The sequence below is a fragment of the Taudactylus pleione genome, unplaced genomic scaffold (genome assembly GCF_031769625.1).
Source record: "Taudactylus pleione unplaced genomic scaffold, aTauple2 ptg000792l, whole genome shotgun sequence".
Lineage (NCBI taxonomy): Eukaryota > Metazoa > Chordata > Amphibia > Anura > Myobatrachidae > Taudactylus > Taudactylus pleione.
Window position 1 is genome coordinate 9,026,423 of NW_028285194.1, and position 144,179 is coordinate 9,170,601.

A 144,179-nucleotide genomic window follows, 5' to 3' on the forward strand; every position below is an offset into this window, starting at 1 on the left:
GCTGACATATCGGGTGGACGGACACCGGATCGTCTAGTGTGTACCGCCCGCCCATCGGTGGGGGAGGTCACTGGTCACATCGCTGGGTACACACATCACTTAGTGTGTACCCAGCTTTAGTGATCACAATGGAGCAAGCTGGAAATGGCCATCATGACCAGATGAAATATTTTGTACATCTTCACAGCCTACATTGATTAATTCACGTGGAATCTGCAGGTTTGAGTAAATTGTATCAGAGCCCTTTAACTGGGGACAGAAATGTAATGTGAGTCACATTCGTATGTGACATGAGTAACATGTCAAAATTGATATTAAGGGGTAAATTTCCAAAGTGAGAGTTTGTAGAAGTGAGTTTTAAAAGATGTTGCCCATAGCAACCAATCAGATTCTACTTAACATTTAACTAGCACCTTTTAGAAGATTATAGCTAGAATCTGATTGGTTGCTTTGGGCAACATCTCTTCTAAAACTCACTTCTAAAAACTCTTACTTTAGTAAATTTACCCCTACGTATAATTTGGTTAACATTAAGTTTTTTGTTTGTATGTCAATGATAAGTTTAGGGTCTTATAAGTGTATATTATAACAATAAATAATTAGGAGAGGAGGTTTAAATAAATGTATGTCCCCTCAGCTCCTATGTCCATTCTGTCATGCATATATACAATAACATTTTAAAATTTAACTACTAAGAGTGTAAATTTTTTCTGCTTCTAAGAATTATGACTGTCTACCCCATATATTATTATCCTGTTTTAAAAATGTTGAATTTCAGTTTTGTGTATGGTGCATTTAAATTTCTACAAATTAACATGAAATGCAATGTGAGTCACATGGAATGACATACTGTGTATATATATATATATATATATATATATATATATATATCCAGCAAAAAGGGATGGCACTCAGGGTCTTGAATATGCAAATAGTCTCTGTTTCTGGTGCATACAAGCACCTTTGTCAAGACAACCATAAAAAGTCACATAACAATACACCTATATGCCGTCCCTTTTTTATGATGTATATGTGGAGCATATCACTGCGGTTCTTGGACATCTGGGCAGTATTCATATCTGGTATAGTGAGTGCTGGATACTACATTAGTGATGTGAACTTCAGCTACTATGGAGACTAGCTAGAGTTCACATCACTCACCAGTGGTCTATGTACGATCCCCTGGTTGAACTACATTGTTATTAACAACAGCCGTGTTTTGATCAAAAGGAATTCTGTTTCATATGAATAGCCTATTATGGCTTGCTGTACCCCTGATGAAGTCCTATGGACAAAACGCTTAGGGTGATTTTATATGGAACCGCCATATTGGTCTGCTAACAACTAAGAACCTTTACCCCAATAATAGGGCCAGATAAAGGATTAGTGTTGCCAGTGTACCATTGGTGGTGTTCTATTAATAAATGAAGTAAGCTTTTCATGTGTATGTCTTTGTTACTTTTTAAGCAAAATAAATTTGAAATACTTCAAACTAAAAGCTGTTATACTACTCTCTGGGTGCTTCTGGTGCAAGGGTCTCATTATAGAACCTGACTGTATAAAGACCTGTCATCTTTGGTCATCTCCTCATTGAAGATGCCATCCTCTCCATTCCACTACCCGAACGGGTGAATTCCAAGGTGTGGGGATAAATTGCGTATAAAAGAAGTACCAGTATTAGACTCTTTAAGAATTAAAAATTCTCTATTTTACATTTGTGGCGCCTCCTGGACATTTTTTTGTGTGTGTGTGTATATATTTATACATTATTGTGAGTGTTTAAACATGGCGAGTGCTGAGTTTTCTGATTTTATTTATTTAGGCAATGTGGTCACAAGCCACTTACACCCCATTACTGGGAATGGCGAGTGCAGGTCTGCACCCCAAGTCTGGGAGTGGTGAGTGCAGTGGATTTCTGACTTTGTTTATGTGGTTAATTTTTAATTAACCTTTTGTGATCATAGCTTTCTACTGCAGGGTCCATAGGGTATCCACAGGATACCTTGGGGTATAGGCGATGGCGGCAGACATCCAGGCACCACAGAGTTAAATTTTCAGCCTCCCAGGATGCACTGGGGTCCCTCTCCTATACCCCGCCCCCGAGCCTCAGGCCACTCAGTTTTCGTCGGTGCCTGACCGGACCAGTCGCACCGTACAGAGGGGGGTCTTTTCAAGGCCCCTGAAGATTTCTTCGCAGCTGTGGCTGCACAACTAGAGTGCTCCAGCATAGGACAGTCAGTATTGACGTCCATGCTGTCACTCCTACACCCCGCCGGTACCAGAATGCCGGTACCGATCCGGGGATGCTGGTTGGTAGCTGGGGTCACAAATATATCTAAAATCCAATTATTCCCTTGCTGGAGGGGCTTCCAGGCCGGCTATGGCCGTGTGCTGGGGGGCCAGAGCCATGGAGCGCTGGGTAGGTAACTGGATCTCTGCACACTGACTCTCCAGCAGAGCAGGTGGATAGTGGCAAATTCTCAGAGACTTAGCCACGTTCATAATGAGACAGTCTTACATATAGCCTACTCCTTTCCAGAATCTCCTCAGCAGTACCGGCTCGGCAGCAAAAGCGGCTCGGCAGCAGTAGCGGCTCGTCGTTCCCTGTGGTTGCGCTCTTGGAAAGCGGACGCAGATTCCATTTGGAATGCTTTGCCTTTTACGGGACAGGTCCTGTTTGGCCCTCATCTGGACACAATTGTGGCCCCGCAGGCAGCAGCTACGTCTGCCTGTCTGCCATCGGCTACAGTCCCATCGGGGTCTGGGGTTTTGTCTTTTCGGCCCTGTGAGGCCAGGGTAAGTCTAAAATATAGCTTTCCAAGACAGTCAGTAGCCAGGAAATCTGCTCAGCCATAAGAACAGGCTTGGATTACAAGACCTACTCCCAAGTTGGACTATAAGCCTTCAGCCTCACGGGACGGGCCTCCTCTTGGGGGACCCCAGAGTCGGAGGCCGGCTTCTCCAGTTCGCCCAGTGCTGGTGTCTGACCTCCACGGACACTGGGGTAAGAGAAGTATTTTCTTGAAGGTATGTCCTCTCCTCCCGGTAAAAGCCTCCCAGACGGTTTTTCATTACAGGTCTTCTGTCAATTCAAGACAAGGCCCTGTAATTTTTGAGGGTGTTACACTCTATGCTCCAGGCAGGAGTTATAGTACCTATTCCGTTGCCCCAAAGGGGAACGAGGTATTACTCCATCCTCTTTCTAGTACGGAAACCCAATAGGTCTTACCTGGACATCCTCAACCTCGAATCCTTCAACAAATTCTTAAGGGTTCCTTGGTTCAGGAGGGGGACCCTGCATTCCATCATTCAATGGAGCCTGGGAATTTTGTGGTGTCGTTGGATATATTCAGGGTGACTACCTGAATGTCCCTATTTTCTTCGAACGCCAGTGTTTTTCCTCAGGTTTGCAGTGGTCGATAAGCATTTCCAGTTTTACCAGGGTCATGGCAGTTATGGCAGGCCACCTGCAGATGCAGGGGGTCCGCTTGTTACCCAATCCGGGCGACCTCCTGGTGTTACCAGAGTCTCCAGAGATACTTCAGTGCCATCTGCAACGGACAATATCTGTGTTGCTACGTTAGGGCTGACTGATACACTGGAAATGGTCCTCTCTGATTCTTCACAGAGGATGCTCCATATCCCAACATCTGAGGATCTTTGTGATTGAGGAAAAGATCTCTGCATTACAGGCAAAGGTACGCAGTTGCCTGCAGAGTCGCCGAGTTTCTATTCACTCGGCAATGTGGTTCCAGGGTGTCGCTGTTCGACATGGTGGAGAGTACCCAGTGTCACTCTAGAAAAATTGATCCTGTCCGGATGGGATGGGTTGCCCCATAGGATAAAGTCAATAGTGCTTTCCCCGAAGGTTTGTCTCTCTCTGGCCTGGTGGCTGCGGAAAGCTTACCTAAACAAGGGGCACCCCCTTTGGGATTGCGCACCGGTTCCTTCTGACAACGGACGCCAATATCCGTGGCTGGGAAGCAGTGACGGGTCCACACTTGTTCCAGGGCAGGTGGACACCAGTAGTTTTTGCGCTTCCCATAAACATCTGAGAACTCTGAGCAGTATTCACGGTTCTCCAGCATGCAGGACAGGTCCTCCACGGAAATACCGTGCAGGTACGGTCTGACAACGCCATCATGATGGCTTATGTAAACCACCTAGGTGGTTCCCGAAGTCGGGCGACACTAACAGTGGTGTCCCGAATTCTGGCTTGGGTGGAAGGCTATATCCCTGCCGTCATCGGCAGTGTTCATTCAGAAATCCTCAGATGGAAAGCAGGCTTTCCCAGCCGTCAGGACGTGCATTCAGGGAAATGTCCTCTTCATCAGGAGGTGTTCAATCTTCTGGTGAACAAGTGGAGCCTTTCAGAGATGAGACTCTTATGGTAGATGTATGTTGGTCCAGTGGACCTTCTAAGTTGTGTACCTCGTCCCTCCGTTATCCCTTCCTCCAGTAATAGCAAGAAGGAGGCGCGCTCCTGCTGATAGCTCGTGTGTGGGCCAGACGGCACTATTACTCAGATCTTTGGAGTGTTTCAGTTAACACTCCGAAGCTGTTACCTCTACGACCAGACCTGTTGTCTCAGGATCCTGGCTGATACCCAGACCTGGGTTGTCTGTCCTTGCCGGTGTGGCGGTGGAGACTGCCCTCTTAAGGTCTAGGAGTTTTTCCAGCTCTATAGTTAACAGGGCCTATGTCCATGCTAAGAGCTCGGAAGATTTTATCTGCAAGAATTTACCATCAGGTATGGCATACTTTCTTTCAGTTGTGTCGCCCTACAGGCTCTGCTCCTCGGGTATTCCGGATAGAGTGTTGGCTTTCCTACAGGTGGGCTTAGATAACGGTCTTCGCCTTGCTTACCTGAAGGTGCAGGTTTCTGCCCTGTTGGTTTCATCGTAGGATTGCTACTCTTCCTGATGTCCGCACCTTTGTGCAGGATATACATTATATTCAGCATCCCTTTGTTCCTCCTGTGGCTCCTTGGGATTTGGCTGTGGTCTTTAGGGCTCTCTGAGTACCGCCATTTGATCCACTGGGCTCAGTGGATTTCAAATGGCTTATGGCTAGGAATGTATTCCTTCTGGCCATTGATTTGGCCGGTAGGATCTCAGAATGGGGGGCTCTGTCATGTAGACCTCCCTCTTTCTCATCTTTCCTAGGAACAGGGCAGTGCTTCGCACTTGCCCTGGTTTTGTACCTACGGTGGTGTCTAGTTTCCACATCAATGAGGAAATTATAGTACCTGCCTTTACTTCCCCAGTCCTTTCTGCTGGTGAGGCCTCTTTGGATGTGGTACGGGCTCTAAGAATTTAAGTTGACCGTACCAGTCCATTTAAGAAATCAGACTCTCGGTTTTGTCCTTTCTGGTTTCCATAAAATGGGTTGGCCTGCCACTGCGCTAACTTTGGCAGGATGGATTCACAGGTCTTCCTGTTCCATCCTCTTTTAAAGCTCTTCCACTAGGTCTGTGGGTCCTTCGTGGGCAGCTCGACGTGGCGGTTCAGCGGTGATTGGCAGCCATGTGGTCATCTGTCCATATTTTTGTAAGGTATTATGTTTTTGATACCTTCGCCTCTCAGGATGCTTCCTTCGGGCGGCGGATTCTCCTTACAGCACAGGAGCGTCCCCACCCTTAAAGGATACTGCTTTGGGACATCCCCAAGGTATCCTGTGGATACCCTATGGACCCTGCAGTAGAAAATATGAGATATGGTAAGAACTTACCCTTGTTATCTCTATTTCTACGAAGTCCATAGGGTTCCACAGGACTCCCGCCCTGTCGCACCTGTACTGCAGATGGGCTTTGATCTGGTCACCGGTTTCTCCGTCTCCTTCTGGTGAGAATGTGATTCTTGTGTGTTCCAGACTTTCTTCTCTCTCTTTTTTGCTCCTGCTTCGGCCTATGGCTTGTTACGAAACTGAGTGGCCTGAGGCTCGGGGGCGGGGTATAGGAGAGGGACCCCAGTGCATCCTGGGAGGCTGAAAATTTAACTCTGTGGTGCCTGGATGTCTGCCGCCATCGCCTATACCCCAAGGTATCCTGTGGAACCCTATGGACTTCGTAGAAATAGAGATAACAAGGGTAAGCTTACCATATCTCGTATTTTCTCATGCACCCCATGTGCAAACTCATTTATAATAACCTGTGTCAGCTGCCTTTTTGGTAATATGATAGAAGCTATGTTTGGTGACTGCCTTGCCTTTAAAAGCCATTAGCTGGCAGGTGAGCTTTAAACCAAGTAACATTTTTTCAGTTTAAATTATGTGATAGCAGCTACCAGGTTTCCATCAGTGTGACAGATAGTGTAGGACCTGCAGAGAAGTGGGGTCCCGTGATGTGGGCTGCAGGCATAAAAGCATTGATCAATCCATGAACCAAAACCCCATTATTTATTTAAACATGGTGAGTGCTGAGTTTTCTGATTATATATATATATATATATATATATTAGGGATGTGCAGGCTCGGATAGGTTCGAGTTTGCACGTTGAGTTCGGATTTTTCCCTCCAAAAAAACGGAACTCAGAAAGAGGCTAAACGTCATCTTACATGGACGAACATCATCATTCCTGGACTTTTGTCCAGGAATGATGATGTTCGTCCATGTAAGATGACGTTTTGCCTCTTTCTGAGTTCCGTTTTTTTGGAGGGAAAAATCCGAACTCAACGTGCAAACTCGAACCTATCCGAGCCTGCACATCCCTAATATATATATATATATATATATATATAAATATATATATATATATTTAAACGGTCCAGAATGCCATTCCTGAAGCTCTTTGAAAAAATGCTCTAATCGGCGTTCCGGAACCTGCCTGTCAATGGCACTGGCTGTACCTGGATTGGCTTCGGCCGTGGCCGTGAGCTGGTTGCAGTCGCGGACCGTCAGCCATCCAGTGACAGTGAAGAGAGAGACGGAGAACCCAGCCGTGTTGGCCACGGCATTTCGAATCTGGCGCCGGCCTAGATCCAGTCACATACAAACAGAGTGTCCCTTTAAAGAAAAGATGGCAGCCCACAGATTTTCAATTAGAGCTGCGTTAGCCAGTGGTAGTAGCAACCAACCAGTCGCACGCCATTTTTGTAATGTCCCACAACCATTATCCGTGCTGCGATATCACATGATAGATCATGTCACTTTCTCTGCTAGAGGAGGTAATAGGGGACTAAAACTTTTACAACTTGAAACCAAATGGATACACAAGTTGGGGACCCTTGTTCCCAAGGGGCTCAACAACTACTTAGGTTTGAATTGTTTTCTTTAGTCATACCTTATGTATTATTCCTCCCACCTATGGCCGAATAGTAGGGTACAGTATTTTTACTGTCACTATCCTATGGTATCCTTATGCAGTTAGATTGTTAAAATGTATGTTATGACTCCCTTTGCAGGATTGTTTTTGTTATGTTATCATCTTCCATAAAGCTATGGTTCTAGGCTATTTGTATTGTATAAATACTTATCTATGGTATCGGCATCTGTGCCTTTAACACTATATTGTGATGGATTAGTATACATTATGGGCCTGATTCAGAGCCACTCGTAAGCGGCCGCTCGTTCGTTCTGTCCGATGTTCGCACATCTGCGCATGCGTACGGATTGTAATACGCATGCGCGAACCAGTCAGTGCGGCCGAAAGTCGTTTGTTCGCTATATAGCGAATGCCTGCTAATATGAGTGACAGAAGGAGGCGTATGTGGGTGGTAACAGGGGAAGGTGCTTGAAAACGGGGTTGTGGAATTAGATCGCAGGCGTGCTTAAAGGTCAAAACGGGCGTTTTAAGGGAGTGCATAATTAATACAGCAGCATCATTGACCACGTCACTTGTTTTTTTTTTAACCCGAACTGATCGCAAAATAGCGGTTGAAAAAACCAGCCACAAGAATAGCGAGCAGTTCATACGCTGTTCGATGTGCATGATTACTCTAATAAATAGCGGACATGACGTAGGATGCGAGCGGCCAGGGGGCGTATTTTTCAAAATTACAACCGCAAGTTTTGCTCGCTCGTTCAGACTTAGAGGCGTGAACAGACCGCAATTAGTGAACGGTTCATTTGAATAGCCACCCCTTGTTTTAGAATGAACGACCGCAAATAGTGAGCGGCTCTGAATCAGGCCCTATGTTGCTAGTCGCTTTCTCTTGTGTATAGGCTTAGCCTGCCCTGTATCTCATATATCTGTTTGTTGCAGTATTTCTATGATGCTACAGTACGTAATTAATACTCGCTGTAGTAACTTTGTATCTATTTGCATTCTATAGTTGTGTACTGTTTCTATGGTGATGGGCTTGCACGCTGATGTTATTGCGCAGTGTGATTACATTATTTCAGCACCACCGAGCAGGACGATTGGTCCCACTCTCATGTGCTGTTGAACAGGTATAAGGTAGGATCTGTGTTAGCATTGTGTGTAGCCTGATGACAATGCCGGGTGTGCACTAAGACAGATCTGTATTTTACTGCCACAAATAAGACTTGGAATCTTTTTGATCCGAGTGTCGCATCCTTGGACCAGTGTATGTGTGTGTGTGAGTATATATATATATATATATATATATATGTATTACACACATACAGATATATATATACACAGTAGTGGCCAAAATTGTGGAAACCTTTTGGAAAATGTGTGTTTTTAGGATTTAATGGCGTATAACTGCATTATTTTTAAAGAAAATCCTGTGAAGGTATATATCACTGGAAAGATCATTTTATACACAATATAATACATTTCACTGCAAAGAATTATCTTTATTACATAACAAATTATTGGCCTGGGGGGTCCCGTGCCCTGTGTTTGTTCCATAGGAGTGTTAGGCATGGAGTCTGGTATTGTACATGCACACTAGTAATAGGCACAATTTTAGGTAAGTCCTACAAGTTATATACTGTAGTGCTACTTTGGGTTGATTTTTGGGGCGTGGGTCCCCTGGATTGCTTTGGTTGGTCTGCTTCAGGGCATCGAATTATAACACCTTCTTTTTTGCACTATTTTACAACTTTACTGTTTGTTTTTATTATATTTGTATTTTCACCTTTCTATGCAGCCATAGCTGCTCTTACCTTTCTTTCTTCAGATTTCACTTTTCTCATTATAGCGATGCCCTGGGGTGGCTCTGCTCTGCCGATTTATGGGTGTCCTGCGCTCTGCATTTGAACCCTGGTTTGTTAGGGACCTACCCTACAGAGGTTACCTGGATATGGTGGGTAGGCCCATAACCTCGGCCATGATTATGCTAAAAACCTCTATTGATTGCAAAATTTTATTGCACAATGCAGGGTTGCCTACCTTTAATATTCTCTTCCCGGGAGAAGCCCGGGTAAGAGAAGCAGCAGGGGGCTGACGGGGCGGGGCTTGATGATTCGCGTCATTAAGCCCGCCCCCTCGCGGTAAAATTGCCGCGATTGGGCGAAATTTACATAGGGGGTGGGGCCAAATGCTGTGATTCATGCAGAATCACAGCTTAAGCCCCACCCCCTTCACGGAGACCCGCGATTGCCGCCGGTATTCTCCTAATTCTGCCCACTTCACTAGGAAGTGGGCAGAATGCGGGAGAAATGCCTACCCTTCCGGGGGTGCGGGGGGTTACCCGAAAAATCGGGAGCCTCCCGCGAAAACCGGGAGGGTAGGCATGTATGGCACAATGTATTTATATATAATCAGTAATTTGGAGTTGTGCACCTGTGATTTGTCTATTTCTGTGCCTGCAATAAGTCTCAACAGGTAGCACCTCCCATTATATATATTCAGGGTGTGCAGTCCAGGAATCTTTCCTATACACTCCATTTAATGTGGTGTAAACATGATTGCCAGGACTGTTCGACGCATACTTCAGTATTTTAGATTAAATGCCAGAATTCCAAAGAAAAAGCCGCTTTTATTTCTCAAAGACATAAAAGATTAGAAAGGGCTAAAAAGCATATTAATTGGTAAGAAGAACAATGAAACAGTGTCATCTGGAGTGATGAAACCAGAATAGCCATATTTGGCAGTGATGGAATGAAATATGTCCACAGAAGAATTGGAGATTTGCTACCTGAGTGCACAACACCTACTGTGAAGCATCCAGTTAGTGTTTTGCTGTGGGGATGTATGACAGCAAAAGGTGTGGGACAAATTTGTATGATCAAGGAACTTTAAATAGCAGTAAATACATCAGTGTCCCGCATTGGGGAGGTGGGGCAGTTGGGGTGTGCATGACAGAGCAGCGGTTAAGAATCAGGTGAATAATGCACATGTGCACAGCATCTATTCTCAGTGCAGAGAGAGCCTGGGGGCAGCCCAGCATCTCCGAGAGTGCTGGGCACACCCCCACAGTGACTGAAACGGGGGCGCTGCGAGGCTCCGCCCCTTTTCCCTAGTTACAACCTCCTTTCCTGGCGTGGGTGGACCTTAGACATGCCAAGGGTCCTGACCCACTGGCCACCAATGTTGGAAGGTATGTAATTGCGGCAAAAGGCTTCCAGACTAAGTACTAATGGATATTGCAAAACTAAGAAATTTACTTTCCCACAGTTCAGTACGTATAACTGTTTTCAAAATGAAAAAAATGTTATAAAGTTCATTGTATTATGTACTAAATGAAATTGCCATTGTAATGATTTATGCTTTTTGGTATAATACCAAAATAAATTGGTGCTATCAGCTGTTAAACTTCAAAAATGCACATTTTCCAAAAGGTTTCAACAATTTTGGCCACTACTGTGTGTATATATGTATATATAAGTCTGATGGTGCAGCACTCGGGGCTTGTTGAACAAATAACTCAGACACGTGAAGATAATTTCAATGTTTCAATCCATATCAGATTGTCATCAGGAAAGCTATTTTTCAGGTGGCCCGGTCCAGAATGCCGTTTCTGAAGGTCTTTTGAAAAATGCTCTAATCTTGAACGGCGTTCTTGAGCCCACATGTCAATGGCACTGGCAGCGGTTTGTGGATTGGCTCCGGTTGTGAGCTGGTTGCAGTCTTGGACCGGCAGCCATTTAGTGACAGTGAAGAGAGAGACAGACAGCCCAACCGCGGTAGCCACGGCATTTCGAATATGGCGCCGGCGTGGTCCAATCACATATCATGGACCAGCAGCCAATCAGGAGAAGCTGCCGGTCCACGAGCTGTGATTGGCTCGTGGCCGGGACCATATTCGATATGCTGTGGCGCTCCTGTAGTAGTGTGGCAAGGCGATGGCGTTTGTGTTATTGCTGGCCCACCGGACTATGTACAGCTGCATGTAGAGGCACGGGCATGAGGACTACATGAGTCGGCGGCAGCATATGGTCAGGCTCCAGAGACAAGACACAGATCAGGAGAGATAACATAAGGGGAGATGGGGGACTCTGGGCTGGAACATATTGGAGGGGACTCTGGGTTGGCACAAAAGGGGAGACTCTGAGCTGGCACATAAGGAGGGGACTCTGGGATGGCACATAAAGAGAGGGAACTCTGGGCTGGGACATAAGATGGTGGGACCCTGGGATGGCACATATGGAGGGAGGACTCTGGGATGGCACGTATGGAGGGAGGACTCTGGGATGGCACGTATGGAGGGAGGACTCTTGGATGGCATGTTTGGAGGGAAGACTCTGGGATGGCACATAAGGGTGATTCTGGGCTCTCATATAAATACCCTTACCTAATTGCTGGGAGGTAAACTATGTGAAACAAAATTGTGGTTCTCCATTTATAGTAATTTTTTAAATATGGCACCCAACACCCTCTCTGTAGCTTTGCCCACAGCTCCGCCGACCTCTTCCCCCCAAAGGGTTCCTAAACCTATTTTATTCTACAAAAATAGCACTGTATATGTGTATATATATATATATATATATACGACAGGCTCAATCCACGGCACTCGACCATCTGGGGTGCCCTTGGTATGTGACCACACCATCTACATAAAAAATATCATACAAACTCGGCACTCACATGCTTTTCAAACTGCAACTCCTTTGAACAGATGGTCGAGTGCCGTGGATTGAGCCTGTCGTTTATTTAAATTTTGTGGTCACACTTGCTAGGGCACCCTGTTTTTCAAATGTAAGACAAACTTTTTTCTTTTTCCAGGTGCTTATTAACTGATAGCCCTGGGTGTGGTCCTGTCTCTTTAAGGCAGGACCCAGTTTTCTGTTTAAAATGTATGCAAGCTTGAGGCCAAGATGGCAGATCAAGTTCATTTATCTGAGAATCAGTGTAGGGACTGGCTAGATGGGAATGACCGTGAAACTGTGGCCAGCTTAACAAATTATTGCAATATTTTGGAACCAACATTCCCTATGTTCAAAGGAGTTGCAGTTTGAAAAGCATGTGAGTGCCGAGTTTGTATGATATTTTTTATGTAGATGGTGTGGTCACATACCAAGGGCACCCCAGATGGTCGAGTGCCGTGGATTGAGCCTGTCGTTTATTTAAATTTTGTGGTCACACTTGCTAGGGCACCCTGTTTTTCAAATGTAAGACAAACTTTTTTCTTTTTCCAGGTGCTTATTAACTGATAGCCCTGGGTGTGGTCCTGTCTCTTTAAGGCAGGACCCAGTTTTCTGTTTAAAATGTATGCAAGCTTGAGGCCAAGATGGCAGATCAAGTTCATTTATCTGAGAATCAGTGTAGGGACTGGCTAGATGGGAATGACCGTGAAGCGGTGGCCAGCTTAACAAATTATTGCAATATTTTGGAACCAACATTCCCTATGTTCAAAGGAGTTGCAGTTTGAAAAGCATGTGAGTGCCGAGTTTGTATGATATTTTTTATATATATATATATATATATATATATATATATATATTACAATCTCTTGCCGGGTACACACTAGACTATATGTTGTCCGATCCGCAGTGTGTACCTGCTATGTCGCTGACGATGCGTGCTCCCGCGTGTTGTCAGCGATATGGCACAATGGCCTCCGCTGTTGTTCCATCGCTGCCAGCATCGGCAAATGTCTACACACTTGCCGATGCCAGAACCCCCGCGCGGACAACATCGTGCTGGGTACACATCGTTAAGTGTGTACCCAACATAAATCTAGCTACTCCTTTCCATTGATGCATTGAGCTCTTTATGAGACAAGCGACACTTAGAATCATAAAGGATACATGTTAGGTTCTTTGGAAATAACTGATGAACATAGACATGCTGTACTCTATTCATTATTTGAATACATTTCATACTATTACCACTAACATACTGGTTTGAGCTCCTTCACTCCATATTCGCACACAGGACCTCATTCAGAGGCGCTCGCAAAATACGAGCGCTCGCTCTGAATGAGGGCGGCCTCATCTATTTTATGACCCAGCCTCTTGGCCGCTCGCTAGGCTGTGGGTGACCACCCGCAGCTTTAGCGAGCGGCCAGGTCTTGACCAACGCGACCATCGTGGCTTGCGATGAGACCCTTGTGGTAGGGTCTCGTTTGCCGCAAGCCCCAGTGAGCTTTCGGCTCTATTAGAGCCAGAAGCTCACCACTGACATCACGAGTGATGTCAGTGGGGCCGTCCCCAAATGGCAGGCGTTCCATTGGGAACGCCTCCGTTTGGCACGCTACCCCCCCGCCCCGCCTACAAAACGGTGCGAGCTGTCGATCACCATCGACAGCCGTCCCTTTTGTAGCAAACCCCGAAGTGAGAGAATTTCTCTCTCGCTCCGGGGCTTGCGCACGCGCAGTGCTGCCACTGCGCACACAGGGCTTCTACATCGACCCGCTTGCGAGCGCATCGGCGCTTGCGACCGGGTCTGAATGAGACCCACAGATTGCTATACATTTGGTTGATGTATTTCGTATGTACACTGTATGTTTGCAAATAAGTTTTTGTACAGTACACTTATGATTATAGGTTGATTAATAGAATATATTCTATATTTTTTAATAAATAAGCTATTTTACCCATATGTATTTGTGATTAATTCACACCAGTATAGCAGTACTTATATTTTCTTTGTCTTTATAATATTAGGTTGGCTACACATTTGCAGCTGCTTTTGATGGTGTACAGAGATATTACTACCTCCCAGCACCTAGTTTAATACTGTGTTGTACTAACATAATGGTTTGAGCTCCTTCACTCCACTCCATTTTTTTAATAATAATAAAAAAGGGTTAGCAAAATCCAAGGACCCCCCAGTGCCCACCTGGGTCCTGATTTGGAGACTATAAAAAATAGATGCCTATGTATAAGATGCCTTAGGCAAATCAGAACTCGGATCAACGCACCAGTGACTGCACTAGGCTTGTGTATGGACGTTTTTCATTGACTTGCCTTTGTGCACTGCCAATCAGTTTGTATATCCAGCATTTGTTTCTGATAAAACACGAATTGCAAAACCCCATGTCCTGTGTTCTATCTTATAAACGTTGTCAATCCTATTTGCAGCTGAATTCAGGGCACCTCTGCTTTGTAACCAGTTATCATGCAGCAGGAATTAAACTGGCACCAGTAAGCCCCTGGGTGCTGTGAATGGCTAGATTTGTACTGATGATGGTTTTACTCTAACTGAAGATTTCAATAAACCTAGAACACACTTTCATTGCTTTTATTAGTTGACACATTTTAATATCTGTCAGTGATGTAGGACTAACCACCAGCCGGGTAATCACATTTCGGTTGTATGGGCTGTGATTTTTTTTATCATGCTGCATCAATTTATCTATATTAAATGTAATTTTTATGCTTTGACCTTTAAAAAATCTCTGCTGAATATGCTGACTATATATAAATAATAATACAGGTATATAGAGAGTGTTTTTTTCCAGAATTGGAAGCAAAATGAGAAAAATCTAATCGCATATAATAATGATAATCATCATCATCATCAATAAATAAGATTATTAGTCATCTTCATTGAGAGCTGCTACAATTCAATAAATATTATATAATAAAAAAGGAAAGTTATGGTAAAACTTAACCTTGGTTAACTCACTTTCTTCGAAGTCCATAGGGTTCACAGGGAGACATTGGGGTGTAGGTGGGACCTCTAGGATCGGAGACCAACAGCAAAGCTTTTCAGTCCCAGAATGCTCCGGTCCTTCCCCCTACAGCCTGAGGGCACTTCAGTTTTGTTAACAAGCCCAAAGCAGGATAGGAGAGAAGGAAGACTGGTACACTGGAATCACACTCTCACACAGAGAAGGAAACAAGTGACCATGAGAAGAACCTCATAGAAGCTAGGACCATCAGGGCAGGTGCCCTGTGGACCCTATGGACTTCAAAGAAAGATAGTTAACTAAGGTAAGGTTTACCATAACTACTTTTCTTCTTCAGGGTCCATAGGGCTCCACAGGGAGACATTGGGGATGTCCCAAAGCAGTAGAGGCAAATGTATCAAAGGGATAAAACAAAGGTGTGAACAGAAGACCAGGTGGCCGCCTTGCATAGCTGGTCAGCTGAGGCACCCTGCCGGGCTGACCACGAGGGACCCACAGAGCGAGTAGAATAAGCAGATACTGAAGCCGGCACTGGAAGGCCAGTAGTTTGCGTGTAAGCCTGTGAGATAGTCATGCGAACCTATCTAGCCAGAGACTGTTAACTGGCCATCTCTTCTTGTGGAATCCATATAGGGCAAAGAGGGAGTCCGATTTCCTGATGAAAAGTAGTGCAGTCTACGTAGATCTTTATAGCACAGACCACATCCAACGAGGCCTCACCTGCCGAGAGGTCTTGTGAATGAAATGCCAGAACCACGATTTCCTCATTCAGGTGGAAGCTGGAAACCACCTTGGGAAGGAAACCTGGGTGTGTATGAAGAACAGCCCTATCCTGAAGAAATATTAAAAAGGGGGAGCGACATGAAAGCGCCCCTAAATCCAGTACCCTACGGGCAGATGCTATAGCCAGAAGAAACAGTCTTCGCAGTGAGCCACTTGACATCCACTGATTCCAGGGGTTCGAGTGGAGGTTCCTGAAGTGCTTGGAGCACCACTGACAAATCCCATGGAGCCACAGGAGGGACAAAAGGAGGTTGTATACGTAGAACACCTTGCATGAAGGTGTGAACATTCGGTATAGCAGCAATTATGTGTTGAAACCAGATAGACAAAGCAGATACCTGCACTTTTAGAGATGCTAGGCGGAGGCCTAGATCCAATCCAGTCTGAAGAAATGCAAGAATTCAAGAAACCTTAAAGACTTGTGGGTCATAGTTTCTTGGAGCACACAATTGGAAATATGTATGCCATGTTCTGTGGTAAATTCTGGCTGAGGCCGGTTTACGTGCTCTGAGCATGGTCTAGACCACAGAGCTGTAGACACCCTTAGCCGTTAAGAGCCAGGCCGTTAAAGACAGACAGGCTAGGTCCGGATGTAGACATTGACCCTGAGACAACAAATCTACTCGTAGAGGAAGTTGAAGAGGAATGTCTATGGAGAGCCTTTGAAGATCAGAGTATCAATGATGTCTGTGCCAAGCTGGAGCTATGAACAGGACTGTGCCCCCCTCCTGTCTGTACTTTCGAAGCACTCGAGGAAGTAGGGATATTGGAGGGAAGAGAGATTCCAAATGGAAGTTCCATTTCACCGACAGTGCATCTATGAAGGCCGCATTGGGGTCCTGTGTTCTGGCTCCATAAATTGGAAGTTTGTTGTTGTGTCTTGAGGCCATGAGATTTCTGGATGTAGAGACCATTCTCCGGCATGCACATTGTGACAGCTGAGGAAATGTGTTTCCCAATTGAGAATCCCCGGGATGAACACTGCGGAGATAGCTGGGAGATTGCCCTCTGCCCATGTGAGAATGTGGGATACTTCTGTCATTGCTGACTGACTTTGAGTACCCCCTTGGTGATTGAGGAAGGCCACAGCCGTGGTGTTGTTGGACTGTACTTGTACTGGCCTGTTTTACAGAATATTCTGATCCAGAGTGAGAGCTCTGTAGATGGCTCGAAGTTCCAGGATGTTGATTGGTAACACTGCCTTGGCTGGGGACCATCGGCCCTGGAAGGAGTGCTGACCAGTTACTGTGCCCCACCCTCGGAGCCTTGGGTCCGTGGTGAGGAGAGCCCAGTCCGGGATCCAAAAGGGACGACCCTTGTTCAAATGGGAAGTCTGTAGCCACCAGGCTAGAGACAGGCGAACCTCTGGGTGGAGGCTCATCATCTGGGATTTGAGCATATGGGGTAGCCCGTTCCACCTGGAGAGGGGCAGGTGTTGTAGGGGCCTGGAGTGAAACTGGGTGAACTCCACCATGTCGAAGGTGGACACCATTGATCCCAAGGCCTGCATTGCAGAGTCAATTGACACTCTGCAATTGTAGAGCAGTCTGCGTAGTCTGTGCTGGATTGCTAAAATCTTGACCGCCATTAGGAAGATTCTCTGAACTCGAGAGTCCAGGAGAGCTCCCAAATGTACCATCCTTTGAAAGGGTGTTAAGGAAGATTTATTCTAGTTGATCAGCCAACTGTGCATTTGAAGATAGGCAATGGTTACAAGTAGATGGCGGTGAAGAGTCTCTGGGGATCTGGCCAAAAGTAAGAGATTGTCCAAGTATGGGAGCAGTCTGATTCCTTGACGACTAATAGATGCCGCAAACCGGAGATATTGTTCATGAGAAGGCACTATAGGTACATGTATGCAAGCGTCCAGAATGTCTAGAGATACCATAAAATCCCCAGGCTCCAGAGCTAGGATAATGGAATGGTGGGTTTTCATCTGAAATCTGGGCACCCTGATAAACTTGTTCAGAGATTTGAGGTTGAGGATAGGCCGATGAGACCCATTGGGCTTCTGAACTAAGAAAAGGGTAGAATAATAGCCCTTGCCCCCTTGTGAGGAGGGGACCCGAATTATTACTCCTGAATTCAGTATAGACTGAATGGCTTTTTGGAGCAGCAGGGCCTTGGTTGGGTCTAATGGAGGTCCTGTGCAAAAGAACTGCTGGGGGGGTCGCCTCAGGAATGAGAGGGCATATTCGTGGGAGACCACTTCCCTCACCCAGGCATCTAGTGTGGTTTGATGCCAAACCTGGGAAAATTGAAGAAGTCGGCCTCCCATTCTTGTTCTCAGACTTGGCAGGTGGACGTGTAGTTTGGCCCTAGGCTTGGAGGCCTTGGTTGATGTCTGCTGTCAAGGAAAAGACTGACCCGTGGCTTTTCCTTGAGGGCGAAAGGATGACATCCGACTCTTTGTGTTATATGCAGAGGGCAGGAACACTGTCTTGTTAGCTGCCAAAGTAGTCACAATTTTAGCCAATTCTGGACCAAATAGGATGTCTCCTGCATAAGATATCCTGGAGGCCAGGAGAGCCATATGAATGGGTAAGGTGGCATATTTAACCAGACGTGTTACATGAAAATACACTGCTGGGGGACCTTCCCATTTAGTACAATCAGTAGCTGGAAGAGGGTAAAAGGATGATATCTCAGAATCCGATAACTGTGTGGATTGGGAAGATATTGTAGTACGTAAAGGCTTTCTTTTTGCAGCATTTGCTGAAAACCGTTGAGGTATTAGCCAAACTCTGTACTGAGGTAGACAGTACATCTACCCATGGGGGAGGCAAAGGATTTGCAGGGAGTACCTGCTGTGGCCATCCCATAGAGAGAGCTACCATGGGGACTGCTACTTGGTCCGCAAATTTTGCCAGCATTTGTGAAAAGGCAGCCCAGGGTGGGTCCTGAGGGAGAGACGCCGGGCTGATGGGCCTGGGTCTGTGTAACAATTAATACAGAAACCATCCTGAATGAGGTCCTCTGTAGCTAAGCCTGCCGAGCAGGACTCACAAGACACCAGAGTAGGAGGGGCAGCATCAGGCTGCTTGTTATTCTTTCCTCTGCCAGCCATTGCGTGCAACTGCGTTATAAAGTATGTGATAGCACTCGCAAGTACCTTAGTATGTCGGTATAGTAGAATAAAGAGAAAGGTATAAGCTGTACAGTATAGAAAATAGAGATTAGCGCTAGCACAAGTCACATACAAATGCAGAAAAACATTACATGTTTACAGTGGGCACTAACATCAACTACACAGACCACAGTAGCTGGTAGAATATAGCGCTGTATGACCTGGCCCATGGGAGAGGTATACAGGGAGACTGCACCAAGACTGCAGTGGAATGGCGTCCTGGACTGGGGGACGAGCTACAGGGAAAGCGCCTTCTCTCATTGCTGACATTAACCACCGGATCCCCTGGCCTCCTTACATATGCTCTTCACCATTATGTTATATGGCACGGTGGTCTAGTGGAGTTGTGGGCACACCAGTGTCCTCATCAGCATCTCCGGTTTGTCTCCTGAGACCGGAGGCAAGACTGTGCAACAATGCGGGTCCCCTCGAACCGGGTTCCGCTTTTCCTGTCCCCTGAATTCCGGGCTGCAGTCTGGGGTCCGAGGAGCCTGCTAGCTAGTCCCTCTCTGAGCCCCGCCTGGGAGTACCTAGCACAGGCTTGGAGTCACGGCATCTCAGACGGGTTATGGGGCGGAGGACAGTCTGGTGCTGCTCACCCGTTATAGTAAAAAAGTTGAAATAAATTAAATCATAAAATAAAAGCTTGAGCTACTTAATGCAGCCCCCTGTTATAACATCAACTACAACATCAACAACAAAACTGAAGTACCCTGTGAGCGGGGTATAGGGAGAAGGACCCAAGCATCCTGGGATTGAAAAACTTTGCTGTTGGTGTCCGGTCCGCCAGGTCTCACCTACACCCCAATGTATCCCTATGGTAGCTCTATGGACCCTGAAGAAGAAATATATAATAATATAATGAAAGGTATTTACTTTACAAACTAGCAGGGCTATCCGGCGCTGCCCGGGTTGGAGAATAGACTTTGGAGTACTTCAGCAGCCTTTATTTTTTTACATTGTCCTCGCCTATAACCCCATTCTGTTTATCCTGTAAAGGACCCCACTGTATGCTAACATGGTTTTAGTCCTGAAAGTGCCCTATCTATCCATTTATATGTGCTTGGAGGAAATAAGTAACTGTCAATGCAGGTGACTCACTGCTCTTCTGTTGGAGCTCTGCCTGCCCCCCACTGGTACATATCACCCAGATCAGTGCAGTTTTAGGCACTGGAAGATATCCTGAGCAAACTTGCTTAAATCAAAATTTTAATCGGAGACTCCACAGCCTACTTGTAGACCTCCATGGCCCTGACGAACTACAAACATAGCCAAAATCCTGGTCAAACTACACCACCATGCCAAATATGATGAAGCTACTGTAGGTACAAAACTCTGGCTGTGCTGACAGACAGACAGACATACACTTTCTCGCTTATTATATAGGTTTGCACTAAACAATAAAAAACAATCAGCAATAGGTTTTATTAAAAAAATAACTAAAATATTGGATACAATGCATAATCAATTTAATAAAAATGTGCACTTTTTTAGGTTAGCAAAACTATTTGGTCCCTTTAGAATTAATATAAATAATAGCCTTTTTTATTTGCAACATTATTTTGTTTTGACGTGGAGAAATAAATGTGGCATTTTTTTCAGATGATTGCTCTAAAGAGGATTCAATACGTAGGTAAAAAAATAATGCAATTTCGTAATATGTTCATGCTTCGTAAGTTTATAAATGACAGAGGAGCATACATTAATGTAGGCAAACACTGTAACTAAGTGTATCTATTTTGGGATTTTTCTCACCCCAAGACTCTTTGTAGATTACTTATTATATTTACGAGGTTTGCGATTTTCATTGAATTTAAAGGGACATTACAATGATAAATGACTTGGAAATGCGTTGAATAACTCCTCAGCACACACTTGTGTACACGGCTACAATGTTCAGAAATCTGCTCAATGTTTCATCCGGTCTGAGATAGGATTGTGAATCATTTGCAGAACCAGGATATGTAAATCCCAGGGCACGGAACTGAGGCTATTTTAGCATGCCATGAATAAATAGATGCATGCTTCCATTCTGTATCACCATGGTCTCTCAAAGAGGATGTGCTGCACAGTATTTAGAGGCATTTGTACTATGACTGCAATGCATATGGTCAGCTAAAGTAGTAAATCTTATGTAGAAGTTCTACCACGACGCGCATGCTGAAAAGATAGATGTTCCAAAGTCTCTCTGATATCACTTTGTTGCTAATGTAATTGGGTGCCATGTAGCATACTGTAAATGTGATATATTTTCATAATCTTTTTTTATTTGAATGTGTTGCGTAAATATATATATCTATAAACCATTTGGGCAGCACAGTTGGCGTAGTGGTTGACATTGCCCTTTACAGCCATCGGCTCATGATTTTAATTTCTAGCCAAAGCACTATCTGTGAAAGCTCTCCCCATGCATGGTGTCACGCTGGGAGGCGGGTTTTTGAAAGCTGAGGCTGCGGGAAGAAACGAAGGCGGGGGGCCTGGATGTATGATCTCCACATCCACAAGTCTTGGTCGTTGGCTAGACCTAGTCAATGGTGCGGAGTCTAACTCACAAGGAGGTATTCGCCAGTGACCCCTCCAAGCGGGATATGGGCTTGCGCTGCTCCCTGTAAGCAGGTCGCAGACCTTTGACTAGGTGACCAAGCCCCGTAGGGAAAAGAGAATCAAACACTCGTGGCCTGGGGGCAATGCCTGGGGAAGGCACGTGGAGAACTGGGTGGAACTCCTGGTTGGAGATGAAAGCACTTGAGGTGCTAGGACGAATAGCACTAAAGTACACTGGTGGACGGGTGGTAGTAGCTGTGCACACACCTTACCGGATTGCCAGTAGGAGAGGATACACCACGGTGCAATGAGATGTGCACCGGTCAGGGATAGAGACCCAGTAACTAGGTGGGTAGTGGTACAGCGTACCAGCTGTGATGGTAAGCACTTCGGTGAGATAGATGGTATAACTGCACACAGACTGTGATGGTAAGGCACTGCGATGAGACAAATAATATAACTGCACACAGGCTGTGATGGTAATCGCACTGTGGTGAGGTGGATGGTATAACTGCACACAGGCTGAGATGGTAAGCACTGCAGTGAGGTGAATGGTATAACTGCACCCAGGCTGCGATGGTAAGGCACTGCGGTGAGACAAATAATATAACTGCACACAGGCTGTGATGGTAATCGCACTGTGGTGAGGTGGATGGTACGACTGCACACAGGCTGAGATGGTAAAGCACTGCGGTGAGGTGGATGGTACAACTGCACACAGGCTGAGATGGTAAAGCACTGCGGTGAGGTGGATGGTACAACTGCACACAGGCTGAGATGGTAAAGCACTGTGGTGAGGTGGATGGTACAACTGCACACAGGCTGCGATGGTAAAGCACTGCGGTGAGGTGGATGGTACAACTGCACACAGGCTGAGATGCTAAAGCACTGCGGTGAGGTGGATGGTACAACTGCACACAGGCTGAGATGGTAAAGCACTGTGGTGAGGTGGATGGTACAACTGCACACAGGCTGCGATGGTAAAGCACTGTGGAGAGGACGCTCTGTTGCTCAGAAGAATACTCTGGAGGAAACACACTGGAAGCACGGGAACCTGGAACGAGACTCCACTAGTTACACTAGCAGCGACAATGGTTGTTCAGGCAACTATCTGGAGCACAGGAGCTGGATATATACCCCTGGAAGCCTGCTGATAGGTCCACAGTGTCAGCTGACCAGCCAGACCCCCACAGGAAGGAATTACTGTCATAGGAAAGTGTCATGGCGGTGCCCATGATGGAAACTGCGATTCCCGCTCACCGGACCGCCCAACACAGCAGCAACAGGGTGAATGCTCAGCTCCTCCCACGTCGCCGCACCAGCCGCCCGATTGCCCGGGAAGTCAGAGGAAGCCGGCGGGACGGAAAGGGACGTCCGATTCCCGGCTGAACTCTGACACATGGACTTCCTCCAGGCGCACCAGTTTACTTCCACGCTCCAAGAACATATTAGTAGGTTAATTGGCTTCTTTTGAAGAAAACTTAACCATAGTGTGTATGTGTGTCCATGTGATAGGGTATATAGATTGCAAGCTCCTCTGAAGTAGGCAATGTTCACGGCTTGTTTAGAATAAATGTGGATATAATTCATTTTTATGCTATAATGGTGTGTCGGACTTTGTGGCTAATTAGCAGCAGTGGATTGTATCTATACATATGTTATGGCCAAGCACCTACTTATTATCCTTATCATCTGAAGTGTGTGTGTGGTTTAATTTACAAATTACATTTATCTCATGTACGTTCAAATTGCCTATCTGTGTAAAATGCCACATAAAGCAAAATTATACATCATCTTATATATATATATATATATATATATATATATATATATATAATGTATAAATAAAATGGTCCACACTCACATCAAAAGTCTGAGAAAAAAGCTGCTCCCAAAAAGACATAAAAGTCCTTGCAGATACATCCAAAAAATCAAGGGGTGCACTCACCAGTCTTCAGAAAAGTAGCATTTATGCAAGATTATCACATGGTACTGTACAGTTTTTTATAATAGAAATGGTACTGGGTTCCTTGTGCACTGGATAATATAGGTTGCGGGGTTTGCTGCAGGTAGGATAGAGGTGCCTAATCCTATTAATTTATAGTAGAGAGCAAGGTTAGTTACCGCGCTACAACCCCTATATGTGGTGTATGTCCGTGAGTCTAGTAATAGACTTAGGGCCTGATTCAGAGCCGATCGTAACCGGCCGCTCGTTCGCTCCGAGCGATGTTTGCACAACTGCGCATGCATCATAATGCGCATGCGTCAACCAGTCAGTGCGATCGGAAATCGAGCGCTCGCCAAATAGCGAGTGCCTGCTAATTTGAGTGACAGGATGAGGCGTTTGTGGGTGGTAACAGGGGAAGGTGCTTGAAAACAGGGAGTGGAGATCCGAACGCAAGCGTGCCAAATGGTCAAAACGGGCGTTTTAAGGGTGTGCATAATTAACAAAGCAGCGTCATCGACCACGACACTTGGTTGTCTCTTAGCCTGAACTGTTCGCATGATTGCGGTAGGGTAAACCTACCACAAGCACTGCGAGCAGTTCAGATGCCTTTTGATGTACTCGATTAATCAAATAAATAGCGGAGATGACGTAGGATGCGAGTGGCCAGGGGGCGTCTTTACAAAATAGCGAGCGCATGTTTCGTTCGCTCGCTCAGACATAGAGGCGTCAACAGACCGCAAAGAGTGAGCGTTCAATTTAAATAGCCGGCCCCTTTTTCTGACCGAGCGAGTGCAAATTGCGTGCAGCTCTGTATCAGGCCCTTAGATGGATAATCGTGAAAATATGTTTATTGGTTAAACACACTGTTAACCACAGAGCTATAGCACATATATGTAGGTGAAGTTATGCACAGAAATACAGATTGATGAAGATTTCTAAAAATCTGTTTGAGGTTAAGCACAATAGTACAAAACTAGAGCACAATAATGTAGGTAGAATGTGCACACATAAATAGCAAAACATACAGATAAAAGATTGGCAGAATGCTTATATTTCTCAACGGTCTAGCCACACCAGGCGAAGCTTTTTGGATTGCATCTCAAGCAAGGGAAGCCAGCATACCCCCGAATACAAGCAGGACTCCACCTCGCAGGCTCATAGAACCAAAGTCTGAAGGTAAAAAGTGTTGTCGTCCAAGTTTCCCCCCCCCCCCATCATTGGTCGGGACTATATTTCCTTTACTCCACCAACATCATCCCTCCAGTACCCAGCTTTGTACGGAACGGACCCATTAAGTTAAGCGGGATGCCGCTTTTCTTACATGACTTACTCAATGCACAATGAACTATGATTGATTATCAACTGCAAGCATCACCATTCATAAGCATTCTGCCAATCTTTTATCTGTATGTTTTGCTATTTATGTGTGCACTTTCTACCTACATTATTGTGCTCTAGTTTTGTACTATTGTGCTTAACCTCAAACAGATTTTTATAAATCTTCATCAATCTGTATTTCTGTGCATAACTTCACCTACATATACAGTATGTGCTATAGTTCTGTGGTTAACAGTGTGTTTAACCAATAAACAGATTTTCACAATTATCCATCTAAGGGCCTGATTCAGAGCCGGACGCTCTGACCAGAGCGCTCGCTCTGAATCAGGGCCCTCCTCCATGAAAATGGAGCGGCCTCCTGGCCGCTCGCATTGCTGTGGGTGACCACCCACAGCCAAAAAGATGGTCACGTTGGTCTTGACCATCGCGACCATCGGACTTGCGAGGGAGACCCTGCGGTAGGGTCTCCCTGCCACAAGCCCTAGAGTGATTTTGGCTCTATCAGAGCCAAAATCACTCCCACTGACATCACTAGTGATGTCAGTGGGGCCGGCTTCAGACGGTAGGCGTTCCCATGAGAACGCCTCCGTCTGGCCGGCACGCCCACCAAAGGGGGCGTGCTGTCAATCAACATCGACAGCACGCCCCCTTTGGTGCGAGACCCGGAGCGATGGAAAGCCCGACGCTCCCCGGGTCTTGCGCATGCGCACGACGGAGCTCCCTCCGTCGTGCGCATGCGCAGTGGGGAACATCGACCCACTTGCGAGCGTACTGCCGTTCGCGAGTGGGTCTGAATGACCCCCTAAGTCTATTATTAGACTCACGGACATACACCACATATAGGGGTTGTTGCGCGGTAACTAATCTTGCTCTGTACAGTGTGTAGCATCAACCGGACTGAAGACTGGTGATTTGTGTGTGTGTGTATATATATAATATATATATATATATATATATAATGAACATGAATTAACCATTGTTGCCTTGATGAACTGTCACACATTCTGTAGTTGAATATTTTCAAATATGATTGACACTGGAAAAAGTGGAAACGATCTGTTAGCTGGGTACATAAGGACAGACAGGTGGACCATGCAGGTACAAGAACAACCCTTTTGCAAAAATAGCTTTTTGTTTTGCAGTGCCGTTCCAGCTTGCACTTACAGTATGACAGAATGGTGCGCACACTTCTTAGTTTACTAAATGTATGTGTAAGGCACGTGCCTGTATGCAAGCTGTACTGCTAAAGTGAGATATGGCTGTAGACGCTCTAAAGCGTCTGATTGCATAATCCCCAGTAGGAATTTTCTTCAGGGATTCCTGTAATACATAACTTGCTAACCGCAAACTCAAGTAGAGGGGACATGAACCCCAACCTTAATTGTTCGTGAAATATTCAGCGCTTCCTCCCATTTACAGGACAGTTACCAGAACAACATCCCTTGGCTCACAAGTCAGGATGCAGACATGCTATTGTTTTTCTTGTGAAAAAGTTTGACCCTATATCTTAGGTAAAGGCTGCTTAGTCTGTCGCAGTATTTCTGCATGACTAAAATGTTTTACATATATAGGGTTTAACTCATGAGTTACTGGAACAAATAGCTAAACGTTCATGGGATTAGGTTTAGGCTGCAAGCTACATACAATTTATATTATGAACAGTAGAAGTTTATACAAAAGTCTAGACTTTTGCATGTTATACAAACAGAGATGAGCAGTTTTGACTCTGAGAAATCCGGCACAACCAAATTTTGGATTGTGGGGTTTATTTACTAAAGTGCGGGTTTATAGAAGTGGAGATGTTGTCCATAGCAATCAATCAGATTCCAGCTATTATCTTCTAGAAGTTGCTAGATAAATGTTAAGCAGAATCTGATTGGTTTCTTTGGGCAATATCTCCACTTCTAAAACCCTGCACTTTAGTAAATATACCCCTGAGTGTTTTGCTGTAGACACACCTGCGACTATATGCTAATGCTAGTATCAGCCCTTCCTCTTGAGTACAAACGTGTCTGACTGTGCAAGGACTGGGAAACCCACTTTGAGAGTCTTTTTTTTAATAACCCAGTGCCACTTTAACACAGTGCTCCTAATGGTGTCTTTTAACACAGTGCTTGGCCCTGAACACACAACAAAGTTCCACAGAGTGCTGCAGCTCATAGTCCAGACCCTCTCCCTCTGATCTCCTGTGTGTAATGGCACCCGATCACAAGGGAGGGACTTTTATATGCAATCCCAAAAATGCAAGAGCAGACGTTGGGAAGATGACGCAATCCAAAACACGCAAGATCCGGCACTGGGAAGATGTTTTGCCTCATTTTGAGAGCCAAAGTTGGTAAGAGAACTCGAGCCGGGGCTCGGTTCAACTTGTAACCCCTAAGTTCGTTTGTGTTCATATTCCAAGAATCCGAGGCCGCACATCTCTAATTATAATGCGGCTAACGACCTGCCCTGGCTTCACACTAGGGATGTGCAGGCTCGGATAGGTTCGAGTTTGCACACTGAGTTCGGATTTTTCCCTCCAAAACGGAACTCAGAAAGAGGCAAAACGTCATCTTGCATGGACAAACATCATCATTCCTGGACTTTTGTCCAGGAATGATGATGTTTGTCCATGCAAGATTACTCTTACCGGGAATTGGACTCGTTTGAAATGAAAAATCGTTTTCACATAAATGAAATAGAAATGGTAAAAAAGGGGAAAAACTTAAAATTTTTTATAAGTAAACAGAGCTTACAGAAATTTTTCTGGAGAAACCGGATAATATGTATCAATCTCTACATGGTATAAAATCGTTGTGATATATCTTAAATGGTCTATGCAGCATAAGCCAAGAAAACGATCGAACGTCCGTGTTTTCAATGACTTGCTTCACTACAATCATCACTGCTCAATTCCCTTTTCTCATACATTAATGTTGTATACACCTAAACCTTTCTCAACAAATGCTCTATAGAATAGTCGAAACTGCATCAAAATCCGTACAGTGGTTCTCGAGATTGGCCTGAACAAACAAACGCCTACCAGAGACTTTATTTGATACAGTGTATAGATAGATGTGTTTGTGTATTAAATTCAGAGGTTGATTTGTAATCATGGGTGCTGACTCAATTAAGCACGTAACCTCCCACTAGCAGATTCTTGCTGTCAGTCTATGGAGTTGCAAGTAGAAATCAGTTTTAGTAATGGGCTGATAAATGTGCCTAGTATGCTAGCCTCTCTATGCTATAACTATAATATATAGCCTCTATATGCTGTATATAATTATAATGTCTAGCCTCTCCATGCTGTATATAACTAGATAATGTTAGTTCCAAAGTATTGCAATAATTTGTCAAGCACCGATCAACTTCAATGACTCTCAAAAATTAGAGATATGCAGGCTCAGAATAGTTAGGATTTTCCCGCCAAAATTCAGATTTTTTTTCCCGCCTAATTTCGTAGACAAAAATACATGAAACATGATATTTGTCCATGAAAGATTACGTTTTGCCTCTTTCTGAGACCCAAAATTTGGCAACAAATCCATATTTGGCAGGAAAATCAGAACTAATACGTGCCTGCAAATATATGAGCATTGCTCTGCATCATTTGGCTCCAGGTATCACATAGATTTTAAATACACATGCTTCTTCCATAGGTTTAGGTGCTGGCTCACTGGCTCAAAGGGACAGAACTACACCCAGGCATAATAATTAATGACACCTGGGGGATAAGCTGACGAAATTTGACTTACATATGGGAACTTGGAAGAAGCATGTGTATTTAAAATGTATGTGATACCTGGAGCCAAATGATGCAGAGCCCTGCTCATATTTTTGAGAGTCAGTGTAGTAACTGACCAGAATGTGAAGACCGTGACGTGGTTGGTCAGCTTGACAAATTATTGTAATACTTTGGAACTAACATTCCCTGGAATTAAATGAAGTACAGTTTGGAATATAGTGGCGAGTGGTGAATTTGTATGACGATATATATATATATACTAGCGACCTACCCGAGCTTCGCACTACAGCAATTTAATCTTGCCAAAGCCCCCTGCATCTCATAACAACCTACGCCATGTTACCACAGTCCCCTGCATATCACCACAACCTCCTACTTCTCACTACTGCACCCTGCATCTCACCAGTGTCACCACAACCCCCACTGCTGGGGACCTAGCCACTGGAATGTGCTGGAAAGGGCAAGAGGATCATGGATGAGAGATTTGTATTGCAGCTACTGTAAGCATTATCAGCAGCATGTCCCCGGGGCTGGGGCACCTCTGCATATTTCTACAGCCTCCTCCATGCGCGCATCCCTCCCTAGCTGCCGAACATGGGGTTGAGCAATGTCCTCTTTGTACAATGTACCCTGTATTTCCTGGGCTTCCAGTTTAGCTTCCTTGCTGTGGTGCTCCTGTCCGAGAACTGCTCTGACTTCCATTGGAGGTGCCTCCTGTTCACTGAGGGTATATGGCTGAGCGGGAACATCACACTGGAGAAGGAGCACTTCACGGTGGATGAGTGGTAACCACAGTCCACCTGCAGGTTCAGCATAGGGATGGACATCAGAATCAGATGGTTACTAACAATCAATATTTTTCTTCCGATGGTAGTGTTTTACTATTTGATGGTGGCGGTCCAATGTTTGCCACCATCAAATGGAAGTCATTGATAATGTTCCGATGGTTGGGGTTTTTTTTAAATTCCAGATAGCTATACCTGCCCTGGCTCCTTCCTGGCTTCTGTGTCTGCATCAGGGCATCTTCAGGGGTTCATTGGAGGCTGTCTCTCACTCTCTGTCTGCCTCAGATGTGACCTTGCTCAGTTTCTGACTCCCTCCCCTCTCTAGGCTGCTGCTAAGTAACATGGCACATTGCTATCTATGATTGGCTCTCACTGTCTCTTGCTGTTTGAGCAACCTGGCCAGCTCCTGTACAGCAGCTTGGTGCAAGATTTTTTTCTGTGACTTGCTTTACTAAAATCTTTACTGCTCAGCTCACTTGTGTCACAGATGAATGGTTCATACACCTAAATCTATAATAATATATAGCCTCTCCATGCTGTATAAATCTATAATATCTAGTGGACGGAAGACCTCTGGAGAGATGTTAACCTATGCTGTCTGTATAACTTCCCACAGCTGCTGATATTTGTAGGTGCAGGATCTTTGGTGCGAATGGACCTCTTCACCATGTCCCATAAATACTCGATTCGTTTTATGTCGGGCGAGCATGGTGGCGACTCGTTGTTGACAACTGGGGTCCATGGCCTCTTGGGGTATGCACCACACCTGTACCCTACATTCAGCCTGAACCAACTGGAAAGGTGGCTCTTTGGACCACGCCACATGTTGCCAGTCCTCTAGGGTCCAATTAGCAATGTCACAAGCCCAGGTGAAGTGCGGTGTCAGGTGTCATAGTGTTAACGGGCACTCTGGTGGGTCTTTTGCTCTCATATCCCATGGAAGCTAAAGAACGCTTCACTGACCTGCTGGATATGTGACTCGTTCCTCCTGCATTGAATATGGACGTGTCCCTTGTCTGGGGGGTGTAGTTATAATACCGACATTCGGGATGTCTGCGCTTAGAATGCCGGTACCGTAATCCCAGCGACTGTCAGAATCCCAGCACTGGCATCCCAAAGGTAAGTATTGGGGATAGGGGGAGGGTTAGGTTTAGGCACTATGGGGAGGGTTAGGCACTAGGGGGGGAGGATTAGGCACTAGGGAGGAGGGTTAGGCACTTTGGGCGGAAGTTAGGTTTAGGGTGCAGTAAGGGTTAGGTTTAGGGACTGGGTAAGGATACTTACCGACAGGTGTCGGTATCCTAACCCTCTCAGGATGCCGGCATTGGGATTCTGACCACAGGGATCCCGAGCGTTGGCATCCCATACCCAAGCCCTTGTCTGTTGCAATGGACAATTCTGGCCAGACACTGTTGGTCATGATCATTAAGCACCCGTGGTCGGCCACTGCGCTGTCCATGGTGAGTGGTAAAGCCTTCCATGAAGTATTCCTGGTACACACGACACCACCGATCGAGGAATGTTGAATGTCCGCACAAGTTCAGAAATGGAATGTTCCATCCATCATACACCCACTGTCATTCCTGTTGGAAATCCGATCATTCACATCGCCTTCCCATGAGCAGCCTAGCCAGTGTTCAAACTGACTCACGAGATGTCAGATTGCAACTGATGCAGGTCTGGGCATTTCCAAGACATCACAGTACGGTGATGCCACTTACCATTGCCTTTACATACTGTTATCTGTATGCTGTATAATGCTATAATATTTAGCCTCTCTATGCCGTTTAAATCTATATTTAGCCTATCCATGCTGTATAAATCTATAATATTTTGCCTATCCATTCTTTTTAACTCCTACTTCATTTACACCACACCACATATATTTAGCAGAAAATAATATGACTCCTTGTTTTATTAGTATAACATCCTTTGGTATTAAAAATCAATATAACTTCTGCAAACATATTGTTTTTATCACCAAAGGATGTTACACTATATTACTATGAATAACCTTTGTAGGTTTTGAACTTCAAGAACATTTTTCAGTATTCAGTATATAAGACTATTATGTCTGGAAAATGGGAAGTAGTTATGAGACCGGCGGCCGTGATTCCGCCGGTCTCAATCCCGACAAGGAAAACCCGTCAAGGGACTTAAGATAGGTGACAAAATACCAACGCCTATCTTAATCTCGACGCCGATACGCCAAAGGACGCCAGCGTGGTAAGTCCGGGGTGCCCTGACCATTAGCTACGGGGGAGAGGGTTAGGGAGTGTAGAGAGGTTAGGTTTTGGGGGGGTTAGGGTTAGGCACCCCTAGGGGGGAGTTTAGGGTTAGGCAACCCTCCCGGGAAGGTTAGGTTTAGGGTGCGGTAAGGGGGTTAGGCAGCCCCAAAGGGAGGTTAGGGTTAGGCACTAGAGGGGGGAGATTAGGGTTAGGCACTAGAGGGGGAAGGTTAAGGTTAGGCACCACTAAGGGAGGGTTAGGGGGGAGAGGGGTAGGGATAGGGTACTTACCTGCCCTGTCAGGATCTTTTCCCTTTGGGCTGTCAGCGCGGGGACTTCATACCCATTCCCTGGAAAACAACTGTATTAGTACATTAACTAAATATTTTATTGTCCATGTTCCATGAATGTCTGTAGCATACTTACCAACAATTTATTTTAAAATGTGGGAGGAACTCCCACTCTTCCGGGAGTCTGGGGGACTCTCATAACATTCAGGAGTCTCCCAGATTTTCTGGGAGAGTAGGTAAATAGGGTCTATAGAGGCACATTGCTCTGTTTTAATATCACTGTGTTTTAATGTGTTACCATCAAACAGAATAATCCATAGTGAAATTACAGTTGCTATTTCTCCTGGCTATTTTTAATATTTAAATGAATATTTAGTGAAAAAGTCTAATTTTAATGTCTAAATTATAACTAGGATATATTTACAGTTAATTGAAAAAAACATTAAATCTTATTATATATTGCATGCAATAAATACTTATTATTATTACGTATGTATTACTGTATTGTACTGCCATATTGGTATATCATATGGTTTGTAATGGGTGTAATTTTCTGTATTGACAGGTAAAGTTGCAGCAAAATGTTCATGCTAGAAAAGGTAGAAGTGCACTGCAACCTGCATAAATGTTACTATGTAAAGGCAGTGGCGCCACTGGGGTCAGTGACACCCGGTTAAATAGATCCCCTGCGTGCGGAGTCGTGGTCTCGCTGGAAAGAGGCGTGACCTCACGGCATCGATCTGGGGGCATGCACGGCACTCGCGGAGATCCTTGGCTGCACCCAGAGACTTGCCTAGCACTGCCGGTTCCTCCTCAGTGACAGGGAGCCGGGCACTGCACAATACCATTACAGTGCAGGGCTCGGCTCCCGGTCACTGAGGAGGAGCCGGCATTTTGGTGCCACCCGCACACAAATATTCAGCCTTGCAAATCATTAGGAACTAGTGACATCACTGATGTATGATACACAAAGTGTCTCAGACATAAGAGGCCAATTTATTATGAAGTTTTAGACCTGATAATTTTATTATTTCTTTTTGCTGTGGCAATAAAAAAATATGTATTGCTGGGATTTAACAATTTTCTTATCTGATAGGAGCCCATCCCTGTGATGTGTAAATGTGAAGTGACCACTAATGCGATCACTTTACTTTCAGTTTCCGGGGCCGGCTGCACTACTGCGCGTGCACCATCTGATGACTGTACATGGGATCCTACAGATTCTTCTGGTAACTTTTGCAATCTGTAGCCTATAGGCTACAATGCCCAGCACCATCTGAAGATGGCATTAGCTACCGGGCTCAGGAGCTTGGTAACTTCGGCATTTAAGAAGCCCCCATAGAAAGAGTGAAAGCCCTATTGCCAGCAAAATGAGTCCATATTGCATATGGGTCCATATTGGGTCTTTGTCTTCATGATATCATCCATCTTGCCATCCCCCCTTCTCTCCCATTCACTCTCTGCTCCTGAGGGAAACTAATTTAAGTACATCAGTGTCAGCCACACACCCGCTCTGCTTGATCAGAGAAGGAACAGAGCAGTTTCAAGTAAGCTGCAGTTGGACTCTATAAAATGCAGGGCTACCAACTAAATGTTGTTGTTGGAGCTTAAAGCCCAGAGCTTATTATAGAGTACTCCTTGCATTACCACTCAGTTTGTATAAAAAAGTTGGTCGAAGGAGGCAACACATCCAGCATACACCTTGTGCATAGACCCATTTTGAATACTAGGGACTAGATTCAATGGCACACACAAAGCAGCTGCATTTGCGATTTTATGCACTAAACATGTGTCAGAGGCGAACATTAGCATCTTTGAGTAACTGCGGGACTATTCAGAGTAACACAGAACTCAGCTGGATCTCCATTGGGTGTAGAACAGTGGCAAGGGGACCTTCCCACTTGGTATAAGCTTGCCGAGGGTCCGTAGACAAGAATGCTGCTTCTTCAGAGGTGAGCGTATGTCAGACAATTTCAGACAGATCTCTTGCACCTAGAATAGTGATGGTGCAAATGCTGATCTCAGAAATAGATTATAAGGGCAGTTCACCTGCATAGATGAGACCAACTCTGACTGCAGGCAGAACCATTGTTGAGCCTCAAAAACAGAAAGACCAGATTAGAGTTTGCCAAACAACATCTAAAAAAGCCATTACAATTCTGGAACAACATCCTATGGACAGATGAGACAAAGATCAACTTGTACCAGAGTGATGGGAAGAGAAGAGTATGGAGAAGGAAAGGAACTGCTCATGATCCAAAACATACCACCTCATCAGTGAAGCATGGTGGTGGTAGTGTCATGGCGTGGGCATGTATGGCTGCCAATGAAACTGGTTCCCTTGTATTTATTGATGATATGACTGCTGACAAAAGCAGCAGAATGAATTCTGAAGTGTTCCGGGCAATATTATATGCTCATATTCAGTCAAATGCTTCAGAACTCATTGGACGGCTCTTCACAGTGCAGATGGACAATGAATCGAAGCATACTGCAAAAGCAGCCAAAGAGTTTTTTAAGGCTAAAAAGTAGAATGTTATGCAATGGCCAAGTCAATCCCCTGACCTGAATCTGATTGAGCATGCATTTCACTTGATGTAGACAAAACTGAAGGGAAAATGCCCCAAAAACAAGCAGGAACTGAAGATATTTGCAGTAAAGTCCTGGCAGAGCATCACCAGGGATGAAACCCAGCGTCTGGTGATGTCTATGCGTTCCAGACTTCAGGCTGTAATTGCCTGCAAAGGATTTGCAACAAAGTATTAAAAAGTGAAAGTTAGATTTAGGATTGTTTAGTTTGTCCCATTACTTTTGGCCCCTTAAAAAGTGGGAGGCACATATAGAAACCGTTGTAATTCCTACACCGTTCACCTGATTTGGATGTAATTACCCTCAAATTAAATCTGAAAGTCTGCAGTTAAAGCACATCTTGTTTGTTTCATTTCAAAGCTATTGTGGTGGTGAATAGAGGCCAAAATATGAAAACTCTGTCAATGTCCCAATATTTATGCACCTGACTGTATATATATATATATATATATATATATATATATATATATATATATATATATAAATATAACACCAACATATTTATTTCTTTTCACTCTATTTTATCTACTAAACCTCTCTGAGGAAGAAAAAATAAGTTGTGAAATGTTCCATTCATAAGACATAGGGCCAAATGTAATAGAGTGTGAGTTTGTGAAATATGCGAGTTTGAGGATTAACCCGCATTTTTTATTAAATCTCAAATTTAATAGGAAACAAGAACAGCCAAATACGCATGTTTCTAACATTTCTGCAACTCGCGAGTTACAAACTCGTATCCAGATATTTTTCAATGTTAAAGATAAAACTGGCCCAATGTAATAGGGTGTCAGTTATAAACTCGCACCCGAAACATTACCAATAATCGCAAAAACAATAGACCAGGTTTAGATAGGTGAGTTTACTCACACTTTGATAGAAAATTATCATCTGAGGATAATTTACACAGGTGAACACCATAATTCACTCTAACATCCCTATATAAACCACACCTACAACAATTGCACCTGTGAGGGATATAGCAATGGAGTTTGTACAGTCTTCATTGGAGCTGTATGCTTATGCTTACTATGGAGGAGCTGCGCAGAAGGAGGGCAAAGAGAACTTGACCAGATCCAGGTCCCTATTAGGCTACGTGCCAGTCGAGCCTATAGAGTGAAGATGGACCTGGTCTCCCTCTCAGATCATGAGGTGGTTCAGCTATTTAGATTGACCCGTACAAACCTCATGACAGAATCTAGTTAAGATGCCGGCAGGAGATGCCGGATGCCAGGATACCGACGCCGGAATCCCAAAGCCCGTCAGAATGCCGATGCCGGCATGCCAGGTGGGGTTAGGTTTAGGGACCTGCCGGGGTGGGTTAGGGTTAGGTACCGACCGGGGTGGGTTACGCTGTGGGGAAGGGGGTTTAGGATTAGGCACCACCGGGGGAGGTTAGGGTTAGGCACCACCGGGGGAAGGTTAGGTTACTTAAATGACCCCTGTCGAGATCTTCACCATCGGGATGCTGCTGTCGGACATTGCAGCAGTTGTGGGGGAGGCGGACCCTATTCCATCAGGGGGCGTTGTCAATACAAGGGGCGGGAATGAGATTTGACAGAGGATTATCTAGCAGTATTTTTCACATAAGTATATTTCATGTGAATATGTTTAACTTTTCTGCATAAAATATTATTCTAAAATGTGTACATTACACAGGGCACTGAGCTGTAGCCGTGAAAATTGCTGGTATCTATATACTGTGGGCAATAAATGTATGGTAAGTTTTTAACATTTACTATCAATCCCCCCTCCAAAAACAAACTAGTGTTTAAATGTGCTTTTGCACAAAACTTTACCTATACAAAATGTAACCATGTGTACTTCTTCAAACCAAATTGTAATCCTCAAATTGTTATTAATCAGAAATACCACTGTTTTAACTTCTAAAAAAAAGAAAACAAAACAGATGATGCCAGTCAAATTTACTTTCAATAGAAAAAGCATACAATACATTTTCAACATAGTGTAACATGTAATCAAATTACTTCTTGGGCCCTGAACGTACTCCACCTCTACTTATGCCTCTCACTGCACCTCCATGTGTGCGTAGACTGCCGGGGTGGAGTGGTAGGTGAAGCACATAGTGAAGTTGTGCCCACACTACTACCAGTGGACATTGATGGACCCTGCATTATGGCCCTCTGCCCTTCTAGCTCACTTTGAAAGGAACAAAGTGCCTCGGTCTGTTCATGAATAGCATGAGTGAGGTCAAGCAGCCTCACATCTATATTGTTGGCCATTCTAATTCGTGTTCCTTCCGCCACTCTGGTAGCACTAGCAATTTATTTAAGCTGGTGATTGAGGTATTCATTTGTTCTTTTTGTTTTTCCATAAAGAACACCTGCTTTTTTCTCAAACTATCAAGAGACAAAACCAGCTCATCAACAGAAGGTGCACTTTGAGGTGTGGGTGTAGGCTCTGGCGATGTGAGTTCCAGTTGCTGGGTGTTGTCTGTAACCACTTGTGTGTTATCTTCCACAGGCAGAACAGGATCAAGTGTGACTAATATGATTTCCTGCTCATCATGTTCTTCCTGAAGGACAAGTTGAGGTCTTGCTGGATGTGGACATGAAGGACCTAAAAAAAGGTAAGGATTTGTATTCATATTTATTCTTTTTTTTCAGTTTTGATCCACATTATGGGCCAAATGTAATAGGGTGAGAGTTTTCTCATACTTTTTAAACTCAGCCAATGTAATAGAGTCCGAGAACAAAGCAGCAGAGCAAACACGCATGTTTTTCATGCTCAAAAGACTCTCACGATTTAAAATCTCATCCAGATGTTTTTTTATTTTGAAGATAAAATTCGACCAATGTGACAGTTTACTGCTAAACTCTCACATTTTCTAAACTCTCACCCTATTACATTTGGCCCTTAATTATTAAATGGTTATGTGGTTAAATGTTAGGATACTATACTCATTAATGTATCGTTACTTTATGGATGTTTTCCAGTTGAGTGCTAATGCAGATACTAATTTTTTCATTTCAGCACATACCTGCAACATGTTCTTCAACACGTGAGCGAGTCTTTTTTGAAGAAACCTTCTGTCTTCCTGGAGCAGCTGCTGCACAATTTCAGACATTATTATTTGCCCCATTAAATATATTCAAAAACTTTTTTACAAAGAAATAAAAATAAATAATGTTTCTTTACCTACTACTGTACATCATTTATAAATAATTGTTCCTAACACAAAACTTCTGTCTGTGGTTTCTAAAATAACAGTGCAATGGGACAAATCTGTGCTAGCGTGTTAGCGTGCTAGCGTATACTTTAACACATACATATTGATGTGTTTTTATCTATTCTTAGTTGTAAACATTATTTATAGATATGTAAATGGATATATAACAGTGGACATTGGGACTGATTCATTACGGATCGCAACTGTGATCACGCACGCAGACCCACTGCGTAAAAATATTAATGTTTGCAAACGCAATGCAGTCGCAGCCTAACATAAGGACACCCACTTCCTCTCACTCACATCCGTAATACTTAGCAAAACAGCGAAACCATCGGTAACATGGAGTACTATCGGAGCCTCACGCACAATAGCACAAGGTCAGATCTTTCTCAGAAATTGCTCACCTCTTCGCACTCAGTGGGAGCTCAAGCTGCATATGCATTGCAGTGGCTACTTCATGCACGCCCCTGTAACGGCATTTAAACGCACTGACATGACTGAGTTCACCAACCACCACCCCCAAACGGACCTTTCCTGTCAATCACTCTGCGATGGGTCTGCGTAGTGTCTGTGATCGCAGTGAGACCTTCGCGCACGTGCACTGCGACGCATACGCAGAACGCAACAATTGTCCGCCTGCGTGTGCGTAATCGCAGTTGCGATCGGTAATGAATTAGGCCCATTATTAATAAGGACTATAACAGCTGTAGAACAACAAATCCAAGCATGCATTAAACATTCTACCCTGGCCAATCTATGTCACAGCATAATTGTATGTGTTGTTCTTCAGCACCAGCTTATTGTCCACAACTAGAGTAGCACTAACACCCAAGTTATTTATGTTAGTACAAATATGTAATATGACAGTATTGTTTTGTTACTCACCAATAGGGGCCTGGGTTGGAGGATGGTCTGTATCCTCTATATGTTTTTCGGGGAGGATCTCAGGTGGTATGATCTGTTTTAGCTCTTGTTCAAAAGCTGTGTAGTGTATGGGGATATGATGGCCACCCCCAGTCCTGCGGAACTGCTTAACTTCATCGCCATCTTTCCCTTTAACACACGTTTTATATCCTTTAACACATTTGTTTTCTTTCTGGCCAGGGGGGGTACAGTGTGCGCGGTCTCCCAGGAGACGTGTAAACACTGGCACCATAGCATGTACCAGCACTGAATTGTCTTCGCATGTGAAGCTAATTTTGCGCCCACTGCGCGTCTTCCTTGGCAAAGGAGCAGCGGGCTCATCCTCCTCTTCTTCATTCTCCCCCTCATCTTCATTCTCCTGCTGTGAGTCTTGCTCCTCCTCCTGCGCTTCCTGGTCAGCAAATCCTTCCACCTCCTGCTCAGTCTCACTCTGCCTCACAAACACCTCCTCCTCCTACTCCAGCCTCTGCTGAACTCCACCTGCTCTCCTGTTTGCCATGATGCTGCAAAACTGTGCTCCCAAATGCTCTCTCACTCTGGGCCTGATTCAGACCCGGACGCTAAGCCACGATCGCTCACTGCCAATAGGGGCTGGGTATGCAAATTCCGCTATCGCACTGTGTGGCGTAAGGACGCCCTCTATATGAGAGCGACGGCAGTGAGCGAACGCAGGTGTATAAAGACACCCACTTTCCTTTCTTATCACACATCACCTCCAGGAAGTGTATGATTAATCGGTAACATCAAGATCCATCGGAGCTACACGCAGCGCTTAAGGTAGCCCCTACTCCACCGCAAGCACTGCGATCAATGCTGACTGAAATACAACCAGGTGACGTGTACAATGACGCCTCCATTCTAATTATGCACGCCCTTTAAACGCCGTTTTGACGCCCTGACACGCCTGCATTCGCACCACCACTCCCCTGTTCACAAGCACCTTTCCCTGTTACCACCCACAAATGGCACTATCTGTCACTCAAGGTAGCGCTCAGTCTTTGTGCTACGAGTGCACGACTCACGATCGCAGTGACTGGCTCGCGAACGCACACTGCGATGCATGCGCACAAGCAAACCATCGGCAGCTATGAGCGAACGCTTCTTAGCGTCAGGCCCTCTGTCTGCAGACAACACCTCTCCTCTCCTTCACTTTGCTCCTCACTTCCGATCAAAGGACAAAATAGTGGTTCAGGGGTTTATATAGGGTGTGTGATGCCAAATTTATGGGACTTTTGGCTAAAAATGAAACTCTCATTCCGGTTGGTCAGAAACTCGCTGGTTTTCCAGTGAGTATTCTTGCGAGAAGTCGCATGTGATCAACGTATGTGGCTGAAAACTCGCACCCTACTACATAAGCGAGCTAACTCGCAACTTTGAAAACTTGGTTTTGTTTGAAACTATGTATTTGTGGCTAAATAGAGTTTGCCAACCTACAAGTTTTGTTTCAATTATGGTAATTTTCAGGCTTGGATGATCAGACCGTAATATTTGCGCAAAGATGACATGTACTTTGCAGAATAGATACCTTACATCGCTCCCATGTGTAACCAGGGTCTAGAATTCACAACCATTGATTTTGGCAATGGGTGGAATGCAGAGAGACATAACAAAACCTCAGTGGACTGGCTGTAATTCAGTGGTTAAAATGAAATGCACAAATGTCTTTTTCCTTCATCAAGAACAAGTGTCAGCTACTATGCCAGACAAAATAATACAGTTAAAGGGTATTGAATATAGTTCTAGTGAAATCACCTGGTCTGTCTACATTTAGTCACTGCATATATATTTTTAAATATCTTCCAGTATCACAGACCGTACAAATGGTCCAACACAGACAGACTAGAAGACTGATTAGCAACGTGTGCTGTGCCCAGAACATGTGTGACTGAAATCACTTTAAGTTCCCATCATATTCCAGAGAATACCAAGAGATATTGCCAGACACTGACATTTTGGAAGAATGAGAGGTCTAGATGTTCTCAGCTGTTGGCAGTCTCAACCAAGGCATGATTTACAATTTTGTGATTGCAGGTACTGTATATACTGGCTGTTGATACACACAAAGTTCATTTTCCAGACAAGACTGTTTTCTGCACCTATGCTGAGTCCCCAAGAACTGCGCATGACTGAGACATGGATTTTTAAGGATTGTACTCATACATTTTAGACCACTCAGATCTTCCTATGTTACAGGGTTTTCCAAACTCTTGACCTGATTCAGTAGCGATCACTAATGTGATCCCAGCTGCAAATTCGCACAGAAAGCAGCTGCTAAAATATGCTAATGCCTGCCAAAGCACATCATAAAGACGCCCACTGCTGTCTTCTCCTATCCGTCCAACCTCGCTCTACTGCATAAACATCGGTACCATCGAGCACGTCGTCTAGTCACACAGCATTTATACAAGGTGTGACCAGCCGCAGAGAGCTCTCATGCTGCGTATACACATGCAGTGGCTAATTTATGCACGCCCATGAAACTGCGTTCCAACAGACAGGCACATCTGCGTTTTTTCAACCACTCTCCTTCACCACCCCCAAACGCTCACAGCCTGTCACTAACTCTGCAATGGCTTCCTCAGTGCATCTGTAATCGCAGTGCGATTGCAGCGCAGTACAGTGCATACGCATGTGCAGATCTGCGTAATTGCAATTGCGTACGCTGCTGAATCAGGCCCTTTGTCCTCAAGGCACCCTAACAGTCCAGGTTTTAAGTATATCCATGCTTGTGCAAAGGTGATATAAGCAAACCTACTGATGTACTGATAAATCATCTGTGCTTAAGCATGGATTTTATTATCATCATCCTTTATTTATATGGCGCTACACGGGGTCCGCAGCACCTTGCAAACTACATAGACAAAAACAGAATGAGCAAAACAAGAAACAAGTGACTTACAGTACAGAACATAGCAGGAAAGGGACATGGTATAAATAGGCAACAGGGCGACAGAACCCAAAGGTTGGGTACCATTGTAGGCAGTGGGGAGGAGATTATATTATAGTATAAGGGAAGGAAATGCATACAAGTGAAGAGGTCCCTGCTCGTGAGAGCTTACATTCTATAGGGAGGGGCAGACAGACGGGTGACATAGATAGGAAAGACAGTGAGAAAGGAGCACAGAGCAGTGGGTTGGGATGAGAGCTGTGAGGCCTTGAGAAAGAAGTTGGTCTTGAGAGCCTGTTTGACATTTTGTAAATAGGGGGAGAGTCTGATATGGAGGGAGAGAGTTCCATAGGTAGGGAGCAGCACAGGCAAAATCTTGGAGGTGGGAGGAAGTATCAGTTGGGAGGAGAGGCGGCATTCATTTGTGGAGTGAAGTGGGCAGGAGTGAGAAGGAACATAAGGTCAGAGATGTAAATTGGAGTGGATTGGGCTTTGTCAGTGAGTGTTAGCCTTAAAACCTGGACAGTTTGGATGCCTTAAGGACCGAGTTTGGGAACCACTGCTTTATTATATTTTGGGTAGAGACTATAACAGTGGAGTTAAAAGCACAAAAGTTTAAATGTGTAGCACCCCATAACAATCAATTAGCAATTGGTTTTGATTAGCTATGTGCGCCGACCCCAGTGTTCTGGTTTTGGATCTGTATCTCCTCGTGTTTTGGATCTGGATTTGGTTTTGCCTAAAACGTCCCTTGCGTGTTTTGGTTTTGGATCTGTATCTCATGTTTTAGATCTGGATTTGGTTATGCTGCCCCTTGCATGTTTTGGTTTTGGATCTGTATTTTTTCTAAAAATAATCATAAAAACAGCCTAAAATCACATAATTTGGCCCTGTTTTTGCTCCTACAGTAATAACCTCAATAACATTTATTTCCAGTCATTTCCAGTACATTTTGACCACCTCACAGCTCACAATATTAATTTAATCTAGTTTAGGGCCAAAAGGTTGCATCCAGATAGCTGACTGACTAAGCTAAGTGATAGCAGTGGGCGGCACTAACATGTGGCAGTTCAGCTTCCAACATGGCATAGAGTGGCATTGCAGTGGTAGACAGGATGGCAGTTTAATAAACTTTACGACCTCTAGGAAGTTTAAAAACCAAGAATGTTTTCCTTAACTAGGTCAGAGGCCCGACTGAGTTGGAATATGTTTATGGACTGAAGACAGGGAAAGGACGGAAGGATTGATTAGTTTTTAATTTATTTATTTTAATGTTTTGATTCTTAAAAAAAAATATGAGGGAAGATCAATCTAGGATCAAGTTCTTCAGTTCTTAAGACATTTTTGATCTGGAGGAGGTTTTTTAATTTTTATACATCTAATAGAAATGAGGTGGCCTTGCTGGTGGAGGTGTTGCTAGAATACCTGCAGAGTCACAAATATGTGGGCGATAAACTGCGGTCTGGCCGGCAGTGTCACCAAACAATAATAGCGCAGCTAAGTTACTAACGCACACACACAAAAAATGTTTTATTTATTTTTTGTGGATTGATAATATTATTTCACTTTTATTTTTTTAACACTGGGGAACAGCACCCCTGAATGAGGCAGCAGCCCCTTCTTTATGGATAACACAGCAACCCTGCCGAGTGTGGACAGACCACCTGCAGAGTAAAAAAATAGGGGGGGAAGAGCACCCCTGAACGAGGCAGAAGCCCCTTGATGAACAAAACAGACAGCACCCCTTTATTGCCAACAAAGCACCCCTGCCAAGTGCGGGCAGACCACCTGCAGAGTCACAAATACGTGAATGATAAACTGCGGCAGTGTTACTGAACAATAATAGCGCAGCTAAGTTGCTAACGCACACACACGAAAAAAAGCACTTATTTTTTTTACACTGTGGAAGAGCCCCCCTAATTGACAGAGCACCCCCCCTGGACAACACAGCACCCCTTTAAGGACTGCAGCCCTAGCCTGATGGACAGGACAACAACACAGCAACAGCCACAGTTACTTGACAGGACAAGCGACACAGCAGCTGCAGCACTCACTGAAGGAAGCCCCCCTTTATATACTGCAGCCTAAGCCTCTTCATGGACAACACAGCAGCAGCCTTCAGCCCAAGGCCCCGACTGGACACACACACTGTGACTGACAGTGACTACACGTCTGCTAGCTTCTCTCTCCACAGCTGGAGTGAAAATGTTGCCTATATTATAGACTTATGTATAATCCAAATCCCGTGAGAATCTGACAGCGGAGGATGACGTTTTGCCTCATTTTGAGATCCGAGTCAGGTGGGGAAACCTGAGCCGGTCTTGGATCGAACTCGGAATTGCAATGTTTGGGTGGGTCCGGTTCTCTGAGAACCGGACCCGCTCATCTCTAGTTTTGATATAGGTACTGCACGGTAGAAAAAGAAGCAAAAGCCTGTTTGATTGCAATGTGTGCTCTGCACTTTTACCTGCTAAACTGATAAAGTCCTATTTTTCAGCAGGAATGATGTTCCTGACCTCTCATAGGTTCCCGCCTATGCCACCGCAGGTGCAATTTGTACGCAAATATGCGAATGTCGCAACTGCCTGGATTTGTATTGAGACACCCACCGGCAGCTTCAAATCCAAGCGACTGCCGTGGGAACTGATGAGCCAGAGACATTATTACTGCGTATGGGATCGCAGTCATAAGTTGAGACATGCTCTGAAAATGATTGCAACGCCTGCGTTCGAGTCGCCGCCCCCTTTGCCACCCACAAACAGTCCCTGTCTGTCAATCACTTTGCGAATAAATCCTCACTGCGAATGACAACAAAACTTGATGCATGCGCAGTGTGACTCATACACATACACTGATTACCGGTCATCACTCAACTGCCTAAACATCAGCAGTGCATCCATCTCTGAATTAGTCGCATAATCAGAAATGGCGGTCCCGAACCTGTCCTGGGACAAAATGCCTAAACATCAGCAGTGCATCCATCTCTGAATCAGTCGCATAATCAGAAATGGCGGTCCCGAACCTGTCCTGGGACAAAATGCCTAAACTTCAGCAGTGCATCCATCTCTGAATCAGTCGCATAATCAAAAATGGCGGTCCCGATCCTGTCCTGGGACAAAATGCCTAAACATCGGCAGTGCATCCATCTCTGAATCAGTCGCATAATCAGAAATGGCGGTCCCAAACCTGTCCTGGGACAAAATGCCTAAACATCAGCAGTGCATCCATCCCTGAATCAGTCGCATAATCAGAAATGGCGGTCCCGAACCTGTCCTGGGACAAAATGCCTAAACATCGGCAGTGCATCCATCTCTGAATCAGTCGCATAATCAGAAATGGCGATCCCGAACCTGTCCTGGGACAAAATGCCTAAACATCAGCAGTGCATCCATCTCTGAGTCAGTCGCATAATCAGGAATGGCAGTCCCAAACCTGTCCTGGGCCAAAATGTATCTTAAATAAGAATTTTTTTAAGTCTGTTTTGATCTTTTGAGTGCCTTATTTTATATATATATAGATATATATATATATATATATATATCAGTGTTGTGTGGTGAGGTCAGTGGCTGGGGAGGCACACATGGAGATGGGAGCCTGTCTCACTCCCTAATCGCTAAAACTCTCCCTTCACTACACTAAGATTCAGTGTCCATTGATTCTCCTAACTGCATTACTGTGTCTTCTCTTGCTGCTGCTGACTGGGCTCCAATCTCTACACACTGCAATGCACTACTTTGGTCACATGACACATCCAAGGTGTCCATCAGTGCTCAAGGCACCTCCCCCCCATTCTCAGAGGCATGCCTCTATTAGCTCTCTTTCTGTGCAGCTTGCTGCCATGTGTGGTCCCGCCCCCAGCTCTGCAAGCAGTGTCTGACTATACAGAAGTGATGCTGAGCTGTTGCTGCCTCATCTCTCGTCTCCCTGCAGTCCCAGGGAGCTCCACAAAGCTGGTGAGTGATAACTATAAAAATGATTACAATAAACAAAAAATATGTTTAGAAGTTATACATATCTTCTTTGTATTATTCTAATCATTTTTATATCAAATCTCAGTAGTATGACAGTGGAGTCTCTGTCTACCCTGACTGCATGTCCCTGATATATATATAGTGCATCCGGAAAGTATTCACAACGCTTCACTTTTTCCACATTTTGTTATGTTAAAGCCTTATCCCAAAATGGAATAAATTCATTTTTGTCCTCAAAATTCTACACACAATACCCCATAATGACAACGTGTAAAAAGTTTTTTTGAGATTTCTGTAAATTTAAATAAAAAAGCACACTAAGAAATCAGATGTACATAAGCATTCACAGCCTTTTCCATGAAGCGCAAAATTGAGCTCAGCTGCACCCTGTTTCCACTGATAATCCTTGAGATGTTCGTACAGTTTAATTGGAGTCCACCCGTGGTAAATTCAGTTGATTGGACATGATTTTGAAAGGCATACACCTGTCTATATAAGGTCCCACACTTGACAGTGCATGTCAGAGCACAAACCAGGCATGAAGTCCAAGAAATTGTCTGTAGACCTCCGAGACAGGATTGTCTCTGCACAAATCTGGGAAAAGGTACAGAAAAATATCTGCTGCTTTGAAGGTCCCAATGAGCACAGTGGCCTCTATCATCCATAAATGGAAGAAGTTCGGAACCACCAGGACTCTTCCTAGAGTTGGCCAGCCGTCTAAACTGAGCGATCGGGGGAGAAGGGCCCTAGTTAGGGAAGTGACCAAGAACCCGATAGTCGCTCTGTCAGAGCTACAGCATTCCTCTGTGGAGAGAGGAGAACCTTCCAGAAGGACAACCATCTCTGCAGCAATCCACCAATCAGGCCTGTATGGTAAAGTGGCCAGACGGAAGCCACTCCTTAGTAAAAAGCACATGGCAGCCCACCTTGAGTTTGTCAAAATGCACCTGAAGGACTCTCAGACCATAATGAGACAAAGAACTCTTTTGGTGTGAATGCCAGGCGTTCTGTTTGGAGGAAACCAGGTACCGCTCATCACCAGGCCAATATCATCCCTATAGTGAAGCATGGTGGTGGCAGCAACATGTTTTTCAGTGGCAGGAACTGGTAGACTAGTCAGGATAGAGGTAAAGCTGAATATAGCAATGTACAGAGACATCCTGGATGAAAACCTGCTCCAGAGCGCTCTTGACCTCAGACTGGGGCGACGGTTCATCTATCGGCAGGACAACGACCCTAAGCACACAGCCAAGATATGAAAGGAGTGGCTTCAGAACAAATCTGTGAATGTCCTTGAGTGGCCCAGCCAGAGCCCAGACTTGAATCCAATTGAACATCTCTGGAGAGATCTGAAAATGCCTGTGCACTGACGCCTCCCATTGAACCTGATGGAGCTTGAGAGGTGCTGCAAAGAGTAATGGGCGAAACTGCCCAAAGATAGGTGTGCCAAGCTTGTGGCATCATATTCAAAAAGACTTGAGGCTGTAATTGCAGCCAAAGGTGCATCAACAAAGAATTGAGCAAAGGTTGTGAATACTTATGATCTCTTAGTTTTTAATTTTTTATTAAATTTGCAAAAAAACTTTTTACATGTTGTCATTATGGGGTATTGTGTATAGAATTTTGAGGACAAAAATTAATTTATTCCATTTTGGAATAAGGCTGTAACATAACAAAATGTGGAAAAGGTGAAACATTGTGAATACTTTCCAGATGCACTGTATATATATATATACATACACACACATATATGTGTGTATATGAATTTAATAGCCCCACCCCCAATACTACAATATTAACTGATATCTGTTATTTTATATCACAAATCTGTAAATAGAGTTTTCTTTAATGAAAAGAACACAGCGTATATTTAAGTATTTGAATGTGTGTGATTTATATTGTGCCTGGATCAGGTTACAGATGCCCTCTTCTCGGGTAGAGTGTTGCAATTTATTGCACAGCAGCCAGTCAACAATACATGTCCCATGATCAACTACAAGTATCCACAGCTACAGTAGTTATATTGAGCAGATAAAGAGCTAGAATCAGCTAAACAAATCCCTCTGAGTGTGAAGTGACCTAATGTTTGTTAAACTCCTAAACAAAAATTTGTATTTGTGATTTAGGGCTCTATTCATTATGTTTATTATCGAAGTCCGAATGGAGCCCGATAATTACCATTTCACCATTTCAACTCTCAGCAAGCGCCGGAAAGATTCATAATTGCTCCGGTGTGAAGACAGCTGATCCGAAAATCAGCTGTCTCCCCGAAACTTTTCACTGATCCTTTCATTCATGCAAGCGCACAAAAGCCCCGGCATCCAGCGGAAGGAGCAAGAGGGGCGCAACCTAGGACTTCTAGAGCGGGTTGCTGGAGCAAACGCCATCTTAAGATGTCAAATGCTCCCACTGTCAAGCTCCATAAATATTGTATTTTCGGAGCTTGATGAATTTTTGTCCCCATACTAGTGTATAAGGATAGCGGACCATTTCGGGAGAGGAAGGTAAGTTGGAGATATCTGTGATACCTCCTGCATTACCTTTTTGATGAATTGCTCAAGAACTTAATTTCTACAAAAGCAGGTGATAATTTTCAGCATAAGACTGATTAAATGAATCAATAGTGTCTCTCATGAGTGAAATTTGGGGACATAGATAAAGAAATATTATAGAGACCTCTGCAGATAGGGAGATTGTTTTTCATTGTTTACTCTCAAAGATCCATATTTTTCTCATTTTGATGTTCTCTGCCTTCTGTGTATCTATTATTATAAACATTGCTCCATGACCCAAATTAGTTCTTCTAATTGTGGCAGTGATACATGCATGTCACACCTAATGTGCATGGTGCATGCCCCAGCTCCCACTACCATACATGGTGCACGCCCCAGCTCGCGCACCCCACACCGACAGCAGGGAAGAGGGTCTGGAACAAAGTATAACGGGTCCATAGGGGATGGGAGTTGGTGGGGAAGAGAGGGAACGGGGAGCTGCTGAGGGGACATGACGATTGAGGGTGATCATTTATTTACTAGTAAACCATGCAGAGTCCAATTTGCCTCAGAGTGGAAATCAACCATTTCCTGTGTGTGGCCTATGCAGTCCTTTTGATTCCCCTGGAAGAGATTCTACTTTGATATCTGTTCTATTATACCTTACAGTTCTGTTTTTGAAAGTTTCAATGTTGCTCCTCATTACCTGCTCATCTCATGTGCTTGTGTCTACTGTACTCCTGAGCATTGTAGGAACAAGGGAACAGAGAGCTGGACCACAGCAACCATTTTCTTATATTATCAGAGGATTCAAAACGTAAACTCATTGGTGTTCAGTAGGGACTGCAATAATAACATTCTGTGGAGTCTCGTGACTAGAGCATGACATGTTTACTCCACCACTGCAATTCAGATGCACAAATATCCTACTAAATCTTAGGTGGTGTGAGAACATTTGTATGGCTGGCACCTATGCATTATACCAGTGGTTCTCAGACTTTCTAGAATCACAGCGCCTTATAGTATCAGCTTTTTGTTTTACAGCACCCCTAGGCCAAAAGGTTCTTATTGAGAAATTGCTCAAAAAGTAATAAATGAAGTAAAATGTGCTTACTTGTCATCCTTAGGTTCTGTTGTCCACATATTTTGTGATTGGGAGCCACCAGCTCTGGGTTAGCTTATCATATGAACCATAAATAAATTTGATTTGACCACTGCACCTTCATTATATAATAACGTTGTTGGGGCTAAGGTGCAAATTTTTCTATCTTCACCACCTCCCCTTCCTAATATCAAAGACTGGCTACGCCACTGGCTCTATCCATTCACTCCGAAACCCTTAAACCAGCTCTTACTTGAGCTTAAACTTTTTGAAAAAGCTCATTTCCAACCTAAAAAGAAATCCGTAGCCTTTAAGAAAACATAGGAGGAGGTTTATCAATTTATTGAGAGATAAAATGGAGAAGTTCCCTATACCAACCAATCAGCTTCTGTAATTTTACTCCTAGAATACTGATAGTTATAAACTGATTTGTTGCTTTGAGCAAAATCTCCACTTTTTAGCTCTCTAAGATTTGATAAATCTCCCCATTAGACCGTCCATCTATAACCTTCCCAGTGTTTCTATTGATTGATATTCAGCCCCTACACAGATATACACATATATATTTATTAGAATGAGGATATTCTGGAGGAACACAAAGTTAGGACGACATGCCTGGAAAGCTCACACTTACCCTTAATCTGCCAGATTTTTTTACAGTCAAGCAGAGCTGTAACTAGAGGTGTGCGAATAGTGATGCCACACAGGGCGCAGGGCTTTGTGGGCAGCACTGTCCCTGCCCCACGGTGCTTGCTTATTTCTATCGGGGTGTCTGGAACAGCACCCTGCAGCCAGCATCGCTGCAGCATTGCCGCCTATAGCTTCCTTCGGAGGCTACAGGTAGGCACCTTACCATGTGTACAGCTGTCCAGAGCATCTTGAAGTGGCTCCGGGTACTGCTGCACTACGGGTTCCTGGCAGCCCTGCCCCCTATGTGCAACATCATAACTTCCTGCCTATGGGGGCGAGGCCGGCACAGGGCACTGTTAAGCCCTGTTATGGCCCTGAACTCTAGATAACCACAGTTTCTGCAGTGTGAGGAACATGTGATCTGTTCAATTTACACTAAAAGAACATTTACAAAACATATTATTTTTCTTCAATGTGATGTGTTCTTCATGCAGCACAATTCAATATAATGACTATTGTAACTGATTTAGCCTAGAAGGTTTTTGATAGCATCATGTGCTACATATGCACAGAGATTGTGAGGCTCACACACCATAAGCCAGAGGGATTCTCTGCAGAAGGCAGCAAAGCCTTTTGTATTAGGAACGTTCTGCCACATCCATGTTATTGATTTGTTGTACATAAACTTATCCATTTACCTAGGACACAGAAAATGTTGCAAATCTTGCAGCATCTGCCCTAATGTTCTGCTATTTTTCTAACCACTGGGAATATGCTAAATTACCTCATAGGGACATTGTTACTGAAAATGGAATTTCTTTTTTCTTACTAATTACTGCCTAGCACAGTTACAAAAAGAATACATTCGTTATACTTATAACAAAGGATGACACTGTTTACAGCTTTCACATTTCTTTATCTTTACTGTTATTTTAGGCTACTGTAATAAGTCATATATTTATTAATTAGTATTACTGTGAATTTACATTTTATGGAAAAGAAAGTAAATATTATTTGTGCAATGAAAGGAGAAGATAGAATATCAATAATGTAATAACAATAGGCAATATATAAATGAATGATGCCTAAATTGTCAAAAAATACACTCGATTTCATGGCAGAAATGTCCTGATTCTGATACATTTTGAACATAGGGGCATATCCAATTGGGCGCAAGGTTTTGCCCGTAATAAATTACGCCGACTGCGCAACCAATTTTGGATGACTGCGGGTATGATACTAGCGTTATCCAATTAAAAAAAAATTTGGTCGCAGAGTTTTTTTAAGGCAAAATCCAGCGGAAGGGGGATTTTTTTCACTCAGCCTGCGCACAACTGCCACGGCTGTGTGCGGGGAGCGGGGGCAGGCTTAGGGGTAGTGCAGTGGATGGATTTGAATTAAACCTTCACAGAGGGGTAGCAAAACACACCTTGGTTTTGGATGCCTAATGGAGTGGTTGGGGTCCCGGTCGGACCTCATGGCGGAGTGCGCCAGGAAGAACATAGACCAAGGGAGCCTGTTCTGGGCCTCCACTGGATAGGTTTGGACACCATCACATAATTTGGATGAAAACTTCATAGAGTGGTAACATTGGATCCCAGAAGACATACTAGGGGGTTGAGGTCCCGGTCGGACCTCCCGTTGGTGTATGCTGGGCAGAACTTTGACCCAAGGAGCCTGTTCTGGGACTTCCACTGGATGGATTTGGATGAAAACTTCACAGAGGGGTGGCAATTGGTCTGGGATGTCTAATGGAGGGTTTGGGGTCCTAGTCGGACCTCACGGTGGAGTGCGCTGGGCAGAACTTTGACCCAGGGAGCCTGTTCTGGCCCTTCCACTGGATAATTTGGACGACATCACATAATAAAACTTAATAACTTGAAGATTTAAACCCAGGCAATGCCGGGGACTTCTGCTAGTTTTACCTTAAAATATGTATTTTAGGAAAAATTTTACCTGCTCAGGAGGCGCTCAAAAAAAAAATCAAAACAAATGAATTTGCCCCATAGAGTGCGACGGGAAAAATATGTGACCAAGGTCTTACTATAAATATGTCATACTGATATGTAGTCAAGCTCAGTGGATATGATCTAGGCTACATGTACATTGGTATTAATATTCTGCATTTAAAATATGTATCTAACTCTAGTTAAGCACATGCAAATGGGGGGCAAATACGAATCACTATGTGTAACTTGCGCTGCAGTGCTGTTTTTGGTCCATGCCAGTGCTTTTCTACATGCGGCTCACCCTAATTTGCCACAGGCGCATGTTTAAAAGAAGTAGATTGAATACATTTGTAGCTGCATATTGAAAATGCATAGTAACACAACACAGTTTCTGCATAAATTTATACAATGCATGCTAATATGCAATCTTAATTGAATTTAGCATGTGACTAATAAATAAATTGGCTTGTGCATGTTTAATTGCAATATATACTAAATAGACAACTTTCTCATTGTGATTTTCTATGGCTTCAACTATGTCATGCAGAGTTGTTTGTTTTGTTGCTCTGTAATACAGCGGGAATAATGTCTTGGAATAGTTTCCTGGTATACAGCACAGGAATACACAATAATGTTCAGGAGTACAAAACTGAAATATACTGGGATCATGTCCTGTAGTACAGCACTGGAATACACACTAATAATGTCCTGGAGTACAGCACTGGAATACACTCTAATAATGTCCTGGAGTACAGCACTGGAATACACTCTAATAATGTCCTAGAGTACAGCAGTGGAATACACTCTAATAATGTCCGAGAGCACAAAATCTCAAACTCGTTTCTCAGGACCCGAAACAGTACATGTTTTCCAGGTCTCCTCACAGAATCACAGGTGAAATAATTAGCTCCATCTGTGGATGTTTTAAAAGGGTGTGGTAAGTATTAACGCCGGACACATGGCCGGCGGTTCAAATCCCGACAGCGGCTGCCCAGCAAGGGTGAAAATCCAGATCGTCCTAAGGTAAGTATCGCTAACCTTATTCCCTACCCTAACCCTTCCTTAGTGGTGCCTAACCCTAACCTCCCCCCCAAGTGCCTAACCCTAATACCCCCTGTAAGTGCCTAAACCTAACCCCCCCTTCCCCGCTGCCTAAACCTAAGTCTCCCGGGGGGTGCCTAACCCTAACCTCCCCCTGGGGGTGCCTAACCCTAACCCCCCCTTCCCCTAGCCTAACCCTATACCTCCCGTGGGGGTGCCTAACCCAAAGTCCCCCCGGGAGCCCTAAACCTAACCCTCCCCCCCGCGGCTGCCCGCACCTGGCGCCCAGCTTACTATCGTTCGGTATGTCGGGCATCGGTCTTCCGGCGTCTGGTTAATGACAGGCGTCGAGTTTTTGAAGCCTGTCATTAGTACCACGCCGGGATTACAGTGTCTGGAAGCCGGCGGATGGGATTTAGACTGTCGGCTTCTGGACTACATCCCCTTTTAAAATGTGTCAGTGAGTAATGACACCTGTGTACCTGCCAGGAGACCTGGAAAATGTGACATCTGTGGGGTCCTGAGGACAGAGTTTGAGAACCACTGTCCTAGAGTATATCACTGGAATACACTCTAATAAAGTCCTGGAGTACAGCACTGGAATACACTCTAATAATGTCCTTGAGTATATCACTGGAAAAATATCCTGGAATACAGCACAGGAATACACTCTAATAATATCCTGGTCACATCACTGGAATAATGTCCGGGAGTATAGCACTGGAATACACTGTAATAATGTCCTGGAGTACATCAGTGGAATACACAGTAATAATGTCCTGGAGTACATCACTGGAATACACTGTAATAATGTCCTTGAGTACAGCACAGGAATACAATCTAATAATGTTCTGGAGTACAGCACTGGAATACACTGGAATAATGTCCTAGAGTACATCACTGGAATACACTGGAATAATGTCCTGGAGTATAGCACTGGAATACACTGTAATAATGTCCTGGAGTACATCACTGGAATACACTGTAATAATGTCCTAGAGTACATCACTGGAATACACTGTAATAATGTCCTGGAGTACATCACTGGAATACATTGTAATAATGTCCTTGAGTACAGCACAGGAATACACTCTAATAATGTTCTGGAGTACAGCACTGGAATACTGTCACAGTTGGTGCTAGTGAGTTACCTGTCTCAGGTGATGAACTGGAATCACTGGAGGCCGGCTGGACTGGAACCATGGGTAACATGAATAGCTCTTTTAATATAGGAATTGGGTAGCAGTGAGAACTGCCTTTGATGATGAGTGACTGGAACTGGAAACTTGAAACGGAGTGAGACCAGAAGGAACTTGGAGGGACCGGCAGGTAGGCTGACTGAGCTGGTCGGGGTACCAGTAGATGAGCTTGCAGACGGATGGTAGCGCTGAAGCTACTTGTTGTGGCTTGGGAAGCCGTGGATAGAGATTGGTAGCTGGGTAGCTACGTGGAGCAGCTGGACAGCCGTGGGTAGACGCTGGTAGCTGGGTGGCTACGTGGAGCAGCTGGAAAGCCATGGGTAGAAGCTGGTAGCTGGGTGGCTACGTGGAGCGGCTGGATAGCCATGGGTAGACGCTGGTAGCTGGGTGGCTACGTGGAGTGGCTGGATAGCCATGGGTAGACGCTGGTAGCTGGGTGGCTATGTGGAGCGGCTGGACAGCCGTGGGTAGACGCTGGTAGCTGGGTGACTACGTGGAGTGGCTGGATAGCCATGGGTAGACGCTGGTAGCTGGATGGCTACGTGGAGCGGCTGGATAGCCGTGGGTGGACGCTGGTAGCTGGATGGCTACGTGGAGCTGCTGGATAGCTGTGGGTGGACGCTGGTAGCTGGATGGCTATGTGGAGTGGCTGGATAGCCGTGGGAGAAGCTGGTAGCGTGGAAGCTACTTGGAGCGGCTTGGGAGCCGTAGGTGAGAGATGGTAGCATGGAAGCTACTTGGTGCGGCCTGGGAGCCGTAGGTGAGAGATGGTAGAGTGGAAGCTACTTGGTGCGGCCTGGGAGCCATGTGGAGAAGCTGGTAGCGTGGAAGCTACTTGGAGCGGCCTGGGAGCCGTAGGTGAGAGATGGTAGCGTGGGAGCTACTTGGTGCGGCCTGGGAGCCTTAGGTGAGAGATGGTAGAGTGGAAGCTACTTTGTGCGGCCTGGGAGCCGTGTGGAAAAGCTAGTAGCATGGAAGCTACTTGGAGCGGCCTGGGAGCCGTAGGTGAGAGATGGTAGCGTGGAAGCCTCTTGGTGCGGCCTGGGAGCCGTGTGGAGAAGCTGGTAGCGTGGAAGCTACTTGGAGCGGCCTGGGAGCCGTAGGTGAGAGGCTGGTAGCGTGGATAGCTGAACGCAGCAGGCTTACAGATAGCACTGGTCTAGGAACCAGCAGGAGCCTGGAACACACTGGTACTCAGAGGTACAGCTATAGCACAAGTTGTACACCACAGGACGTAACGAGATGTTCAAGCACTGAGTGCTATTAGAGGAGGATCTATATACCTAGAGTCTGGCAGTGATTGGTGGATACAGACAGGTGGTCTGGCAGTGGCATTCAGAGTGGAGCAAGGCACAACATGCAGAGGGAGTAATCATCTCTGCAGCCCTTGAGAATCAGGACCACACCTGTGATTCCAATTAAGACTAACAATGCTCACAGACAGGGCAGAGTCCGGGTGATTAATCGGTGTGAGGAGTAGAGCAGTCTGCACACAAAGGGTTGTCACAGCCAGCATGATTCAGCCAGAGAAGATCTCCCAGAGGAATTACAAACACAGATCCATGGAGCAGCTGGCAGAGGTAAGTCTCAAAAGGTAAAAACTAGCCAGGATTGTGACAAATACACTGTAATAATGTCCTGGAGTACAGCACTGGAATGCACTGTAATATTGTCCTAGAGTACATCACTGGAATACACTCTAATAATGTCCTGGAGTATATCATTGGAATAATATCCTGGAATACAGCACCGAAATACACTGTAATAATGTCCAGGAGTACAGCACTGGAATACACTGGAATCAACACCGGCAGGCCGAACAGCGGAGATCCTGACGGAGGTGAGTAAACTACCTAACCCTCCCCTCTCCCCCCTTAACCCTCCTTTAGGGGTACCTAACCCTAGCCTCCCCCCTTAGTGCCTAACCCTAACCTTTCCCCTGGGGTACCTAAACCTAACCCCCCTCCCGCACCCTAACACTAACCCTCCCGGAGGGGGTGCCTGACCCTAACCTCCACTTCTAGTGCTTAATTCTTCTTCCCCTATCCTAACCCTAAGGATTACTGCCGTCGGGATTGTGACCGGTGGCCGCAACATGACTGTATCACGTCCTGGAGTACAGCACTGTAATAATGTCCTGGAGTACATCACTGGAATACACTCTCATAAGGTCCTGGAGTACAGCACTGGAATACACTGGAATAATGTCCTGGAGTACAGCACTGGAATACACTCTCATAAGGTCCTGAAGTACAGCACTGGAATAATATCCTGGAGTACAGCACTGGAATAATAATACAATGGAGTGCTGTTCTGGAATAATATGGAATAATGCCCAGAAGTACAGCACTGGAATATTGTACACTAGAATAATGTCCTGGAATACAGCACTGGAATAATGTCCTGGAATAGAGCACTGGAATAATGTCCTGGAATAGAGCACTGGAATAATGTCCTGAAATACAGCACTGGAATACAATAACTACCAGGTTACTTCGTTAAAGCAACTGGAAAACTAAAGAAAAAGGGTTTTTTAGCTAATCATAGGTTGTTCTAGTCAACAGGAATGCACAAGCCATTTTTGTGGCTATGTTATTATGATATTTCGAAGTAACTGTGTATCTGGACAAACCATGTCGCAATGCAGGGGGTGTAAATAGTAATACTAATACAAATAGTAATACATACATATTTGTTTTTGCATGTGTGGTAAATACCGACTGCTTTTGACACCAGCCTCCCTCCCCATCCTAGAACACTCTGCTCTGTGCTGGGCTGTGGAGGGTCCAGAGAGCAGCAGCAGTCTCCTCTCTCTCCCAGCATATGTCGCTGCGGCTACGCTGCTATACAGCTGCCAGTGATAGTGGACAGGTAAGAACTGATCGCCTCCCTCCTGGATCCACACCTGGATCCCGTTGGGGTGAAGGAGACGTAAAAGTAGGTGCTAGTGATTTCATGTGAGGCTGGTCAGGAGTTCTCATCTCTCTGCTTTACAGAAGGTGATTAGAACCTATCTCTTAACAAACAGAACATCAATGTTCCCAGATCCGGCAAGCAGCAAATGAGCATAAGACACCTGCAGCTGCACCAGGTACAGGAGATGAAGCAGCAAGAACAGGCAACAAAGAAAGAGTCACAGGATTGGAGGGCAGTCTTGCTCTTATAGAGGCCACACCTCCTCCAAAGCTAAAATGGGGGGGGGTGGTAATCTCTTGCGCAGGGTGCTAAAATGTCTAACTATAGCTCCGATCTATGCTACTGAGAATCAGCCCCTAAGGACTAATAGCACAATACAGGAGATGTAACAGAGATTTTGCAGTCCTCATTATTCTCAATGGGGACTACAATCTGACGCCAATGTAACAAACTCCAAAAAACTAAGCTTGATCTTTAAATAGGAGATGTCTTTCACAAACGCGACAGACTTCTACAATTTGCCAGGGATATATCTCGCAGGGATAGTGTTTACCACAAGTGCTGTCCCTGTGATCTCCCCTTTGTACACAGCGGGAATATTTTTATTACAAATGGAAAAATCCTCTGCGATATAGATCAGTAATAATCGTGGCAGTTCTTCGATTATTAGTACATAGGCCCCTTAGTAAGATGACAGCAGTAGAGTGCAACGGTGATGGTGGTAGTACAGACAGTAGCTTGCCTTTACAGCTCTCTGTATTGTTTATAGTTTGAGCATATACATGTATGTACTTTATGTATTTGTCTTGTATATTTCTTGCATTATGGAAACCTGCAGTGTTAGTAGCTAATAAACGATCACCTCTGCCAAGTATAGACAGAGCGAGGAAGGACATTCGGTTGTTAGGCAGGATTTGAGGTACAGAACATGCTAGATTTCTATTTTGGCTGTGTGCTAGACATAATGATAAAATCCCCATTTTCCTGGAGACTTCTAGCAGTTATGTAACCAGCCTCATGTCTCACAATTTCAGATTGTAACCTACTTCAGACCAGGATCCGTCCCTTCTGTGAGGCACACTGCAGTTGAGCTGGAATAGAAAAAATAACAAGAAATAATTGTTCTGCATGGAGTTTTTTTTTTTTTTTTTCCAACATGTCGCTGAGGAGAATTCTGAAAGAAGCGCAGTAATTATGGGAAAGGTTATTGCTCAGAGCATTGCTTTTCAATCTCACATGCTTAGCGATACCCTTAGATGATTTTTTAAATACATTCAACACCCTTATGTCTAAATGCCATGCAATTTAATCTCAGTCCTGTCTTAATTAGTGTCGGTACAGGTTGTTTTATTTTTATTTAACCCTTATCAACAAACATTAGGAAAATTAGATTTTTATGTTTTATCTTTGTTTCCTTTTTTATTAATAGTGGAAATACTTTCATATTTAGTTTGGATTTATTGCTTTGAAATAATGTATAGTTATATGTATCTCCTGAATTTTGTAGTCTTGTTAATATGCATTTCTTCATTTAGACGGAAGTCTAGCGTTCAGAGCAGAGGCGGACCCGCTATGGTGTTCTGGCTAACCTGGGGTGTGGAGTCTAATGGGAACCCAAGTGCTCCTCACTAAACCCTGTAAGGGAGTAATAGACTTTGATACACAGGTAGCAGCCCCCTGCATAGTATTTTGAGATAAATGCTGATTAACTAGTGTTGGTCAGAAAAACACACCAAACTCTAGCTGCTCAGTATTTACCAAGATCAGGGAAAGCCAGTGCAGGGTCCTAAATGGTAAACATGTGTGAATTCGGAATCACAGGAAGAGAATTTAAGTTAGAATACAGTATATACAGTAAGTCAAGGAAGATAAACAGGACAATGCACAAACAACATGATGAAAAACCTGCTGTGATCTCACTAACATAGGACCTGATTCAGACCCATTCGTTAGCAAGCGGCCACTTGCTGCTGACGATGTTCGCTAATGTGCGCATGCATATAGTTCGTAGTGTGCGTGCGCAAACTAGTATGAGCGATCGGAATGTGCTCGCTCGCCCTGCCAAGACAGCCCAGTGGAATGAGTGACAAGAGAGGCCGTTTGCGGGTGGTAACAGGGGCAGGCCAGTAGTAACGGGGAGTGGAGTTGCGTCATATTAAATGTCACCTTGGAGATTTCTACACTGCACTGCTCGTACTGCTTGCGGTAGGGTACAGCCAACCGCAAGCGCTGCTGTTTGATCCAATGGTTCCCGATGTACTGATGATTGTATATACTTCCTGGAGATGTTGTACGCTAGTGGGCGGCTAAAGACAGGCTGGTGGGCGTCTATAAACACAAAGTGATCGCTCGCCAAGACATAGTGGGCATGCTTATGTCTTACTGTGCGAGCGGATGCATTAACATCACTTAGCTGAATTTCGATATGCTGGGAGCGAGCAGCCGCAACTAGTGAACAGGTCTGAATCAGGTTCATAGTCCCAAACTAAAGGGGTTGCATCTAGGTAGAGGTGTGTGAACATAAAGTAACTACCTTGTGTTGGTAAATGTTGTGTCACAATACCCCAGGTATTGTGACACATAGCGGATCTCTCTCAATGGGGGTGATTCAATTGTTTTATGAGTGGCGATAATTAATGGGCGCCCAGTGTTGCAATTCAGTTGTTCTGGACACCCATTAATTATCACTGTCTTCACGCCCAAATAGACCGGGTTTAGCTGCGTAATTGAATCGCCCCCAGTCTGTGCTAGAACAAAAGTCCCACTGGACTTATTACAACACTATTAGAAACATACTCAAAATCCTGAAGTGAAACACACATCAGGGAGCACATATAGTAATAGAAGAGAATTTACCTGTGAAATGAACGCTTTAAATGCTTGTCCACATTCCTCTGACTCCTGATGACTGAATCCTGGTCAGGCTTAGCATTTATTAATAGTACCAAAGGGGAGATGTACTTAGCCTTGGAGAGTGAAAAAGTGGAGAATGATAAAGTACCAGCCAATCAGCTCCTAACCTCCATGTTACAGGCTGTGTTTGAAAAATTACAGTTAGAAGCTCATTGGTTAGTACCTTATATCCCTGCACTTTATCACTCTCCAAGGCTTAGTACATCTTCCCCCAAATGCTCACCTCTTGTCACATGTCTCCCACTTCCTAATTCCCATCACAGCTCTGGGAATGTGCCCTTTGACCAAGCAGTTGGCAAAGTTTGAGTTACTTAGGGTTGGCTATGAAATACCCGTGGCTATATAGACACCGGTTGAAATCCCGACAGCGGCATCCCAATGAATGAAGATCCCGACAGGGGGCGTTAAGTACCCTAACCCTCCCCCCTATCCCTAACCCTCTCTCAGTGGTGCCTAACCCTAACCTCCCCCCGATGGTGCCTAACCCTAACCTCTCCCCAATGTTGTGCCTAAACCGAACCCCCTCTTCCTGCACCCTAAACCTAACCCTCCCGGGGAGATGCCTAACGCTAACCTCCCCCCGGTGGTGCCTAACCCTAACCCCCCTCCCCGCAGCCTAACCCTAATCTTCCCCCGGGGGTCCCTAAAAATAACCCTACCCCCCGTGGCTAACAGCTAACATGCCCTGCTTACATTCATTCGGGATGGCGGCTATCAGGATTTTGGCATCAGGCTAAAGATAGGCATTGTAATTTCAACGCCAATCTTTAGTCCCGAGTCAGGATTTTGACGTCTGGATTCCGACGTCTGGCATTCTGGCTGCCGGTAAATGAACTACATCCCCTCTTTGATATCTTGCTGGGATATAGATGAAAGATCACACATACCCTTGTTTGGAACTTCTAATATAGGAAAAACAATATAGATACAATATAACATATATACATTGCTTATTGTTGTTAGTAGAATTCTGTTTCAGAAGTCCTCAAATAGATAGATGTAACCAATCCTCCTTCTCTTACATCAGTTGGTCTCATGGAACAAAGAAACATAAAGAAAAGAAAAAACAAATAGTGTAGTGTGTTCACACTCGTTTTGATCACCCAATCGTGATTATAATCTCATGCTGGAGTTTGATGCTGGAGTCAAATATTTTCTATCCACCACCTTAGGGTATCTAGAATATAGAGCGTACCCTACTTACAATTAAGTGATCCACCTCTAGCATATAAACGTTTCTTTAGGCTTCTCCCATGTGCAGGTATAAAGAATTATATTACCTTTATAAGTAGCAGTTTTACCAAAATATATGAAATGTATACATATAGCATACCCTACTCACAGTAGAGACAGCTTTTAATAATAATAATAATAATAATAATTTTATTTATATAGCGCTTTTCTCCTAAAGGACTCAAAGTGCTTTACATTTACAGTACAAAATACAAAATAAGCTTAAACAAGGGACATTAGTGAAATGCTTGGGTGAATAGGTGAGTCTTGAGTCTATTTTTGAAGGATTCTAGAGTGGAGGCCTCTCGAACTGTGCGGGGAAGTGAGTTCCAAAAGGTTGGAGCCACAAAACTGAAAGCTCGACCCCCAGACGAATTCCGTGAGATTCTAGGTACTGTTAATAGTCCTTCGTCAATGGATCGCAGTAATCGAGTGGGACAGTAAGGAATCAGAAGCTGTTTCAGGTACCCTGGGCCATGGTCATGAAGGGCTTTGTAAGTTATTAATCCAATCTTGAAAGCAATTCGCCATCTGACAGGCAGTGAAGGGAGTAGAGAATGGGTGTTATGTGGCTGTAACGGGGCTGGTTGGTTAATAGCCTGGCAGCTGCATTTTGTACCATCTGCAAGCGGTGTAATTCTTTTGCTGGGAGACCGAGGTAGAGGGCGTTGCAGTAGTCTAGGCGTGATGATATAAATGCATGTATGACTTTAGGCAGATCTTGTGAGGGAATTAAGTGCTTGATTCCTCAGATGAAAGAATGAGGATTTGATTGTGGCTGATACCTGATGTTTAAGTGTCAAGTCACTATCCAGGACAACACCAAGATTCCGCACTTGTTTAGTGTTTTGTAATTCTGAACCCCCAAGCGTAAGTCCTGTTGGTTGGCTATGCTGTAGCCCTGTCCTGTGACCTATCATAAGGACCTCTGTTTTATCTTTTAAACGCACATCAAGGTTACTTTCAGCAGTATCTTCCTCCCTCCTAAACACTACTTCTTATCTCCCCAGTGTGTATCTCAGGAGTATGTATTCAGGTAAATAAAGCAGTAAGGTTTATCAATAAAAAAAGGATTTAATAATAATAAAAAAAAGTAAAAGAATATGGGAAACACCATTTTGCTTTAAATACAGCATAGATTCCAGAATATCATATGTACAAGGCTCAGGTACAAGTCTCAGGAGCTCCCAGTAAAAAAAAAATCTAACAGCACTTCCTCCACCAACGCGTTTCAATCATCTTGTTACCTGCAGTGAAAGGCCTTAATGTGTGGCCAGCTGACACTCATACTTATCTGTCAAGCAGGTTGCCTTTTCTGGAGTGGTCATTTCCAATCCTTTACCCATCTTCCATTTTATGTAGAAATATCTTGACTTGCTCTACCCTGTATACTTCCATCCCTTCTAGCTACTGCATATGCTGAAGTTCAGATGGCGATTGTTACCCCAAAGCGGGCCAGAAGTGGGCGGCTACCTTCTGAATAATCCTGCATGATGCAGGACTCTGGTGCTCTTCCTGCCAGGCTTATCTCTTTCATTTTCCTTTTAGTATTTTGTGCATCACATAAATAATTTTGAACATTTGCAGGCTGGTATGTGTACCACTGCTCCAATGTGGTGATGTCTATATTCTGCCTGGGGTGGCTCTCACTTGCTGGCCAAAAGTAAAAACAAAACTGTAAGCAAGGGTAAGCCTGGTTTAGCTTTTATTTCTGTTTACGCTTTAAATCCATCGGTCAAAGACGCTGATTATTGGTGATAACCGTTGGCATTCTCTTCACATTATTATCTGGTTTTAAAGTGGAGGGGGATATTTTATTTATCAATATACATCTTCTGGAATGGCTTACGATTTGAATTCAGACAGTATGTGACTGGGAACATATGCGGTCTAAACACCATAAAGAAATATCTGGTTACATGTGGAGAAAAGGGAGCTTTTGGTGCCCTTATTTCTATTTCATAGTATGTTTAGACTGAATGTAATCTCTGCTCGATGCAGAATTGAGTGTCTTATATAAAATGAGGGTCAGCTGCTGCGGCAGACAAAACTATAGGTTCATCCCTAACATTGTTAATTTAAATGTTTTTTTTCCATTTTCAAATTATTTATCACCAACATTTGTTTTACTACTTAGCGGGGGATGAGTGAGCAGTTACAGTAGGTTGACATCCACCCAGTCACATGCATCCCATCTTGACTGCCCACCCGGACCCCATATACACACAGCAATTGGTCCTAAATTATGGCATTTAATATATTGGCTTGTACGTTGCTGTCTCCTGTATCTTTTATTTAATATATTCCTTTATGTGTGGGACTTCCTGCTCTGCTCTTCAGTCAAGTATTTATATTATCAGGAACAATTGTTTATAGCAGAGGTTCCCAAATGCGGTACTCAAGGCTCACCAACAGTTCAGGTTTTAGAGCTATCCTTGGTAGAGCAAAGGTGGCTAAATCAAATTGACTGAGGTACTAATTAATCACCTGTGCTCGACCATGGATACAGTATATCTAAAACCTGAACTGTTGGGGAGACTCGAGGACCACGTTTGGGAACCTCTGGTTTATTGTGTTGTTTCTGAGCATAACAAGGGAGGCTCCTGGCTGAAGGATCTCCCCTACTGGAATATCAGTTTGAGAGAAGTTGCTAAAAAGGAGATCACCCCTTTAAAAGATGGCTGGTATGGGAGTGATAATAAGGAATACATTGCAGGTTAGGTCTTGAAATGCAGTGAAATGACACAAGAGTATATTCCTTCCCAGTAAATTGAAAATGCATTGGCAGCTGATGGGCAGATGAGCACTAATTTCCTAACATTTACTTTAATTATTATTTTGGTAGATCCCCTTCATTTAACACTGACAGCCTGGAGGAATGGAAATTGTTTTCGTCATGTTGGCAGGTGAAGATCTAGTAGATGCCAGTCTAGCTCTTGGAAGCAACATTTTTTAGTGGTGTCAGAAACATTATGAAGCGCAGGCTGTATTATGACAATCAACCCACAGCATCGCATAGTGTGGAGCCAACCTCCTCCTGGCACTTTTGCATTGATGAAGACTGTTAAATGTCATATTTTTCATCAAACCGGTATTACTAAATGGCACCTTTTCATACACACTTAAAAAAAAGCTTAATATTAATTGCCCATGTATTATGAAGAAAAACAGAACTACTTTACTGAACATCTGCAAATCCTAGAGCGGTGATCTTATATTATCTGTATTATGTTACATTTCATTTTTCTTTATGCTTGTAAGAAGCCATTACAATTTTCATGCAACAAGATTGACTGGAGTATGAAACAAATGATCTGCCCATATATATATATATTATATATATATATATATATATATACACACACATACATATATATATATATATATATATATATATATATATATATATATATATACATACCTCCCAACATGACCCTCTCCAGGAGGGACACAATGCTCTGGTCCAGGACTTCCCTGGTAATTTATGAATGGTGGCGGCTCCAGGGGTGGGGCTGCAGCACAGTTCAAAATTCAAATAGGGGAGTCACAGCAACTGTCATTTCACACACTGCCAAACATCACTGGCTGGGAATCACTGGCAGTTGGTGTGACTCCCCTATTTAAATTTTTTACTGTGCTGCAGCCCCACCCCTGGAGCCGCCACCAATCATAAATTACCAGGGAAGTCCAGGACCAGAGCATTGTGTCCCTCCTGGAGAGGGTCATGTTGGGAGGAATGTATATATATTAGGGATGTGCAGGCCCTGATATATATATATATATATATATATATACACACACAGTATGTATATACCCACAGTATATATATATATATATATATATATATATATATATTAGGGGTGTGCACCGGCCACTTTTCGTGTTTTGTGTTTTGGTTTTGGATCTGGATCTTTCTTCGTGTTTTGGATCTGGATTGGTTTTGCCAAAACCACCCTTCCGTGTTTTGGGTTCTGGGTTTTGTGTTTTGGATCTGTATTTTTTTGAAAAAAAGCATAAAAACAGCTAAAATCACAGAATTTGTAGGTTTTTCTGCTCCTATGCTATTATTAACCTCAATAACCTTAATTTCCACTCATTTCCAGTCTATTCTGAACACCTCACACCTCACAATAGTGTTTTTATGTCCAAAAGGTTGCACCGAGGTAGCTGGATGACTATGCTAAGCGACACGAGTGGGCGGCACAAACACGTGACCCATCTAGGAGTGACACTGCAGTGGCAGACAGGATGGCAGTTAGAAAAACTAGGCCCCAAACTGTACATAATGCAAAGAAAAAAAGAGGTGCAAGATGGAATTGTCCTTGGGCCCTCCCACCCACCCTTATGTTGTATAAACAGGACATGCACACTTTAACAAATCAATCATTTCAGCGCCAGGGTCTGCCACACAACTGTGGCTGAAATGATTGGTTCGTTTGGGCCCCCACAAAACAAGCTGGCAATTAATGTGTCCCTGCACAAACTGGCTCTACGAGGCAAGATGTCATCCTCATCCTCCTCATCCACCGATTCCTCACCCTCTTCAGTGTGTACATCCTCATCCTCACAAAGTATTAACTCGTCCCCACTTGAATCCACCACCACAGGTCCCTCTGTACCTTCTGGAGGCTGGTCTCCCTGGAAGAGCTGATAATTCATTTTGATGAACATCATCTTCTCCACATTCTGTGGAAGCAACCTCCTACGCCTTTCGCTGACAAGGTTCCCGGCTGCACTAAACACTCTTTCGGAGTACACACTGGAGGGGGGGCAACTCAGGTAAAATAGAGCCAGTTTGTACAGGGGCCTCCAAATTGCCTCTTTTTCCTGCCAGTACAGGTATGGACTGTCTGACATGCCTACTTGGATGCTGTCACCGATGTAATCCTCCACCATTCTGTCAATGGTGACAGTATCATATGCAGTGACAGTAGACATGTCAGAAATTGTTGCCAGGTCCTTCAGTCCGGACCAGATGTCCAAACTTGGTCCTGCCTGCCCTGCATCACCGCCAGCGGGTTGCTTAGGACACCTAAGTTTTTTCCTGGCAGCCCCAGTTGCGGGAGAAAATGAAGAAGGAGCCGTTGACGTGTCACGTTCCGCTTCAGCTGACAGTGTGTTCACCAGCAGGTCTTTGCACCTCTGCAGGCTTGTGTCGGCCGGAAAGAGAGACACCACATAGGCTTTAAACCTAGGATCGAGCACGGTGGCCAAAATGTAGTGGTCTGATTTCAACAGATTGACCACCCTGGAATCCTGGCAAAGCGAATGAAGGGCTTCATCCACAAGTCCCACATGCCGAGCGGAATCGCTCCGTCTTAGCTCCTCCTTCACTTTCTCCAGCTGCTTCTGCAAAAGCCTGATGAGGGGAATGACCTGACTCAAGCTGGCAGTGTCTGAACTGACTTCACGTGTGGCAAGTTCGAAGGGCTGAAGAACCTTGCACAACACGGAAATCATTCTCCACTGCGCTTGAGTCAGGTGCATACCCCCTCCTTTGCCTATGTCATAGGTGGATGTATAGGCTTGTATGGCCTTTTGCTGCTCCTCCATCCTCTGAAGCATATAGAGGGTTGAGTTCCACCGCGTCACAACCTCTTGCTTCAGGTGATGGCGGGGCAGGTTCAAGAGTGTTTGCTGGCGCTCCAGTCTTCGGCACGCAGTCGCTGAATGGCGAAAGTGGCCAGAAATTTTTCGGGCCACCCAAAGCGTCTCCTGCACGCCCCTGTCGCTTTTCAGAAAATTCTGCACCACCAAGTTTATTGTGTGAGCAAAACATGGGACGTGCTGGAATTTGCCCAGATGTAATGCCCGCACAATATTGGTGGCATTGTCAGATATCACAAATCCCCAGGAGAGTCTAAGTGGGGTAAGCCACTGGGCGATGATTTCCCTCAGTTTCTCTAAGAGGTTGTCGGCGGTGTGCCTCTTACTGAAACCGGTGATACACAGCGTAGCCTGCCTTGTAACGAGCTGGCGTTTCTGAGATGCTGCTACTGGTGACGCTGCTGCTGTTGCATCTACCCAGTGGGCTGTCACAGTCATATAGTCCTTAGTCTGCCCTGTTCCACTTGTCCACATGTCCGTGGTTAAGTGGACATTGTGTACAACGGCATTTTTAAGGACACTGAGGACACTTTTTCTGACGTTTCTGTACAGTCTCGGTATCGCCTGCCTAGTGAAGTGGAATCTAGACGGGATTTGGAACCGGGGACACACTACCTCCATCAATTGTCTAAATCCCACTGCACTAATGGCGGATACCGGACGCACGTCTAACACCAACATAGCAGTCAAGGCCTTAGTTATACGTTTTGCTTCAGGATGACTGCTGTCGTACTTCATCCTCCTCGCTAAGGACTGTTGGAGGGTCAATTGTTTAGTAAAAGTAGTGGTATTCCTACTTCCTCTCTGGGATGATGAACGACTCCCAGCAGCAGCAACAGCAGCAGCGGCAGCAGTAGGCGTAGCAATGCAGGATCCTCCGGAGGAATCCCTGATAGGAGAGTCAGTCATGCCAGTGATATGGCCTGCAGGACTACTTCCGATCCTGACTAAGGAGGAAATTGACGAGGAGGGAGTTGACGGTGTGGTTTGCAGGCGCTTGGATACAACAGGACAACGGGATTTAGGTGTCCCTGGACTGCTTACGGTCTGAGCCAAAGTTTCTGAACTTGACAGTAACTTTTTATGAACGCGCTGCAGGTGCCGTATAAGGGAGGATGTTCCTAGGTGGTTGACGTCCCTACCCCTACTTATTTCACCTTTACATATGGTACATATGGCAAGACAGTTGTTGTCCGGATTTGGATAGAAATATTGCCAGACCAAAGAGGTGGAATGTTTGGTCTTCTGCCCAGGCATGACCGTGATGGGCTTTTTCATCCCACGGACAACAACTGTCTCCCCCGGAGCCTGATTTAAACAAACCACATCACCATCAGAATCCTCCTCGCCAACTTCCTCCTCAGCGCCAGCTACACCAGTATCCTCATCCTGTTGTACTTCAACAGTGACATCTTCAATTTGCATATCAGCAAGTGGACTGTGGGTGCTCCTTTCAGCACTTGCAGGGGGCGTGCAAATGGTGGAAAGAGCCACCTCTTCCCGTCCAGTGCTGGGAAGGTCAGGCATCGCAACCACCACCACACTTGGACTCTCCTTGGGGATTTGTGATATCTTCTTAGAAAGCACAGTTCTTCGCTGTGCTTTTGCCAGCTTAACTCTTTTGATTTTTTTAGTGGGAGGAGTGCTTCCATCGTCATGTGAAGCTGAACCACTAGTCATGAACATACTAGGGATCGACCTTAGCCGTTCCTTGCCACTCCGTGTCGTAAATGGCATATTGGCAAGTTTACGTTTCTCTTCAGCTGATTTAAATGTCTTTTTCAAGGTCATTTTCCTGAACTTTGCCATTTGGGATTGTATGTGCCCTCTACTATGACATTGGGCATCGGCCTTGGCAGACGACGTTGATGGCATGTTATCGTCTATGTCATGACTAGTGGCAGCAGCTTCAGCACTAGGAGGAAGTGGTTCTTGATCATTCTCTATTTTATTTTTATCGGAGAAAGTTTGGTCCTCCATTTATGTTATATCGATTTGATATATACGTGCGGCTAAACACAGAAAATAATTTTTTTTTTGGTTTGGACTGGAGTGTACTTTCGGGGGTTACAGCACCCTTTAACGGTCAAGCCAGCCGGCCCTTTACTTATGACACAGGCGCACGCTTGGCACTACTTTGTTGATGCACGTGCGGCTACTGCGCACACAATTCACAAACACAGAAAATAATTTTTTTTTTGGTTTGGACTGGAGTGTACTTTCGGGGGTTACAGCACCCTTAACGGTCAAGCCAGCCGGCCCTTTACTTATGACACAGGCGCACGCTTGGCACTACTTTGTTGATGCACGTGCGGCTACTGCGCACACAATTCACAAACACAGAAAATAATTTTTTTTTTGGTTTGGACTGGAGTGTACTTTCGGGGGTTACAGCACCCTTAACGGTCAAGCCAGCCGGCCCTTTACTTATGACACAGGCGCACGCTTGGCACTACTTTGTTGATGCACGTGCGGCTACTGCGCACACAATTCACAAACACAGAAAATAATTTTTTTTTTGGTTTGGACTGGAGTGTACTTTCGGGGGTTACAGCACCCTTAACGGTCAAGCCAGCCGGCCCTTTACTTATGACACAGGCGCACGCTTGGCACTACTTTGTTGATGCACGTGCGGCTACTGCGCACACAATTCACAAACACAGAAAATAATTTTTTTTTTGGTTTGGACTGGAGTGTACTTTCGGGGGTTACAGCACCCTTAACGGTCAAGCCAGCCGGCCCTTTACTTATGACACAGGCGCACGCTTGGCACTACTTTGTTGATGCACGTGCGGCTACTGCGCACACAATTCACAAACACAGAAAATAATTTTTTTTTTGGTTTGGACTGGAGTGTACTTTCGGGGGTTACAGCACCCTTAACGGTCAAGCCAGCCGGCCCTTTACTTATGACACAGGCGCACGCTTGGCACTACTTTGTTGATGCACGTGCGGCTACTGCGCACACAATTCACAAACACAGAAAATAATTTTTTTTTTGGTTTGGACTGGAGTGTACTTTCGGGGGTTACAGCACCCTTAACGGTCAAGCCAGCCGGCCCTTTACTTATGACACAGGCGCACGCTTGGCACTACTTTGTTGATGCACGTGCGGCTACTGCGCACACAATTCACAAACACAGAAAATAATTTTTTTTTTGGTTTGGACTGGAGTGTACTTTCGGGGGTTACAGCACCCTTAACGGTCAAGCCAGCCGGCCCTTTACTTATGACACAGGCGCACGCTTGGCACTACTTTGTTGATGCACGTGCGGCTACTGCGCACACAATTCACAAACACAGAAAATAATTTTTTTTTTGGTTTGGACTGGAGTGTACTTTCGGGGGTTACAGCACCCTTAACGGTCAAGCCAGCCGGCCCTTTACTTATGACACAGGCGCACGCTTGGCACTACTTTGTTGATGCACGTGCGGCTACTGCGCACACAATTCACAAACACAGAAAATAATTTTTTTTTTGGTTTGGACTGGAGTGTACTTTCGGGGGTTACAGCACCCTTAACGGTCAAGCCAGCCGGCCCTTTACTTATGACACAGGCGCACGCTTGGCACTACTTTGTTGATGCACGTGCGGCTACTGCGCACACAATTCACAAACACAGAAAATAATTGTTTTTTTGGTTTGGACTGGAGTGTACTTTCGGGGGTTACAGCACCCTTAACGGTCAAGCCAGCCGGCCCTTTACTTATGACACAGGCGCACGCTTGGCACTACTTTGTTGATGCACGTGCGGCTACTGCGCACACAATTCACAAACACAGAAAATAATTTTTTTTTTGGTTTGGACTGGAGTGTACTTTCGGGGGTTACAGCACCCTTAACGGTCAAGCCAGCCGGCCCTTTACTTATGACACAGGCGCACGCTTGGCACTACTTTGTTGATGCACGTGCGGCTACTGCGCACACAATTCACAAACACAGAAAATAATTTTTTTTTTGGTTTGGACTGGAGTGTACTTTCGGGGGTTACAGCACCCTTAACGTCAAGCCAGCCGGCCCTTTACTTATGACACAGGCTCACGCTTGGCACTACTTTGTTGATGCACGTGCGGCTACTGCGCACACAATTCACAAACACAGAAAATAATTTTTTTTTTGGTTTGGACTGGAGTGTACTTTCGGGGGTTACAGCACCCTTAACGGTCAAGCCAGCTGGCCCTTTACTTATGACACAGGCGCACGCTTGGCACTACTTTGTTGATGCACGTGCGGCTACTGCGCACACAATTCACAAACACAGAAAATAATTTTTTTTTTGGTTTGGACTGGAGTGTACTTTCGGGGGTTACAGCACCCTTAACGGTCAAGCCAGCCGGCCCTTTACTTATGACACAGGCGCACACTTGGCACTACTTTGTTGATGCACGTGCGGCTACTGCGCACACAATTCACAAACACAGAAAATAATTCTTTTTTTGGTTTGGACTGGAGTGTACTTTCGGGGGTTACAGCACCCTTAACGGTCAAGCCAGCCGGCCCTTTACTTATGACACAGGCGCACGCTTGGCACTACTTTGTTGATGCACGTGCGGCTACTGCGCACACAATTCACAAACACAGAAAATAATTTTTTTTTTGGTTTGGACTGGAGTGTACTTTCGGGGGTTACAGCACCCTTAACGGTCAAGCCAGCCGGCCCTTTACTTATGACACAGGCGCACGCTTGGCACTACTTTGTTGATGCACGTGCGGCTACTGCGCACACAATTCACAAACACAGAAAATAATTTTTTTTTTGGTTTGGACTGGAGTGTACTTTCGGGGGTTACAGCACCCTTAACGGTCAAGCCAGCCGGCCCTTTACTTATGACACAGGCGCACGCTTGGCACTACTTTGTTGATGCACGTGCGGCTACTGCGCACACAATTCACAAACACAGAAAATATATTATTTTTTTAGCACTTGGGGGGAGCACCCCTGATGGACAGAGCACCCCCTGGACAACACTACAGCACTCCTTTAGGACTGGGACACTGCACAGGACTTTGGAGTGGACACAGCCCCTATGGAGAACTGACTGCACAACACAGTCCAGCCAGCCCCTATGGACTTTGAAGTAGTGGACACAGCCCCTATTAACAACAGCAGCACAGCACAACACAGCCAGCCCCTATGGACTTTGAAGTAGTGGACAACAGCAGCACTACACTACACTACACTACACTACAAAGCCCTAACTCCCACCCTCCCTCTTCACTGTCCACAGCCGAGTGAGAAAATGGCGCCGACGTGGGTACCTTATATAGGATCCAAAACCCGCGAGACTCGGAAGGCGGGAAGATGACGTTTTGCCTCGATTTCAGAATCCGAGTCAGGCGGGAAAAGTCGAGCCTGACTCGGATCGGACTCGGATCGGGGGGGCTCGGGGGGGTTCGGATTTCAGAAATCCGAACCCGCTCACCCCTAATATATATATATATGTGTGTCGCCACAGGACCAGGAGGCTCAGCAACTGTCACACTTAATTTGCAGAGCAGTTGCACCCGGTTAGCAGGTGAGCATCATTTGATTGGCTCATATCCTATACTGAGACCTCCCACTGCTGTATTGAAGTAAATAAGATCCAGCGTGGGGTTGCCTAAGCTATAAGTAAAACAGAAAATCAAATGTAATCAGAGAGCTCACTTGGAATTCAATAGTTTTTTTAATCATCATTTGTTAACTGTTAAGCAAAAATCTGTTTGACTCACACTGACACTAATTCAACTAAATGCTGCCTCTGGTGCCCTATGTAAAATGCCATGAAAACAATGGATCAGCCACAGGACAGACTAACCGGCGACACTCAGGGATATAACACATACCTCACACAAATAAATGTTTAAGTATGTATGCGGCTGATACTGAATTTGTGGAAGCCTTTCTGTCTGGCCGTGTCAGCCAGCTCACTACCTTATGCTGATGTGAGTTTGCGCCCATGTATACCAAGCATCTGTGCTTCTGCATGCGGAAGGGTGCCCCACCCACTGTTTTTCCATCCACAGCCGTCATAATCGATATTCATGCTGGGTACAAAAGGTAATCTCCCATCTCCATCTGCAGGCTACAAATGCGCGCATAAGTCGTATTACACACTCACGACACTCCCATGAGATGGATCACTTCCGTGTAATCACATAATGGCCACCCAGTCATCGCCCAGAGTTGCCCGCTTACAGAAAGAATGGTCCGTCAATCAATCTGTCCGTACTTTCCATCTCCGTCCCTATGCGTGGTCCAGCACACATGTGACCAGCGATCGTTTTCTATGATGCCTACGCAGTTTAAAGATATTGACAAAATCCATCCACATTTCCATTTGCCTCTGACTTAGAATCAGGTTTATATAAGGGTAAGATCATAGGAGTTCAATAATAGTTTATTACAAATATATATATATATTTGTACCATACACTGATGTATACAAGTGTGGGATATATTATCCGCAAACCAATCCAAAAAGCAAAACGATGCCAGTTACTGCTCGATAATAATATATAGAAACATGGTCTCCAGTAGTTTCCTTCTACAGAGGGCGGCACCATTGCTGTCCCATTGGCCCCTGTATTTTGTTTGCATGTCTCCGGAAAGGCACATTGCAGTCTGGGAATTAGCCTGAGAGTTGTCCAGAGTATACTCGAGACATACACGGCTCTCAGTTTCCTGTCCTAGCCTCCTCTCTATGATGTTGTGTTGTCAGTCACATCATATGTGAGGTAAGGGGATATTTGTGCTGCTGCAGCGCCAGAGTAAATAAGTTCATAGGGATGGATCTGCTATGTGCAATGTTAGGCAAGACAGCGGTATTTTCAAATGTAATTTAGAATAGTCTTCTACATTACAGATACAAAACCCTTTTCTGGAAAACCCTGTCTAAGCGCTCCAGCTGATAGAGCCCATGCCTGTATATGTCTCTTTGGGGTTCATGTACTAAATATCCACTTACTGTGGAGAAAAAGCTGCTACTACTTTGCATGTTATCATTGTGAATCAGGAGGCGGCTAACGTAATATGTACTAAAAATAGCCCTGCCAAGGGGAGTGAACATTAAGTCTCCTCCTCGGCGGTGACAGCAGAGGCGCATTGCACGTCCTGGCTGCACTGTGGACTCTCACCTATCACCTCTCTGGTTTCCTCTCCTGTCCCGTGTAGCTTCAGCAGTAAGTTTTACTGTATATTTTGTGGGGTTTTATTTTAACAAACTTTATTAATAAACTGACAAATGTGATTCACTTCACTTCCTGCAGAGTTCTTCTAACTGGTGTGAGTTCTTCTTCATGTGTGGAGAGGCAGATAATTGCAGCTGGAGGTGAATAAGCCATGCTGGAGGTGAGTAAGCCAGTGCTGGAGGTGAGTAAACCAGTGCTGGAGGTGAGTAAGCCATTTCTGGAGGTGAGTAAGCCAGTGCTGGAGGTGAGTAAACCGGTGCTGCAGGTGAGTAAGCCAGTGCTGGAGGTGAGTAAGCCAGTGCTGGAGGTGAGTAAACTGGTACTGGAGGTGAGTAAACCAGTGCTGGAGGTGAGTAAGACAGTGCTGGAGGTGAGTAAAGCGGTGCTGGAGGTGAATAAGCCATGCTGGAGGTGAGTAAGCCAGTGCTGGAGGTGAGTAAGCCAGTGCTGGAGGTGAGTAAACCGGTGCTGGAGGTGAGTTAGCCATTGCTGGAGGTGAGAAAACCGGTGCTGGAGGTGAGTAAGCCAGTGCTGGAGGTGAGTAAACCGGTGCTGGAGGTGAGTAAACCGGTGCTGGAGGTGAGTAGGCCAGTGCTGGAGGTGAGTAAGCCTCTCTGCTCCTTAGTATTAGCTTGGTCACTTAGCACTGCCAGGGGTGCCTATGGCAGCACAATATTGTAGCCTGCTCTTAGCGCTAGCAGGCTGAAGGCAAAGAAATCCCTTTTTTACATATCGAGAAGCAATATGTACAGGGATTCTCTCTGTCTTTTTAGTTTGGCCCCCTTATCTCCCCTCTATACATGGAGCCCTTTATTTGCAGAGCAAAAGATTAGATACTGAACTGATGATATACTATGCAGAGAGGAGAAATGAAGATTATTCAGAGGTCATATTGCTGGTGTCTGACTCCAGAGTGTATGAATTGTGAAACAGAATTTAATTATCCATTATTCATATATATTTATCATATTATGCAGTGTTTTACATAGAGTGTTCATATTCCTGCCCCACTGGAACTTACAGTCTATGGAGTCTATGTACTAAGCCTTGGGGGGTATTCATGAAAGCTTGGAGAGAGATAAAAATATGAGCAATAAAGTACCAACCAATCAGCTCCTAACTGTCACTTTTCAAAAACAGCCTGGAAAATGACAGTTAGGAGCAGGTACTTTATCTATCACAATTTTATCTCTCTCCATGAACACCCCCCTTGGAGAGAAATAAAGTGGATGGAGATAAAGTACCAACCAATCAGCTCCTAACTGTCACTTTATAGGCTGAGGTTGAAAAATGGCAGTTAGGAGGTGATTGGTTGGTACTTTATCTGTATCCACTTTATCTCTCTCCAGTGGGTATATTTAGTAAAGGTCGATTTTAATTACATTGATGTTATTTTTCTGGGGCTAAATCACACATTTACTAATACTTAAAAAACAAATAAAAAATTGACTGTTACTAAATGTGTGATTTAGTCCCAGAAACGCAACATCGATTTTTTTACTGATCAAAATCAATTAAAATTGATCTTTAGTAAATATACCTCTTAGGATTAGTACATAGACCCTTAAATTCCATACCACGCATTCATATGGATACACAATAGTGTTCATTATGTCAGAAGCCAATTAACTTACGAAACATCCCAAAAGATATGTAAGCTGAGGTGGTAGCAGCTGGTAAATAGGTTGATAGTATAACAAAATAAAAATAATCTGTCCCGTCCCCCCCCCAAAAAAAATAAAATAAAGACTAGTGACAAAAGATTATTCAAATACACAATATTACATATCTATCTATCTATCTATCTATCTATCTATCTATCTATCTATCTATCTATCTATCATACAGTACTGTCAGTATTGCGCAGACAGTTCCCAGTCAAATGTCCGGAGCTAAATCACACGGATGTAGTGCCGCTACTTCCCAGCTCTTAGCCAAAAGAGCCAATAATCTGGAACTGCAATGAATGGAGAGCGCACTTGTGAGAAGTAAAAAACACAACACTTTACTCAAAAAATCAACTCACATACATCAAAGTATAAATCAGCAAGCTTAGCTTCCTAAGGATCGCACGGTTCCCGATGCACAGTCATGGGGTGACTAAGGCCCTGATTCAGACCCACTCGCGAGCGGCTGTCCGCTCGCAAGTGGGTCGATGTTCTGCACTGAGCATGCGCACGACGGAGGGAGCTCCGTCGTGCGCATGCGCCAGACGCGACGAGCGAAGGAAAGTCCTTCGCTCGCTGTGTCTGATCAAAGGGGGCGTGCTGTCGATGTTGATTGACAGCACGCCCCCTTTGGTAGGCGTGCCGGGGGCGTGCCTCCCTGACGGGGGCGTTCGTAAGAAGCCGGCCCACTAACATCACTAGTGAAAATCACTCCGGAGCTTGCGGTTGAAAACCTCAACCGTAGGCTCCGGCTCGCAGTTTCGATGGTCGCGATGGTCAAGACCATCGCGGCCATCAAACTGCACGCTCGTATAGCCTGTGGGTGGTGACCCACAGCTATACGAGTGTCCAGGAGGACGCTCCATTTTCATGGAGGGCGGCCCTCATTCAGAGCGTGCGCTCTGCTCAGAGCGTACGGCTCTGAATGAGGGCCTAAGTCTCTTGTGACGAAACGCGTTGGAAGTGTAATGAAGTCAGGCCAGATAGGCATAAAGGGACGAAACGCGTTAAGGCTGTGGTGACCCCTGCTACTTGGGATCGCTGTACCATTACAGATAAGCTCTTGAATAATTTTTTTATTGTAATTATGCATTCTTTTGGTGTTTTATGTTTGTAATTAAATTTTTCAAAAAATACTACACTATGCATGGATTTCTCTTTTTCTACCTGTTATCTTGTTTGGAGTGAAGTGATCCTCCTGTGCAACAGGGACATATACCATTTCTGAAGTGGGAGATATTTCTACATGCCTAAACATTTGGCACACATGGTACGCATTATATATATATATAAGTGCACAGTAAAACAACATATCTACTACACTATTAGGCACTCGTTCTCACCTTTTGTAATTCATAAATTCCCGGGACCGCACAACAACGATCTATCTGGAGAACTTTAAGCAGCCACTGTGAGGACAGAAGTATAGTGAATACTAAGGATTATACCATAAGTGAAGTTCTACACACAGAGGGCCTGATTCAGAGCCGAACGCTCTGAACGAGCGCCCGCTCTGAATCAGGGCGTGTTTTTTTTTTTTGCAAGGTGGCCTCGTGGACGCTCGCATAGTTACCACCCACAGCTTATGCGAGCGTCCATGATGATGGTCGCGATGGTCAAGACCATCGCGACCATCTGGCTTGCGACGAGACCCTTGCGGTAGGGTCTCATCTGCCGCAAGCCCAGGAGTGATTTTGGCTCTATCAGAGCCAAAATCACTCCCACTGACATCACTAGTGATGTAAGTGAAGCCGGACCCAGACGGTAGGCGTTCCCATGGAAACGCCTCCGTCTGGGCAGCCACGCCCCCGGCACGCCCACCAAAGGGGGCGTGCTGTGAATCACATTCGACAGCACGCCCCCTTTGGTGCAAGACCCATAACGACGGCTATCCCGTCATTATTCGGGTCTCGCGCATGCGCACGACGGAGGCGCCTCCGTCGTGCGCATGCGCATTTCGGAAACATCGACCCACTTGTGAGAGCTCAGTGCTCGCGAGCGGGTCTGAATGAGACCCAGAACCCATTTGGGAACAAGCGCTGTCTTCAGTACATTTGTTTACTAATATATATATAAATATATATATTTATATATATAAATGTATATATATATATATATATATATATATACACATTACATATACATAAATATTATCACCCTTTTCACCGCACTGTGGGACCCCTGATTAATTATGTCAACTTGCAGAATTGGGGTTTTGGGGTGCAACATTTCGGAAACCACCCTGCAACCTTCAGACAGTCCCACAAAGGTAAATTGTGTCAAAAAATGTTACAAAAATACCTCAGAAGACCCCCAAAAAAGCACTTTCATTTTGGAGGTGAAAAAAAAAATTGGGGGGTACGAAGTTAAAAACTAGCGAACTACAATCTAGGGGGGTCCCCAAATATGCCCCAGGTGTTTTTTTCATTGCAGGTGTTTGCGACAGGTGGATTTTTCACGTTTTTTAAAACTTCACTTTAGCAACTTTTAAATATGCTCACCCCCATTTTCAAGTACCCAAAATTTGCTGGGACTACTTATTTTCTGCAAAAAAACCTTCTAAATACTATTCTTCACTACCTTCCCAAATCCCCAAAATAGCAGCTATCGAGCCCGTTTAAAGACCCCAAAAACCTTCAGCAGGGCTATTCGGGGGTATCCAGGGTGATGTCAGGCCATCTTTTTGGGAGTGTTAGGGTAATTTCCCCAAAAATCAGCAAAGTTTTCGCTGATTTCACTTTCGCCGGGGGGCCGTTTTCGACGGTTTAATATTGAATACGGGTATAAGTGGGGGCGCGCGCGATACTTTTTCGCCAGGAAAGGCTCCGATGTGCGGCGAAAACTTTGACACGCATAGACCGCGAAGTTTACGTTTCAAATTGAATACCCCTCTAAGTTGAGGTAGAAGAACAAATTTTAAATAGTCTACTTTCTATCTATATTTGGGAGTTACATGCTCCAAGCAGTAAGCCCTGTGTACATCAGTCCACTCCTATGGGTGGGCTGGTACATACTGCTTTAATCATGAAGGTCCAGAGCAGCTGCTACTGTACCTCCATCCCAGCTCTGCCTCCTCAGCTTATTATGACAGGCGCTGCTCTCTCCATGGCTCATCTCACTGACATTCGGCTGCTCCCTCTGTCCAAGCTCCACTTTCATGGCTCTCTGTAAAAGGCGGCGACGTGCGACATCATATGCCCATGCTGCAGGGGCAACCTATAGGGAAGTAGCCGGGGGCCGAGCATTGCAACTATCCTTTGCAGCGCCCTCTGTCCCCGCTGGCGCCTGGAGCTCACACTCCACCTGATCCGCCCTCGCTACGCCCCTACAGACAAAGAGGGATATTTATCAAATCTTGGAGAAAGATAAAGTACATACCAATCAGCGTTTAACTGTCATGTTACAGGCTGTGCTAGAAAAATGACAGGAGCTGATTGGTTGGTCCTTTATCTCTCTCCAAGATTTGATAAATCTCCCCCAAAAAGGGGGAGTTCTGCTCAGCAGGCTGAGCCTTGCTTATGGAGGCAGAATTCAACAGGGGTCTCAAAAGTTTAGAGGAATGTGCTCTGGGGCAATTACCCAACAAATGGCTACACAGAAGTGGGTATCCTGAGGTTGATTAGCTAATCAGCATTACATTTACCAGACACATTATACAAAATATGGTTTAACCCATTCCCCCTTCATCCCTGTCAACAAACAAGCAGAATTTAAACAAAGACCATCACAAGGCAGAGTAATAAAATATATATGTGATCCTCTTCACTCTGCCCATGGACTAATTGTACAAACAAATATATATGTTAAAATAGATAACAGGACATGGACATTGACAACTTTGGTCAATTCTTCTCCTTGGTTTTTAACCATGGGTAAGGAATTAATAATAATAATAATAATAATATTATTATTATTATTATTATTATTATTATTATTATTATTATTATTATTATTATTTATATGGCTCTACAAAGGTTCTGCAAAGCTGTGCTTAGGGGTGTTCTATTCTCTTTGTGGAAAGTAAATGCATACAAACTTGTATGGTAAAAATAACTGCTAATGCCTTTCCCCACGTGGTGCCACCCCCTTCCACCCATGTTTGAGATGCTTTTTGCGCATGAATATCTCACAACTTATCCAAAATCACTTTCAGAAGTCTTTATCGTTGTTGTTTTTATTTAATTTTTACAGGAGTTTTTATACTGTTCAATAATCTTTGTTTTCATTACTACACTAGAGTGGTCCTCCCTTGGCCTCACCTTGCTTATAAACCATTCATTTATTTTCTACACGTAGACAATTTCTATACACTTTCATCTGCCATTCTTAACTATTGCCCTGTAAGCACTCTCACTTAAATTTATACACATAGCCTATATAAAGCTTCTTTTATTGGTAGTCAATTTTGCAATACAGTATTCAAACTGGCCGCTTATGAAAATAAAAAGGGGGTTAACACATAGCCTTCATTAAGTCCCTTTGGATGTAATGTACAGTATTTGAACCTACAATACTACCTGTTTCTCTTTGTGAGCGTCCAGCAGATATCCCCACCACTTTTATCCTACTCTATGTTTTCTACAGTTTAATTAAAGTGCTTCTAGATATCTGCTGAGTTGTTTTGAAACACTGATTCTCCTCCCTATATTAATGTTTCTAACATATTCTGGTCTGGGCATTTTAAGATGTCTATTATTTTTTCCCAAATACTGTACTTTTTAATTATTATTATTATTATTATTATTATTAACAATATTATTGTTACTATTATCATAATTTATTTATATGGTGCCACAAAGGTTCTGCAGTGCCTAACAAAGTACATAAATAATTGAGCAGAACAAGAAACCAGTAATTTAAGGGTCTACTAATTAGTTGCGAATTGTGAGTAGCGAGTTTATTTCATGAAACTTGATGACTTTGCATGAATTCTCCAATACAATTAAAAATGTCTATTCGTGGTACTCGCATCGGAAGTTTGCGAATAGACTGCCAAATGCGATGTGAGAGAAGTGCATAAAAAAATAGGGATACTATCCTGGACCCCCCGAAAATGTATCATTTTGTTAGCAGGACCTTAAAGAAGGCTATTTGTGGGCTTTATGAAAGTACTGAAGGTTTTTAAATTGTGTCAAATGGCTGATTTGTGCTTTTATTTAAATGCAAAAAAGATAAAAAGCTATTTTTTTTGTTTAATCTCAAACGAGTTACGAAAAATGCAAATAAAGTAGGAAAAAGGTGACTTTGAGGGCACTTTGAAAAAAAAAATTATACAATTTAAAAATACTGTAAATAAATTTGGGGTTTCTAAACTAACGAAAAAGTTGATTTTGGGGTAATTTGAGGCCATTTTGGACTAATTAAGTTAATTGGAAACTTCCAATTGCCTATTAGTAAATAGGGGGAAGGGGGGGTCCAAGGGTTCAGCACTGTCCTGACATTTTAACCTTAAAATTAAGATTTTCCTTTCCATCTCTCACCCTCAGGGAGGTGCGAATGAAAAAATGCAAATTCACTCTGACTGGTTCAGTGCAATTTACTAAATGGGGTGCAAAACAAATTTGCTATGAGAATTCGAAGAGAAAACAGCAACTCGCAGCTCACAATTTGCACCTAATTGGATTGACCCCTTACAGTAAAATACAATTCAGCACAAGTACATGGTTTATGAACATTGCTGCATCAGCGGTCATAACACTCAAATAAGCAGTAGGGTGGCAAAAGTAACTGGTTAGGAGCCATTGTAGGGAGTTTGAAGTAGATGATAGTATAAGTAAGGGAAGGAAAAGCACATTGGGGAAGATAGCCCTGCTCGTGAGAGCTAACATTCTAAAGGGGATGGGCAGCCAGACAGGGGAGACACAGATGGGGTAGACAGTAAGCATGGGACAGAGGGCTAGGATGAGAGATGGATGGCTTTGATGAAGAAGTGAGTTTTGAGAGCTGTTTGATGTTTTGTAGAGAGGTGGAGAGTCTGATAGGGTGAGGTAGAGAATTCCAGAGGTAGGGAGCAGCATGAGCAAAATCTTGGAGGAGGGAGTTGGAGAAAGGAATTAGTTGGCAGGAGAGGCGGCTTTCATTTGTGGAATGGAATGGGCAGAAGTGTGAAGTGAGATAAGGTTAGAGATGTAAATGGGAGAGGAATAGGTGAGGGCTTTGTAAGTGCAGTAAGTGTGAGAAGCTTGAATTGGGTTCTGAAGGGGAGGGGCAGCCAGTGTAGGGCTTGTAGGAGAGACGGCAGATGTAGTACATTTGGTGAGGAATATGAGCTGGGCAGCAACATTGAGGACAAATTGGATTGGAGAGAGGTGGGAGTCAGGGAGGCCAGATAGGAGGAGGTTACCATAGTCCAATCTGGAGATGACCAGTAAGTGGATGAGGGTCTTAGTAGCATCCAGGGAGAGAAAGGGTTTAATCCTGAAAATATGTTTGAGATGGAAATGGCAGGACTGCGAGAGGTGCTGAATGTGTGGTTTGAAAGAGTGGGAGGAGTCAACAGCGCACTTTGGGGCTAGAAGAAATGGTTGTGCCATCAATAGATAATGAAATTGGGAGAGTGAGGTTATGCGGGAGGGTGGGAAGATTATCAGCTTAATATGATGACTGCTATCGGGATTGCCAACTACATGAGGTGAGAAAATGACAAAATATTTAATTATTACTATCATCTGTCTCAGATTGTTTTTACTTGCATAGGTTAATATTATATTTACTTGCAGATTATTTTTTCCCTCTAAGCTATTGTCCATAATACATAATGGATAATTACATTCCTTAAATCTCTTAACATAGATGATTGATGATTAACAGTATCAATTTCTGTGCAGTTACGTCTTAATCTCATTAATTGATAGAAGAGGGATAATGTTTTTCCAGCTGTCTAAACAGCAGTCTGAGTGCCGTGATAATTACCTTAAAATGGTTACAAATATAAGTTCTGTTACGGTTCAGAAATTTATGATCTTCAACATAAAGTCCTAAAACTCTATTGTATCATGCCCAAACGTATATGTAAACTTTAAATTATAATTGGTTATTAACATACATTTTTAAAATTCATCTTCATTGCCACTCCATACAATATATGTAAATCTCTTATGTACTCTATGGTGTTTGCTTAATGGCTTATACGTATATACATGCATCAATTCCCAGTTACTCATGGAAAGATTGGCATGGCTGGGAGAAAATATAGTCCCAATGGTCATCCCACCTACTTGCAGAAAAAAATGAACATAATTGTTATGATCTAGATGAAACTAAACAAATAAAAATTTGCTTAGGTAGCGCATTATCTGAACTAAAAAAATCTGCTACTCCATATAATACTTTATCATGTGAGTTAAAGGGGTATATAATTGCACCATATAACATGTTCATTTCAGTGTTTATTATATAGGGTTTGAAATAGTAGGTTCTCTAAGGTACGATTATAGGTCACTGACATATTATTAATATCAACATATTCCAATATATTTTTGACTGAACCAATGCCCGAGACTCAGTAATCCACCTGACCTTTGCACCATGGGGAGATATGTAAATCATTATGAATTTAGGAATATTGGCCCTCATTCAGAGCCGTTCGCTATTTGCGGTCGTTCGTTCAAAAACAAGGGGTGGCTATTCAAATGATCCGTTCGCAAATTGCAGTCTGTTCACACCTCTAAGTCTGAACGAGCGAGCAAAACATACGCTCGTTTATTTGTTAAAAATGCCCCCTGGCCGCTCGCACCATACGTCATGTCCGCTATTTATTAGATTAATCGAGTACATCGAGCAGCGTATGAACTGCTCGCTATTCTTGTGGTTGGTGTTTGCTACCACAAATTTGCGAGCAGTTCTGGCTATAAAATAAGTAACCCAGTGACGTGGTCAATGACGCTGCTGTATTAATTATGCACACCCATACTACGCCCGTTTTGACCTTTAAGCACGCCTGCGTTCGGATCTCCACTCCCCATTTTCAAGCACCTTCCCCTGTTACCACCCACATACGCCTCATTCTGTCACTCAAAATAGCAGGCCCTCGCTATATTGCGTACCAACGATTATCGGCCGCACTGACTGGTTCGCGCATGCGTACTAAAAACCGTACGCATGCGCAGATGTGCAAACATCGCTCGGAACGAGCGTACTGCCACTAACGAGCGGCTCTGAATGAGGGCCATAGTCCTGTGTAGGAATTATCAGGTTTTTGATTCCAGAGATACTGGAATTCCTCATTAATCAGACACCACAACCTGATTCTCTTTCTTAGAAGTCCTTTACGTTCAAACATCGTTTATGTGGGATCTGTGCCATTAGCAGAACTATCTGCCATGTCCCGACTGTTACTAGGAGACTGGGATGCTAGAGTGCGGTGTCACTAGCCACTCTGCATGCCGGGTTTCAGCCGTCACTAGGAGACCGGGATGCCGGACTGCGATTTGCATCTGAGACACTCTGATATGGGCAGCCTCAAAGCTGCAGTGTGTTTATATCTGGGGGGCCTGTTTCTGTTGGGGCAATCTGATTGGCCTCTGTGTGTGTGATATAAGTCAGGGAGGGCTTAGCCTCCTTGTCAGTTTTAGCTTCATGCAGTGGTGTTTAGCCTGCTGATTCTGGTGCCTAGTGAAACTCTGTATTGCTGGAATCCTGATTCAACTATTCCTGTCCAGTCTGGTCTGTCTTATGTCCTCTGTATCACCAGTTGTTAAGTATTGCTTTACTTGATATTGGAAAATTGCTATTATCTGCAGTTACCATTGTCAGCCATCTGTTTTACTACACTGCTTAAGTTGTTGTATAACCATCTATTAAAACTATATAACTTCAGTTATTCACATATTGAATTCAGCTTCTCCAGCCTAAAATCTTGTCATCAATTGTTTAATTGTATAAGCCCCTACTATCCTGAGTCAAGTACTGGCGGCATTTCAGTACCGGTGAGAGCATCTCTCTCTATGGGAAAAGGGCATCTGTTATAGGTGAAGGCCTCTGTAACGTGATTCTAGGGGTCTTATGCAATTAATTCAGGTGTATCATAACAATCTGTTAATTTTCTATATGGGCCATGAGTCTTACATTTCCTTCTATATGTTTATCTTTGTCCAGTATAAATGTAAAATACCCCACCTCTATTAGCCTTTTTAATAGCAAGTGTAATAAGATTAAAAAAAAATTTAAGGTCTGATTTTTGTGTATATGTTATATTGGGTTTTAAAATGACTTCTGATCTATTACCTCGCCTAATTAATTTTTTTCTAGGTCCCTTTTAAACTTATTTAGGTATATAAACAGGTTTCAAATATTTGGACAACAGTTAGGTGCAATTGATAAGCCTTTTGAAGGTTTTTTGATGTTTAAAAAGTTTATTTTATTGACAAATTTATTTTCATTACTTTTTTTAGGGGAAATCAATTGATGTGGCAGGCAGATGGCAGTTAGAGATGGCTGCACTTTGGACCTTCCTTCCTCCCACAGGGTCATCTCGCAAATGTAGAAGATTTAAAAAATTGTGAAGGGAAAATTACTATTATTGTGAACCCACCAAGAGCAGGGTTATTAGAAAATCTACTGGAATCCCATCTTAGTTCAGCTGCTGGTCCAAGAAACTTTATTGCTTTTGCCTCCTCTACTCCTCCTTTGGGGGAGATGTGCCAAACCTTTTAACCACTTAACTTTCAAATTTGTTTTCCAAAAACCACTCAGAAATTGTCATGTTTTTATGATTGCATTTGGTCAAGAACATCTTTCAAAGCTTTTCCAAAACGATTTCATGAAAAAATTTTTAAACAACGTATTACCATAAAAATAGCAATGTTTATGGTATACTGTAGTGATGGCCTTTGACAACTGTACCATCGATGGCAAATGGGTTCAACCATCAATAGAAACCACCAATTGTTTGAGACCGCAGTGGTTGAAGTTTGTTTAACATCTGTTGGGAGGCTGCCATCGTTAGTACAGCAACGGCGCCCATCAGCGATGGCAAAACCACTTGTCATAGACTATCAATGGTTTGCAAACCATGGATGGTCGGTGACCAACCCTAGTATACTGTATAGTATACCATCCCTAATCGGAGGCACCGTATCGTGTCTTGGTTGATACAGGACCGCCATTATAAATATATATATATATATATATATATATACACACACATCTATACACACATATATATACACATATATACATACAGTAAATATACATATATATATATATTACACAATCCACTGCCCGATCACTATGTGTCCATCAGTGATCGGGACAGAAGCGGAGCTTGAACAGGAGGGAGGAGGTATGGATACCGCTGGTTGCTGTAGTACACTACTCGCACAAGCAGCCACGGCCTGGGACACATGGAGCACTGACAGCCATGTTGGGAGGAGGTGCCCGGGCACAAAGCAACCGCCACCACCAGGCCGGGAGAAGGGGGTTTGGGGTGTGCCAGCCTGGGGATGCAGAAGCAGCTGCCACACCGGGAGAAGGGGTGGACCAGGGACACAGCAGCAGCCATGCCATGAGCAGATGATGTGGCGCCGGTTGCCCGGGGGGAACAGCAGGAGCCGTGGCTACCAGGAGCTGTGACTCCTGCTTACAACTACTAGGGAGGAGGGTCACGCAGGCTGCCTGATCACTGCTGGCCACAGTGATTGGGATACACTGAAGCTTGCAGCCGCATCGGGAGGTGGGTGCCGCTGGATGCTCAATCACTTTGGCCAGCAGGTCCCTCTGATGTAGGCGGCTGCTGGAAGATTTGCTTCCCGCAGTCGCCTAGTGGGCACTTCTGACTGGTCGCATCAGATGCAACTATGACAGGGAAAGCCCAGCCTGGTGTGATCACATCTGATGCGACCGAGCCAGGTAAGTGGTTAAAGAGATTGGGATGGATATCCTTGTGCACAGAGTGTGCGCTTGTGTAACTAAGGTTAGTGCTGCTGCCATGAGTGGGGACTCATACTCCCTGAGGAAGGCCCACGCTGGGCAGAAACGTGTTGGGGTTGCATCCACATCTTCCATGCCAAGCGCAACACTATACCACAACTAGCACAAACACCGGCACCCACAGCAGGCCATGCCTCATCACACCATACCAGCAACGTACCTGGATGTAACAGACGGGATCGGTATGAATGGCGGTTCAAATCCTGACGCCGGAAGATCAGCAGCCATGAAAATCCCGACAGGTAAGTAAATACACTATCGCTAACCCTTTCCCCCCCCGACCCTAACCCTCCCTTAGGGGTGCCTAACCATAACCTCTCCCCTAGTGCCTAACCCCCCCGTAAGTGCCTAAACCTAACCCCCCCATCCCTGCAGCCTAAACCTAACCCTCCAGGGGGGGGGTGCCTAACCCTAACCTCCCACAGGGGTGCCTAACCTAACCCTCCGAGGGGGGTGCCTAACCCTAAGTCCCCCCCCGGGAGCCCCTAACCTAACCCACCCTCCCTGCTGTCCACGGCCGCCGCCCTGCTTACCTTTGTTTGGTATGCCGGGCGTCAGGCTCCCCGTGTAGGGATAAAGATAGGCGTTGGGATTTCGATGCCTATCATTAGTCACCTGTCGGGATTGCACAGTCAGGAAGCCGGCAGTCGGCATTTTCGACCATCAGCTTTCTGACTGCATACCTAACAGACAAGAAGGATAGATAAAACCACGGTTAGTCTACATTTGAACTTCCGGAAGAAGCATCTCCTGAAGGTCCCCATTGTGCGAGATCGACGTCACATGGTTAACCACACCAGGCCACCCTTGCCCACGTCTCTCTGCAACACATCCACAAGTATCCAGACACCAACCACCTCTACAGTTCCTGTTGACTCAGAAGATTTATTTATTATTTATTAACAGTTTCTTATATAGCGCAGCAAATTCCGTTGCGCTTTACAATTTGAATCAAGATTAACATTATACTGGGTTGTAATAGACATACATATATGACATACATAAGAGTAAGAGGGCCCTGCTCGCAAGCTTACAATCTATAGCACTATTACTGACTCTAGTCACACATTGGTTGCAATTTAAGGGAAAGATTCTAATGCTAGGTACACACTGGCAAATACATTGGCCGATCAATTGATCGGCCAATATATCGTGCCCCCGTCGGCCAGTGTGTGCAGATGATATGTCTGTGAACAACGTCGTTCACAGATATATTGCATTGGCTGTGCCGCACAGCCAATGAAGAGATATGTCTGCAGACATATCTGTCCATCGGCAAGTGTGTACAGGCGATCAGCCGATCACCCGTACACAGGGGTGCTGAGAGGGGGGGGCCGCGAGTGGGTACTACTTACCCGTGTCTGGCACAGGTCCCCATCCACAGCAGCCCAGCACATGCTGCTGTGTGCTGGGCTGCACTGGGAGACTGTCCAAGGCTGATAAAGCAGCAGCCCGAGCAGTCTCCTATGCCAAAGGGGGAGCGATCATGCTGATCACGCCCCCCATTGGCCGTGCAGCGGGCTGAGGGGCACACAGCGCCCCCCTCCCCAGCGCCGCAAATGTATTTTTTTTTCCGAAGGGGGCATGGCCACGGCTTTTCAATTAGGCAATGCCCCCTACCCGCCCCCCTGGCCGCCGGGACCCACTGCAACATGCAGATATATCTGTCAGGTGTGTACCCACCTTAAGAGGGAGTGAAATGTCTTAGTCACAATGGCTGTTACATTGTTTGAATGAATTGTGAGCGTACTTAAGAGCCAGGAAGGAATTACCTGTTCACAAATTGGGCTGAGGATTATCTCTGTATCTGAGGAGGTGGAATCTTAAGACAATAAAAGGACCAAGACCCTGGTATTCAAATTCCATATGTTTGAAGTCTTCCATATGTGTTAGGCTTTCAAATCTATGGCCAGCGAATGCTGCACAAAGAACAAAACAGGAAGCTGTCTGCTCATATCGGAGTTAATGACATTTTGTAGATTCCGCACTGATATATTGAGATTTCAATTGCATGTGTATACAAATAGCTCCCCTGTTTTCCACTAGATATTGTTATCTATAACACCTTGTGTTATTGGGAAATGGTGCCACTACACTCACCAAATATACTCAAAATAATAGAAAAAGAAACAGATGTGAGCCTAAAGGGTGCACTCTGGGGGCTATGATAGAAATAAGTAAAGTCGGCTCTATTGTATAGTATACTCTGTTCAAAAAAACAATTATTAAAATATAACCCTTATTAGAGTAATATTAAAAATATAAGACAGTACTTTATAATATAAAATACAGTATATAGTAATGTGCAAAAAGATATAGAAAAAGTGCAAGACTTTAAATTACTATCTAAAATAGGAATGTACCGCTGAGTCACAATTATTATTATTCTATTATCTGGATCACTTAATAGTATAAAGTGTAAATATAATTAGAAATTAGCTGTTTTCTACTGTATATAATAAGTATCAAAACTCAATATTTTCTATAATACCCCCATCTTCAATTTTTATTCCATTACCTTTTATATCCATAGGTGAGATTGTATATGGAGCATACTTGCCTACTTTGCAAAATGACTTTGAGGGAGATTGCAGATGGGCGGGCTGTAGAATGCTCTGCGAGCAGCGCGGCATTGTGGGGGCGTGGTCTGCTCCACCCAAAGGGCTTGTCTAGTTCCACCTATGGGCCTATATATTCCTATAAGCTCACACACACTTACATGAGTAGATTCCCACACACACACACACACACACTTACATGAGTAGATTCCCACACACACACAGTCTCACACACACACTTACATGAGTAGATTCCCACACACACACAGTCTCACACACACACACACACACACACACTTACATGAATAGATTCCCACACACACTTACATGAGTAGATTCCCACACACACACAGTCTCACACACACACACTTACATGAATAGATTCCAACACACACACAGTCTCTCTCACACACACACTTACATGAATAGATTCCCACACACACACACAGGACCTCATTCAGAGTCGGTCGTTGCGGCCGCACGGTCGTACGAATACGATGTTTTTCTTTCTGCGCCTGCACACGGCTAGCAGTGTGCATGTGCGTACGAGCTCTACCGATCACAAATACTGTCAGTCATAGGGCTTCCGACACGGAGGTGGATTGCTAAATTTGATTGACAGGAAAGGACTTTTGTGGGAGTAAACGGAGGTGGTGGTCTGGAAACGGAGGCGTTCTTCAGCGTTTCCAGGCGTTTTAGGGGAGTGCATAAATTACCTGCTTCGTACGACCAAGAATTGCGGATGCATGAAAACGTCACTCTACGAACAGGCTGATCGTCCAGGCTAAGGTAGGCAAGAAGCGTCCGTAAGCCACAACAGTACAATCGTTAATCTGATGTTACCTGCGATGTTTCGATTTGGAACCACACAAACCAAGCAGCTAATATTGCTGCATTGTAACTATTAACACTGCTAATTACCTTGTAAATGATTTCACTTGCGTGTGCATTAGGGAATTCGTTACCAAAATGTTTCTTTGTGCTTTTTAAACAGTTTTTTTCGCAAACACTTTTTAAAACATCTAGCATTGTGTTTTGCATAGCAGCCTTTTCAGATACCATACTGTTTAAACCTTTTATACATTGATATAGGTAAAGATAGACATTTTTGGGTATACATTTTTTTATTTTTGTGAAATTTGCCTTTCATCACAATGTCAAGAATAATTGTTTAGGCAACATTTGTATATAATTAAAATAAAGAAATTAAAATAATAAATTACATTTTGGGTTAAAAAACAAAAAGAGCTTGAGACATTGGTGACCAGAAATATGGGGACTGGACAACAGGTGAGGGAGGAGATATCCAGGGCTACTTGCTTCGTTTGGGCCGGCTCGGAGGAAAAGGTAAGCTACGGACAGCCAACTGGCGTGTAACACGCCGACTGGCCTGGCCAGAGGTAGATGGGATTTCCTCTGGCCTAGGCATAGGGCTCTCCATACTTGTGGGGGTGGCTGTTGGGCTGCCAGTGGTGGTGGTCCTGGGAGGAAGGGAGTCTCGCTCCATCATGGCAGGTGGGTTGGCCTGCTCCTGGGTATTGGCCAAACGATCTAGAGCCCCAGCAATGGTCTCCAGGGCCACCGCCACCCTCACAAGAGTGGTCTCCATCCTCAGAAGAACACGTGTTCTCCTGAGTTTGGGAGACCAACCTGGTGAGGAGAGGCACTGCTCGGTCTGATGTTTGCCCTGGATTCGACTCCTCAGGGTCTCCAGATGGAGTACTTGGATCCTCCCCTGCAGAGTCCCCATCTGTGCTGGACCCAGACCTGACCTCAGGAGCAGGCACTACCTCCTCTGAGTCTGGAATATAAAATTAAAAATGTTATTTGTTTTTCCACACAAAAAAAACCAGAGATGTTTCAGCTTTATACTTTTTGCCCTCCAAAATTAAATTACCTTCTTGCACATGTGGAGCGTTGAAGTCGGCCATGTCAGTGTCAATAGTGGACACGCCGACTATCTCCTCTTCCGTCACACATCCCTGAGCCAACGTCTCCAACCTTGTCAAAGCCAGCTCCTCAGGGATGGGACCACCACCTGTCCTGGCAGCATGGTCCACCCTACTCCGTAGCTTCCTCTTAAGTTGGTATTTGAAATCCGTCCAGCTGTCAATGTTATTTTTGAAAAATTAAGTGTTTTTTTTAGAAATAAGATCAAGCTTTGGCTTTCAGTACACTCACAATATAATTTTCTTACCGTTTTTTTACGACTTTCTGTGTTCTGTAGGTTGTCCCCACAGCATTAACAGCCCTGGATATCTCCTCCCAAATCCTGTCTTTGGCTCCAGCCCCCATATTTCTGGGTGCATTGACTAGGTTCTCCATTGTCATGGTCACCAATGTCTCAAGCTCGATCCGTGAAAATGGAGGGTTTCTTGGCCTTGGCCTGCTAGGGCCCACCTCCTCCTCCTCTACTGCTGGACTTTGATTCCCAGCACCTTCAAAAATTTGAAAAATAATAACATTTTTTAACAATTATATGGGAAATATGACCAGTTCTTGTGTTGTGTAAAATATGTGATTGGAACTTACCTGGCTCAGTTGGCCTCTGCTCACCATGCTCCTCGCTTGCCATTCTGCTAACCTGTGAGAGAGCATGAAGAATACTGCTTCTGCAGACTTCTTTATAGATGTGATTGCATCCCTGGATTGGTTACCCGTGCATCCCTATTTGCCTAACTACAAATGCACACCTTTCCTGCATGTTTCAATAATTGCTGTTTGGTTTCTTTATTTAAGGCAAAGCCAAATTTTCCATTACTTGTGGGTTGTAGTTGGAGTGATTGGTGGTGCAGGAGGTGTTGGATAATAGTAAAATAGTTAGAATTTGATTGCGAGGTGCTTGTGTGTGTAGTTTGTGAGGTGTTTGTTTGATTTTGATTGCGAGGTGCTTGTGTGTGTAGTTTGTAAGGTGTTTGTTTGATTTTGATTGCGAGGTGCTCGTGTGTGTAGTTTGTAAGGTGTTTGTTTGAATTTGTTTGCGAGGTGCTTGTGTGTGTAGTTTATGAGTGTGTTTGTTTGATTTTGATTGTGAGGTGCTTGTGTGTGTAGTTTGTGAGGTGTTTGCTTGAAGTTGATTGCGAGGTGCTTGTGTGTGTAGTTTGTGAGGATTTTGTTTGATTTTGATTGCAAGGTGCTTGTGTGTGTGTTTGTTTTTGTGTGTGTTTTTGTGTCTGTGTTTTTGTGTGTGTGTGTTTTTGTGTGTGTTTTTTTATGTTTGTTTTTGTGTGTGTGTTTTTGTGTGTTTGTTTTTGTGTGTGTGTTTGTTTTTGTGTGATTGCTTTGGACTTTGCAAAACACCGTTAGTTTTTGGGCTTGTTCCGTTTTTTTTTTTGTTTGGTTGGTCGGCCTTTTGTCTTCCTAAATCCAACGTTATTTGACGAATCAAGTAAGTGTGCCAGCCTACTGCATTTTGTTTGTTTTTATTTTTGGATCATCAATGTGAATCTTCGTTTTTTTATGTTTTTTAATCTAATTTTCATTTTAAATATTTCTTAAAGGTGTTTAACACTCCTTTTTGGTCTGGAATCAGGTAAGTGTCTATTTTTTAAAACATACACTTATTTTGTAGTTTAATCTATGTTTGAAAACAAAATTTTTGTGGTATATTGTTTTTTGTTCTATTTTTAACTTCTAATTTGGTACATTTAACAACAATTCATATTTGCTAGATTAAAAATTAAGCATGGTTTTAACACTAAAAGTAGTAATATAGGGTGTATAGACATTATTGGCCCTGTAATTGCAAAAATAGTTCAATGCTCTTTGCAAACAGCCATTTTTCCAGAACCACTAAAGGAAGCAATTGTTAGACCACTTCTTAAAAACCCTTATTTAGACCCCGACTGCATGACCAACTATAGACCAGTATCAAACCTTCCTTTTCTAGGAAAGGTCATTGAGAAAGTGGTGGCAATGCAACTGGAACCCACCTGTCTACCCATGATATTTATGATCCATTCCAGTCAGGATTCAGGAGAAGACATAGCACTGAAACAGCCCTGGTATGTGTGCTTAATGATCTTCTGATGGCAAGAGACAGAGGTGATTGTTCAATCTTAATCCTTCTGGATCTCTCAGCAGCATTTGATACTGTGGACCATGGGATTCTAATTGAGCGCCTGAAAAATTTCTGTGGACTGGATGGCACAGTCCTTAGATGGTTCAAATCATTTCTCACTGGTAGGTCACAGAGAGTTTCTTCTGGAGTAAACTCTTCATCACCAGTGTCACTTCCACGCGGTGTCCCACAGGGTTCTATACTATCTCCCATGCTTTTTGCAGTATACATGCTGCCACTGGGTGAACTAATCAAACGTCATGGCCTGGTTTACCACTGCTATGCCGATGATACACAACTGTACCTGTCCTTTGCTCCAGGTACAAAGGACCCAATAACAACCCTAAATGGCTGCCTAGCTGAGCTTCAGGAGTGGATGAGTGCCAGTTGGCTGCGACTGAACTCTGATAAAACAGAGGTTCTTATGATAGGTCACAGGACAGGGCTACAGCATAGCCAACCAACAGGACTTACGCTTGGGGGTTCAGAATTACAAAACACTAAACATGTGGAATCTTGGTGTTGTCCTGGATAGTGGCTTGACACTTAAACATCAGGTATCAGCCACAATCAAATCCTCTTTCTTTCATCTGAGGAACATAGCCAGAATCAAGCACTTAATTCCCTCAGAAGATCTGCCTAAAGTCATACATGCATTTATATCATCACGCCTAGACTACTGCAATGCCCTCTACCTCGGTCTCCCAGCAAAAGAATTACACCGCTTGCAGATGGTACAAAATGCAGCTGCCAGGCTATTAACCAACCAGCCCCATTCCAGCCACATAACACCCATCCTCTACTCCCTTCACTGGCTGCCTGTCAGATGGCGAATTGCTTTCAAGATTGGATTAATAACTTACAAAGCCCTTCATGACCATGGCCCAGGGTACCTGAAGCAGCTTCTGATTCCCTACTATCCCACTCGATTACTGCGATCCATTGACGAAGGACTGTACCTAGAATCTCACGGAATTCGTCTGGGGGTCGAGCTTTCAGTTTTGTGGCTCCAACCTTATGGAACTCACTTCCCCGCACAGTTCGAGAGGCCTTCACTATAGAATCCTTCAAAAATAGACTCAAGACTCACCTATTCACCCAAGCATTTCACTAATGTCCCTTGTTTAAGCTTATTTTGTATTTTGTACTGTAAATGTAAAGCACTTTGAGTCCTGTAGGAGAAAAGCGCTATATAAATAAAATTATTATTATTATTATTATTATTAATATTGGTTTGTCCTTAAAAAAAAAATATTTTTATTTTTCCCTCTCATTTTTAAAACGAACAACAAATACACATGTAGTGATTTCCGAAGATGGCACTGCCTGACCCTGTAAGAATATGCCCCATTATTATTAAGCTAAGTATTTTTGCACAAAATTTCACAATACACTATGGAGAACCAATTAAAAATATAAATTTAACTTTACAGAGCGATGTTGGACAGCTAATAGTGGCCATGTTGACCCTCACCAACCTTCCTCAGCCTCCTCCTGGGCGTAGGCATAGGAGGCGTGCAAGGGCCAAGATATATAGAACATGTGTCACCCTTTTTGGAATGCCTGATGATGTGGTTGTTACCACTTATCACCTGCCTCCTAATATTATCCTAGACACTCTTTCAATAATAAAGAATGATCTAGAAAGTGAGATTAACATTCCTACAGCAATCTCACCACTTACACAGTTGTTGGCGGTGTTACATTTCTGCGCCTCAGTGTCCTTCCAAACCACTGTGGGACTGGTGGGTGGCCTCTCCCAGCCCTCATTTTCATGGATCCTGAGGCATGTGCTAGATGCATTTTTCAATCATCTTGCACATTTTATTAGTATGCCTTTGGATACAGAAGCCCTTGATGTGGTAAAGCAGAAGTTCTTTGAAATTGCAGGCTTTCGACACGTCATAGGGGTAGTGGATGGCACTCACATAGCACTTCAGCCCCCTGCATGCAGGGAACAAATATATAGGAACCGCAAACATTTCCATTCCCTAAATGTAATGGTGCTATGTGATGCCTCCCTCCAGATCCTCTCCCTGAATGCAAAATTCCCAGGCTGCAGCCATGATGCGTATGTGATCCAGCATTCAGGGATTTGGCCCAAATTAAGCACACTGCAAGCTGGTGATGCATGGATTCTTGGTAAGTAAAAATCCAGTATGTCTTTCTAGTAATAGTGTAAACAGGTTCTCATGTTAAATGTATATCTTTTGGTGTCCCATTTCCATCAGGTGACAGTGGATATCCTTGCACGCCCTGGCTGCTGACTCCTTATTTGACTCCCACACCAGGGCCCCAAACTCAGTATAATGCCGCGTTTACTGCCACCAGGCAGGTGGTGGAGCGCTGTATCGGCCTTTTAAAGGGCCAGTTCCGGTGTCTCCATCACTCTGGTGGTGCACTCATGTACTCGCCGGATATGGTTTCTCGCATTGTGGTCCTGTGTGGGATTTTCCACAACATTGCAATAAGGAGTCGAGTACCCATGCAGTCAGAGGAGGCCTTGCCAGAGGATGGCCCCCCGGAGGAAGGTGTTGTGATGCTGTCGGGGGGGGGGCAGACGCGATGATGTTGTTTTACATTTATTAGGTATGCATATTTACATTTTTTGGAAAAGAAAATACAATTTTGCTAAATGTATTTTAATGTGGCCCTTTTTCTTTTGTTTTCTTTTCCGACCAACAAAATCACAACACTTTCCAAAACATGGATAAAAAATGGAACCCATTGGCAATACCCTGTATGTTTTTGGACTACTAACACATTTTGCACGGATATCCCCCAACATGTTTAGTTAATTTGCCTTTTGTTTTAGTATTTGTTATGTTTTCCATTCCAAAATCAGTTTGTTTTTTACTAAACTTGTTTAGGTTTGACTAAGCCAGATGTTTAATTTGCCCAAACCATGAGGACTTTTGTTATGTGTGAATCTGTTATGTTTTTATTTTTACCATTAAAAGCCTGTTGGCAACATGTTTGTTATGTAATAAATGTTTTAAATGATGCAAAAATTATTGTTGCTTATTTTTTTGAGAAATTTGTAAGTCATTTTGAGGTGCATAATGTATGCCAAACCATAATTGACAAATAAACAACATTACTGCAAATTTTCCTAAGGTTTAATAATACATGTTTTAAGTTCTTTGTTCTTAAAATTTTGCCCATGCAGAATTACACCCTTTAATGTTTGGCAAAAAAGAGGACAAATGTTGGAAATAACACAACTTTTATTTTTTTTAATACAAATGTCATAAAAATGTAACCAAAAAAACATTAAAAAAAACTACACATCCTCCAAACTCCCCACTATTCTTTGGAGGCAGCAGTAGGCCTGCAATAAGTAGCCCGATGTCTCGCGCAGCTCCTCCCAAATATCCCTCAGGATGTGGGTTAGATCTGTTGAAAAATTGTTACAAATGCAGATTAAATACTTCATTACAATTAGAAACATTTGAACATTACACATTATTCAATGTTTAAACATACTGATGTTACGGTGTGTTTGAAAGTATCAGACACACAACATTATTAATAGGTTTTTACTTTTCTGTTGTTCAAAAAATTTTAAACACTAACTATGTGGCATAATGCAAAATCCACTATGATGATGTTACAAATAATGGAAGGTGTATTCTTAAGTCATGATGGCCATATCCTTAAAACACAATGCACGTATTCACTTCTAGAATGTTGTTGATAAAGCAAAAATAAAAACAATGTTTGGCCTATAAAAAACATCACTTTGCCTAAGTACATTAGTACATTTTAAACACAGTGTACACAACATCAACAAGGGTAGTCTGGTTCCTAGCACCTTGGCAAGTTTGGTGACAGGTTTTTGGACATTGTAAAATACTAACCCAAATGTAATCATTAGTTCCTCAAACTACAAAAAATATTTATTTAAAAAAAAAAAAAAATTTGAGGACCACAAAACAAAAAAAGGGCCAGACAATAAACATAAGGTTGTAAGTCTGAAAAACAGCATTACTGCGCAATGATGTTAAACATCCATCCAGCAATTTAAAAAAACAAAAAACAAAACAAAAACATGGTTAACAACAACACCCGAAAAAATGAAAAACAAAAAAACATACCCTGAGAGTGATCACATACACCAACAGATGGTGCCGGCGAAGCTTCAGGGGAGGGTGAATATTCTGGAGTGGGGGGAATGGTGGAAGGGGAAATGGAGGCGGAAAGATCACAGGGTGGGGATATTTGGGACATTTTTGATGAGTAGGCAGGGGAGGGAGGCAGACTTGGGGAGGATTGGAACAGGGAGGGAGGGTTACTGGGGGAGTATGGTGGTGGGGAGGGAGGGCTGGATTGAGGAGATGCAGGTGAGGGCTGCTGGTTTGTAGCTTGTCTTCTCTGTCGCCGTGCCCTTCTCTGTCTCCGCTGGGCTCCTAAAATGTAAACATAAAAACACAAACATAAAGTTTTGAATTTCGGTTACACAATACAAGTACACATTCTGTACAATAGGGACAACATACAGGAGGGTTTTTTAACATTGACTAAAATAATTGGCAAAGGAACATACATTTTTAACAGTCCACTAATTAATACTTTAAAAAAAGCATACTTACGTCTGCGTATTTGCAAACGCAAATTACTGAGGAGCGCTGGCGACCGGCGGCCCAGGTCCGACCAGCGACGCTCTAATTGAGCAATATTTCAGCAAAAGCCCCCTGATTGGAGGGCTCGCCTCACCTCCGCATAGGCGGCCAGTTTTGCCCTATTTGTAATGGGTGGTACAGCCTGGGTGATCCGCCTGTCCATGATGTTCACCAGGTCAAGCAGCTCTCTCCTGGTAAACGCTGCAGCTCTCATGATGGCAATGGGCGTTTTTACAGAAAACATGAAATATACATGGGGTAGAAAAAATATGATTGGCTAAAATATTTACACTTTCATCAAAAACACCACTATTGGCCAATCCTTTAATCATGTGTGCCGAAAAATAAGGTGACATTTGATTGGCTACAACACGCAGTGTGCAATTGCAAACATAAGAGTGGAAATGATCCTAACGCAAAAGGCACATGCATTTATAAAGTTAACACAATTAGCAAACGGACATTCACAGTTAATACACCTTACTTTGTTTTTAAGATTGTGTGAAAAAATAAGAACGGAGAAAACAAACACGAAATGAACAATAAAGTTTATTGACACATGAGAAAAAACTAGTTTAAATAACAGCAAGAGTTAAACACTTAATTAGATAATTGCCAACAAGCTAATAACAAGCTGATCGATAGTCCATGTAAACATGACATGTGACCATCAAAACAGCACATACGGCCGCAAACATCAGAACATAATTAGCATACAGTGACTGACAGCGCCTGACTACGATTGACTCGATCGTTCGTTCAGATCAGTCGGTAGCTAGAGGAGGTGCAGTGCTAACGAATGGGCGTCACTTTGTTTACAATCGCCCTGCCGTACAATCGGATTTTGCGGTCGTTGGTCGTACGACCGTGCGGCCGCAACGACCGACTCTGAATGAGGTCCACAGTCTCACACACACACACTTACATGAGTAGATTCCCACACACACAGTCTCAAACATACACACTTACATGAATAGATTCCCACACACACACAGTCTCACACACACACACTTACATGAATAGATTCACACACAGTCTCACACACACAGTCTCACACACACTTACATGAATAGATTCTCCCACACACACACACACAGTCACACACACACACACAAACACTTACAAGAATAGATTTACACACACACACATCACTTGAATAGATTCCCACACATCACACAGTCTCACACACACATACATACACAGTGTCACACAAAGACACGCTTACAAGAATAGATTAACCCACACACACAGTCTCACACACACTTACATGAATAGATTCTCACACACACACACACACACACACACACACACACACACACACACACACACACACACACACACACACACACACACAAACACTTACAAGAATAGATTTACACACACACAGTGTCACACACATCACTTGAATAGATTCCCACACATCACACAGTCTCACACACACACATACACAGTAATAGATCTCCCTCCCCCTCTCCTCCCCCACGGCACTGATATGAATAGATCTGGCAGGAGCTGAAGTGAGCTCTAATGGAGCATACACGGTCAGATCTGTCAGATGAACGATTGAATGATTTGAATGATTTTACCAAAGATTTGAACGATTGAACGATTTTTGACAGTATTAAAATGAATGGAATCGTCCAAGTCTGACTGCAAACACATCAGATGTCAGATATCGTTTCTGACCATCGGGAACGCACATCGTTCATCGTTCAGGCATGTCAGATATGTCAGATTTTACTTCAGATATGAACAATTGAACGATTTTTTAAATCGTTATCATTCAGATCTGAAGAAAAATCTGACCGTGTGTATGCACCATAACACTCACAGTCTCAGGCAGCTCCTCGGTCTGTCTTCAGTGTCCACTCCTGTACTCCGGCGTTGGTTCCTCCCCCCTCCGTTATCACATGCTGGCCAGGGAATGGTGGGAGCATCAGCCTCTTCCAGCAGCAGTCTGTGAGCAGGGGAAGGCGTGCCCAGGAGATCTCCGGGCCAGTAGCAGCCACACTCCTGACTCCCTGCACCCGATGAGTACCGCCTGCGTCCTAAGCCCAGGCCCCGCCCTCTTTACCTCCAGACTTGCGCATGCGCAGTCTGAATTTTTATGCAGGGCTTTGTGAATGCGGGGGATGCAGCCTACTTTGCGGAGTGGCGGGAGCTCCCACCTTAATTCGGGAGACTCCCGTGAAATTCGAGAGAGTAGGTAACTCTGATATGGAGGGCCTTCTTCATCCTCCGGTTTCATGTCATTGTAGTTATATATTTTGTATCACGATCCCCTCTGTTTGCAGTGCTACATAATCTAAATAAAGAATAATAACAGGTTTCAGTTTAGAATTCTTTAAATGTAAATTGTTCTCTATTTCTTTCAAATGAACATTCATGTAAAATTCTGTTCCATTGTTTTTTTTGTTTGTAGTTTTCCTCTATTACACTTAGGGCCTGATTCTTTACGGATCGCAACTGCAATATCGATTACACATGCAGTTCAACTGCAATAGTATGCTAATTGATTGCCGTCACAGCACTACACAAGGACGCCCACTTTACCTTACATACATCCGTAATGTTTAGTAAGACTGCAAAAACATCGGTACAATTGAGTACCATCGCAGCCTCACACACACTTTCACAAGCCCTGGCCTTACTCAGGATTTGCTAACTTCACCGCACGCTATCAGGCCTCAGGCTGCATTGAGCATTGCAGTGGATAATTTATGTACGCTTCTGCAACGACGTTCAAACGCACTGGCATGCCTGCGTTTCCCCGACCACCCCCCCCTGTCACCACCTACAAATGGCTGCTGCGATCTCAGTGGCCAGTACGCATGCTCAGTACGCAACAATTGTCCGATTGCATGCGTATTAGCAACTGCGTTCCTTGCTGAATCAGGCCCTTAGTCCACAAGGGGTACACCCACTATTAATATTGCTATTTACACCCAAGATATACCCCCAGAATCTTTCAAGTCTGTGGCGATCTTCCCCTGTCCTTAAGGGGCCTATCCATTAGACGACTTTTTGCATGATCCGACCAGGAGGTTTTGGTCGCATCGTACAGAAACTCGTGTAATGGATAGCCGGCAAGGACCAGCGAATCGTGTGACTATCTACTGAACATGCCCGCCAACCTGACGATGATCGCCAGGTTCGGCATGTTCAGATATAGGAGGTCGGGCTCCTGCACTGAATGACGTTCAGTGAACGCCGTTCAGTGCAGGCACCGCACCTCGGCGACCTGAAGGTCTGAACATAGTTGTTCAGGTCGCTTAGTGGATAGGCCCCTTTAGAGTTTAATTGTGTTGGCTATTATTTACGTGAATATCTTGGCACAATATACACTATGTACTGTATAGGTCTTAAATCCAGTCCTTCTAAAGATAGGGATAAATAAGACATAGCAATATAAGCAATGTAACGTGAATCGGTGTAGATAATCTCAAATAGAGCTAAACATAAAAGTAAAAATAAACACAAGCAAACAATAATACTGGGAAAATTATTCCAGGCTTAACATTGGGGCATATCCAATTGGGCGCAAGGTTTAGCGAGGTAAAAACCTTGCACCCCTCACGCCCAATTTAGAAATACCACGGGTATGCACACTTCCGATACCCGCGGTATTCAATTAAAAAAATACTGGTCGCGGGGTTTTCAGTTCTGAAAACCCTGCGGTACGTATTTTTTAATGAAAAAAAAAACACCACTTACCTTACCGGGGGTCTCCAGTAGTCTCCGTGGCTCCCGGCGGCCTCCCCTCTCTCTTCTTACTGGAGAGAGAACTGCTGGGAGTCCCAGGGGCTGCTGGGAGATGTAGTTCTCCCAGTCCCCATTCCAGGGGGGGCTACACTAGCACTGCGGGGGCACAGTGACAGGGGACACACACTCGTATACACACACACATACATACACCACACACACTGACATACCACTGCTGCAGAAGAGCCGGCTCCCGACGCAGGATGCAAAAGACAGCGCTGCTGGAGGTAAGTAATTAAGGACTAATTAAGTCAATAGCTTAATTAGTCCTCAGGGGGGCACTGCGGGGGTGTCAGAGCAAGTGTCGGTGATTTAACCTAAAATCATGTTTGCTCTGGAGGTGCGTGGAAAAAAACCTCCTGACTCGTGTTTAATAAAAAACCACGCACCGAATAGAATAGCAAAAAACCCACACCTGCAGGAAAAACCTCGCATGTGCAGGTTTTTTGCTATTCTCCACAGCCTATTGAATATGCCCCTAATAGTATTTTAATATTAAATGCAGTAAAAGTGTGTATGCAGTGTGCTTCACTTTCTTTTAGATGTATTATATTCCCTTTTGAATGATTATAGTTTTAGTGATTATCAAAAAGTTATAACAATATTTGATCTTTATAAGATCTATAGATTAAGGGCCTGATTCAGAGCCGGACGCTATTTGTGCTCACTCGTTCAGAAAAAGGGTCCGGCTATTTAAATTGAGCGCTCGCTCTTTGCGGTCTGTTGACGCCTCTATGTCTGAGCGAGCGAACGAAACATGCGCTCGCTATTTTGTAAAGATGCCCCCTGGCCGCTCGCATCCTACATCATCTCCGCTATTTATTTGATTAATCGAGTACATCGAAAGGTGTCTAAACTGCTCGCAGTGCTTGTAGTAGGATTTTCCTACAGCAATCATGCGAACAGTTCAGGCTAAGAAACAACCAAGTGACGTGGTCGATGACGCTGCTTTGTTAATTATGCACACCCTTAACCGTTTGGCACGCCTGCGTTCGGATCTCCACTCCCCGTTTTCAAGCACCTACCCCTGTTACCACCCACAAACGCCTCATCCTGTCACTCAAATTAGCAGGCATACGCATGCGCAGATGTGCGAACATCGCTCGGAGCGAACGAGCGGCCACTTACGAGCGGCTCTGAATCAGGCCCTAATTCAGTTAAAAGGCTGAGGGGCCTATTCATCATACGATAAATGGCCCATTAACCATGTGGAAACGCTAGTTTCCACATATTTAGGTTACCGGGTCATTCATCATCAGGGGTCCAAATAGGACCACCTGATATTCGTCAAACTCTGAAAACTGAAAGTTGTCATAGTTTGCCTGCGAGAACAAACACATTCTGCTGATGGTGATAGTTCTCGTAGCCCCGCTCCTTCCTATGGGAAAGGGTACAATATATTACTATCACATCATAGGCTGGGTGGAGCACTAGTGATTGGTGATAATGTTAGGGAGAGAACAAGAGGGAAGAGGCCCTACCCGTGACAGCTTACATACTAAGGAGAAGGGGTGAAACTTTGGAGGGTGGATTGGAAGGATTCAGGGTGGAGGGGTTGAGGGGAAGCTTTAATAAAAAAGGGTTCTCTTAAGGATGCATTTAAAGTTTGGGAAACCGGTTGACAGTCTGACTAGATGAGGGTGATAGTTCCAGAGGTGGGTACACAATAGGCAAACTCTTTTGTGGCGAACAAAAGAAGACGTGACCAGTGTGGAGATAAGGTAGTGGTTGGAGGAGGATCAGAGAAAGCAGAAAGGAGTGTGGACAGAAATAAAAATGGAGGTGTGTGTGGGGAAGTAGTTTAGGGCTTTATATGTGAGGTGAAGAGTTTGAAACTGTATCCTTAGGGGAATAGGGAGCCAGGAAGCTGTTGCAGAAGGGGAGGAAAGAGAGGAAACAGTGGATGAGAGTTTTGGTGGTCTCGAAGACAAGGAACGGCTATATCTAAGAAATGTTGAGGATATGGAATCATCATGAAATGAAAGAAAGAGTAGAGTGGAGGATGACACTCAGACTATGGATATGAGAAACAGAAGAAATAGTCATGTTGTCAATTTGTTAATTTTCAGAAGCCACTGGGAAATCCATGGGGGCATGATGGACGGACAGAAATGCAGGAGATGCAGGAATGGATAAACACACAGAGGTCAGAGGAGATATAGGTTTCTGTGTCATCCGAATAGAGGTGGTATTGGAAATTGAAGAAGCTGATGAGATTTCCAAGGGAGGAAGTGTAAACAGTAAAGAGAAGGAAAACAATAACAAACCCTTGGGGAACTCTTGGCAGGTAGAGGATGAGTAAGGAAGGTGGAGCTAGTGGAAGAGATAGGGAAGGAGCAGTTAGAAATGTAGGAGATCAATTGCGAGAAGACCAAGAGAATGAAGGGTGATCCACACTATACTCCTTCAAACCCTTATGAAAGGCATCAGATACAGATATTACCTCATACACTGTGGCTTTAGTCGTCCCAAACAGCCCATTTCGGCGCACCAGGTCCCAGACGACTCAGCCGTGCCAAGTCTGTTTCACTCTAAATGTGCATTTTATTTGCACAAATAAAACAACTGGAAGTGACAAAACAACTTTGCTAGATTGTTCTGATCAATTTGATGTGTGACATCTGTACATCTGTGTGCGATTGAGCCTGAATCTGTATACGAATTGCTGCGTTGCAGTGGCCACGGCTTTTTCTCACACCGAGTTTGTTGCTTCATCTGCGACTTTGTACGTGTTTAAAACTAATTCCTTTGCAGTAAAAGTCACAGCCCAGTGTCTCTAGTACACTTTCAGTGCTGTTTCACTGCGAATAAGGCACAAAATTTAAATAATAAGACGTTCACTACCCCTCTTGGAGCGGCACAGTCGCGCTGGGTGTCTTGCACCATATGATGTAATGTGTCTAGGTGTATGAAGACACATCTGTAGGTGCAAGAGGATGAATATAGAGAAACGACCCTTAGATTTCATCATCATTGTCATCATCACCCGTTATATTCACCTGCCCCATATAACCAGCTTTCTCAGTTGCAAAGGCATTTTTGTCATGGTTTACATTTGTTAGCAGTTGCGTTAACATTAGAATCCCCCCAATTCGCTTGTCCAGAGCAAGCAGGCATATGGAGCAGGACCACACAAATCTGCTCATAAACAACATCATTACCTCTATATAGCCAATATATCTCCGGATAGCATCATTTACAACCACATAAGCAATATCTATTTTGCAATATCAACATTGTCAGAATTTCCAATATACCTCATTGTAGACAATATGGCCATATTGGAGTCAATATGGAGACATACATAATATATGTAAAATAGCCTCCTGCCAGTATCTTTCCCCCACACTTTCTCCTACTGTTCCAGATTTAGCCATCAATAATAATTTTGTTCCCCAATTGTCCCTGGTTATGCCTTTCCCTCATTTGGTTTCTTAAAAGCAGAGAATGGGGTTTTACGGTGTGGGTTTTAGCAGCTGAAATTAAAAAATTAACAGAGATCAACATGTAAAACTCCCAAATTACCTTTAGAGGGTGAAACATGGTCCCAAACCATGAGACTCATTGTAGGGTCATAAGGTGTATGTAAAGCTCAAATGATTACAAACCACACAATGACTAAAGAGAAAACGTACTACTGTGAGAATAGAAGATACTATTATAGTCTTACTAATATAACATGAAAACATTAATGCATCATATGAGTAATAGATAATTTGGTGATCTCAATGGTACAAACTCCAAGACAAGATCACACATGACATACTATGAGTCTGGTTTGTCACACCAACTTTAAGAAATAATGACATATCATATGCACCTCCAAAAATTCCTGATTGGAAAATTAGAACAATGTCGGTAACAGAACACCAGAACTTTTGCATACCTCCCAATGACCCCAATTTTCGACGACAATGATAACTGCGCTAGCGGAAGGGAAAAGTGGGGAGGCACGATGCAATCACATTAGCATTCCATTTGCAACCAATCGACATTTCAAATATGGCCCACTATGAGCAATAAGTAATCCAGAGATCCCAATAGCACATAGAAACAGCGACAACACAAATATAATATCAAGAGTAATAGATGCTCTTGTGATCACAGTACCACATTCTGTAAAAGAGTTGGAAATTATAGCAATTTGTCACATTTTAAAATAAGCTAGAGAAAACTTAGAGCTCAGAATGTCAACATTGAGAAGTTTTTGTTTGACAGGAGTAGAAACAACTTCCTATTTGAAAAGAGTAGGAGTCTTGAAGTATTTCAGTGTTAACATTTCTTCCCGAGTCAATCTAATAGAATCATAGTTTTCCGGACAAGCTAAAAGCTGAAACCTAAGAATAAAGGAAATGAAGCAAGATAACTCTATAAAGCATTGGAATAAACAACCGGTATAACATTTATGTCATTGAACTTGTTCTACCATTAATTTTCTATTTTTGTCTCAATACTATATTATTTATTCATAGTCAACACTGATTCAGCTGCATGAAAATATTTCTATAATGTTTTATTTTTTTATTTTATTTTTAATCATATCTAATTCAGAAAAGTGTATAATATTTGTTTTTATAGAAAACAGAGGATATAAATCCTAGATAGAAACTTTTATTTTTAAATTTAGCAAATTTAAGGAACAAACACACGGACACTGCCTACAATATGTTCTGCTATACTGAGTTGCGTTCAACGACATAGAAACTTATGTATTCCACACAAAGCAGGTTACAGCCAAGTTGCATAAGCCTTTGATTCTACAAAGTCTAGTGTTAGTTGCAGCAATTTCATGGGGCCCCCACATTCTTTGTATTCCAATTTTACAGCTATAACCCTAGACTTGCAGCACTAGTGCTGGTTACATTTTTTAGGGGGAAAGGGGTGCATGCTTTATTCAAAAAATTATTGCACTTAGATAACCATGTACCCAAGTGCTTGTATGTGTTTCTGTAGAATGGGTAAGTGTACTGAGCACAGAAAGCTACTTACTATGTGTATTAGGTGAATTCATATAAATTCAATAATTCTATATCCACTTATATACCTATTTTTTTCTATAATGCTTTTGTAAAAGCATGGGGTGCTTGTCATACTTCAGTGTTGATTTTCATTGTTATGATATAATATTTATTCTTTTGCTTCCTTAACATTTTACAACTGTGCAGTATCACCTAGATATACAGATTGTAAAAGTGAAGATGTATTAGCAAAAGTCATTCATAATAAAATAAAACATGATCTGGCTTCAGGGGACTACTGTATGTTTAGTGTCAGGTTGAAGAAGTCTTTATGCTATCTGTATGCACTATATAAATGACCATGAAGGAACCTTTTAACAAACAATTTTATAGACATTTTTATTATGTAAACTATATAATCTGATTTTCGGTTCTTTTTCTCACATACAATGCTTACCTTTTTATTGAATTTGCCTAACCTTTTAAACATAATAACTTTCGAAAAAAAAAAAAAAAATACAACCTACTAAAAGCATTGCTGCTCTAAATGGAGTGAATAACATGTGGCAACATAATAAGCCATTGAAACACCCTGAGCACTACTACTTGCCATCAAAACGCGGCAGATTTCAGCATGCATGTACTCTTCTGGCTTCTCTGTACTGCTCCAGTTCACCTGAAAGACTTCTTAAAAGCTGTGATAATTACATATATCATGAACACTTGTTAGTCTCTTGGAAGTCTGCAACAAGCAAATAAATGGAACTAGGATTACCTTTGCGACAGCAGAAGCTTATTCTGCTTTCAAATATACTGCCAACATCTCAGCACTAAATGGAGCAATAGTGGATGTGAGTAGACGATAAACGCAAGGGAGTGCTGACGGGACAGATAAGGCATGAAGCCAAATGTAAAAAAAAAAATAAAAAAAAATAACAAAATTCTCAATTTTGTTTCTAAACATGGTTGCTCAGGAATTTGTAAATGCTTTTTTATGGAACTTTAGGGAAATAGTTTGAAACAGAATCCTGGCATAGAGGGGTTAAAGCAATCTTCATTAAATCCTGTTTAAAGGAAAAGATCTTAAAATACTGACTCAAAGTTAGTTATGAAAATAAGAATTGGCAAATAATAAGATGTAGGGAATTCCAGAGGTGGGGGCTGCTAAGAAAATGCCTGAAGACCTAGGTGGAATAAAGACATTTAAAAGAAAGTAACAACATTCAGCTTAATTTAATTTATTTTCTTTCTATCTATCAACGTAACTTAATACAGACAGTACAACACCAAATATAGTAACTTTTGATTAACAAAGTTCGATTTATATCCAACGTTTGTATTTAGACAATTAGCAAAATAGAAAAAAAAATGAAGTGTAAAAAATAAAAATAGGGTATGCATTATACATCTGGGATAATTATGATCTGAGCAGAATAATTAATAAAATAATATATTGGTGTGGTCCATCAGTTCTAAAAAAAATGAAGTTACTTTAAATACAGTAGCATGGTTTCCTGCAAAGTACTCAAGGGGTTCTTTTGGTTTATTCAGAGATGCATGGTAACACAGAAGGACATTCAACCCTGTGTTTATTGCCTAGCCCACAGGTGTTAAAAGATTGGGCAATTTATTTAGCTACAAATTACCATATTTGGGGTCACTCCAAGTGCAGTGTATATTCCTGGTAGCATTACTTTGATTCATGTTTGGGGAGACCTCTTTTGCCACCCATTTTATTCTATAAGCTTTTTGATTTATTGAAGCTCATTTAATAATGTTCTGTCTTTGTGTTATTAAAGAAATAAATTTATGAGGCAGATTCAATTAGCCGTAAAAAACGCCATGTTTTCGCCTTATTCGCGTGTTTTGAGGCAAAGTTTTTGCCTGCTTACTCAATGCGCGCACCCCTGTTCAATTGTAAACTAGGCAAAAACGCATATTGGCGAATGCAGTGAATAGAGGAACTAGCGAAAAGGTAAATTTTGGGGGGAAATTCAGTCTGTACCCCCAATAAAGCTTAACTCACCCTGGGAATCAATATAGAAGTGTATTAAAAACCATAATACAAGTAATTAAGTTACTTAAATTGAGTCAAAGGTCTGTTATATGCATATATGCATAAGTGTGGAAAAATTATATTTCTTTTGGGAAAAATAATTGCTGTAGTTAATTTGGGGGTACATTAAAATGGGTACTAGTATATTTTGGTGTCTATAAAGTGTAGATTTAAAAACATTTAAAAATATACCTGCTGCAGACACCTGCAATCCTAAAAACACCTGCCCCATCCATACAGCCCCTCAAAATACCTGTCCCACTACTTTAGACACTTTTTACATTTTCGCCCCAAAAATTACATGTCTTTTTTGGGGTGAATTAAGATAATTTTTTTATTTTTTTGGCCTAATTAGTCATTAGGGGGGTGTCCAAAGGGTTCTGAACCAAGTCCCCACATTTGTACCCCAAAATATGGATTTTGCACTTCTTTTCTCCTGCCTTCTTTGCCTATGGAGCTTTTGCCTATGTGAAAATGTTCTGGATTTGAATAGGGCGATACTTCAGAAACAGCTAAAAAACGCACAACTTTTCGCCCATGGCGACGTTTTGCCTCTAATTGAATACGGGCCTATGAATGAAATTGTTTGTTATACTGTCTTTCTGATTACATTAGGTTGTAATTGCAGTCATATATATATATTATATAGAGAGAGTATATGAAGTGGCAGCATCAGTTTTTTTTATTAAACCTTTCACACCCATATGTTATCCCTATACATAAAAAGTTTGAGTTTGACTTATTTTATGTAAAGTTTACAACAAAACAGCATCATTTTAATACCTAATCAATTAAGTTTTTTTATATAGTGTTTTTATGTTAATAGAGCTAGTTTGCTTTATCAATAGTTAATTGAAAAAGCAACATTTAATTAAGTGGAGACCACCTGTGTACAATTATAGTATTTCAATGGAATTTCCAATACATACACCTGCCTTTGAGACATCCCACACTTGGTTAACACATTTCTAAACAGCTGCATTGTCAAATACAAAAGACTTTGTAAAAAAAAAAAATATTATTTTTTATTGGAATACACAGATCAGGTTATGTATATTACAAGATTTCAAAGACTTTTAATATAACCGAAGCTCATGTCCCTCATAAAAAAGGATGGAATATTGTACAATGGGAATTTGTCTAGAATCCAAAACTAAGCATCAGACAACAATAACCTGGGCACTGCACAAAACTGTCCATCCGACAACAATAACCTGGGCAGTGCACAAAGCTGTCCTTCTGACAACAATAACCTGGGCACTGCACAAAGCTGTCCATCCGACAACAATAACCTGGGCACTGCACAAAACTGTCCATCCGACAACAATGACCTGGGCACTGCACAAAGATGTCCATCCGACAACAATAACCTGGGCACTGCACAAAACTGTCCATCCGACAACAATAACCTGGGCACTGCACAAAGCTGTCCATCCGACAACAATAACCTGGGCGCTGCACAAAGCTGTCCATCCGACAACAATAACCTGGGCAGTGCACAAAGCTGTCCTTCTGACAACAATAACCTGGGCACTGCACAAAGCTGTCCATCCGACAACAATAACCTGGGCACTGCACAAAACTGTCCATCCGACAACAATAACCTGGGCAGTGCACAAAGCTGTCCTTCTGACAACAATAACCTGGGCACTGCACAAAGCTGTCCATCCGACAACAATAACCTGGGCACTGCACAAAACTGTCCATCCGACAACAATGACCTGGGCACTGCACAAAGATGTCCATCCGACAACAATAACCTGGGCACTGCACAAAACTGTCCATCCGACAACAATAACCTGGGCACTGCACAAAGCTGTCCATCCGACAACAATAACCTGGGCGCTGCACAAAGCTGTCCATCCGACAACAATAACCTGGGCAGTGCACAAAGCTGTCCTTCTGACAACAATAACCTGGGCACTGCACAAAGCTGTCCATCCGACAACAATAACCTGGGCACTGCACAAAACTGTCCATCCGACAACAATGACCTGGGCACTGCACAAAGATGTCCATCCGACAACAATAACTTGGGCACTGCACAAAACTGTCCATCCGACAACAATAACCTGGGCACTGCACAAAGCTGTCCATACGACAACAATAACCTGGGCACTGCACAAAGCTGTCCATACGACAACAATAACCTGGGCACTGCACAAAGCTGTCCATCCGACAACAATAACCTGGGCACTGCACAAAACTGCCCATCCGACAACAATAACCTGGGCACTGCACAAAGCTGTCCATCCGACAACAAAAACCTGGGCACTGCACAAAGCTTTCCATTCCAATAACAATAACCTGGGCACTGCACAAAGCTGTCCATCCGACAACAATAACCTGGGCGCTGCACAAAACTGTCCATCCGACAACAATAACCTGGGCACTGCACAAAGCTGCCCATCCGACAACAATAACCTGGGCGCTGCACAAAACTGTCCATCCGACAACAATAACCTGGGCGCTGCACAAAACTGTCCGTCCGACAACAATAACCTGGGCGCTGCACAAAACTGTCCATCCGACAACAATAACCTGGGCGCTGCACAAAACTGTCCATCCGACAACAATAACCTGGGCACTGCACAAAGCTGTCCATACGACAACAATAACCTGGGCACTGCACAAAGCTGTCCATTCCAATAACAATAACCTGGGCACTGCACAAAGCTGTCCATCCGACAACAATAACCTGGGCGCTGCACAAAACTGTCCATCCGACAACAATAACCTGGGCACTGCACAAAGCTGCACATCCGACAACAATAACCTGGGCGCTGCACAAAACTGTCCATCCGACAACAATAACCTGGGCGCTGCACAAAACTGTCCATCCGACAACAATAACCTGGGCGCTGCACAAAACTGTCCATCCGACAACAATAACCTGGGCGCTGCACAAAGCTGTCCATCCGACAACAATAACCTGGGCACTGCACAAAACTGTCCATCCGACAACAATAACCTGGGCGCTGCACAAAGCTGTACTTTCGGGGAGAGGGGGGAAATAAATTAATTATTGAAAAAACTCATAAAAATGTAATGGAGTGCATTTCTTTCCGTGACTTATTATAAGTCGCCACAAATTACAGCAATTTTCCAGGAAATTAACCATCCAAGTCTCCACATATCATACCCAATAAACTGGAAGGTAAGAAATCAAGAGCCGTATTCAATATGAGCCGAGCTGCGATACTTTTCGTGGCCCGGAGTTTCCGCCTACTTCGCCTGTTTGGCAGGCGGAAAAGTATCGCACGCGAGCACGCTTTACACCGTATTCAATATGAAAGTAAGCTAAAACGGCACCCGGCAAAACTGAAACAGGCAGAAAGTGCTGTCAGATTTGGGGAAATCAGTCTGACACCCTCCAAAAAATGCTCTGACATGGGGGTTCACTATGGTACCCCCTGATTTGGCTTGCTGAAGGTATTTGGGGTTTTTTAAACAGGTTCAATAGCTGATAAATAGCGTTTTTCAATACGTGGTGCAGAATAGTATTCAGGAGTATTTTTTTCTGAAAATAACTGTTCCCATCAAATTTGGGGTACTTGAAAATGGGGGTCTGCATATTTAAAAGTTGCTAAAGTGTAGTAGTAAAAATCGTGAAAAATCCAACTGCTGTAAGCACCTGCAATAAAAAAAACACATGGGGCATACTTGGGAACCCCCCCAGAGTCAAGTTCGCTAGTTTTTAACTTTGTACCCTACCTTTTTTTTTCACCCCCTTTTTCAAAGTCATTTTTTGGGGGGTCCTAAAGTGTTTTTTTTTTGACACAGTTTACCTTTGGGGGACTGTCTGAAGGCTGCAGGGGGGTTCCCGCAACGTTGCACCCCAAATCCCCAATTCTGCACTTTTTTCCGCCTGCTATTCATAGGCGAAACTTTTTTTTTTGCATTGACTTTCCGCCTGGGCAGAAAAACCTTCAAATTGAATACGGGGTAAAACCAAAACAGGCGAACATTATGTTACCCGCGAAAAAGTTTCGCCAAAAACATGCGAAAACGGCTTTTCGCTCCAAATTGAATATAGGCCCAAGTATCCAGTGATGTGTAACAGGTACACATCACTGGCAGCATGGGCTAGAAAATAGCATTTGTTGATAGATATTTTAAAAGACAAAGTTTTGCAAACACCCTCTTCCTCCAATAAGCAATGCTATTTATCATTGAGTCCAGTTCTCTGGAAGGGGGAGAAATGAACGAATGAATATGCACCACCCTACATAGAAATACTGTAACTATCCCATGTTAGTACAGTACCCCTGAGCTGTGGGTACAAGGGTACTGATCATATAAAGTACACCTCCATTATAATAAAATTATATAATTATTTATTGGGAAAAATGTATAAATAAATAATTGCCGCTTTAAATAAAAAATATATAACTTAATTAGAAATAACTTGTCCACATATGTGCTAAAAAAGAAAGCTATACAAAGCTGCAGGTAAAAATAGCTTATTTCCACTCATTTACTGAGTAGCACGCATTCCACGATGCCTCCAGCACCAGTAGCATATGTACTAAGGTTACGTCGGGCGTGCATCAGATAAACTTGCTTACAATTGTTTAAACATTTTGTTTTGATATCAAAATACACATTTGCGATTAAGGGCTGTAATCAATTCATTTTGCATCATCGAGAAAGTTCCGCCTGCCTGACTTTTCGCCGCCTTCGCCTGTTTTGGGCGCAAAAACGTTTCGTGCACGGTCCCGATTTACTACGTATTCAATTGTCAAACAGGCGAAAACGGGACCCGGCGAATGTGAAACAGGCAAAAAGTGCAAGATGAATTGTGGGAATCACTCTGTTTCCCAGAAAATAATGGTCTGACTTCAGAAATCATTATGGTAGTTTAGTATTAGCCCTAATCGAACTAGTTAGGGTACTTAAGTGGTGCTAATTGCTTGCTATTAGTGTCTAGGTAAAAGTGGTGAAGAATGGCATAAGGCAGTGTTTTTTTGAGCAATTAAGTAGTTCCATCAAATTTGGGGTGTTTGAAAATGGGTACTAGCATATTTTTATGTCTCTAAAGTGAAGTTTTCAAAAAAGTTAAATTCCTCCTTCATACAAGCACCTGCAATCCCAAAAACATTTGGCCCCTTCTTAGAGCACCCCCAGAAGCTTATTTCACTAGTTTTTTAAGTTGTCCCCCCACTTTTTTCATTTTCGCCCCAAATTTCTAAGGCATATTTTGGGGTGTTCCTTGATTTTTTTTTTTGGGGGGGGGTGAATTGTCCTTTGGGGGGAGTGTACCAAGGATTCTGAGTGGTTTCCCAACATCTGCACCCCAAAAATATAAATTTTGCACTTTTTTTTCCTGCTATTCTGTGGAGAAAAATTGCCTATTTCCGTGCATTGACTTTTCACTTAGGCGAAAATGGACTGAAATTGAATACGGAGATAAATTTTGAGGCGAAAAAAAAAAACAAGTGAAAACGGCTTTTCGCTCCTAATTGAATACGGCCCTAAGTATGAATAAAATTTTGAAAAAAATCTCAAATACAGCAGATATAACTGTCCATAAAATATAATATAAAAAAAAAAAAAATTGCTCAAATACACTCACCAAAACATATAGTTACTGCATGATCAGTGTAGCTTCAGTCTAGCTGTCAGCTTCAGTGGTGAATCTGCAATCAGCCAACTGTGATCAGCTAGCTGGTGCTGGCAATTATCATCAGTATGTACATGCACCAGCTCTCAGACACTCTGCAGGTTTACACCTGTTTGCAATTACGCAGCTACAGGTATGCCATTACTATACACAGCTTCCATTAGACTGCCCCTTCCCACCTCTCAAGTTGTGAAGAGGGGCCATTGTTAAATTCAAGCAAATCTGTATACACACCATATTCATGTGCCCTGTATTCTGCACATGCCTAGAGCCAAATTTGCGTAGTTTACAAATTGGCATTCAGCCCCTTTAGAATCACTTTTATATGACACTGCAGAGTAATTTTGGTCTACTCCTAAGCGTTACCATATATATCCAAATTGATTTCATGGTGTGGAATATGACAACTGTAATACTGTTTACAGCCTAGTCACTGTGTAGTTCTTTGTGATGGAAGTATTACCAAAAAGGCTATTACAGTAGCCTTGAAATATTATTAATATTATTATTATCCTTGATTCGTAAATCACTATAGTGCTCTACAGACCTGGACAGTGGGGAAGAACAGGACATACATAAAAGAGGGACATACAAGGTGAACAAAGTAAATGCAGACATAAACACCAAGATTAGGGAGGGCCCAGCTCATGGGAAGAACTTACCTTGTAACTGGAAGAGTACACAGCCAAGACAAGAGAAGCAAGTGTGGGTCATTGTGAAGATGGGGATAGCTGCGAGGAGACATTAGTGTGGGTAGTGTAGGTAGGAGTAGAGTAAGCTATAGTGTAGGTAGGAGTAGAGTAAGCTATAACAAAAAGATGGGTTTTCAGAGAGTATTTAAAATTAGAAGGTTGTGGCCATGGTTGCTGACTTTTCTGGCTGCCCCTTCTAGGAGGGAGCAGCCCGATCGGCAGGCAGGGAGCGTGGCCGGCACCAGGGGGCGTGGTCAGACAGATGATTACCATTTGTGGGCGGGGCCACGAGATTGTGTCATTTTGCCCCTGCCCCTGCTCCACAATGCAGATATTACAGGCATTGTGAAGCAGGGGGCGGAGACCAAAATGATACAATTCAGCGTAAATCATGTCACCGCCCCCCCCCCTTCCTGCGTGCGCTGCAGTGGTTTAACAGGGAATTGTGGGGGGAGGGGGCTGGAGGCTTGCCTGCCTTTCCCTGGGAGCTCCAGGACGAATCGGGAGGGTAGGCAAGTATGAATCTGGCGTGGTAGGCTATTTCCTAAAAGGGTAGCAGCACGGGAGAAGTCTTTTTGGCAGGAGTGAGAGATGCTATCCAGAGATGAGGTGCAGGTCAAATGGGAACCGATAGGGAGAGAATTTTGAGATGAGATAAAATGGGGTATTGTTGAGGGCTGTGTAGGTAAGGGAGAGTTATGTGAATTAGATACTAATATAGGTTACATACTATGTGCAAAAGATAGATGTTAATATTATATATAAATCTGTTGTGTACAAATCCTGAAACCCAAATAGAGACAATAACGGCCAGGAACTAACAAAGTGATATATGCGGTAATCCATAGCAGCTGTTGATACATTACATTTTATTGTCTAACTTACTAGATCATTCAAAATGAACAATAGATTAGCTGCTAGATCATCCTGACAAGTTGCACTTTTTCATGTAGTTTCCAAGTATCTTTTAAAGCAGGTGGCCGGCCAGGCCTTCGCCTGCGGCTCCCAGCTTCTGCCTTCTCTATGGTCAGATTAGTTTGTAACACATGTTTAAAATGCCTGATATTACAGATAGATGTATCTTTCTTTAAATTGTTTTTATTGCAGAAAACAAGGGAAATGTGTCCTACCCCTTTAAGGTTATAGAACCATCCATGCGCCCCCCCAAGTGTATCAGATTGTCTATCACTGCTTTACAGACACCTTGGGGTAGATTTATTAAGGCATGGGCCCTCAAATCCGCCGATCATCATTTTAAAACAGCAATAGAAAATAAATGCTATACAGGCCTGATTTAGCATCTATTCTTACTGCTGTTTTAAAACTATGAGTCAAAGACACCGATGATCGGGAATTTACTCATTACATTTTTGCTCAAAATTTAATAAAAAAGTTATTGTTGCAGCAGAGAAAGAGGAGATAACTGTAGAAAGAATTAATATTTGTTTTGATAATAAACACATGGCACAGCTGTCACAAGTGAAGAACTTTACAGGTGAATACTGTAAAGCATCTTTATAATTTATTTTGCTTGTTCAGCTTTTGTGTGATTAATTAGTGTTAGTTTTACGACCAGATTACACCCAGGCACCTCCTACTGTATCAGCACATTGTAACACTAATCATTTTGTATTGTATTAGTCAGCCTCCATGCAGCATACAATTTTGCCATCTAGGTCAAACAAACAAGTTGAACTACTTCAAGGTGCAATTGAGGACAAGTGACTGCAAACTGTAGCTGATGCCGGGTTCTGCAGTGATTCATTGCCAGCTCCGGCTGCACCTTTTACGGCAAACAAACTTTATAATACCTATCATATTTTCACCAAACTCTATGCTCTTTATTCTACGCTTCTAATTAGTTAAGACTTAAGACCCATACGTTTATATTTTTGAAACAGCAAATTAAAGTGACAAGCTGATATGTTCTGAAACCTCTCTTCAGATGCCCCAGAGCGAGCCGTTATGGCAAAGTATGCTGGGACTTGTAGTTTTACAACACCTGCAAACTCACAGGTTACTCTGCCCTGAGATACTGTGTGCAATCATCACATACTTACACATATGTTTTACATTCCAGGAATTTAAAGCCAACAGATTCATGTTTTGCTAGAAACAGCACATGTGCAGTCACCTGGAGTTTGTGCATCATGTTGGATTCCCCTGTCATCTTCAAACCTCCCATGTTTTCAACCTGCACAGGTAGCTCCACCCATGGATGCTGCATTGGACTTTATAGCATCTATTGCTGAATATCAGGGTGTTCTGACACAGGGCCTGATTCAGAGCCGGACGCTATTTGCGGACAGTCGTTCCAAAAAAGGGGCCAGCTATTTAAATTGAGCGCTCACTCATTGCGGTTTGCTGACACCTCTATGTCTGAGCGAGCAAACGAAAAATGCGCTCGCTATTTTGTAAAGACGCCCCTTTGCCGTTTGCATCACATGTCATCTCCGGTATTTATTTGATTAATCGGGTACATCGAAAGGCATCTGAACTGCTCGCAGTGCTTGTGGTAGGTTTTTCCTACCGCAATCACTGCGAGCAGTTCAGGCTAAAAGACAACCAAGTGACGTGGTCGATGACGCTCCTTTACTAATTATGCACTCCCATTAAACGCCCTTTTTACCGTTAGGCACGTCTGCGTTCGGATCTCCACTTCCCCGTTTTCAAGCACCTTCCCCTGTTACCACACACAAACGGTACATTCTGTCAATCAAATAAGCAGCCCCTCGCTGTTTTGCGAGCGCACGATTTCCGACCGCAATGACTGGTTTGCGCATGCGCATTAAGACCCATACGCATGCGCAGTTGTGCGAACATCGCTCATAGCGAACGAGCGGCCGCTTACAAGCGGCTCTGAATCAGGCCCACAGTTCATAGGGGAATATATACAAATATCCCAAATAATTCAGCACATCAAAAGAGGCTTAAAGTATCAGTTTCCCATAAGGCTTTAAATAGAATGCCCACTACAAATGGCTAGTGCTGTAAATGGCTTAAATGGCTCATTGATAAACTCAGTGTCAACAGCTGAGCAAATTCAACATGAAATAGTGATGCATTTCCTGCACCTTCAACATCCAGTTGCACCATAAGTAAGGATAGGACACCTCAAAGGCACAGGGCCTGATTCAGACCCACTCGCAAGAGCTATGCGCTCGCAAGCGGGTCGATGGTTGGGAATTGCACACATGCGGCGTGCACAATGCGCGTACGCAAGCCCCGGAGCAAGAGAGAAATTCTCTCGCTCCGGGGCTCGCTACAAACGGGGTGGCTGTCGATGTTGATCAACAGCTCGCCCTGTTTTGTAGGCGGGGTGGCTGAACAAACGTGAATGTCTGCCGTTTTTGGGCGGCCCTACTGACATCACGAGTGATGTCAGTAGTGAGCTTCAGACTCTATTAGAGCTGGAAGCTCACTCGGGCTTGCGGCAGACGAGACCCTACTGCAAGGGTCTCATCGCAAGCCCAATGGTCGAGATCATCGCGACCATCACCTGGCTGCTCGCTAATGCTGTGGGTGGTCACCCACAGCTTAGCGAGCGGCCAGGACGCCAGGTTTTTTAAAAACGAAGCGGCCGCCCTGATTCAGAGCGAGCACTCGCTTTTTGCGAGCGACTCTCAATCAGGGCCACAGTGTGCACACCAGGATTAGTCATGGTGGAGACCTAACTAGGGAGGAAAATGACTTTAAACACTTAACTGATGATTTTTTTTCCCGTCAAAAGCAGTCAGCTATTGTTGTTTTTGTTTTTATTATTTTTATATTATTTAATGTAGTTTAATGTCCCATTATAAAATAACTTCCAACCCCCCTTTGGCAATATACCCCCCAGTGGTCATAAATCCTAATAACAGCATCCCCCCACACACCCTCAGTAGTAAAAATAAACTCTCTGTTTTATAAACCAACTCCCCCTGTAAAAGTCACCCACCCCCTCCTCCTCCTACCATGTGACCAGTGTAATTTTGGTTTCTATTTTATCCTTCCCCCAGCATAATCTTGCTTTATTTTACCCGTCCCCCACCCCACTGATCCTAGATCCCCCCTGGGGGTATCTCCCCAGCCCCATGGGCATATATCCCCCACATGCAGAGTGCATAGGAGCATTAGTCAGGGGGGGACTGATGATTAGTCCCCGCTGCTGCACCTGATCTCTGCAATATAGATTGAAATCTGACATACTCAGGCCTGCCAAGAGCCGCCCCGGGCCTGGGTAAAAGGGGGGCGTGACCTAATCGCGAGTGGCCACGCCCCCTTAGGGTAAAAAAAGTTTACAGGTTGAGTCTCCCGTATCCAAATATTCCGATATACGGAATTTTTTTTGCTTGACTGAGATAATGAAACCTTTGATTTTTGATAGTTCAATGTACACAAACTTTGTCTAAGGCACAAATTATTAAAAATATTGTATAAAATTGTCTTCAGGCTGTGTGTATAAGGTGTATATGAAACATAACTGAAATTTATGTATGTACACGAACTTTGCTTGAGCGACAAAATTATTGAAAATATTGTATAAAATGACCTGCAGGCTGTGTGTATAACGTGTATATAACACATAAATGCATCCGGTGTGTACATTTGGGTCGCATTCCTAAGATATTTCATTATGGTATGCAATTATTCCAAAATACTGAATATTCCGTTATCCAAAATACCTCCTGTCCCAAGCATTTTGGATATTGGAGACTCAACCTGTAATTGAAAATTAGATCAGTCTACCCCACGGACATGTATTGACGTATATGAACAATCACCATCATGTTTCATGGAACTGACGCTATATTCTAATTTTGTAAAATGACCAGCAACAGGTTGATCACTGACACTTGTACAAAGGGCACTTTTTAAAATCACAGACTGATATAGGGCCATCCCTCTCTGACCATTCTCTCAGTGCTCTTGCAGTCCTAAATAAAAGAGGTTGTAAAGACATATAAAAATGTAAATAACAAACATGTTTAAACATAGCAAAAAGCATTTGATCAAAAAGGGGTATTGTCTGGTGTAAAAAAATGAGCTCCTCATCAACATAGATTGACATGTTACGTATTTAAAACACTAAAAGCAAGCCTTTCTGTTATTCACTGGAAAAGTACCTGCAGGAGATTCATATATTTTAATGGATTCTGACCTGGTTGGACATTCATCAGAGGTCGCGAGGACTGCAGATAGTGGTTTGTCAGATCGAAGCAGGGACCAAAGACACTCCACTAATTTTGATAGGTAAACAGATTTGAGATTATATTTGATGACTATTGGGAAAACATTAGACTCCTTCCTCTGACGTTGCAATCAAATAGATTGATAAAATCTCAGATATGGCAATCAAAGATTTAATTTAGCTACAGGTTATAAACTTTTTGCCTGTGTTTATAATTTCTTCAGAAAAGAAGGTGGAATGTAATTTGTTTTATGCTTAGAAAATGAAACGTGGACAACACCTCATGAGATTGGTAGGATGGTAGCTATTTGCCAGACGTATCCTGTTGGCATCATTTTTGTAAATATTAAATTGCAGTCTGATACTCCTTAATGTGTGCATAGAGAAAATGTATTTCTTCTTCAGTGCCCTGCAATTGTGAACTAACCATTTCATCAGTTGTCGAAATAAATGTGCAGGTCATGTAGGAATGAAAATAATTTATGGAGTTCAAATCAATACATGAATATGTTGGCGGAAGCTGGGTCCATAGCTGAGCCCATACCTGTGCCCATAATTTGGAGAGAATATTCTCCCTCAAAAGGTTAATAATTCCTGGTAAGTATGGTATGTAATAGTTTGATTAGGATTTCCACTTTGGGACCAGCATCCAACAACTAGATTCTAAGAACCAATAGATGAAATGATGGGATACCCAGATGGCTTGATCAGGTACCTGTACTTATGTCTTTCAAGTAAAAGTGTAGATACAGCCATATTTTGGGTATTGAACCATCAGAAAGGAAACTTTTATGAATAAAGACTGCAGTAATAAGATGGAACATGATAATCAGTTCTATTTGAATTCTATGATAGAAGACGTAGATGTCCTATAAGAAATTTGGAGTACTGGATATGGAATTCAGTGATTTTAAACTAGCTGCATAATATGAAGGTTCTAGCCAACCAATAGGAATTGACCATCTTGAGAATGGTACTTATTTCTTCAAAGTGTCCTTCATCGGAAAGCAGTCCCTCTATCAGAAATCTGAATTTGCGCTGAGAGAGTTTTTGGAAAAGTCTGCTCCTGACAGCAGTGTCTTGGTTAGCAATATACTGCTGCAGAGCTGTTCAAAGCGATTATCACGACGGTTACCTGGACGCTCACACAAACTGTGGGTGCGCTCCCGCAGCTTTGCGAGCGGCAGGAGACAAAAAAAACCACGCCCACAGACCTAGCAAGCTGCCAGCGCTAGCGAGCGGGTCTGAATCAGGGCCTATGTTTTCTAAAACTCCAAGCAAATTGTTTTAAAAAAGCTTATGCTCAAGAGTTCCCTGGAGTGAGACTCAGACTCAGACTTAAAACATCAGCCAACTGCGTGCAGCATCGACACTGCGTTCAACTCATTATCAGGCCCTATGAGCGCATTCCTGTTCTGTTGTGGTATGTTATTGCTACAGTTATTGTTATATTACAGACATCTAAGTTAAATACATCATAATTAATAATAGAAGTACAGGTGCGTAGGCCGCATGAATTACTAAGTTATTTAATATGTCAAGGGGAAATATTTGACAATCATGACGGCACACCGCCAAACAAAGGATAGTGTCAGAAAAGAGGTACATTGGTCACAGGTTCAAACTTGCTGACAGGTCTTGATGGATGTTTTAAAGGATATAGCGGTGTGCTAAGCCTGAGGCAGCAACTGAAAATGTGTTCTTCTCACCCCCTTATAGAAACTACAGTACCAGAAACATTTGCATATGAGCTGTGTCCACTTTAAAGGACAACTATTAGTAAGAGGAAATTGCTCAATTCATGTCTTATGTCAGATGGACGTAAGCACAGGGCTACACATAATGTACCGATGTATACACAGGACTGTGAGGTATTACGGATGTGAGAAAGCAGTAGTGGGCGTCTCTATGCTGGCTGAGCTGTGGCAGGCATTAGCCTATTTTCGCAGCTGCATTGCGTGTGATTACGCAGCTGTGATCGCAATTGCCATCCATACTGAATCAGGACCAAAGTACTTTACATTTGCATTTAAAAAAGACAAGATACAAATTAATCTTGTAGCTAATAGCTCGTCCCCCATACTAATTCAGCTAAATTCTAGGTACTGCTAATAGCCCTTCATCTACAGATTGCAGTAAGCGAGTGGGGCAGTAAGATAGTAAGGTACTTGGTGCCCTGGTCATGTAGGGCTTTGAAAGTCAGGTAGCCAATCTTGAAATAGAATCTTGTCATCTTACAGGCAGCCAGTAAAGGGAGTAGAGAATTATGGTGCATACACAGGTAACGATTTTAGTAACCAACGATTTTCATCAACGATTGTCGTTCAGATTTTCCCTTGAAAAAGTGAACGATTTTTAGTCAAATAATGAAAGATTTTGTCAATGATTTTCTGAACGATGAACGATGAATGAAATCGTTAAAATGTAAATGAAGTTGAAATAGAAAATCCTTTGATTGGTCCATTTTTTTTAAAAGGTTTGGCAAATTTGTAAATGGTTTAGGATGGTGGGAGGGGCTATCCTGACAGGATAAAAAGGTGTCAGCCATTTTTAGACTCTGCATTTATGCTCTGTGGCTAGTTTGGTGTGGTTTATACCTGCTAAACGTTGTTGCATAGCTATTTTGCATGACTGTTTTTGGCTTGCCCTTTAACAAAGTGCGTTCTATGTGCTTTTGTGATGGATCCCATAAGTCAGTATTCTGGTGGCTTATGCTGGAGTTGTCATGTTGTCTGGCAGGATGAGGGCTGAGAGGACTAGGAGAAGGCCTCATTCTTGTTGGGCAAAGGAGTGGCTGTTGGGGAGGGAAACCATGTCGCATATGCCCCTCTTGATGGAGATACGTGAGAATAATCCTGATGATTTCAGGAATTTCTTGCATATGGACGAGGAGACTTTCCAGGAATTGTTGCGGCTTGTTACCACTGTCATCCAGAGGCAGGATACATCCATGCGGAGGTCTATATCTGCTGAGGAGAGGCTTGTGGTTACCCTTCGCTAGCTAGTGACAGGAAGATCCCTGGCAGATCTGAAATTTGGGATGCTGATTTCCCCCCAGGCTTTGGGACAGATCATTCTGGAGACCTGTATGGCTATATACAGGGCATTGAAGCCTGATTATTTTAAAGTACAGGTTGAGTCTCCCATATCCAAAATGCTTGAGACCAAGGGTATTTTGGATATCGGAATATTCTGTATTTTGGAAAAATTGCATACCATATTGAAATGTCTTAGGAATAGGGCCCAAATCTAAACACAGAATACATTTATGATTCATATACACCTTATACACACAGCCTGAAAGTAATTTTATAGAATATTTTCAATAATTTTGTGGTTCAAACAAAGTTTGTGTACATACATGAAATTAATTTGATTCATATACACATTATACACAAAGCCTATAGGTTATTTTATACTTTATTTTAGATCATTTTGAGCCCTAAACAAAGTTTGTGTACATTGAACCATCAAAAAGCAAAGGTTTCAGTATCTCAGTCATGCTGAAAATATTCCGTATTTCGGAATATTCTGTATTTCGGAATATTTGTATATGGGAGACTCAACCTGTATTTGAAATGTTTTTTTCTTTTTAAAGTAATTTGATTGTTCTATAAACTCACAATCTTTAAATGTTTTATACAGTATGTGGCCATTAATTTTGATTGTTGAATGTATTGGTTAGAAGGAGCATTGGTACAGTTTTAAAATCTCTAATTTTGGACAAACTAAATTAGGAAGTGAAAATATGTTTCCAGGGGTTAAATTTTCGCGATGATTTCATTTTCGCCTGGTTTACCTTTACCCATATAGGATTATAAATAGTTTTTGCAGGTGCAAAAAGTTTTTGGAGACAAAAGGGGATAAATTTACACCACTATTTAGGTTCTTTTAAAAAGTGCAGAATTGGGGTTTAGGGGTGCAGAGTTTTTAAAACAAGCCTGCAGCCTTTGCAATGTGCCCTTAAAGTAATCGGTGTTAATTAATTTTGATAAAGTCACTTAGGACACGCCCTAAAAATAATGTTTAATTATGTGCTTTTATTCTTAAAAATATTGTAGGATAAACTTCTAAACTAGCAAAATGTACCCCGGGGGGTATTGTGCAACAGGTGTTTTGTGGAATACAGATGGTTGAAAAAATATGCTTGCACTCATTTTCATGTACCCAAAACATGTTAGGCAATTTTGGTCTGCCAAAACAATAGAGATATGCTAATCTTCAACCCTTCTTCACAGGTGGAGTGATGCACCTTGCACTCCTATTTTAAAACCTTGATTACCTTCAGCAGGCAAAAAAAAGGGATACCCTTAGTGATCCCCCATGTCAGAACATCTTTACGGCGGTGCCAGGAACTTATCCCCTAAATTTTCACCAAGTTTTGAAAGTTACCTTTTTGCAGGGTACAGTTATCACCGCATATTAATTGCATACTGCGATAAGCGGCTAACGCTGGTTAGTTAACAGCCTGACAGCTGCATTTTGTATCAGCTGCAAGCATTTTGCTGGGAGACCCAGGTAGAGGGCATTGCAGTAGTCTAGGTGTGATTATATAAATGCATGTATGACTTTAGCAGATCTTCTGAGGGAATTAAGTGCGTGATTCTGGCTATGTTCATCAGATGAAAGAATGAAGATTTGATTGTGGCTGATACCTGATGTTTAAGTGTCAGATGCCACCATCCAAGACTACACCAAGATTCTGCACATTTTCAGTGTTTTAAAATTCTGAACCCCCAAACGTAAGTCCAGTTGCTTGGCTAAGCAACAACTTGTCCTTAGCTAGTAAGGACCTCTGTTTTTTCAGGATTCAGTTGCAGTCAACTGTGTCACGACCAGGGTGCGGCCCAGCACAGAGGAGGAGCACAGAGGAGGAGCTGCAGGCAGAGCAGTACGTTCCCGGCCAGCAGTCACCGCCCTGCTGCTCACCCCCCTGGCGGACTACACTTCCCAGTTTTTAGAGCCAGAAAAACAATACCGCCCGGAGAAATTTCAGCAGGACGGCCACAGCGCAGAGCACACAGCCTATACAACCCGTTCCCTACAGTCGTCAGCGGACTTCAGTCTGCGCCATCAATAGGGTAAGATAGGGTGAGTAACAAGACCGCTGCTCCACTCTCAGTGTACAAGACACGGGACCACCATAACAGACTTACTATTTTTCTAACACACACATTTTTTCAACGAAAGAGCTATGAACATCCTTGTGTTTCTATGTATCTTTTTTCAGCCCACTGTATACTTAGCATTTGCCGGTCTCATAAACATATAGTTGTTGTTTTATTTGCACACACTTATTTTCTTCATTTTTTAACAAATTTTAAAACCCTTTTTCATAACCTTATTCTTAATCACTAGCGCGTCCAAACCCCCCTTATATTTCTACCAACTGAAATTGTGTCTGACCACGGAGTCCTGTTCGTGGCGAAGTTTTGGAGAGCTTTTGTTCAGCCCTGCAGGTCAAGTTAAAATTCTCCACAGCTTATCATCTCACAGAGAGAGTGAACCAGGACCTTGAGACGTTTTTTAGGATCTACATGTCTTCCTCTCAAGACAATTGGGCAGATTCCTTGCCATGGGCAGAGTTTGCACATAACAGCTCATATCACTCTTCTACTGGACAAACTGCATTCCTCGCGGTCTATGACTACCATCCCAGAGTTCACAAGTCTGCCAGCCTTTGACGAACCAGCAGCGACTACTTCTTTACAGAACCTTTCCCAAATTTGGTCCCGGATTCGTTCTTCGCTGTTGAAAACGTCCCATCAATATAAATTAGGGGCGGATAGGAAGAGAAGAGTTGCTCCTAGCATGAAAGCAGGGGATCAGGTATGGCTCTCCACCCGTAACCTACATTTAAGGGTTCCCTCTATGAAGTTTGCCCCCCGCTTCATCGACCCATTTACCATCACGGAAGTAATTAATCCTGTAGCTTACAAGCTAAGGCTACCTACTTACCTCAAGGTTCCAAACTCCTTCCATGTCTCCTTACTCAAGCCACTTGTGCTTAACCGATTCTTACAAGTCCTGCCACCATCTCCCAAAGTCCAGACTGAGAGAGGGGTGGAGTTCGAGGTTAAGCAGGTCTTGGATTCTCGATTCCATTATGGACAACTTCAGTACCTGTTGGACTGGAAGGGCTACGGTCCAGAAGAAAGATGTTGGATGAAAGAAGGAGATGTCAATGCACCCCGTCTCATTAAAAAATTTCATTCCGAAAACCCAGGGAAACCTAAGAGGTGCCCAGAGGTCACCCATAAAGGAGGGGGTACTGTCTCGACCAGGGCTGTGTATGCTTGGGGCAGTTTATCTTACCTGTCCATACGCTATGGCAGGGTACCGCTGGTGGAGGTGTGGGCACTTGGAGATCTGCGCTGCATGCCAGGGGGTTCCGGAGACATACTGTCCTGAATGCTTGTGGTGAGCCTGGGCCAGGTTTGGCAGTGCTGCAGCGTGACATGGGGGCTGCCATCTTGGATTTCAGCATGTGACACATTCCAGTCAATCCAGGCTGAGCATTCCGAGAGTCCTTGCAACCAATCCTGCACTTCCTCCGGGTATTTAATAGCTGATCTGCAGTCCTTTCATTGCCAGTACACCGTTATTCCTAGTTCTTGCTGGGTGCTAGTTCTCTGTGCTCCTTTGCTGTGTTTCCAGTCCAATTTGCCATTACAACTCTGCTTGCTTCAGGATCCAGCTACCATTGTTTACCTCCGTGTGTAGCAGTGCTTCTCCTGGCTCTTGCTCCCAGTTGGGATCCCTGCTAAAGTCCATGACATCAACATCCCCTCCAGCTATCCAGTTATCTACAGTCGGTACCCACATGCCTTTCTGGGTAAACGGCCATCTGAGACACTCACTACCTAACGGGCCACTCATGAGCAGTACTCCTCTCAAGCCAGCGTCCTTCCAGTATCAGAAGACTGTTCTTAAACCCACTCCTGATTCCACTCCAGGTCCAAGTCTACAACCATCCATGACAAACTGGCACTCACCCACTCCTGGAGTTCAGACAGCCATTTGGGTTGTTATTGAGTTTTCAGATCCCAGAGCAAAGGACAGATACAGTTGTGTATCGACTTCATAGCAGTGATAGACCAGGCCATGATTTCTGATTATTTCATCACATCTTCACAGTTAATCACGAAGATAAACATTGATTAATTCACATGGATTCTACAGGTTTGAGTAATTTGTATCAGAGCCCTTTGACTGGGGACAGAAATGTAACATGAGTCACATTCGTATGTAATGAGTCATGTCAAAATTGATTTTAAGGGGTAAATTTACTAAAGTGAGAGTTTGTAGAAGTGAGATTTAAAAGTGATTTGCCCATAGCAACCAATCAGATTCTAGCTATTATCTTCTAGAAGGTGCTAGTTAAACATTAAGTAGAATCTGATTGGTTGCTATGGGAAACGTCACCTTTAAAACTCACATCTAAAAACTCTCACTTTAGTAAATATACCCCTTAGTATAGTTTTGTTATCATTCAAAATTTACATTTGACATTTAACATTTTGTTTGTGTATCAATCATAAGTTTAGGGTCTTATAAGTGTATAGTATAACAATCATATTGTAAAAATAATTAGGAGAGCAGGGTTATATGTCCCCTCAGTTATAACATGAGTCACGTATATAAACAATAAAATTGAACTACTAAGAATGTCCATTTTTTTTCTGCTTCTAGGCATTAGTTATGACTACCTCCGCATATATTATTGTCATATTTTTAAAATGTTGAATTTCAGCTTCATTTGTGTATGTGGTGCATTTAAACTTCTAAAAATTAACATGAAATGTCACGTGAGTGACATGGAATGGCCCTATCCATCCATTGGTTAAAGCTGGTCCATGAAGACATTGGCAGGCTTGGAAACTTGGGGCACGGTGGAAATTGTAGCCCGAATGGAGGATACTTAAGGGCATATGTATCAAAGCTTGATGTGAGATAAAATTGTGAAATATACAGTCAGGTCCATAAATATTGGGACATTGACAGAATTTTCATATTTTGTCCTCTATTCACCACCACAATGGCTTTGAAATGAAACAAACAAGATGTGATTTAACTGCAGACTTTCAGATTTAATTTGAGGGTAATTACATCCAAATCAGGTGAACAGTGTAGGAATTACAACGGTTTCTATATGTGCCTCCCACATATTAAGGGGCCAAAAGTAATGGGACAAATGAAACAATCCTAAATCTAACTTTCACTTTTTAATACTTTGTTGCAAATCCTTTGCAGACAATTACAGCCTGAAATCTGGAACGCATAGACATCACCAGACGCTGGGTTTCATCACTGGTGATGCTCTGCCAGGCCTCTACTGCAAATGTCTTCAGTTCCTGCTTGTTCTTGGGGCATTTTCCCTTCAGTTTTGTCTTCATCAAGTGAAATGCATGCTCAATCGGATTCAGGTCAGGGGATTGACTTGGCCATTGCATAACATTCCACTTTTTAGCCTTAAAAAACTCTTTGGTTGCTTTTGCAGTATGCTTCGGGTCATTGTCCAGCTGCACTGTGAAGCGCTGTCCAATGAGTTCTGAAGCATTTGACTGAATATGAGCATATAATATTGCCCAAAACACTTCAGAATTCATTCTGCTGCTTTTGTCAGCAGTCACATCATCAATAAATACAAGGGAACCAGTTCCATTGGCAGCCATACATGCCCACGCCATGACACTACCACCACCATGCTTCACTGATGAGGTGGTATGTTTTGGATCATGAGCAGTTCCTTTCCTTCTCTTCCCATCACTCTGGTACAAGTTGATCTTTGTCTCATCTGTCAATAGGATGTTGTTCCAGAACTGTAATGGCTTTTTTAGATGTTGTTTGGCAAACTCTAATCTGGTCTTCCTGTTTTTGTGGCTCACCAATGGTTTGCATCTTGTGGTGAACCCTCTATATTCACTCTTGTGAAGTCTTCTCTTGATTGTTGACTTTGACACATATACACCTACCTCCTGGAAAGTGTTCCTGATTTTTCCAACTGTTGTGAAGGGGTTTTTCTTCAGCAGGGAAATAATTCTTTTGTCATCCACCACAGTTGTTTTCCGTGGTCTTCCGGGTCTTTTGGTGTTGCTGAGCTCTCCGGTGCGTTCTTTCTTTTTAAGAATGTTCCAAACAGTTGATTTGGCCACATCTAATGTTTTTGATATCTCTCTGATGGGTTTGTTTTGATTTTTCAGCCTAATGATGGCTTGCTTCACTGATAGTGACAGCTCTTTAGATCTCATATTGAGAGTTGACAGCAACTGATTCCAAATGCAAATGTCACACCTAGAATCAACTCCAGACCTTTTACCTGCTTAATTGATAATGAAATAATGAGAAATAGCCCACACCTGTCCATGAAATGGCTTTTGAGTTGATAGTCCCATTACTTTTGGCCCCTTAAAAAGTGGGAGGCACATATTGAAACTGTTGTAATTCCTACACCGTTCACCCGATTTGGATGTAATTACCCTCAAATTAAATCTGAAAGTCTGCAGTTAAAGCACATCTTGTTTGTTTCATTTCAAAACTATTGTGGTGGTGAATAGAGGCCAAAATCTGAAAATTCTGTCAATGTCCCAATATTTATGGACCTGACTGTATATCACCAACCAATGAGCTCCAAACTATCATTTCTTAAACACAACCTGCAAAATGTAAGTTAGAAGCTGATTGGCTGATGATATATATCTCACAATTTTATCTCACATCAAGCTTTGATACATTTGCCCCTTAATCTGCAAAGAAGTTTGTAAACTAATTGTATCTTGACCGGGAGAGGATTTCATCAGGCTGCAGGCATGCTGGTTTGAAAATCTCCGCTGTACGGAAAAGCTGAGCTGGCCTATTGTTTGCTGCCATGATCTCACTTGACAGGAACTCTGTTTTCTTATGGGTGATTGTGGATTGGTATTTTTCAATATGCTTGATTAGTTATAGCTTATCCTCTACCAGGTTAGGCTCCATCGTCTTTCAAGTCTGCTGCCCTTTTTCTTGAGCTTTCTAAGACTGTTGCCAAACCAAGGAGCTTTACAGAGTGGTATGCTGGGCTGTATACACACAGGTGCGATAATATCTATTGCAGCCATCACATCTCTATTATAGTAATGGACAAGGGAACAAGGATCTTCACAGGCACCCAGTACCGCAGATAGATCTAGATTTGCTGCAAGAAAAGAAGTGAGAAGGAAGTAAGGAAGGTGGGGTGAGAAGGGAGCAGAAAGCATGGGAAGGAAATATCAGTCACTCAATAAAACAAAAAGGATTCTAGGCGTATATTTACTAAAGGTCGATTTGAATTGAGGTTGATTGATTTAAAATTGATGTTCAAAATCGATCAACATCGATGTTGTGTTCTGGAGCTACAGTAAATCACACATTTACTAACACACAATTTTTGATGTTTTTGTTAAGTATTACTAAATGTTTGATTTAGCCCCAGAAACACAACGCCAATGTTGATCGATTTTGATTGATTAAAATCTGTTAAACTCGACCTTTAGTAAATATACCTAGTAAATATACCCCATGGCCTGAACTCAGTATGCTCAAAACATGAATAGAGAATGGTATCTTCTGACTAGGGTGGCCAATAAACAGTAAAAAGGTTGCCACTGTCCAGAATATAGACAGTCAAATGGTAGACAGGGACAAAAGGTCAACACACTAAAGGTCGCCATGTAAGAATGCCGACATGAACAAATAGTCGACAGGGTCAGCCGGTCGACACAAAAATGGTCGAACCCCCCTCATGACGCCACCGCATTCCAGCATGCACCCACAACAATACAGCTATCACGGCATTCTAAAACTGTGGCAGGGCATGCTAGAATGTGTAGTTCAACAGCAGCTGGAGAGCTGCTTATTGCCCACCCCTGCTGTAGAGTCACATCGGACAGATTCATCTAAGTCTGCCTACATACAGTGCTTATATTGTGCATGTGCGGTAATGAAAAGAACACTTTGAGCTGAAACGTTGGTCTTAAATCCAACTCTATACGAAGAGGCGTCACTGGGTCTGGTGACACCCGATGTGCACTTAATATCCCCCCCATGCGGCTGATTTGAGGCCTTAAGGAAAATCTCGATCGCATCACTCCGGGGGGCTACCCAGCATTCCCGAAGATGCTGAGCTGCCCCCAAAGGCACTGACAGCCCCTCCTCTGTGACAGGAGCTGAGTACTGCAGGAGAATGTCACAATGCATCACCCTGCTCCTGTCACTGAGGAGGGGGTGACACCACTGTCTATAATTACACATAGACCATGAAAATTCTGCACTTGGCATCATGTGCCATTTAGTGTGGACTGTTGAATGAGTCAGAGCCCAGTAAATCCAGGATCATGTTTATTATTAAACATGCAGGTCTAAATAGTCCATATACCCTACACCAGAGTATCCCAATCTCCACCATTACAGTCCAGGTTTTAAGTATATCCATGCTTGAGCATAACTTAATTAGTACCTCAGTCAATTTGATTTAACCATCTGGACTTAAGCATGAATATCCTTAAAACCTGGACTGTAATGACAGAGTTTTAAGAAACTCTGCCCTACACAATGATTATGTATAAAATAAACACTTGTTGTATTTGCATGCTGTGGACACACCTAATTAAAAATACATTTGAGGGACCCATACCTGGATTATTAAAACAGTAAAAACATATGAAACAGCATTATTTACAAATAATTAGTGATAAAGCAAACCCATGTATTGTTTTTCTATCCAGTGAAGACTTGTTGAAAAGGGCTGGGCAGATAAAAAGAGTTAGAACATGAGGACGTCTTGCCTGGAGATTAAAAGCATAATAACCCTTTTTTTGTTTTTAAAGCTTTCCAATATGATGTATTTTATGGAAGTATAAAGATTTACATTTCTGTAGGGCTGAGGTTCTCAACTTCAGTCCTCCAGTACCCCCAATAGGTCATTATTTTGTGTATTTCTATAATCATACACAGGTGGGTGCAGAGCTTATCCAGGGCAGGCGCTAGGTTTCTCTGCACCCAGCGCCGTTCTGTGCTGCACTATCTTTCGCCCCCATCCCCTCCCCTGCTCCCTCCCCCTGAGCGTATACCAATAATGGAGAAGGGTGGGTTTTTCCAGAGCGGGGCGGCAGTGAGATGTTCAGGCAGGGCGATGACGCTGCTAGCTCGTGCCTTGAGCCGCTACTGAACGTATCTTGTGTGTCATTGCAATGCACATGCTGCAGAACCTAGCATTGCAGTGACACACACTCCCTCCCATCATCACCGGTCGGCCAATGAATACATCTCACTCTAGAATACAAAATTTCTCCTGTGCTGTCCCCCACCAATGGAACAATCTCCCTCATTCCAGCAGACTATCCCTCCAGCCTGCATTGCTTTAAATTAGGGGTGGGGAACCTTTTTTTTTGCTGCGGGCCATTTTGACATATATAACATTATTTGCAGGCCTGGTTTAGGCAATGCTCCCTCCGCATGATGTCACATGGGGGCGGGCCACATTCGCCAGTGATTATAGCAATGCCCGGAGCATCCTGAGGATGCTACGGGGAGTTGTAAGGGTGGCGGTGTGACCGTCTGAAGCATCCTAAGGATGCTCCAGGTAGCACTGCTGCATAGATTCTGGCTGCAGTGTGCCATTCTAGGCACCCTCCTAGCCAAGTGAGGCTAGCAGAAAAAAGCTCTGATGCCTAGACCAAATGATACAGTGGGCCTTATAAGGCCCCCAGGGAGGAGGTTCCCCATACCTGCTTTAAATGGACATTGGAAACCCAACTGTTCATAGAAACATATCCATCCACAACTTAGCCATGTCATCATGTAGTCTTCCTCCCCCTTATGCACCATCCAATTCACCACTCCTGTTTCCTGCCGGTATCTGGGCCCAGGGCGCGTGCGTATTAGGGATGTGCGCCGGACCATTTTTGCCGGATTTGGATTTGGATTTGGTTCTAATTCGTCGTCCGGCTTTGGATTTGGATTTGGATTTGCCAAACTGCGGTGACTGGCTTTGGATTTGGATTTGGATTTGGATTTTTTTACAAAAATTGACAAAAAAAGCTAAAATCACATAAATTGGTCTTTTTTTTCTTCCTAGAGTATTATTAACCTCAATAACATTAATTTCCAGTCAATTTAGACCATATCACAGCTTATAATATTGTTTTCAACATTATTGGCAAAAGGTTGCAGTGAGCTGACTGGTTACTAAGCGACAAAGCAGCGGCACAACGACACAGACACCACAGTATAAAGCACATCTATGACACATTGCCACACAGCAGTGGCAGAAATGAAAAGTAGGGCACCCACCCAGTGGGGTACGGCCAGCAGAGTCATAGTACTTGTTTACAAAGTGGGCTACGGCCCTAGGAGTCACAGTGCACAATCTTATTAGCATTACACCGCACATAGGGCCTGATTCACATTACACCATAAAGTAGTGTCTCTTATTTATGTTACGACACACAGTAGTGCCCCTTTTACACAATGCCCACAGTAGTGACCCTTTTACACAATGCCCACAGTAGCGGTGTCCCTTACACAATGTCCCCCAGCAGTGGTGCCCCCTATACAGTCCCCTTAGTAGTAGGGTCCACTATGCAGTGCCCCCAGTAGAATGCCCCCCAGTAGTATGCCCCCCATTAGCAGGCCCCCCCAGTAGTATGCCCCCCATTAGCAGGCCCCCCCAGTAGTATGCCCCCCATTAGCATGCCACCCAGTAGTATGCCCCCCAGTAGTATGGCTCCCCCAGTAGTAGGCTGCCCCAGTAGCAGGCCCCCCCAGTAGTAGGCTGCCCCAGTAGTAGCCCCCCTGTAGTATGGGCCCCCCCTGTAGTATGGCCCCCCTGTAGTAGGCTGCCCCAGTAGCAGCCCCCCCCAGTAGTAGTAAGCCCCCCCAGTAGTATGGCCCCCCCCAGTAGCAGGCCCCTCAGTAGTATGGCCCCCCCAGTAGCAGACCCCCCCAGTAGTATAGCCCCCCCAGTAGCAGGCCCCTCTGTAGTATGGCCCCCCCAGTAGTATAGCCCCGCCCAGTAGCAGACCCCCCCCAGTAGTGCAGACCCCCCCAGTAGTATAGCCCCCCCCAGTAGCAGGCCCCTCTGTAGTATGGCCCCCCAATAGTGCAGATCCCCCCCAGTAGTATGGCCCCCCCAGTAGCAGACCCCCCCCAGTAGTATAGCCCCCCCAGTAGCAGGCCTCTCTGTAGTATGGCCCCCCCAGTAGTATTGCCCCCCCCCAGTAGCAGACCCCCCCCAGTAGTGCAGACCCCCCCCAGTAGTATAGCCCCCCCCAGTAGCGCCCCCGGACCTTTGACAAGTAAAAAAAATAAAAAAATAAAACTTACCTGATTCCCCGCTCCCGCGCCGTCCGCTCTGTCACACGCTGAGGAGGGAGCCGGAAGACGGAGCTCATGTGTGAGCTCCAGCCGGCTCCCTCCGTGCAGCAGCCAATGAGAGTCTGTGTGACTCTCATTGGCTGCTGTAACAAACACACAGCTGCCGCTGGCGGCTGTGTGTCTGTGTCTGTGTAGGGCAGAGCACTATCACTGCGCTCTGCCCTACACGCGAGGAGACCTGATGTCGGATTCTCTAGTGAGAATCCGACATCAGGCGGCCGCCGTTCGGCCCCGAACGGGGATCCGAGTCAGGCGGTGAACACCCAAACAGGGTTCGGGTGGACTCGGATCCCCAATGTTCGGAGCGGTTCGGATTCCACAGAATCCGAACCGCTCATCTCTAGTGCGTATATAACAACTGTACCTTGGGTCTGTATGATTTATTTGCGCTAATTGTCTTTAGATCACAGCGTGTAACCATCTGTTTTTATATTGAATAATAACTTTTTGTGCTTTGGAACCACACTCAAAGTCTGAAGGCATTTATTTACTGTGCGACTCATTACGCTAAAATTCGACAATTTTAGAAGGTATAGGCAGGATTTTAGAAGGTATAGGTAGGATTGCTTAGAGGTTTAAATTAGGTACCCATAGTTGGGGGCTCGCAGTGTTAATCACGCTACCGGTCACTTGGTAACACTCGGTGGTGATCTCTCCGCAAAAGCGTGGAGGCGTCTACCAGAAGAACGCATTGTGCCTTCGAAATCTACTACCAGTGTTGTTGCTGAAAGTCCGCTACCTGTTATTGTGGCTTTAAGAGTGCTGATTGAGAATCCAGGGACAAGGGAGGAAAAAGTTAGTTTTCCTTCATCGATAGTTTTTTGTGTGTTAAAAAGGGGAAGTCGCGTTATTGTGTATGCGACCAAGTCGCACTATAGCGTAAAAGTCATAATACATATTGTGTAGTAGTCACATCATTGTGTATGCGACTAGTCGCACAATAGCGTATACATATTTCCTGTATTAAAAACAAAACGGGTGGTTCAACAAGCGCTGTCTTCCAAGACCATGCGGAAGTCCTTCTTGATTGGGACTGTCACTCAAAATATATAAAAAGAGAATACACAGCAAATTATGCTACTCTTGTGTTAAGAAATATTTCTGTTGATATAGAGTCTTGATTCCACGACTCACCCCCTTAATAAACAATGTGTTCCTATCAAGGTATCTTTGTATTCAGGATTTCCTCATACCCTATATTAAGGTTTGTTCATGCATTCCCATCAAGAACCCTTAGGTATACAAACTCACCTGCGATCAGGCATCGATGTCCACATAAAGGTATCTTTGTAAGGAATGGCAAATGGTCCTTTGCAATCAAAAAAATCCTTGTCCAATGTTATTCAAAAAAATGGATTTTATTTGGACAAAAACCATATACAACAGTACATACATAAAACATTGTCTCCACTAAAGCTGAGTGGAAGGCAAATTGACAAGAATAAAAATAGAAAAAAATACCAAAAGTCTCAGTATAGGCAAACACCAACGCGTTTCTGACATAATGTCCTTCCTCAGGGTGTCAGAAACGCGTTGGTGTTTGCCTATACTGAGACATAATTTGCTGTGTATTCTCTTTTTATATATTTTGAGTGACAGTCCCAATCAAGAAGGACTTCCGCATGGTCTTGGAAGACAGCGCTTGTTGAACCACCCGTTTTGTTTTTATTTCAGGGTTTGGACTTGTGGTGCACTCTGGGTGTGTGACTGAGCTGCAGTCTGGAGGGCGCAGGTTGCCTCTACAACATTGTATTTTGGTATATCCTGTATTGCTGCCACGTGTTTTAAACAAAGCCGTTGAGAGTCCACGGTGATATTGATAGATAGCATTGTTGTAAATACATTGATCAAGTGTTGCCATAAATCTGGGAAAATGTGTATTTTTCTGCGCAGGAAAATAGTGTAACAGTGAGTATTCGTTGGTAGGGGTAACATGTTCCCTAGTTAAGGGTATCGTAGGACCCTTAAGTGCTAGACGCAAGGGTTGGCCTAGTAGCATGGTAGTAGATACCGTTCTAACCCATAAGCAGGTGTATCTGTTGTCTTTGTTGTAGGTTCAGCTCCCAGTGTGATTACAATATTCAGTGATCAGTTAGGGTTATTTGAGCATTGTAATTGAACCGCACAGTTTTGGCTAAATTGTGTTTATTAACTGGGTAGAGGGTGAATTAAATTACTGAAAAGAGTAAGTATTATTGGAATATTTACATGCTAGCAGTTGAAAGGTAGTCAAAAAGGCAATAGGTGAGTGGAGGCATCTACACTTTCTTCCATAGGTGAGTGGAGGCATCTAGACTTTATTCCATAGGTGAGTGGAGGCATCTCGACTATCCTTCCATAGGTGTGTGGGCGTATCCTGTTAATATCATCCACAGGTAAGTGAAAGTATCTTGACTGTCTTTCACCAGTTTAAATCTCCATTGCAAAGCTTAGAGTTCTCCCAGGATGGGAGCCAAGCAAACGGTAGAGATGTTAGATGATGTGCTGCTGTTGGAAGCGCCGCTTGGGTCGGCACACCATATTATGCATACTGAGTATGGTGATTATGCAATTAGGTACTGTGATGTATGGTTTAAAATGATGATGAGGAGTGATAGACCTTTTCCCAGAATCGAAAGCTTTGATAAGGAGGTATTGAACAATGGCCCTGATTCAGAGCCGGATACTCTGACAGAGCGCTTGCTCAGAATCAGGGCCGGTCTTTTCTTTTTTTAGAACGGCCTCCTGGCTGCTCACATAGCTGTGGGTGACCATGCGCTCTGGGCCACCATCGACCCGGTTGCGAGCACTCAGCGCTTGCGACCAGGTCTGAATCAGGCCCAATGTCCGAGATAGCATTTGTATGGTGCACTCTCGAATGAAAAAGGTAAAATATAACGAATGTTTAAAATTATGGCAGCGTGAGGGGGATGCGTGGCAAGGTGCGCATGCAATGCAAACTAGCGTAGCGAGCATGTTACCAGAGAGTACACCCACAGCGATAAACTGCGATGCGTGCGTGCAGCAAGGTAGCGTTGCAGAAGGTATTGCCAGTGGTTCACGCGCACCACCGCCGCCCTATGCAGATGGGCGGGTGCAGGTACAGTTGTTGAAAAAAACCATAAAAATGTAACAAGTAACTTGTACCCTCTCTTAAGTAATCATAAGGAAAATGTTTATGATGCGGATGATGAGCCTCTTGTTATGTCTGCCATTTCCCATGCTGTACACATGTTAGATGCTCCACCATGACAAGCACAAGTGGTGCCGCCATCTTCATCAGTGATAGTACAGGGAGTGTTAACATCCACTGCACCTGTAGAGGAAGTTGTTAACCCTATAGGTAGCAGTAATAGACTAAATCCCCAGCCAGGTAATAAGGTGAAAAGTAGCAGTGCGGCCAGTCTGCATCCCATCCGAACAATAACTGTTCCAAATGGGAATGCAGATGCGAACGGTGTAGTGCCCACAAGGGAGGTAGCAATGCATTGTCCTTGGACAAGAGTGGAGCTAAATTCCATAATGAATGATTTCCCTGATCCTAAAAAGGAATTAGCCAAATGCCAAAGATTATTGAAAAATTTGGGTAGTTCTCACGAGCCAACCAATAAAGATTGGCGAGTGGTGTAAGGGCTTGTCTTCCACCCAATACCGACGTGACAAAATTTATCACGGATTGTGTATTGGATGGAGATGTTCCCTTAACAGACGAAGTTAACCAAGGTAACATTTCCCGCATTATAACTCAATTGGGTGTATATTTTCCAGTAGTAGTTAACTGGAGCAAAATTTTCACCGTAAAACAAAAAGAGAGTGAATCTGCAGAGGATTATGTAACTGAGCTCTGCATGCTATCACCCAGTACACTGGGTTAGAAGATATTAAAGATAGCACTCATCACAGGGTAATGATTGTCACTGTACTTATGGATGGTCTAAAAGAGAACCTAAAGACCCGAGTTCAGACCTCACAGCCTGGCTGGAGGGGAGTCACTGTAGACACCCTCATAGAATCCGCTGTTGAACATGATAAGAACATCTCTAAAAAGAGAGACCCAGAGCGAGAAACTTATGACTGTTAGTATTCAAGCTCTAGAAGGAATGAATGTAACATCACAGCCAACAGACACACCTGCACCTACACATCCTCACCAATCCTGCACCACCGCAAACACAGCCTTACCCCACTTATCACATATAGCCACAAAACCCATACTATCCACAACCACCATATTTCCCTCAATATCCTTACCCACACCCACTACCTTTCCCCTCCGCTCAACCCACACAGCAATCCTTTCATCCACCCCACTCACGAAAGTGCTTTAACTGCAACCATGTAAGTAGGAACTGTAAGGTGAAGAGGGTAGAACCCCCTAACCAGGGAATACCTGTATATCCCCATACGGGATATGCACAGAGTACAGGAAACCCACAACAGTCACCAGCTCCAATTGTGGCCGTAAATGCTGTATTGGAGAGTACGAGTCTACGCTAGGGGTCAGGTCATACCTGTAGTCTGCAGATAGTCAGGTTAATGGGAAGTACTAGGGAAGAACCGGTTGATGTAGCTGGTACTAAATATACTTTTCTTGTAGACACAGAGGCGACCAGGTCAGTGATAAAATCTCCCGTTAACTTACAGGTAACCAGCGAGACAGTACCAGCAATGGGTGTAATGGGTAAAGTGCAACATTATCCTTTAACAAAATCCACAGAGGTCACTATCAGGCCATTGCATACCAGGCATTCTTTTCTCCTGGCAGCAGCGGCTCCTACTAACTTACTGGGAAGGGATTTGTTATGTAAGATGGGATGTGTCATATATTGTATCCCTGATGGTGTATTTCTAGATATCCCAGAGAGAGTTGCGCACGAGGTGAGGGATATATTGGACACTCCCCAAAGGATAATGTATCACTCTACTGGTTTAAGTGAAAATCCATCTCAGGTAGATCAAATGTTATCCCAAATTCCAGATTCACTTTGGACTAAGGATGGACAGGACACTGAATTAATGGCAAATGTAAGTCCTGTAATGGTAAATCTAAAAAGCGGTAGGCAAGCTCCAAAAATTCCCCAGTACCCATTAAAACAGGAGGTAGAATTAGGAGTTTATCCCATAATTGAGTGATTGTTACAGCAGGGAATATTAGTTCATACAGCAAGTGTAGCCAACAGTCCCATCTTTCCTGTAAAGAAGAGTGGTGGGAGGGGTTATAGGCTGGTACAAGACCTTAGAGGGGTTTATAAGGTGGTAGAGAGCCAATTTCCCGTAGTGCCAAATCCAGCTGTCATTCTTATGCAGATCCCACCAAATGCAACCCATTTCACTGTCATTGACCTCTGTTCTGCTTTCTTCTCTGTGCCTCGTCACCCTGACTGTCAGTACCTATTCGCCTTTACATACAGGGGTGTACAATACACTTGGACACGATTTCCCCAGGGTTTCATAGACAGCCCCAGTATCTTTTCCCAGGTCTTACACGACTGTTTACAATCTTTTCAACCTGCCAATGGATCTGTTCTAATACAATATGTGGCGATTTATTGTTATGTTCTGATTAGTTTATGTCATGTTTAAATGATACTAAACTTTTGTTGTTTCATCTCTCGCAAACAGGACACAAGGTTGCTAAGGACAAACTACAGCCATGCCAGTCCAGGGTTAAATATTTGGGACGCTGCCTAACTCAGGGGTTATGACTTCTCACAAACTACAGAATCCAGGCCATACAGAACATGACACTGCTGCAGAACCAACAGCAAATTCATACCTTCTTGGGAATGTGTGGATACTGCAGAATGTGGATCCCAGGTTTTTCTATTTTAGACTTGCCATTACAGGACTTAGTCTCTTCCTCAAAGCCCGATCGTGTAATACACATAGAGGAATCAGAGCAGGCTCTCCTTAATCTTAAGGTTAGTCTGACAAGAGCACCTGCTTTGGGAATACCTTACTATGAAAAACCTTTTGATTTGTATTGTACGGAAGCCGATGGTTGCGCAGCAGGTGTCCTCACACAAAAACATGGTGATGCCAGTAGGTTCGTAGCATACTACAGTGCACAATTGGACACTGTGGCAAGATCACTTGCATGGTGTTTAAGAAGTGTAGCAGCAACTGCTCTATTGGTCAGTAAGAGTGAGGATGTGGTACTAGGCCATAATATGATTGTCTATACTCCCCATGCTGTATCTGCTTTGCTAAACTCTGCCCAAACCAGACATGTCTCCTCAGCTAGGTTCACAAAATGGGAACTAGCCTTAATAGTACCTGCAAACATCACCATCAAAAGGTGCAGTACGTTAAACCCAGCTACGTATTTAGCATATATGCACAAAGGGTGGAGAGAGGTGAGCCGCTGGCAACAGGTGAGTTCTGCAGGTATATTGATGCACATGATTGTATGGAATATCTGAATCAAACCTTTACTGCAAGACCTGACATACGGGATACACCTTTAGAAAATGTAGATGGGACATTTTACCCAGATGGGAGTTGTCATAGACAAACTGACACTGGAGAGTTATGTACAGGTTATGCTGTGGTAAATGACAAGGATGTTATAGAAGCTGAAACTTTAGGAACACCACACTCGGCCCAAGTGGCAGAACTGGTGGCACTAAAGAGAGCGTGTGAATTAGCGAAAGCTAAATCTCCTAATATCTACACTGACTCTAGGTACGCCTTTGGGGTAGTACACGATTTTGGTGCCTTATGGTGTCTGAAAAAATTTACGACAGCAGCAGGCACACCAATTGCACATTCCAAACATATAAAAGTACTATTAACAGCAATCCAATTGCCAAAGGCAGTGGCAGTAATTAAGTGTAAAGCCCATACATGTGAGGATGATCCGGTGTCACTGGGCAACAACAGGACAGACGAAGCTGCAAAATGGGCAGCAGGGTTAAAAATGAATGTACCAACTGAACAAATCATGACTTTCCAAACAACTGATATGCTGAAATTAATTGAGATGTAAAATTTGTGTTCTATCCAGGAAAAGTCAGTCTGGAGGTCCAAGGGATGTGAGCAAGAGTCCTCTGGACTCTGGAGAGACGGACAAGGTAAGCCAGTAGCTCCCATGGCATATTACCCAAGCCTGGCTGAGGCAGCGCATGGTCTGACTCATCTGGGAAAGCAAGGTATGTGTAAATTGGTGAGAGCATACTGGTGCGCACTGGGTTTTTCTTCTCAAAAGGAAAAGAGAGCAATGTCCTGTCTGACCTGCTTGAGGAAAAACATTGGGAAAACAATCCCTATGGAACCATCCCACATTCCTCTGACTGACAAACCTTTCCAGGTAATACAAATTGATTTAATCCAATTACCACCCTGCAGGAATCTCAAAATGTATTAGTGTGCACTGATGTGTTTTCAAATTGGGTTGAGGCATACCCAGCTGCTACTAATACTGCTGCGTTTACTGCCAAGAAAGTTGTTCAGGAGTTTGTGTGCAGATACGGTATCCCTAAAATTATCGAGAGTGATAGGGGTACTCATTTCACAGGTGATGTTTTTCAAAATATGTGTAAACTGATGGGTATTAATAGCCAACTTCATAACCCTACCGACAGCAAGCCAGTGCCAAGATGGAGAGGATGAACGGTACTATTAAAAACAAACTAAGTAAGATCATGGCAGAGACTGGACTAGGATGGCCAGAAGCATTACCGTTGGTCCTACATAGCATAAGGACCACTCCTAGATCCCAACTAAATCTGAACCCCTTTGAAATACTGTTTGGTAGACAACCTCATTTGATTAGAAGTCCGCAGGAAGATTTGAAAGGTAACAACGAGGTAACTGTAAGGTATCTTATAACAATGAGCAAACAGTTAAAACAACAACAGCAGAAACTGAAATTGTTGTCCCATGATATGCCTGAAACAAACTGTCATGATGATGAACCTGGAGAATATGTTATGATCAGAAATTTCTTGCGTTCAGGTTGTTTGACTGATAGTTGGGAAGGTCCGTATCAGGTGTTGCTGACGAGTACCACATCTTTGAAGGTGGCCGAGAGAGATACCTGGGTCCATTCCACTCACTGCAAGAAGGTCAACCAACTGGTGGAGAAACAAGGAGGAGACAAGGCTGATAACGTGGACCTGTCGATCGCAAGTTTGTTCGGGGAGGGTTAAAAGGTTGCAGGGATATATCTGAGCTAAAGAAATTTGCAGGTCCTTGCTGCGGCAATGGACTGGTCTGCTGTGTTCATTTTTATATTCTCTTCCAGAGTTTCCATCATACTGATTTGTTTGGGGATTTCTGGTTTCTGTGACGGGGGACCAATGAAGGAGATGGGAGCTGATGGCAGTATTGATGGAGTGGAGTCGAAAGGAGGAGTGCTATGCCACTCAAGGGAGTGTTTGACCAATTTTAGTACTGTAATTGTTAAGAGATCTGCTATTTTGGATACTCGGGGACAGTGTAAAGGTCTATCATCTGAGGATTATTGTATGTGTGAGCTCTGTGGGTCCGTAATTGATGAGAGATGCATCCAACGGTGTCAACCCAAGTATAATCAGTATTGGGGTGGGTATCCTTTAGAGGATTATCACACCATGGTGGGCAAAATTTTTAACCAAACTGACTGTTGGGTGTGCTCTCACGTGCCCCAAGGACAACATAATGTAGGATTAGTGCCCTTCCCATTAAATATCTCTGAAATTTTAGAATTGCAAAAAGGGAAGACACTGGATGGAAAATTTCTTAATACCAAACCACCCCATTTTAAGCTCCACCAGTACCAAGTAGATAAAACACATTTATGTTTAAACATCACCAACTCCAATGACCCAGGAAGTTGGGAGGTGACTGGCAATAATCAGACGATGACCTTCTCACAAAGAGCTGATCATGAGCCTATGAATTATTAATGTTATGCAAAATTAGGTCAGGTGGAAGACACTTCCGGTATAAATATACAGTAACGCCAAAGAAATGGTTGGTAGAATACCAGAAGGGTACTGTGCTAAGGTTATACAGCCAGCAGAAACATGTATTTGCCAGATGGGAGAACCTGAGATAGGATCATTTGTGAGGGAAATGTGTTTGATGATCATGATGCATACTATTCCTTATGTTCTCCCCGATGATGTATATTTTATATGTGGAAGGAAAGCGTATAAGTGGCTCTCTCCGAGTTCCGAAAGTTTGTGTTATCTGGGAAGAGTAGTCCCAGAGGTTATGACCCTCACACATGTTGAAATGCTTGGTATTCATCACCATATCTTCACACACAGTATGAACACAAAGGCAAAATAAATATGATACCTGGTGATGTGCACAAAGCCAAACAGTTAATTAGTGAGACAACTGGCTTTCAAGTTTTGGTAGCACTGGATCCCACCAGGATCGCTCGGGGTACACTAAATTTTAGATATGTCCAAGATCTTGCTAAATTAATAGATAATATCACTGAGATGTATGATGACACATTCAGGTATACAGGTAGGGAGTTGCAAGCGTACAAGAAAGAATTGGTGCAACACAGACTAGTGTTAAATTATTTAACAGCTGTCACTGGAGGGTATTGCGTAACTTTGGCCACCCAATTTGGAGTAAAATGTTGCACTTATGTCACATATGATACCAGCGCCACAAGGAGGTGATAGACCGGAAGATGGATGAAATTCTGCAGCTTAAATGGGAATTTCAAAAGAACCATAATGCTTCAGTGGCTGAAGTAGAGGATAAGGTAGAGGAATGGGTTTCATGGTTGAATCCAGGGAAATGGTTCTCAAGTCTAGGAGAATGGGTCCAGGAAATGATTGCAAGCATAGGTAAACTCCTGATCCTCATACTGGTTGTCATCGTAGTAATTGGCATATGTGTTAGGTGTGTTCCTACTGTGTTGAAATGTGGAAAATGTAAAGATAAGGTAAACCGGAATAATGAAATTATGATGGTGGTTAGTAGTAACAATATGAATACTGAGGTAAATGTAGAACTGCATTACAACCCTGAACTAGAAGGTACCATCATATAATGTATAAGATTTAAACATGCATAAAATGTGTTATTAAAAATGTTATTTTAAAACATTTTTAAATAATGTAAGTCCCTATTCCCCCTCAAGACTTCCTTTATAGGATTGGTGCATCCCCACATCTTTCCCATGGTCTCCCAAGATCCGCGGTGTGCTTATAAGGGTAGTTTCTTGTCCCCTCTTAGAGACACATTATTGATGGA